Here is a 144,179-nt window from a genome sequence, read left to right as displayed (position 1 = left end):
GGTCACACGCAGGAGTGGGAGATGGCAGTGTGGCCATGTACACAGTTTGCAGGGGACATCAGTTCCAAACAACTCACTTTAAATGAGGGGAAGAGATGGAAACAGATCAGCCCTTACCCTATTTCCATTCCCCCACTTCCGCCTCCCAGTGCCCCCTGTGTAGAGTTCTCCCTGGAACTAGATGGGAGGCTCTCTGGGGCAGGTCCCTCCGGGACCGGGTTGTGCTGTGGGGCCACTCTGGGCACGCTTCGATTGCTATTCCTAATCATGAATAAGGCTACAATTCAGTCACAGAAGTCATGGCGGTGACAGATTCCATGACTTTACTGGACCTCCATGACTTCAGCTGTCAGCAGCTAAAGCCAGGCCCAGAGCCGGGGCTATTCATCCCATATAGCCCCGCGGTGGAGGCTGCAGCTGGGGCCTCTCCTACACGGCTTGTATAAGACACAGACAGGTCACAGGCTCTGTGAGTTTTTGTTTGTTGCCTGTGACCTCTCTGTGACTTTAACTAAAAATAACTGTGACAAAGTCTTAGCCTTAATCATGAACCATGCGAATGCCACTCAGTGTTCACCAGTGCACCCTACAGTGGCCCAAGGTAACACTGCAGCTAGCGCCACAGGCCTCCAAGGATCACCATGGCCCTGATCCTGCTGCAGGGATCCCCGTGGTGGGGATTCCTGTGCCTGTGGAGAGCCCCACTGACTTCCTCTTAGGAGGAGAGAGTCAGCCGTGTGCCAGGGATGCGAGTGCAGCCAGGAACAAGGGAGGGAAGATGGGAAGAGCCAGCTGATGAGGGCTGTGGAGATTGAGGGGCGGGGGGGTGAGAGAGACGATAAAGTGGCTCCTAAAACTTACCGACTGCTCCAATATCTTGTCTCTGTCTCCGTGGAGAAATCAGGGTGTTCTCTCAATAGGACACACGCTTTATGCAGGGAAACTTAGGCTTAGCTGCTAATGGACAGTTGCAGGGTGGCAGTTCCCCACAGGAAAAAAATGGGCCAAATCCACAGCTGGTGTAAATCCGTATTGTTCCACCAAAGTCAGTGGGCCAGATCCCCAGCTGATGTCTATGGGCATAGCTCCATTGGAGCCAATGGGCCAGATCCAGACAGACACCCAACTGGTGTCACTGAGTGTAGGTCTAGTTACACCAGTGGGGCTACAGCGATTTACCGTAGCTGGGGATCTGGCCTATTTTTTCTTTTTAAAATCTGCTCCGGCTGACTCCAAGAATCATACCCTGAGACTGAAAGCAAGTGCAATGCACAGGCTGGATGGGAAAACTCACTCGCCCACGTCATCCTTTTAAGAGCTCATTCCTGCATGGTCTGCGCTTCATAGGACTGGCCTTTCATTGCTGGGTTGATTTCCAGTGCAGCTGAAAGTGGGGATGTAAACTGATCTCCTGAGAATGAAGAGCTGGGCTTTCTCTACTGGAGCGTCCACGCTCTAAAAATATACTCACACTAATCTAACAGGACCCAGACACGGTGACTTGCTTTTTATAATATGCTTTTTTCTCCCTCTCCCAACCATGAAACAATGAAAAGACAGGCAAAGACACAGGTTTCCTACAAGGTTAAAAAAAATACATCCCAAAAGAAACCAAGAAGAAAAACACAAAAGAATACATTCAAAATTCTGGTGTTTTTCCCAGAAATAAAATTGCACCCACCTTTCTCCCTTTTTAGAACTTGCTTGCCAAGGAAATCCATCTAATTCTCTGCATAATCGCTCGGCTGGGGGACACTCAGACTGGAATGTCTAACTCAGCCACTCCACCACATCCGCTAATGTTTCCAAAAGCCTCCCATTACCACAGGTACTTTCTCCAGCTTCCCACTCTCAGTGCCCCATTCTTAGCTTCCTAGCATGCTCCTGGTGGTCTGAGATATGTCTAGCAATTGCCAGTATTAGTCCCCTATCCTGCAACTAACAGACCCAAGTGGAGCACCACTGAAGGCAATAGGAGAATGATCCTGTGATCAGGGTGCTGGCCTGGTAGTAAGGAGAGCTACTCTGCTACAGACTTCCTGTGTGACTTTGGGCAAGTCACTTGTTGTCTTAGTTCTCCATGTGTAAAATGGGGCTCTACTGTGCGCAGAAATACATTGAAGATTGTATTGCTCACATATTGTGGCAAAGGCGGGGTGGCCATCTACATCCCTTCAACAGAGAGCTGAGTGAAAAGCTCAGTGCACATTTTTCTAAAAATCTGAATTTCAACCAGCTCCAGTGTAAGTAATTGGAATGGCTGTCAGAGATAGGCCTTTCCTGTTGGCCATCTCACCCAACTTTCCACCAGGCCACGGTTGTTTCCATTGGCATATAGCCTAGAACTTCGGACAAATCTACCTGTGAATAAGTCACACAATGGTCCTTTCCTTAATGTCCTAAGGGAAAGGACCTTGTTTTTAAATCTCAGCCATGAGAATTAACAATGACTTCAATGGAGCTACAGCAATTTGCAGCAGCTGAGGGTCTGGCCCAACTTCTGGAACACAGCTGAGCCAAAAGTTGTTAGTGTGTGTGATCGTCCAAAGGTAAATTTCATTTGTTTCCTCAGATATGCAACATGTTTGGCTGTAGGGCCGGACGATGCCTCTGCAGAGCAGTCTGAATGATACACACCTGTATGGACGGCATGCACTTGCAGTGTGGATAGCACCCACCTATGGGTGTGTGCATACAAGCGTTTCTCAAGCATTTTGGGCTCACGACCCATTTTAAATGTTTATTGCCTGTTGCAACCCAGTAAATAGTCTGGGGGTAGAGGCCCTCAGGTGGTTTCAGTCAGATCCTGTCCCCCTCCCGGGGGAGGGGTATTGGATCCTGCCCGGCCTTCACCCCACAGTGGCGGCTCCTGCAGCTCCTGTGCTGTGGGGCTGGCTGGGCTTGGCTCTCTGCTCCAGGTGTTGCAACCTCCGGGACTGCAGATACGCTCAGGTTTGGCCCCGCCCCCCCGACTGGACCCAGTTTGTGTGAGTGGAGCTGTGACCTGGCTCATGGGGTTGCAGTGCCACTCACTCACATTTGGTCTACCCAGACTCCCGTCAGCATGACGACTGGGCCACACCTGTGTGGCGCTGGGACCGCAGAGGTTGCGGTGGCTGGAGCAGGGAGGCGAGCCCAGCCAGCCCCGTGGGACAGGAGCTGCAGGAGCTGCCACGCCACCCTTTGAAACATTCTGGCAATCCAATTTTGGGTCCTGACCCACAGGCTGAGAAACCCTGGAGACAAGGACAGTGGTTTCGCACATAAACTGGAGATTTCCGGCTTAACCCCGTGGAAAGGTGACACAATACATATGCTAAATGGATCCCAAAGGCTAACATTTTATTCTATGTCACCAGAGAACTCCACCACTAGAGCAAAGGAAAAGGGTCATAAGCATCTCCCACTGCTTTTACTTCCTGGAAGTACGCCAGCATTTGCATTTAGTGCAGTAGAAGGAAGAGGATGGAAATGTACCTCGCTCTCATTTCTGGCTTAACGAGAGCCCCACATGACTCTGTCCCACACTCTGATTGGACACTCTGTTCCTTGACTTCTAAGGGCAGTTATTTACTATTGGTGCTGAAATGAAGGTTAACCCCCCACCACCTTCAACACCCTTTCCAGAAGCAGCCACCCTCCAATTCCCCAAAGGTTCCAACCAGACCTGTCAAGTAGCAAAAGCAAGCTGTATTATGAAGTACTTAGCAATATATCTGCTTCGGCACTGGAGTCACAGTCAAGCTGTTCTTTAAAAAAAGGAAAAAACCCAAGATTGTAGCCATAACTGTAATTCACACTTAGCTCAGTCTATAAAACTTTTTTCTTCCTGGCTCTAGGCCAAAGACTTAACTTTAGAGTTCACTAAAAATTCAAATTGCTCTGGGGATTAATTCCTCCATGCCAGGGGAAGGGGGGGAATCCCTACCATTTTAGTGCAGATAATGAGATTTGTACACTAATTGGCAGTCAGGAGAGTACGCCCACCTTCGAGTGGAAACTGCAGAACATGTCCAGGAGCAAAAGTAGGTGTTAAAAAATGGAAAGAAGAGGAGATGTGAGGAATGCTTAACACTGACATACTGGCTCGTCAATAGGGTTTGTGGTCCTCTCGAAGAAGGCAGAAATAGATTTCTTCAGATCCAACAAGCTCACTGAATGAAGCTTTGCCCATTGAACCAGAAGAGCAGAACATTGATAATCCCACAATTCACTTCAATGTAATTGTCTTCACTGAAATGTAGCTGAGATGGTAATTAAAGTCCGTGATGCTGATGCTCCAGCAGTTCTTCAACCTCACTTTCAACAAGCAGGTGTGTTCATTCATCTCAAACACCCAAACAGTAGAAAAAGATCAATGGGTGATTACACCATAAAACAAGTGAAAGATAGAGACTTGCACCAGATAGGGAAGTCACAACTTTCTTTCATCTGTACTGGAGCACAAAATGAGCCAGTCAATGAAACGAATTAAGCAATTTACCTTGGATACACTGGTTCCGAGACAGTTAGACTCACACATCCCATCCTAGATGCTGCCAGCGAAGAAACGGGGGGGGGGGGGGGAATAAACCAAGATCCAAAAGGATCAACATGGACAAATCATAGGGCTCGGTGCAAGAATCAATGGGAGTTTAACCACTGACTTCAGCAGGGCCAGCATTTCGCTTGGTGAGTCTGTGGCATTAATACAAGATGCTGACAGAAGTTATCATATTCCCCTGCCATAGAATCTTCAAAGTCCAGACTGGCCCAACTGTGCTGAATGGTGGGCAGCCAGAGACAAATGTCCAAATTAGTGGGTGCCCGCGTATGAGAGGGAAAAGCTGGTTCTCAGTTCTATTTCTCAGAAAGGAGATCACCCACTCTTCTGGGCAGACCCTCCCTAGGGAGCCACCCAAGTGTCCTAGATCCAATTGAGTTTGCAGATGTGCTACCATGACATTTCAGCTGTGGAAGTCATCTCCCGCAGTCAGAGTGCAGTGCTGCAACAGCCAGCCGGGGGAGCCTGAACTCAAAGGAGGAAGGAAAGGGGAGGTGGGAAGGGAAGCCTAAGCCGACTGTGCAGGTCTACCACACACACAGCATTCAGAGCAGTGGACCGCTTGTGTCTGTTCACATGCACTGGAAGTGAAGCAGAGTTTGGCAGGATTCAAGCATCTTCCCATGGGCCATGACTGCTGTTTGCACCACAGCGCCACCTATAGTGTAGCAGCAGATGACAACGAGGGCTGCACTTCCCAGAGGGAACCGCTCTCACTTCACCTTTTAAAAGAAGCGAGCTACAGACAGGAATCAGACACGGCTGAGGCGGTGCAGCCGGCCCGCTCTGTCTCTTTTGTGTTCACCGGCACGTTACAGAGCCTGCCTTTCACCTCCTCAGACGCTAACCAGACCTGCTGTCACAGAACAGGCGGGATAAAACCGGCGCACAAGCGCTGAGCGTGCCTCAGGTGTCAGAGAGAGGTTGCAGTCTGCACGTCGACCTCATGCTTCCATGAGCAGTGCCTGCACTGAGTTACAGGTACTTACTGCCGAGGACATACGCTCCGTAAATCATCCATGATCAGCACCAGCCATAGGCACAGTGAGGGACATCCCTGGCACTTAGAGCCAGCTGAAAGCAAACGCTCTGAGGGCTTTTACTGCCGCCCTCCAGCCAAAATCACCATCTGCACCATTCCCCCGCTGGCACACCTGGAGCTAGCAAAGCAGAAGCAGGTGCTTCCTCCCCCTCAGTCAACCACCCAGCCACCTTCGTGCAAGCCGGCTAAGTCCGCTGAGCACAAGTTCTCACGGACAGTAAAGATCTGCCCGAAGACAGGTCACAAATGAAAGCGAGTCTACTGTTTCAGCCAAGCTATTTTTTCCCAAGGGTAAATGGCTTTTTAGCCAAAAAAAAGGGGGGGGAATTGTCACTTTTCATGGAACGTTTTCTGGGTTTTGGAGGGGGGAAAAAAACATTTTGGGGTTTTTTTCAGCACAAGTCAGAAAATTTGCAAAGAAAATTTTTGCCAAAATTGGGGGGAGGGAAGCCACACACACACACACACACTTCTCTCCCCCACCCTCCCCCATTCTAATTAAATTTTTTATGGGCAGACAAATTCATGTCCTGCTATGCACTGCCCATATGCATGCCACCACAGCTGTGGACCTGTAGGCATGGTACTTGCTACTGCAGAAGATTTGCTGGTGGTGCAGCTGAGTCTGAGTATGCACCGATTAGCCATCACTTCCCAAAGCTTGAGAAAGGGGGGGATACACCATACTGCACCGCAAACCCACCCTGGTACAGCTAATGGGGATGGATTGAATTATCCAGCATGAGATCCTTAAGCCTAATAATGGGGCAGCCCTATGTCACCCTTCACTCTTCTCCCTCCATATCCACTGGCATGGCTAGGAGAGAAGGAAACCCCCACAGGCCACATACCAGGAGTGGTACTTGTGTATGGCAAGAACGCCCTGAGGATGCCAATTTAGGGGCCTCATCACTGAGCATGGCCATGGATGATCTGATGAGGAGTCCACATGGGGAATCCACAATTAACAGAGCTGGGAAATGATGGGCAAATTTTTAATCCTCTTCCATGAGGATCAAGGGCAGGGCCTGACCCAGCTGGGTTCCACAAATGCTCAAGGCCTCCACACTCCAGCTGAGCCACTTGGTGCCTCCAGGTCCTGTCTTCCATTTGCGGAGACAAGGCCTTACTGGGCCATAGAGCCTAGTCCTGGTCTCTAGCCCCCTCTGCCCCTTCCAAAGGAGACCACTGGCATTTACTCATGTAAGAGCCATGAGGGGCCATTGTCGGGTGAATGGGGAGGGGTGGGACATAGTGTGTCTCCAGTTCTCAGCAGAAAATGGCCTCTGAGAGGAAACAGGGGATGGAGAAAAATCTTTCCAAGTCCCAGTCAAGAGACCTTGAGGAGCCAGGGCCCTCAGTGCTGGTGAAATAACAAAACTGGGGGACTTGCCCCGACTGCTGCGGGGGACTCTCCTGCAGGGCCAGCTGTGGTGTCACCCAACTGCCTCACACACTGATGTTTGGAGGGCTCCTTTGGTCACACAGGGTTGGGGAGCTCATCTGCGTCCCCAGGCCTTCAGCGTGTATTGCAGATGGGAACGTTGATACACCTGGACCCAGTGTCCTGAGACAGAGGGATGGGGTAGGTCACAGACTCAAGCGCAAGTTACAACAGGACCCTATACCTACTGCCCCCAACCTCCGTCTGCCAAATATGTGTGGGGCCTTCTATCTCCCCACCACATCCAGCTACCAGCATCATCTTCACCCCGCCAACACCTCATACCCAAAACACCCCGCTGTCTCCTGCCTCTTCCTTCTTCTTCTTGACTCCACAGTACCCTTGACTCCCTCCCATGGGCTCACAATGGTAGCACCAACCCCAGAATTCAATCCTATTATTATTGTTCATATTGCAATAGGGCCTAGGAGCCCTAGTCATGGACCTGGGTCCCATTGTGCCAGGCACGGTACAAACTCACAGCACAAAGAGGCGATGGAGGAGGGCATGGTCGCAGCACAGAGCAGGAGTCATTACCTCTAGAGGTGGCGTGAGGTGGGATGGGGACAGGCTGTGAAGGCAGGGATTCATAGCTTCCAAGGCCAGGCGGGACCATTTTGATCATCTCGTTTGACCTCCTGTGTAGCCCAGGCCAGAGAATATCCCTGCATGAATTCCTTTCTGAACTAAACTATGTCTTTTAGCAAAACATCCCCATCTTGATTTTCAAATTTCTATGAGCGGCTGTGTTTGCAGCAACGGCGAAGGAAGAGCCAGGGGAGGGATGCACGGAGACGGGGGATGCCTTCAAAGTGCTGGGTGGGGGAGATGCCCTTCGCAGCAGGGTTTGGAATGGACCAAGGGCGTGAGATGGGCTTGGACAAGGCAGGGAGGATAGTGCAGAGACAGGAGGCGACGAGGGCCCGGACGAGCATTCTAGCTGGGCTGATGGGCAGCAGAGGCTGAATTTAGTGACAGGATACAGGGAGAAGCAGCAAGAGTTAGACGCAGGCTGGATGCAAGGATGGAGAGAAAGCTGAGTGTCAGAGAACGCCCAGGTGTGGAGCAGAGGAGAACCCCTTCAGTGCTGTTACTATCCCAGCGCCGTGCCCCATCCTCATTCATGCAGGGAGGGGAGACTACCCCTGGGGGCCCACTACCAGCCCCACCTCCCCAGCACCGAGGGGAGAGGCTTACCTTCCCAGCTTTCCTCCACTCTTTCCCAGGCATCTGACTCTGGAACCTGCAGGCCCAGGGCCCTTGGTGGAGAATAGACATGGTCAAGCTCCCTGCTCCAGTGAGATCTTCCTACGCCCTAGCCTTGTCCACATAACAGGGCTTCCCACCCACCCTGGCCACCCTCGGGGGATGAAATCAGCCCCTGAGCTCAGGGACAGAGGGGCTATGGCCAAGGAGAGGCAGAGCGTGCAGGCCGGCGGGTGTACATGTGCGCACACGTGTCCACATACCCTACCAGGCCTGTGAGTGCACACACAGCCTCCACTATCCCTCACCCTGTTCACTTCCCCAGCCAGAAAGGGGCAGCAGGATCCTGGTAAAGGCTGCACAGGTCAGGCCATCAAGCTCTGCACTGAGGCCCTAACTCAGGGTCCTAGTTAAGATCCAAGGTCAGCCTCTCATCCGTGCCGCACAGTCCCTGGGCCATGTCCCCCAAGAGGGGCTTTGCTCGTGGCACAAAAGGATCCTTGGGGAGCATTCATTGCCCCCACCTAGATAATCCCCATCCTAGCATATGCTGAGCCCCCTCTCAGCCAGGGTAGGCTATGCTACAGACATAGGCTCCTTTTCCTCCTGGAAGAGAGACCAGGCCAGTTCCAGGTTCTGCTCCCTGTGCCCCGATCAGTCCAGTGCTCCTGGGTCGCCCTGGCAGAGCTGCCACCAGGGGCAGTCCCTCAGCTCAGACAGACGGGCCCTCGATTGGCTTTGGAGTCAATGACGTTCCTGCTCTGGTCCCCTGGGTTTTCCTTTGCTGGCCATCCCTCCCCTCCCAGGGACTGGCAGCCAGGATGGACAGGCCCTGGGCGCCGAGAGCCTGGGTGGGTGAGGGGTCCTGCAGCCCAAGACGTGCCACCATTTTGGCTGCTTGTGGATCCCTGAGAGAGGCACTAGCACACAGAGAACCGGGCGCTACAGAGCTGTTTCACACAGAGCAGAGCTCCCTGGCCCACAGGACACACCATCATCCTGGAGAGAAGCCCTCTGGAGCATTCAGCACCCGGTGTCCCCACCAGCTGCCTGTGGGAGGATAGGCCAGTCTCAGAGCTGGCACACCCTAAGGGATCAGGCCAGAGACCCTAAGCCCTGGGGAGTTAGATGAAGGGACCATTCTATGGAGACAGTCCCTGGGGGCAGGATGAACACTGACCCCCTGAACAAGGTGAGGCAAATAACATGACCCCAACCAGCTGGAGATCTGCCTTTGGCCCTTGGGCACCTGCTGCTTGGGATGGACACACGGAACCCCCAGGGTTTTTGAGCCTTTAGTGTGTGAACCCTAAAGGCTCAGAAACCAGAAAGAAAATAAGAAGGACCCAACGTATATTGTCTTTTTTTTCCCACTCTCATTATTTTTAAGACAATCTTACGATTTTTGGGGAGTGGGAGGGACCTTTATGGATGCTTGGGGTTGAAATATTGTAATAATACTAGGAGTACTTGTGGCACCTTAGAGACTAACAAATTTATTTGAGCATAAGCTTTTGTGAGCTACAGCTCACTTCATCGGATGCATTCAGTGGAAAGCTCATGCTCAAATAAATTGGTTAGTCTCTAAGGTGCCACAAGTCCTCCTTTTCTTTTTGCGAATACAGACTAACACGGCTGTTACTCTGAAACCTGTAATAAGACTGCTTTTGTCTGTTTTAACCAAAGCTCTTTGGGGCAGGGACTGTCTTTACGTTGTTATGAAGAATTCACTTACCGCTAGAGCACCTCCTTCTGGTCACGTATGGCATAGCAGCTCTCCCCACCATGCCACCCCCTGCCAACAGTTGCTTCAGCACTATGATAATCTCCCAGTCCCGCCGGGCAGGTCACAATTTAATCCACCCCTTCCGGGATCACAATCTAACTAACCTCACCAAAAGGCCTTCAGCCCCAACTCCAGGTCCAGAGGCCATCACATCTTTCTCTCAGATCTCTCCCGTGGCCCTTAGCCACTTCTCAGGGGCTTCACACCACCTTCTCAATTGGCCATAAGGGAACCCAGGCCTTCACTGTACATCAGGTTGCAGCCCAGGGACCCCATAACCAGCAGTCAAGGTCTGCTCAGTCCCACTCCTTGCTGCTGCTTCCCTAGGCTTCTTCCTACCCCACCTTCAGAGGCCTTCTCCCCCACAACCTCTCTGGCTTCACCCTCATTTCAGGGCCAGGACTCTCAGGCCCTCTCCAGGAATCCCCTAACAAAATCCCAACCTAAAAGTATAAACAAAAGCCTGATTCTGCCCTCTCCTCCTTCTCAATTAAATGTCTCTCGGGGATCCTTCTGTAGAGGCCCACTTCTTGCCCTTTGGCCAGGGCTTCCTTCCAGAGCGCACTCCATGTCACTCCTGGCCACTTGCAGTCTCTCCCACTCAGGAGAGGACCTCAGGGCTTGGTATCCTTCAGGCTTCCATCTCTCTAACCCCAGAGTGAGACTGCATTCATGCTTTCAGAGCCTGGTTTGGGTACATACCCACTCACATAGGTGTATGTACTGCTCCTAGCACGGTGGGGATCTCTTGGAGCTACTGCAATGCAATTACATCTGACTTCCCTTTAAACACTCGCCACCACCACCAAATACCACTAGGCCCAGAACTGTTTTCAAGCTTTATTTCTGAATGCAAAGGTAGGAGGATCTCCACAAATAACATTTTCTCTGCCTCTGGCCACTGAAACTGGGCAGGAAATACTTGCTGGCAGAATCTCAGACTTGCCACCTCGAGTATCTGAACTGCTCCAGTGGCTGGTGATGAGGCTCTGCCAATGACAGCTCAGGCAAAACTGTTACTAATTCAAGTAACGTCCAACTGTGAGCATTTTACGGGCAGTGCAGAGTTTAATAATCCCAGTGCTTCTGAACATGTGGAGCAAAACTCAGCCCTACCACACATTGATTCATAGGGTCATGGACATTAGAAAGGGAAACATCCTATTAAATCACCTGGCCATCCCCTGCCAATGCTGAGCTGTTCCCTACAGTCCAATCCTCAGTGCCATGTCCAGTCTAGTTCTACATGACCCATGCAAAGGGGCTTCCACCTCTTTCCCATTGATCCTCATGTGCTGATACATCAGTTGGGGGAAGTTCTGTCCCTTGTGACATGGACCTGCCCAGAATAATGATTCATTGCAAGCCAGCCAGCATTTCTGGAGGTGACCCTAGGAGAGGCTGGGTCTTTGTCTCCCTCTAGTGTCTGCTCCACCTAAGATGTGCAAGTCAGCTACTGTTTCCAGCTAAGGAACATAATCCTTTAGCTTAGGCAAGAGAGGTTTATGCTTTTAGCTTCCTAGGTCCTGGCTTCAGATGCTGCTGTTGGCTCATGCACAGCTGGTCAGACTTAGGTTGGCATCTTCAAGAGCACTCAGAGGTGACCTAACTGCTCTCATTGAAGTCAGTGGGGGCTTACCGCTGACTTAGGCCAAGGTCTCTCTCTTGTGCATTCTGAAAGGGGTATTTTCCAACAGATGCATGCACCTGAGTCCCATTAATAGGAGTTGAACACATACATTGCAGAGAGGGTGAATACAGGTGAAGGTGCAGGGGGAGAGAGAGAAACATCAGGTATATCTGAAAGATCGAGGCAACATCACATTGTTTAAAAACTTTAATGTAGCCAGAGCCTTCTATTGGTAGCAGTAGAAGGTTATCATCATCTATGTGGACCTGCCTCTAAAGGGTGATGGAGACACACACACTTTGCCAGTGGGTTTCAGCTCCCATTCTCCCGTGCTCTCTCTCAAACCCATCCATCCTTTGCTGTCTAGAAAAAAAGCTGTGTAATGCACTGGCAAGCCCCCTGTTTGTCTCCATCTCCCTCTTGTGGCAGATCAACACAGACAGTAACAGCCTTCTACTGCTGCAGTTACTTGGTGAGCTCAAGTGGTGGAGGTCTGTGCTGTGGATCTAAGATTCCAACTGGTGATGGATGTGGATGTCAACATGATTCCAGATGATAAAATTTGAAAAAATAAAAATTCTAAGTGTTTAAAAAAACTGAGGAAATCCCATCCCCAAAAGTCATGTTAGAAGAACATTATTCAGGTCAAAGTCAAGCACTCAAAAGTTAGGAAATACCAGAATTAAGGGTGCCTGGGCAATGTTAATTTGGTTCCCAGGACTCTGGCCTCACTCAGTGCACAGTACGTCCCCCTGCTCTGGGGATAAATCAGGGCTGTGCAGTGAAGGAAGCGGTTGTCTGTAGGGCCCCTGCCTCATTTGTTGCAGAAGCTGGAAAGCGTGCAGTGAATGAGGCCGGGGACTGCAGAAAGAGAGGATGGTCTCATGGTGAAGGCAGTTAAAGGATGCCCTGGAGAATTGGGTTCTATCCCTGCTTCAGCAATGGAACGCCTCTGTAATGCTCATTAATGGTGTGTGTGCACTTAAAATGCCGTAGCTGCACTGCTGTAGCGCTTCAGTGTAGACACTTTCTACGCTCTCCTGGCAGGGTAAGTAATCCACCTCTGAAGCTCTAGCTAGGTCAACAGAAGAATGCTACCCCAGGGGTTAGGTTGGTATAGCTGTCTCTCTCAAGGGTGTGGATTTCTCAGTGCAGACCAGGCCGAAGTCACTTACACCAAACTTTTCAGAGGTGTCACTAAGTGTATGTGCTTCATTTTCTGGGAACCCAGTTTGAGCCCCAAGGGGTCTGATTTGCAGAAGTGCTGGGTGCTTACAACCACAGCTAACGTCAAGGGAACTGTGATCTGAACGTATAAAGTGCTACCAAATGCCTTGGGAAATCAGGACCTGGGCTTTTCAAACTGGGCACCCAAAATTAATAGACACTTTAGGCTTTGATGTCTGTGCGGCAATTCCCCCAGCTGTAAAATGGGGACAACAATACCTCTCAGCTCACAGCAGAGCTGGGAGAGAAATGCATTCACATTTGTAAAGAAGTAAGATACTACAGTGAGAGCACTACAGAAAAGCCCAGGAGGAAATCAATAATTCTGTATTCAGTGCAGGGTTTGGATGCTGTGCCTTAAAGAAGGCCTGAGGCCACATGTTGAAAAACAAGGATAACAAATATTAAATAGCTACCCATGTGGTGAGTACTGTCCATCCTGGAGACTGAATGAGGCAGGGGTCCTATGGGAAAAATAGCGTGTGATCGTATCTTTACAGAATGTATCATAATGAACTTACACAAGGGAGGCAAATTAAGGTTGCACGGGAAAGCTTAACTCTGACATTTCCTAACCTTTGAGTACTTGACTTTGCAACCTTAAAATTCTTTAAACAGTTTTTCCCTTTTGTCAAATTTCTAGAGAGAAGACCGACTAACAGATACATATACATATACAGCACCTCCTTGGGAAGAGAACTCAAAGTTGAAGTGGTGCAGGCATTTACAACTGCATTTGTAATCATAAGAGTTGCTTTTTAAAAGATTATCTGGGCATCCAAGTTAGTGGAGAAAAACAAACATTAATCTCTCAGAATCATAGAATATCAGGGTTGGAAGGGACCTCAGGAGGTCATCTAGTCCAACCCTCTGCTCAAAGCAGGACCAATCCCCAACTAAATAAATGTGAAATAAATAAAAGTGCCTAACTACTTCATTAAGGCAGACTATGGCGGCAAAGAAGCAGGATGTATATTTATTGAATTGAGCCCTAAGAGAAAAAAAGGAGGAAAATAATGTTATGGTGATAGGCATAAAAAAAAGCCCAGGAAAATAAAAACTACAGAATCATTTGTTATCCTGTTAGGACATCATGCTTAAACATCAATGTTCTGTAGCTAAAAAAGCCCAAACCCACAATTACTTGAAGAGACAAAGTTTGGGAGTAAAGCATAAGACTTACTGGTTTTAACCCACAGGTATCCCTGTGTGTTTCACATTACACTATCCCACAACTGAGGTGGTGGTGGTGGGTTATTGGAATTATTAATAATATATCGATGTTATTAATATGGGAAATCACCAAACACCTATTTAACCATTAGTAAATCCAAAGGCCAACTGGTACTTGATGCAGTTGCTCTAAACAGGTCTAACAATCTAAAAGTAAGCAGTCACTACAGTAACAAAGTACTCCGAAGTACTCAGTATACTTACAAACCGGCCAGACCTGAGATAGCAGTCTCATTCTGGCTGGTGTGTTCCAGTATGATCAGGTGGGTCTGACAAAGAACGCTTCACATTCATAACTCCTTATACCCTTTCACAAACGAGTGCTGTCATGGCCAATTACTGACTCCAGCTAAAACCACTCTGAGACAGTTCCCCCTTATTGCCAGCCCACTTTTTCTTCCCAAGGCCTTTGCTCCCCTCCTTACTGACCAGCAGGTTTTGCACCTGGGTTCACGTAGAGATAACACTGGTATGTGGGTTGGGAATGGCCACGTTGGCCCGTTTTCGGACAGATTTCTTTTGTCTTATTTAAAACTACCTGCAGTCACCCCCTATCGGTCAGAGGCCTTCTTTTTAGAAACTTCCCCTTATTTCATTAGTTATTCTTTACACACAACATCCTCCCTACTTCATTCCTTCTGGCCTTTTAACTCATTATTTTCAAGACCTTTCCATCAAAAACCAAGTGAAATTCACTGCTTTGAAATTAAACCAGGCAAAATGTGATGGTTTGGGAGGAGTTTTGTCTTGAGATTTTCGATTAATTTAAAACCAGAAACACAGCAACATTCAAGGGTACAAATCTACCTAAGCTAAAACTGAAGCGAATACCCTCACACTCTCCTATTGCACTGCTCTGATCAGGGCCCTTTACAATGGTCAAGAAGTCTGGCTGTTGTTCTAGGCCTTTTCTCTAAGCCCACTGAAGTCAAGGGAAAGATTCCCATTGGTTTTAGTGGACTTTGCATCAAGGCCTCACTGCTTCTCACCCACCCACCTCCTCATTCACCTCAGATGATTTTTAATCCTGGCATTTGATCTTGACATGACATTTTAATTTTGTCAAACAATTGGTGCATTAGGTAGGCGAAAACTGCACCCACCAGCGCATAGAGTAACCATGGGTTTCTAAGAGGTAACTTTTGGTAGAACCATTGCCGACTGGGCTCAGTGCGGGAATTCCGGGGTGGAAGTCTCTTGCCTGACTTACACAGGTCGGACCAGATGATCGTAATGGTGCCTCCTGGCCTGAACTTCCATGGGGGAGGACATAAAACCTTTGGAATGTGCGAGCACCGCTTTGTGTCACGGCACGTGCTTGATTACTCACATATGGAGCTATGGCACATTAAAGAAATGCCTGTGTTTCGATATGAATGACATCAATGTTCAGTGACTTTGAGCTGAATATGAAAACAAACAACCTGGACAAACCTCCATTGAAGAAACATAGCCGGAAATGAGCTCAAGCCATTACTCGCATATGGGTTTGGGTTTTTGGTTTGTTTTTTTCCAAACGAGTGGTTCCTCCACACCACACTAATCCAAAGGGTTGGAAATATCCTCCAGCAGGTTAGAATCCAAGCGGCTAGTTCATCTTAAAATTGAGGGCAAGAGGCTGCCCCACTGGCCATACACTGATTCAGACCAGCTGAGGCTCTGGGTGTCCATATGAACCTATACAAAGCTTTTTGAAGGGTTGCATAAAACAATTATCTTGTGCTATCAGTTTAAAATGTGCTGCTTTTTAATTCCATTGGGTATCCCCTTGTCATTGTCATGAGCAGAGAAACAGGAGCTCCTGACTATATCTGACTCTGGACTATGATCATGCCCCTCTTTCTCCATCAATGTCCCGTACAATTTTTGCCTACTTGATCAGCCAGACCTTTATTTTGAATTGCTGTGGTTATAAGCCAAGCATAAGGGAGCTCTTTTCTTAGGCCCTGTGATCCAGGTCATAATCAATGTTCCACAGCATCTTCCAGCTCAAGCTCTTTGGTTTTCACACCTAATGGGGGTGAATCAGTTTAGATGGAAACAGGCAGAATGCCAATCCAGGCTCGTGGAGCAAAGCCGTGGAGCGTCACGTTCCAGAGTGTTCAGGTTCAAGTGGAAGTAACTGGATCCTCTCCTGGGTCTACACAAAGGGCATTCAGCGCATGGGATTTCCAGAAGGCCCTAAGTTAGTCAGCCACACGAGTCCCATTGAAAGTCAATGTTGTGCTCCCAACTCTAAGGCGCTTTTGAAAATCCCACCTAGTATCAGCACACAGGCCACATTCACCACTCAGGTAAAGAGAACAGGGGCAACCCAGGTTAGAGTTATTTAGACTTTGGTGCATGCATAGACAGAGAGAGATGAGAGAGAGCTTGTCTGCATGGCAGGGCTGTGGGACAAGTTATAGTTTGGCTCAGCTATGCTTTATGGCTGACACTGTCGTTCACTCTAAAATGAGACTATCACACATTTTTCTTCTGCTCTCCAGCTCGGTTCAGTATAGATTCCTGCATGGATGACAGAGTATTTTTCTTCAGTTAAGCGATGCCAAATCCAGAAGAGTTCCTGCCCCTGCCGTGAAACATCATAATACACAGTGATGCAAAAAGCAGCTTTACAAACAGTGATATCTCAGCCCCCATGTTTAATATCAGTGACATCCCTTTCATTGGTCAGAAGCATCATATTGCATATTCTTATGGAGTGAGAAGTGGGAAGGAAAAGAGAGAAGCCTCTTGGGGATATTTTGTCAGGGCTATAAATACAGAGCTTTCTCTTTTGCTATTTCAGTGCTTCTCATCTCAAAACCCGAAAGTCATGGATGAAAAGTTGGCATCTTTCACCAAGTTTTTTGAAACCTCAAGTAAAAGTTTTATGGGCACAAAGTTCTTATTTTATGCCAACAAGTTAGCCAACCACTGGTGAAAATGGTGAGTAGATTTTGCATTTATGCTGGTTTTTTGTGTGTGTGGGTTTTTTTCCTTGACATCATGTTAAAGCACACGTGGTGAACCAGAATGTGCCCAACATAGTGCAGGGACAAACTTTAAAAAACAATCATGCTTTTCTTTCCAAAGTGTAAAGTCAAAATTAGTACAGCTCTCATTACAAAAAAAATTAAAAATAAGGAGAGACGCAAGAAAGGCAGACTGAAGCACCCAGTTTACTAACCGAATCCACTGTGTATGGAATTTGATATACACCTCACTTATCAAGTCAACATCCTAGCGCTACGTACCACTTTTGCTTGTGGACTTTCAAAGTAATTTAGCACGGCAGACAACTGCAGTGCTGAATACCTCCAGCCTGCGTCTTATTAAAGGCTATTTTCGTACCTGTAAACTAACAGAACAATGTCCCATTTTAAAATTAATAAATATTGTTATTAACAGATTTAAACAAAGCTGGCTTTCATTCCTTTATTTAGTGGTGCATTTGGTGAAGCACTTAAGAGGGGGCCATTCCAACGCACACATATAACTGTTTTAATTGCATCCTGTGAATTTATTTTTCCAGGGAGAAATATTTCTCAGGGAAAATGTCTATAAAAGTAACTTTAGAAGCAATGTAATTTTGTGTGTGTTTCCTCTAGGAAATCTGTTTAGTTTAAGTCCCAAGTTCTAACACTCCCTTTTATGCAGCAATGTAACCTGAAGAATGCTGTTGACAGCTGTATAAAGCCCCAGTATCTCTTCTGAAATTAAATCGCTGATGGATTTGTGAGGTAGATCTTGGTGGGACCTCACTTCCTTTCTTTTGCTTGGAAAGCTCCCTCCTCTCCTCCACAACAGAAAACTTGATCCATCTTCCATTGACTCACTACACGGGGAAGCTCCAGGAGCAGATTGACCTCCACGTGTTAGAGCTTTGTCTGCTAGTTATTTTTAATTTTGTTTATTTAACCCAGGCAGCCCCCCTGGGTACTTTACACTGCTTTCCCAGCTACAATAAGTAAAACATTATGGATTTCAGAGCTAACAAAACGAGAGAGTTCCCAGGAACCGTGTTCCTCTTGGGAGAAGTTCGGTTTAGCTTAGGAGTTTAGCAACTCAAAGAGCCGGAAGTTCCAGTCTAAAGTCAGAATCCTCTCCCCGCCATCCGTCTGCTCACAGATCATTCGGATGGTGCACCAGAGCACCCATCCCCATTGACTCTACAGAGAGGCAGTATGATCCGGTCAGCACTCTAGTGAGAGTCAGGACACCTGGGTTCTATTCCAAATCTGTAAGATGGGGATAAAAATACTTCAATTGTCAGATTAGACAGACAGCTTTTTGGGGTAAGGGCGGTCTCTCACTGTGTGCATGTACAGCACCAAGCGCGATCAGGTCCTCCTGATATCACCTAGGGCCTCTAAGTGACGCTGTAATGCAAATCATAATAAGTGCTAACTATAGTGTTTTCAATCCACATTGTATCCTAGAAAGGACATCCTGGAGGAGGCAATTTGTTTCCCCCAGATTCTTGGAGGCTTTCCCCACACAGTCGGGGGAAGCTTTATCGGGCATAAAAAAGTGGTAACATGCAGTTCTTCACTATGCAAACTGTTCTGTGGTGACAAGTTATTTACAGTGTTAGCATTAGATAATGCATTGGTGTCCCCACAAATTATCCTGCATTTACTACTCCTTCCAGCGGAGTGAGTCTGTAGTCATCTTAAAATGCTGAGTGGCATTTCACGGTAAGTACTGCGGGTTGTTATGAAACACAGTTACAAAATCCTTGGAAGCTTCTGGAAGCTGATAGAGAAAAGGCCGGGGGAAACTGATCTGTGACATCCTTTGTCATACGAGGAAGCAAGGTTTTGCCATGTGGAGTGAACAGTAAGGTTAGTATTATTGGTTCTTTGTATTGAGAGGATGCAACTGAGACTGGCGCCCCATTGTGCCGGGTGCTGTAAACACACAGCAAGAACCAGTCCCTGCACTCAAGTACTTCCACTGGGAAAAGACAAGGCAAAGAGAGAGAGGACAAACAGCCCCCGGGACACACAAATTCTTGCGCTAGATGATATAGTATGTTAGTGGGAGAGGTAGGGACAGAACCCAGCTCTCATGAATCCCAGTCAAGGGCCCTATCCATTGACCCACACAGCCACTGAAATTTACTGCAATCTCAAGCCAATATTTATATTGCTTTGATCTGTAGGGCTTTGGCAGGATTTGAGGTCTGAGCAAACAATTTCGCTGAATTTCAGACTGACCTAGATGATGCTGTATATATCAACTGCCCAACTGAGCAGCCCAGCATGAAAGGTCTCCTCCACTTCTAGTGAGTCAAAGAAAGAGGGCTGTAAACTCAAAGCCACCTCATAAGACTGCATACTCCTTTATCTAACTAGCAAGCTGAGGTTATGGCCAAGACCAAAGAGTATCCATTTACCCCAGGAGCACTCCATAGCAAAAGAGGATGGAATATACCACACTGAACAAAGGGAATGGAGAACAGAAAGGCAATTGGTTCTTAAAAACTTTCCAATTGGACTTGTTAGAAGGAAAATCTGATCATGAGGCCAAGGCATGAATAAACGGGCTGGAACTCACCAGAGACTCAGAGGGGTGCGAAGTCAAGTGCTGAAATGGAAATGGAACCTTCAATTCATTCTCTTGGACCTGAACAACCAAGTTCCATCCCTCCCATAGTGCATTTCCCACTGACCTCAGAGGGATGCTGTAGGTTTATAGTTTTCTGGGAACATTTTGTAGGGCTTACAGTCACAATTGGAAACTGCAACTGATGAGTGGTTATTTGCCAAACTGGGAAAGAAGTGACACTACCTCTAAATGGGCTAAGAATGAGAGAAACATCTCTGCCCCAAAACCAGGACACAGAATCAGGCCCTGACCATTCTTGAGAAACTCCAACAGCACTTCCTGAATGACAGGGAATAAGGAGGGAGTTACTGTGGATCTCGGAGACAGGGTGAGAATGGTTCTCTACGCTCCGTGAGTATGTTGGAAAAATGACAGACTCCCTCAAGGGACCCACTTCTTTCTTACTAGTTTTAATGTAACCTGTGGTAGTTAGTAAGAGAGAAAGGTGTAAAAATAAATAAATAAAAAGACATAGAAAGATTTGCTTTCCTCCAACACTGACCAAGGAACATTATTTGAATAAGGCACATGGTATTAACCCTTGAAGTTACTCTGCCTCTTTCACGGCAGAGCTCCTTCTAGAACTTCTCCACCCCATCTAGCTACAGCTGTGTAAAAATATCTATCTGATCAGTAACATAGTACAGTAAAAAGAACACATCATATGGCCTGTTTGTTCATGATATCCAGAGCCTCTGTGTAATCCAGAGAGGTAGTGATAGACAGATGCTGATATCAAACAAGGCCTCTTACTGACTCAGAGCACGTTGTCTTAGGATGCCACTTTTGCTCTTATATGTATTTTTCACAGTTATGAACATTATTTATTATTTGATGAATTCTAACAAGGGGCTTGGAGCTGTACACTACACAGAGGTAGACAGGGTGTATACCCCAAAGAACTTATAGACAGACATGGCCTGACAAATGAGTTATGGAAGGGAATATCCAATCTCTATGCAGTGCCGATTTTTGTTGTTGTTAATTTTGCTGGTGGATTATTGTTGGTAGGCTTTGTGGAGGACTTGTGTTTTGAGGCTAGATTTGAATAGGTGTGCACAGGTACTGTATATTTGTGCATTTCCATGTCTATTATGTATACAGAAAACCCGCATCAGCTATGCTCTCTCAGAGTGAGAATTGGGATCAATTACAACTGATTGTTCTTAGATCCAGGCTTTTTTAGAATTATATGCATACCTGACTTGAGCATGTAAGTGGTTTTAGGCTAAAAGATTCTTAAGTTATTTCATACTCTCCCCTTTAGAATAGCAAGAGGCAAGTCCAGAGAACAGGGTGTTTAGCTTAGGACTCATTTTACTACCCAGGCTAAATAAATGGGCTAGTACATTTTTCTTATTTATTTATTTTCTTTAGTTTGATTTAATCCTCAATAAAAGAAGCATTTCCCAACCTCAGATGTCCTAGGATCTCTCAAGGTTACAATTCCTAATAATGAAACAACAAGACAATGGCTTATCCCACACATCATAAAACAGCCAGTTGACAAGAAAACCCTCCCACTCATTGTCTGTCTTAGACTGTAAAGCTGTTTGGAAAAGAGACTGCATCTTATGATGTGTTTGTACATTGCCTTGCACGATGCAGCCTTGACCTCAGTTGGGGCTATCAGGCACTTATAATATCAGGCAGTTATAACAGTGGCAATCTAGAAATGGATAGGCTGTAGAAGCTAGAAATTGTAGGAAACTGATAATGGAAGCAAAGGGACACAAGAAGAATTCTATGGCCAGCATAGTTAAGGACGATAAGGAGTTTTTAAAGTATATTAGGAACAAAAAGAGTTCTAACAAGGGTATTGGTCCTTTACTAGATGGAAATGGTAGAATTATCAACAACAATGTAGAAAAAGCAGATGTGTTCAATAAATATTTCTGTTCTGTAGGAGGGAAAAACCAGATGATGTAGTCATATTGCATGACAAGAGCCTTTCCATTTCGCTAGTATCTCAGGAGTATGTTAAACAGCAGATACTAAAGTTAGACATTTTTAAATCAGTGGTCTAGATAATCTACATCCAAGAGTTTTTAAGAAAGTGGCCGAGGAACTCACTGTATTTTTAATGCTGGTTTTTAATGTTGCGCCAATATTTTAAAGGGGTAAATGGATGACCAGGGTAATTATAGGTCTGTCAGTTTGACATTGATCTTTGGCAAATAATGAAGTAGCTGATATTGGACTCTATTAATAAAGAATGAAAGGAGGGTAATGTAATTAATGCTAATTAACATGGGTTTGTGGAAAACAGATCCTGTCAAACTAATTGGTATATGTTTTGATGATATTACAAGTTTGGCTGATAAAGGTACTTGGTACGGAAAGACATTTTGATTAAAAAATGGAAAGATATACAGTTAACACGGCATATATGAACCGGATTAAAAACAGGTCTCCAAATGTATTTGTAAATGGAGAATCATCATTGAAGGGTGCGTTTCTAGTGGGGTCCTGCAGAGATTGGTTCCTGGCCCTGTGCTATTTAACATTTTTATCAGTTACCTGGAAGAAAACATGAAATCACTGATAAAGTTTGCGATGACACAAACACTGGGGGAGTGGTAAATAATGAAAAGGACAGGTCAGTAATTCAGAATGATCGTGTTTGCCTGGTAAGCTCGGCTCAAGCAAACAATATGCATTTTAATACAGCTACATGTAAATGTATATATCCAAGAACAAAGAATATAGGCCATACTTATAGGATGGGAGACTCTGTCCTGGGAAGCAGTGACTCTTGAGAAAGATTTGGGGGTCATGATCAGTTGAATATGAGCTCCCTGTGTTATGCTGTAGCCAAAAGGGGTAGTGCAATCGTGGGATGCATTAACAGGGGAACCTTGAGCAGGAGAAAGAGGTTATTTTAAATCTGCATTTGGCTCTGGTGTGACCACTACTGGAATCCTGTGTCCAGTTCAGTTTATGCCTTATTGTCCCCTTCTGGCCTTGGAATCTATGACTCTATCAGTGTGTGAATTCATCAAGCATTAATCCCCAGAATTTTTACAGTTGCACACTTCTAGCCGCACACAAGTCTGCAATAGAATATTTTTGCCTTCAAAGGGCAATTGGCCCAGGTGATCCTTGCTCTCGCTTTGTACTGACTCTTCCTCTGCCTTTCTATAGCAAAGGGTCATTCTTTTGTTCTGGCTTCACATTAAGGATGTTGTTCACAGCCCACTGGAGTCATTAGAAAAAAAGCCATTGAGTGGAGCAGCCTTTGGAGAAGGCCCTAGCCGTGGGATTTGCCCCAGCCACAAACCAGTCACTGGGGTGTCGTTTTTAAAGGGCGTCTAGGTCTGTATCTGGCTCCCTGGCGACCTTTTGGAAAGCCTCCTCTCATTTTGTTTGGCTGCTTTTTGACTCTGGAACTGCCTGTGGGTTTGGTATTGGTTCAGATTCCCAGTCGATGGCATTTGCTCGAAGCACAGCTTTTTCAGCAGGGTGCAATCCAGGATTTATAACAGCTTCTCGGTAGTACCCGCTGGATTGAAGTCTGTAAAACCATTTCAGCATTAATCACTTCTTTCCACACGCTCATCACTTTGCAAGGCATTCACTTTTCAGGATAACATTTTCCATGCTTGGGCTCTGGCCTGAAGAAGGGCTTCTTTTTTTTTGTATGTGCAAGAATTTGATCAAGGTCTGTTCTACCATTTCTGAGCTTGGCAAGGGCAAGAAACTTTTCCCATTCAAAAAAATTCTCAGCACACTTTTTGTTTTTAGGAGTAGAGCTCCAGCGAGGGGAAAGGCTGGTGCTTGGAGGCTGAACCGTGGCACAAGTCAGGCTTTCATGGCGGGCCAGGACCTGTGCTTTGTGCGGAAAACCTGACGACCTCAAAAGCGCTGCTGTTGTGGCCTGCAGCCATGGGGCAGCGTGGGCATCGCTCAGATGCAAGCTCCACTCGCGCAGCACTAGCCCCAGCCCGGGGCCACCCACCCACACAATTTCAGCCCTCCTCGAGAACACCCCACTGATTGGCTGCTTCCCCAGCCAATCAGAGCTGCAGCAGCCTGCAAGCAGAGCTCTATCCCCCCATACACACAGCACACAGGACCTTGGGGAGCGGGAGGAGAGAGCCCAGCAACTTGGGGTGGGTCAACCCCACTGCCCCCTCCCCTCCTGAGCAGCGGGTGAGCCTACTCGCTGCCCCTCCTCCATGAGCAGTGGGTCAGTCTGCTCTCTGCTCCCCCTTCCCCCCTATGAGCAATGGTTAAATCTGCTCCCCTTTCTCCTCTGTGAGCCATGGGCCAGTCTGTTCCCTGCTCCCCCACCCACCATCCCCTCTCCATCCCAGGAAGGAGACTGGGGGCAGAGGGAGGTGAAGAGCCCCTGGAGCGGCCCCACCCCCAGCCTGGGAAGCTGTGAAGAGCCCCCCAGCTGCAGGAGGAGCAGAGCGGGGTTGAGGGGGGAGAGATGTGTGGGTGGGAGGCACAGAACTGACTAACTGGAATTCCAGGGGAGGCTGGAAGCTCTGCTTCATCAGGCTGCATTTCATACACATCTCCATCACGTGAACCCCGCTTGGTCCTTCCAGCGGGGCTCCTGCCTCGGGGCCCAAATCCCTCCCTACGGCTGGGGAAGCTGGCAGCACTGCGACTGTTACTCACACACTGGAGGGGAGAGCTCACATGAAACAGCAGAAGTGACCAAACACCAAAATATAATGTGGAGGGGGGAGCTCATAATTTTGTGGGCCAATCTCATGACTTTTGGGAGGTTTTAAACTCTGGGTTCTTCACTGCTCCATATGCCCCATTACTCCCCTGCACGAGTACGCAGTTGAGCTCTATGGGTCTGATCCAAAGCCCACTAAGCCAGAGAAAGTCCTTCCACTTAAATGGCCTTTGGCTCAGGCTCCAGGTGCACAGCTACTAAGCCTGGTCCAAAGCCCACTGAAGTCACTAGGAGTCTTTCCATTGACTTTGGTGTGTGTTGGGTCAGGCTCTATGAGCACAGCTGCTGGTTCAAAGGACTGACAAGGTCTGCTGGAGAAGCCAGCACAGCTTGTAAAATGTGCCAGTGAATTACCTCCAGATTTTTTCTCCCTGTTCTTTAGGGCGCCTTAAGAAATGAACTGCAAAGAAATAACACTAGGGCAACATGGAGGCTGCAAAATCAAGCGTTCCGAATGATCAGGAAATTGTCAAAGGTAAGATTGCTCTGGCAATATCGTCTCAGCTTCACTGAGCCATTTTCAGTTTTTCCCGGCGTTAATGTAAAAAGTAACACATTTTTCTCTTTGTTAGTAACCTGTCCTGGACCTTAGTACTAGTTGCATCACAGCTGCACTTAAAAGCACCAAGCAAGGACTTATTGTTACTGGATGCTGTGCAAAACACAGTGTAAGAAAAAGAGTCCCCTGCCCCAAAGAGCTAACAGTAGACAAGACAGGCAAAGGATGACCTATTGTTCCCATTTTAGAGATGGGGAAATGAGGGGCAGAGAGAGTAAGAGATCTTCCCAACATCGCGCACGAAGGCCTGGCAGACCGGAACACTGAACTCAAATCTCCTGAATTTGAGTCCTGTGCCTTAGCCACAAGACCAGCTTTCCTCTAAAAGGGCACATCTGATGTGCAGCATGGCAGAGCTAACTTTATTTGCTTCAAATGGTTGAGCTCAGAAGCTTTACAATCCATGAACAGTTACATCATATGGGTCTCAAGGCAGGGATATAGATTTTATGTTCCTTTGGACAGGGACTGTAAGCCAAATTCTGCCCTGATTTAAACCCCCTTCTACCCTTTCTAATCAACAGGGTGGCTTGAGTCAGTGCAGAATTTGGCCCTTGTACGTGTGTAAAGCACCTGGCACATTCTGAGTACTGTGCAAACTACTGGGGGAGGTTGGGGGTTCTTTGGGAGCAGGAAGAAGGACTTTGGGGCAGGGCAGGGGGTTGCACTTTATTCTGTTATGCCCAATGGAGCACTATTTGCAAATGGCTGTACTTAAGGTTACTAAACAGTTTCCATTACCACCTTTCACACACTATCATTCACACTGATCTGATACATTCCCCCTTCCAGGCTGATGCTCTCCAAGTGTGGTCTGGACTTCAAGGTGAATTTTTAGTAGAGTTTAAGTACAAATGGGTAGCAGCTAGCAGCCCTGAGAACTCAAAAGTGTTCCTTCTCATTCAAGGTAGTGCAGATACAGCATCTTCACTAGATGCTGCCTTTGGTCACCAGGTTTTTCAGGCTAATGTTCCTCCTTGATCTTTCTTTTCATGTCACTCTGCACCTGTCTCTCCACCCCCACCCCACACACATGCCCTTTCCTGGGTGGGCTGCTGGCAATTTCCCATGTGGAGGATGCCATCTCAGTCTGCAAATAGACTATTTGAGCTTTCCCCCTACCCTAGTGCATAGTTTGTGTATTGTTATCATTTCCTGGGGTTCAACACTTTGCAGAGTCTTCCAAACAGGTGTGTCTGTGAGGAGAGAGCTGAGAGCCTGAAGAGAGATGCAGGAGATGGTCAGGACAAGCCCTTTTGATACCTAGAGGCGTGGAACCTAGGTTATAAGTGTGGAGGGAGAAATATGGGGCCCTGTGACTGTGTGAAGCCATCACAAGAGCATCCTCAGATGCCAAGACGTAGCATTGCAAGGGTTCTTCTGCTATAGTGCCCCCTGGTGTCCGTCATCTGGCGCTATAAAGGTCTGCAGCTCCCATGGGCTGATTAGGGTTGCTAACTTTCTGATTGCAGAAAACCAAACATCCTTGCCCTGCCACCTGCCCTGCTTCTGCCCCGAGGCCCCACCCCGGCTCACTCCATTCCCCCTCCCTCGGTTGCTCGCTCTCCCCCATCCTTGCTCACTCGCTCATTTTCACTGGGCTGGGGCAGGGGTGCGGGAGGGGGTGAGTGCACCAGCTGGGGGTGTGGGCTCTGGGATGGGGCCAGGGATGAGAAGTTTGGTGTGTGGGAGGGGGCTCAGGGCTGAGGCAGGCAGTTGGGGTGTGGGAAGGGGTGCGGATTCTGGGAGAGAGGGTATGGGAGGAGGCTCAGGGCTTGGGCAGGGGGTTGGGTTGTGTCAGGGGGTGCGGGCTCCGGGAGGGAGTTGGGGTGTGGGAGTGGGCTTGGGGTGCAGGAGGGGGTGTGGGGTGCAGGCTCTGGGCGGGAGTTTGGGTGCAGAAGGGGGCCCAGGGCTTGGGCGGGGGGTGGGGTGGGCTCCGGGCAGAGCTTCCCTGAGGCAGCTCCCAGAAACTGAGACATGTCCTTTGGCTCTTAGGCGCAGGGGCGACCAAGGAGGCTCCGCGCGCTGCCCTTGCCCACAGGCACTGCCCCCACAGCTCCCGTTGGCCATGTTTCCCGGCCAACAGGAGCTGTGGAGCCGGCGTTCGGAGCTTCCCTGGCAGCCCCTGCGTCTAGGGGCCAAAGGGACGTGTTGCCTCTTCTGGGAGCTGTGCAGAGTCAGGGCAGGCAGGGAGCCTGCCTTAGCCCCGCTGTGCGGCCAATTGGACTTTTAATGGCCCGGTCAGCAGTGCTGACCAGAGCCGCCTGGGTCCCTTTTTGACTGGGCGTTCCGGCTGAAAACCAGACACCTGGCAACCCTAGGATCCTCAGCCAGGTCACCTTCCAGTTCAGCCCCCTTCTGGAATAACAGAAAACCCGAAGTCTAATAGCCTTTGTGGCAGTCCTTCCGACCCCATCTGGGGACTCATCAGTCTCTGCCTCTTAGCATGATGGGAATGACAAGCCTCAGGACTGGGGGAAGGGAAGGGAATCCAGGCCCACCATCTCCTCTGGGTTTCAGCCCAAGGACCTTGGGTTAGGCAGATAAGCACTGCTCCTTCCAATGCGTCACCACTTGACTGGGCTGCTCCTACCCTTCCCCAGCTTGTCTGCATCTCTTGCAGGGCCGCAGACAGGATGCCACTACTCCTGCTCTGGAGTCCTGTCTCCTCATGCAGCTTCTTCCCAGCCCGCTACTGACAAGCTTCCTTGAGGCCACTCCCAGCTTCTCTGGCAGCAACCCCTCTCTGGCTGAGCTAGGGCCTTTTATCCCAGCTGTTGCTAATTGGCCCTTCAGTTGCAGCTGGAGGGATAATTGGTCTGTCTATTACCTCTTTCCTGGCTGTCACAGCATGGGGTCTATACCCCATTGCAGGGCCTAAGACAGGGTCTGCTGAGCCTGCCAGAAGTAATTTAGACTGGGATTTTCAAAGCAGCATACAGGAGTTTGGTCGCCAAATCCCATTGAAATTCGATAGGCACCTAACTCCCTTAGGTTCTGTGAAAATCTCCGCCTTAACATATCTTCTGCCTGTCACACTGAAACCTGCAGTTATTGGACAGACGGCCTTTCAAAGATGATGGTGCATTTTAGCTGGGTGGATTAGCTCCCCCTTCCTCCACCCCTTTCCACACAAAAGCAATAGCAGGTGATGGAGACGTGACCTGAGCAGCCAGAAAACCATACCGTCTGCATAAACTGGGGCCGTACTTAAACCGCCCTCCCCCGCACCAAACTTTTCCTTGCTTGAACACAGGCCATGCTCCACCCCTGCTCTCCTTCCAATGGGGAGAAATTGCCTTTCCCATATCAGATTAAGCCCAGCAGTCAACGGAGCCAACCCAGACATCAGCAAAGCAACAGGCCGAAGGGTCGAGCCAACAGTGGAAGCTCTCTTGTACTTTTTATTGTGCTCCATCGTTGCCTGTGCGAGCTCACCTAAGCAATATACATTGGAACCAGCTGGATGCTGTAGGGTGGTCTAACACGTAGGTCGCTCTCCAAAGAAACGTATCGAGCGCCCGCAAGTCCCGTACAAATAAAGTACATGATACCCGAGAAAGTGACACTAACTTAATAACACATTTAATACACATTCCGGCACAGCTTCTGATCACTCATAACAGCAGATGTAAAATTCAGTACAATAGAACAGTATGTAGCTACAGGAGTCAACGGGGCCGCTCCCTTATACTCTGGCTCTTAAAGGCAATATCCCATTAACACAGTCTGAGTTTACAGCCCTCCATCCAAGATTAAAACATAAAAACAGCCCTTGGTTGACACTTTTGTGGAACAGCAATGGAAAGCTAAAATTCAGTAACCACCAAACCTGAACAAAAACCAGTCGTAAGGGTAACTCGGGTTCCCTGGGATACCATGTACCATGCATTCCACTGCAAAGCTCTTGTGTAACTCTGTGCATGAAAGCACCATCCTTTGCACTGATTTGCTCTCACTATGAGGAGGCATGGCATGAAGAGTTAACCTAATCAGCATACCTACAGCCTGATTCTCAGATGGCATAAATCATTGGAGATACCCTCAATTATACACATAGGGGATGTGGTCCATGGATGCCGAAGGAGTTATGTTGATTTACACCAGCTATCTGGTCCACTGTACCAGTTGGAAGACTGGCCCCTTGTTTTGTCCCACCTAGTTTCACATGGCCCAAGTGATGTGACAGCCACAACTTCCATGGAGTAACTATTCTACAACCCAGTAGTGCTGTTGATGGGAACCTTTTTCCCCCAACATTTAGCCTCAGTAATTTACCCCCTGTTCATTTCATTCCATTACTTCTTGTTACACCTCTTAGGCCCCCTTTAATAATCCCTCTCCCTCCTTACATCCCTATTCTCTTCCACACAAGATATGAAGTCCCACTGAAGACATTAGTAATGAGGTGGGCAGAGAGAGTGAAGAGCACGGTAATGAAATGTGCAGATGATCTTAAATACAGAGGTGCTGGAAAACACTAATAAGGACTGAGAAAGACTACACAGGAAACCAAAGCAAGCTACAGTTGTGGAAAGAAGGACAACACAGTGAGGTTCGGCTTGGGAAAATACAAGGGAAAAAGTCATTTATCTCATGCAGCTATTCAGGGGAAGGTGCAATTCCCCCCAAAAAACTTTGGGATTGATAGTAGACAATAAGTTAAACATGAATTTGCAATTCAGTACAGTAGCCAAAAAGGCCTGTGGGATTTGTGGTAGCCCACATGCAGCATCAAGCAATGAAATAAGGAGGCTCTAGACCATTGAAATCCACGGAGTTATGCTGATGTATAACCAGTGTGAGTGGGGAACATTAGGGATGTTCTTTGTTTCAACAATTTACTAGCAATCGAGGTTAGATATGGTGGCCAGAGCTTGCCAGGATCACTCTTCCTTCATCTTTAATTTTTTTTAAATCAGAAATCTCCCACCCGCCATTTGCTTTAATCCAATCTCTTGGTACCTCTACGGTAGCCTTCAAAGATAATTGCCAAATTGATAAATTCTTTAGCTAATTGCTTCAACACTGAAGGAAGCATATCAGCCGGACCCACTGTTTTGTACAGAGCTGGGTAGGAAACAATTTTCCGACCCCATGAACGTTTTCGAGATATCAAAACATTTTCCCATTCCAAATCAGGACAAAAAGTCAAAATCTTGAAATTTTTCACAAACTAAAAATTTGAAAAAAAAATGGATTCAGGTCAGTCAAAAGGTTTCATTTTTATAATTTTGAAACAGTTTTTCAATTTTGACCATTTTTATTATATTTTACTATAATTAGCTTACATTTTGAAATAAAAAGTTATTTCAAACCAGAAAATCAGAATTTTTCATTTAAAAAATGATTAAACATTTCAATATTCCATTCTCTAGCTGTAACAGGGCTGTCACTTCCTGAGTGGTCCCTCACGGCCAGAGTTCCCTTCGCTACAGCCTCTCTCTGTTCTCCCTCTTCAGGGCCCCTTACAGACGCCCTTTCCTAGTCCTACCACCCTCCAGCACAGTCCATCACGACAATCCAAAGGTTCATACTTACCTCTGGCTCTTCTGCCATCCACAGGGAGCTCTTCCCTTACCAAAGCCTGCCCATCACTTCTCATAGCTGTTGCTCCCGAAGTTTAGTCTTAAATAAGAACATAACGGCTATACTGTGTCAAACCAATAGTCCATCTAGCCCAGTACCCAGTCTTCCGATAGTGACCAGTGCCAGATGCTTCAGAGGGAATGAACAGAGCAGGGCAGTTTTTGAATGATTCATCCCTTTCATCCAGTCCCAGCTTCTGGCAGTCTGAGGTTTAAGGACACCCAGAGCTTGGCTTGCATCCCTGACCATCTTGGCTAACAGTCATTGATGGACCTATCCTCCATCAACTTACCTAATTCTTTTTTCAACCCTGTTACAGTTTTGGCCTTTACAGCATCCCGATCAATGAGTTCCACAGGTTGAGTGTGCGTTGTGTGAAGAAGTACTTTCTTTTGTTTTAAACCTGCTACCTATTCATTTCATTGGGTGACCCCTGGTTCTTGTGTCATGTGAAGGGGTAAACAACACTTCCTTAGTCACTTTCTCCACAGCATTCATTATTTTATAGATTTCTATCATGTCCCCCCTTAATCGTCTCTTTTCTAAGATGAACAGTCCCAGTCTTATTAATCTCTCCTCATCTGGAAGTGGTTCCATACCACTACCCATTTTTATTGACCTTCTCTCTACTTGTTCTAATGTATCCTTTTTGAGATCCAGCAACCAGAACTGCACGCAGTATTCAAGGTGTGGGCATACCATGGATTTGTATAGTGGCATTATGGTATTTTCTGTCTCAATATCTATCCCTTTCCTACCGGTGCATGGAGGTGTTCGCTTTTTTGACTGCTGCTGCACATTGAGCAGATGTTTTCAGAGAATTAGCCACACTGACTCCAAGATCTCGTTCTTGAATGTAATATCTAATTTATAACCCACCATTTTGTATGCATAGTTGGGATTATTTTTTTCCAGTGTGCCTGACTTTGCATTTATCAACATTGAATTTCATCTGCCATTTTGTCACCCAGTTTTGTGAGATTCCCTTGTAACTCTTCTCAGTCAGCTTTGGATTTTACAATATGGACTTGAGTAATTTAGTATGGTCTGCAAATTTTCCAGATTTAGGAATATGTTGAACAATACTCTTTATGATACAGATCATCAGGGGACCCTGCGATTTACTGTTTTCCATTATGAAAACTGACCTTTTATTTCTACCCTTTGCTTTCTCTTTTTTTTTTTTTTTTTTTTTTTTTTTTGCTTGCTGTCTCCTAGCCACTATGGATGTAGAAGCCCTCTACTCCAACATTCCACACAAAGATACAAGCCGTCAGGAGCAGTATCCCTGATAATGTCACAGCAAACTTGGTGGCTGAACTTTGTGACTTTGTCCTCACCCATAACTATTTCACATTTGGGGACAATGTATACCTTCAAATCAGCGGCACTGCTATGGGTACCCGCATGGCCCCACAGTATGCCAACATTTTTATGGCTGACTTAGAACAACGCTTCCTCAGCTCTCGTCCCTTAATGCCCCTACCCTACTTGGGCTACATTGATGACATCTTCATCATCTGGACCCATGGTAAAGAAGCCCCTGAGGAATTTCACCATGATTTCAACAATTTCCATCCCACCATCAACCTCAGCCTGGACAGTCCACACAAGAGATCCACTTCCTGGACACTACAGTGCTAATAAGCGATGGTCACATAAACACCACCCTATACCAGAAACCTACTGACCGCTATACTTACCTACGTGCCTCCAGCTTTCATCCAGACCACACCACACCATCCATTGTCTACAGCCAAGCTCTACGATACAACCGCACTTGCTCCAACCCCTCAGAGACAAACACTTACAAGGTCTCTATCAAGCATTCTTACAACTACAATACCCATCTGCTGAAGTGAAGAAACAGATGGACAGAGCCAGAAGAGTACCCAGAAGTTACCTACTACAGGACAGGCCCAACAAAGAAAATAACAGAACGTCACTAGCCGTCACCTTCAGCCCCCAAATAAAACCCCTCCAATGCATTATCAAGGATCTACAACCTATCCTGAAGGACGACCCATCACTCTCACAGAACTTGGGAGACAGGCAGTCCTTGCTTACAGACAGCCCCCCAACCTGAAGCAAATACTCACCAGCAACCACAAACCACACAACAGAACCACTAACCCAGGAACCTATCCTTGCAACAAAGCCTATTGCCAACTGTGCCCACATATCTATTCAGGGGACATCATCATAGGGCCTAATCACATCAGCCACACTGTCAGAGGCTAGTTCACCTGTACATCTACCAATGTGATATACGCCATCATGTGCCAGCAATGCCCCCTGCAATGTACATTGGCCAAACTGGACAGTCTCTACGTAAAACAATAAATGGACACAAATCAGACGTCACGAATTATAACATTCAAAAACCAGTTAGAGAACACTTCAATCTCTCTGGTCACTCGATTACAGACCTAAAAGTGGCAATTCTTCAACAAAAAAACTTCAGAAACAGACTCCAACGAGAGACTGCTGAGTTGGAGTTAATTTGCAAACTGGACACCATTACATTAGGCTTGAATAAAGACTGGGAGTGGATGTGTCATTACAGAAAGTATAACTATTTCCCCATGTTTATTTTCCCCCCCTACTGTTCCTCATACGTTCTTGTCAACTGCTGGTAATAGCTCACCTTACCTGATCACTCTCGTTACAGTGTGTATGGTAACACCCATTGTTTCATGTTCTCGATGTAAATAAAATCTCCCCACTGTATTTTCCACTGCATGCATCCGATGAAGTGAGCTGTTGCTCACGAAAGCTTATGCTCAAATAAATTGGTTAGTCTCTAAGGTGCCACAAGTACTCCTTTTCTTTTTGCAAATACAGACTAACACAACTGCTACTCTGAAACCTCTTTTAATCAGTTACTGATCCATGAGAGAACCTTCCCCCTTATCCCACGACTGCTAACTTTGCTTAAGAGCATTTGATGTGGGACCATGTCAAAGGGCCTCTGAAAGTCCAAGTACACAATATCTCCCTTGAACACGTGCTGGTTGACACCCTCGCAGAATTCTAATAGATTTGTGAGGTATGATTCCTCTTTACAAAAAGCAGTGTTGACTCTTCCCCAAAGTATTGTGCTCATTTATGTGTCTGATAATTCTGTTCTTTGCTATAGTTTCAACCAATTTGCTTGGAACTGAAGTTAGGCTTACTGGCCTGTACTTGCCAGGATCATCTCTGGGTTAAAAGTCAGCATTATGTTAGCTTTCCTCCAGTCATCTGGTACAGGGGCTGATTTAACAGATAGGTTACATACCATAGTTAGTAGTTCTGCAATTTCATATTTGAGTTCCTTCAGAACCTTTGGGAGAATACCAACTGGTCCTGGTGTTTTACTACTCTTTAATCTATCAGTTTGTTTCAAAATCTCTACTGATCCCGCAAACTGGGATAATTCCTTAGATAATAAATCTCAGATGTTTTTTTAACTTTTATTAGGACAAAGTTACAATAAAATATTAACATACCACTTGCACATTACTTAGTACTTATTCAGGATCAGGTTAATATTCAAAGAATCTGAAAGATTCTGGTTTGCTGGGTGGGGAGCAAGCCTCCTGAGTATGCTAAAAATCATGATCAAATTTCTAAACACCTATTCCTCTTTTTGGTGCGTCTCTTCTGTGCGCACTTGGTGTGAACGCTTTTCCATTACAAGGATGCTTCATGTTTTCCTACATCCCGGTTCTATATGATGTACAATGCAAAAAGTCTTGCTGCGAACAATAAAAAAAATCAATTTGTTGTTCTGTTTAAAATGTAGATCCTTTACTAGAGCACTGAGTAAGCAGGTCAGGGGAGCTCTATGACCTTTTGTCATATGATGAATCTCTTTAATAATTTCTTCTCCAAACCACCTAAGTCCTGGACATAAGTATCTTCCCTTTCCCTGCAACCCCGGAGCATCCTCCTAGTAGCAAAAATATGGTGTATCTTAACTGGAGTCAAATGCCATCTATATAGTAATTTATAAAAATGTTCTTATCAGCTGCACAAATTCACGATGTACGGCCCCTTTTCCATATAGCGGCCCACTTATCCAGATTAATTTCTTTGTCCAAATCCCTTTCCCATTTTATCATTTGCTTGTTTTCTTCTCAACATCCTTTTCAATCAAAATATCTTAAAAATTAAATCTTTGGTTGCAGCTTGTTCCTGGGTCAACATCTCAAACGTGACTAAAGATCTAGACAGAGCCATCCTGTATCCAGATTTCACAATAAAATATTGGCCTTGTAAATATTGAAACTATGGCATCTGTATATTATTTACTTGTCTTTTGGTATGATTCCAGATCAGGAGCCAGCTGTCCAAATTGAGTAATACTAGCTCTTACCCACAACGAGTATCACTTTGATATTTCCTAAAGATTAATTTCTGATTATTAATGAAAGTCTCTATGGGAGAGGGTCTTGGCAACAGGAATTTAAAACTTTTGTCCAAAGCTGCTAAGATGGTCTGGATGAATGAGTGATTTTTTTTATTTTTGGTGACCTACATTTCTTTTAACCCAACAATGACTCTTGGGCTCCAGTCTTGTTTGAGTTCTACCCAGTGTTTGGATAGTCTAGCGTTGACCCAACTGATCACCTTTTTTTAATAGTGATGCATAATAATAATAAGCCAAATCAGGGGAAGCTAGTCCAGTCCAATTGGTAGGCTTGAACAGAACTTTAGAACTCTGTGTTTCCATATGAATTTAAATAGCACATATGCCTTGTGTTAATGTCACGTCAGGGGTACCAACAGGAATGCACTGAAACAAAAACAACTATGGGAGGACATTCATCTTTATCTCAGCTAGCCTACTTAGCCAAGAAATATCGTAGTTGTTCCATTCCATCACTTTTATTATTTTATTCCACAGTGGAGAGTAATTTGTCTTAAAAAGACATTTTTCTCCACAATACTTATTCCTACATATTTTCCATCTCAATTCCACTCTAGGTGACTCACAGGCAGTTGAACTGGAGGTGGGCTTGGTGTCTACTTGACCAGGGATTGTAGGACCACCCCTCCAAATCGGCATAGTTAGAGGCAAACGTATGGACCAACTGTCACGCGTCTGGAGTGGTTCACGACAAATGTCCTGTCTCTTTACAGGATAACGAGGGTCCAGTTGACCCTCACCAAGCCTGCAGAGTAATTTTTAATATGTTCTGCAGGTCGATGGCACTGGATTCCATTGATGGATTTGCCCTGTCACCCTCAAGGCTGCTCTCTGGGACTGGGCCTTGCCAACTCTCTTCAGCCTTCTTTTCTTTAGGCCTTTTCAAAACTGGCTCCATGGGTGGTAATTCACATACTATGGCACAGATCTGTCAATTCAGGATGGCTTGGTTCTTTTCATCGTCTTCAATTACTTTAATTTAATCCCCCTTTATTGCAGAGAGCTAGATTAAGCCACCATCTTGTTTGCTGTTTTAGCTACGCCCCCTACAGCTCAGATTATTTGAGTTGGATGAAAAGTCTTCCTCCACCTACCTAGTTTAGAGCCATGCCAGTTTTGGAACCTAGAAAGTTGATACGCCACCTGCTTAAGCAGTCTTATCCAAATACTCTCCTCCTCACAGGTGGCCTTCGAGTGCTGTGTATCCAAATCCTTCCTCTCAAACATCCATCGGTTAGAATCCAGCCTCAAGCTTCTTGAATTCATACTGCTTACCCGCCTGATTTCCTGTCCATTTTCTGAGCTGCCAAATCTATGTTTTAAAACAAGAAAGATCACATTAAAGTGCATCTTTCCAATTCATTGCATAGAAGACCTTTCCATTTATGTCCAGGCAGGTTGAAGTCGACGATCATTCTTGCGGTCCTTCCCTGCTGCAAGGAATTTACATACTGTACTTAGTCACTCAGTGGGAAAGAAAGTTACATGTGACAGCAAACAGTAGTAGAAGGGAGCTTACTTGATTGCAATGGGGTCTAAGTCTCCTGCAAAGTAAGTACAATGGGGCACAAAAAGAAAGCAGCTGTGAGGAGCCCAGTTATGACCAGGGTCTGAAGAAAATGAACTTCTTTACACTTATCTAATTTTTTAAGTTATTTTTGTGGTATGAATTTCCTGCTATACATTATTCATGTTCTCAGCCTTCAGTAGATCCCGCAATGAAACTGGTCACTGCAGAACATTTAATTTGGAGCAGGGGGGAAGGGAAGGCAAGGGACAGACCCAACAGCATACCCCGTAGAGGAGGTAAATCTTAGTTAGGCATTCGCACATTTCTCTCTAGCTCTTCAGTTGCTCCCAGCTCTACTGCCTAGGTCAGTGATCCTTTCTGTGTCAGCCCTATCCAAGCCTCAGGTCACTTCCCTGGCACATATGGGGTGGAACCAAGACTTTGCCCCACTTCCTCCCCACCTACCCATGCAGAAGGGGCAGTAGCAGCTCTGGAAGCTATTCTCCCTCCAGGTGTGCTACTACCTACTCTGAATAGCCAATGCCGGGAGCAAGGGGGTGCCCAACACCTCCTAGTTCCCTGCACAGGAGCAGTAGACCGGCCACACTCAGGCCCTATGATAATTAGAGCTGGCTGGGGAATGATTTTTCCTTTTTTAAAGTTTTGGCCGAGATAAAAACATTGATGAAAATTGTTTATGTGAAAGAAATTGCAACTTACATTTTCAACAAAAAACCTGAATTTACTCCCCATGACAATTTCCACCATTTTCCATTAAAAAAATCTGCAGACATTTTTTGACCCTAGTTCTTGTGTTATGTGAATGGGTAAGAGGAGGTTACTTACCTGTAATTAGAGGTTCTTTGAGATGTGTGGTCCTAACTGTAGTCTACTGTGGGTTACCCATGTGCACAATGTGCCCAGAGCCAGAGAATGTCAAAGTAGCATCCATTGGACTTTAAGGTGCAGAGAATCCTCCAGCAAGTGACCTGTGCCCCATGCTACAGGGGAAGGCGAAAAACCCCCAGGGCCTCTTCCAATCTGCCCTGAAGGAAAATTCCTTCCTGACGCCAAATATGGCGATCAGCTGAACCCTGAGCATGTGGGCAAGATTCACCAGCCAGATACCCAGGAAAGAATTCTCTGTAGTAACTCAGATCCCACCCCATCTAACATCCCATCACAGTCTATTGGGACTATTTACCATGAATAGTTAAAGATCAATTAATTGCCAAAATCATGTTATCCCATCATACCATCTCCTCCACAAATTTATCGAGTTTAATCTTGAAGCCAGATAGGTCATTTGCCCCCACTACTTCCCTTAGAAGGCTATTCCAGAACTTCACTCCTCTGATGGTTAGAAATCTTCGTCTAATTTCAAGTCTAAACTTCTTGATGGCCAGTTTATATCCATTTGTTCTTGTGTCCACATCGGTACTGAGCTTAAATAATTCCTCTCCCTCTCCGGTATTTATCCCTCTGATATATTTATAGAGAGCAATCATATCTCCCCTCAACCTTGTTTTGGTTTGGCTAAACAAGCCAAGCTCCTTGAGTCTCCTTTCCTAAGACAGGTTTTCCATTCCTTGGATCATCCTAGTAGCCCTTCTCTGTACCTTATCCAGTTTGAATTCATCCTTCTTAAACATGAGAGACCAGAACTGCACACAGTATTCCAGATGAGGTCTCACCAGTGCCTTCTATAACGGTACTAACACCTCATCTCTGCTGGAAATAGCTCGTCTGATGCATCCCAAGACCGCATTAGCTTTTTTCACGGTCATATCACATTGGCGGCTCATAGTCATCCTGTGATCAACCAATAGAATCATAGAATCATAGAATATCAGGGTTGGAAGGGACCCCAGAAGGTCATCTAGTCCAACCCCCTGCTCGAAGCAGGACCAATTCCCAGTTAAATCATCCCAGCCAGGGCTTTGTCAAGCCTGACCTTAAAAACCTCTAAGGAAGGAGATTCTACCACCTCCCTAGGTAACGCATTCCAGTGTTTCACCACCCTCTTAGTGAAAAAGTTTTTCCTAATATCCAATCTAAACCTCCCCCATTGCAACTTGAGACCATTACTCCTCGTTCTGTCATCTGCTACCATTGAGAACAGTCTAGAGCCATCCTCTTTGGAACCCCCTTTCAGGTAGTTGAAAGCAGCTATCAAATCCCCCCTCATTCTTCTCTTCCGCAGAACTCCAAGGTCCTTCTCCTCCTCTGTTACTTCTAATTGATGTGTCCCCAGCTTATAACTAAAATTCTTGTTATTAATCCCTAAATGCATAACCTTACACTTCTCACTATTAAATTTCATCCTATTACTATTACTCCAGTTTACAAGGTCATCCAGATCTTCCTGTATGATATCCCGGTCTCTCTCTAAATTGGCAATACCTCCCAGCTTTGTATCATCTGCAAACTTTATTAGCACACTTCCACTTTTTGTGCCGAGGTCAGTAATAAAAAGATTAAATAAGATTGGTCCCAAAACCGATCCCTGAGGAACTCCACTGGTAACCTCCCTCCAGCCTGACAGTTCACCTTTCAGTATAACCTGCTGTAGTCTCCCTTTTAACCAATTCCTTATCCACCTTTCAATTTTCATTTTCATCCCCATCTTTTCCAATTTAACTAATAATTCCCCATGTGGCACCATATCAAACGACTTACTGAAATGTAGGTAAATTAGATCCACTGCGTTTCCTTTGTCTAAAAAATCTGTTACTTTCTCAAAGAAGGAGATCAGGTTGGTTTGGCACCTTTTGTAAAACCATGGTGTATTTTGTCCCATTTACCATTGACCTCAACGTCCTTAACTACTTTCTCCTTCAAATTTTTTTCCAAGACCTTGCATGCTACAAATGTCAAACTAACAGGCCTGTAGTTACCCGGATCACTTTTTTTTCCTTTCTTAAAAATAGGAACTATGTTAGCAATTCTCCAGTCATACGGTACAACCCCTGAGTTTACAGATTCATTAAAAATTCTTGCTAATGGGCTTGCAATTTCATGTGCCAATTCCTTTAATATTCTTGGATGAAGATTATCTGGGCCCCCCAATTTAGTCCCATTAAGCTGTTCAAGTTTCGCTTCTACCTCAGATATGGTAATATCTACCTCCATATCCTCATTCCCATTTGTCATGCTACCATTATCCCTAAGATCCTCATTAGCCTTATTAAAGACTGAGGCAAAGTATTTGTTTAGATATTGGGCCATGCCTAGATTATCCTTGACCTCCACTCCATCCTCAGTGTTTAGCGGTCCCACTTCTTCTTTCTTTGTTTTCTTCTTATTTATATGGCTATAGAACCTTTTACTATTGGTTTTAATTCCCTTTGCAAGGTCCAATTCTACTTGACTTTTAGCCTCTCTCACTTTATCCCTACATGTTCTGACCTCAATAAGGTAGCTTTCCTTGCTGATCCCTCCCATCTTCCACTCCTTGTATGCTTTCTGCTTTTTCTTAATCACCTCTCTGAGATGCTTGCTCATCCAGCTTGGTCTACAACGCCTGCTTATGTATTTTTTCCACTTTCTTGGGATGCAGGCTTCCGATAGTTTCTGCAGCTTTGACTTGAAGTAATCCCAGGCTTCCTCTGCCTTTAGATCTATAAATTCTTCAGTCCAATCCACTTCGCTAACTAATTTCATTAATTTTTTCAAGTTAGCCCTTTTGAAATCAGAAACCCTAGTCCCAGATCTATTTTTGTTTATCCTTCCGTTCAGTTTGAACTGAATTAGCTCATGATCACTTGAACCAAGATTATCCCCTACAACCATTTCTTCTGTGAGGTCCTAACTACTCACCAAAACCAAATCTAAAATGGCATCCCCTCTAGTCGGTTCAGCAACTACTTGGTGAAGGAATCCATCAGCTATTGCATCCAGGAAAATCTGAGCCCTATTATTATTACTAGCACTGGTCCTCCAGTCTATATCTGGGAAGTTAAAGTCTCCCATGATCACGCAGTTTCCATTACTATTTACTTCATTAAAAACATTAAAGGAGGGCTCTATCCATATCCAAATTAGATCCCGGCGGTCTCTAGCACACCCCAAGCACTATCCCAGGGGAGGCTCGAGTAGTTTTCTTCCCCAATGTATTTTTGCCCAGACGGACTCTGTCTTATCCATTCCGTCGCTTCTTATTTCTTTACATTCTACCTCATCCTTGATATACAATGCTACTCCACCACCTTTACCTTTATTCTGTCTTTCCTAAACAGCACATACCCTTCAATACCTGTAGTCCAGTCATGACGACTATTCCACCATGTTTCTGTTATCCCTGTAATATCTGGTTTCACTTCCTGCACCAGTAGCTCTAGTTCCTCTGTTTTGTTACCTAGGCTCCTCGCATTGGTGTACAAACATCTTAATTTTTGCTGTTTGGCCTCGCTCGCATTCTGTACCCGATTAGGCACAGTCATTCTACAGCCAGTATGACCTATTGGACTGGTATCCACACTGCCCTTCCTCCTTTATGTCCATTCTCCTACCCACGGCTGTATCCTTTCTTGCTTTGTTTTCTTCCCTCTCAATGCTAAAGTCCGGCATGGAGATTACCTGGACATCTCCCAACCATCTCCCCCAAATTCCTAGTTTAAAGCTCTCTTAATCAGTTGTGCCAGCCTCCATCCTAGAAGTCTATTTCCTTCCCTACTCAGATGAAGTCCATCCCAAGAGAACTGTCCTCTGTCCATGAATGCCTCCCAGTGGCCATACATCCCAAAGCCCTCCTTATAGCACCACTGCCTGAGCCATCTTTTGATAGTCATAATCTTGTCACACCTTTGTTGCCCTTCTCTAGGAACAGGCAGAATCCCACTGAACATCACCTGAGCCTCGATTTCCTTAAGCGTGTTCCCCAGCCTGGCATAGTGTCCCTTGATACGTTCCAGCGAGAATCTATCATAGAATCATAGAATATCAGGGTTGGAAGGGACCCCAGAAGGTCATCTAGTCCAACCCCCTGCTCAAAGCAGGACCAATTCCCAGTTAAATCATCCCAGCCAGGGCTTTGTCAAGCCTGACCTTAAAAACCTCTAAGGAATCAGTATCATTTGTTCCCACATGAAGGACAATCAGTGGATTCTTTCCCGCTCCCTTCAACCTCGGGTCCACATCCCGTATCTTAGCACCTGGAAGACAGCACACCCTTCTATTCTCTGGATCAGCTCTGGTTACAGGCCTGTCTATTCTTCTCAGTAAGGAGTCCCCAATCACATAGACCTGCCTTTTCCTGGTGACGGTGCGATTCTCCGGTCTATCCCCTGCTCCCTCTGGCTGCAAGTTCTTTCCATTCCTATTCTCCCTTGTAATCCTCTTCAACCTATCCTGTATCCAAGCAGACCTGAGAAAGTGGATGATACGCACTTATCACTGCCAAATGGACTCAAAAGGAGCTGATGGACAGGCCTGATGTCTTCAGAGGAAAGATATAGCGTACGATGAGAAGAATATCTGCAGTTTCTGGGAGAATGTGCCTTATGTCCCCAAGAAGAAAAGCGTCTCCTTTTAGCTAGATAATATCTTCTAGCAGAGTCCTTCCTGTTACTAGACATGATGTCTCATACGGCTGTGGAGCATGAACATTCTAAGGACAATGCCCACCCAAAAACCAAGCCCTGAAGCGAAGCGGACATGGATTGGGGTGCTTGATCTTGCCTTTCAACTGGGTCAGGAGGGCAGGAAATGTTGGGAGGATGATTGGCACTCGAGATGATGTGTAGGAGGCTCAGAAACCAAAACTGTCTGGGCCAGTGTGGGGTGACCAGAATAACCCATAGCCTGTCCTGCCAGATTTTGCAAAGGACTTGTGGCAGGAGCTATGCATTCCCTAGACTAATGGTCTGGCCGAGGAAGAAGTAGAGCATTGCCTTGGGGGTTGCGGCTTAGGGCTCCTCTGGAGAAGTATGTGCTGCGTTTCCTCTTTGTTTGAGAGGCGAACAGATCCCTGGTTGGGGTTCCCAATAGTGCAGAAATGTTGCACAATAATGAGTCATGGAGCTCCCACTTGTGGTCGACTCAAAAAGTCTGCTGAGGGAGTCTCCAAGCATATTTTGTTTTCCTGGAAGGTAGACTGCAGGTAGGATTATTTGATTGCTGACACACCAGTTCCACAGCCTGATGGCTTCTGCACACAAGGGGACGGATCTCACTCCTCCCTGCTTGTTGATGTAGACGACAGTCAAAACATTGTCTGACATTATGAGGACATGGTGAGCGTGGCTGAATGGAAAAAAGGACACGCATGCCTTCTGGACTACTCGCAACTCCAGGCTATTGATGACGTGCACCCTGGACTCTCAAGAGGTCTGGGTACCTTGTGCTATGTCGCTGTTCACGTGGGCTCCCCAACCGAATAGGTATGCCTCTGTACTAATGGTCCTGTCTGGAGAGGAAGGGAGAACGCAGACTCGTATGCATACCTGGCGAGGATTCATCCACCACAGCAGGGAGGACACTACCTTGGTGGGAACTGTTACCATGAAATTCATAGGATAGCGGTTTGGAGAGTGTACCAACTCTAGCCACATGTGAAGGAAACAAAGGTGGAGTCTTGTGAACAGGATGATGTAAGTGCATGACGCCATAGGACTTGAGAGACAGACATGTCTTGACTGGTACCCGGGGGTTGTCTGATGTGGATTAGGATATTGTTCATGGTCTGGAACCTGTCCTTGGGCAGGCTCAGGCTTCAGTCCCCCCTTCTGGGGTCTAGTAATTTTTGTTGTCAGAGGGAGGTCGCAGTGCAATAAAGTTTGAGAACCCCTGCCTTTGAGGAACTGGGGCCAAATGAACAGCATAATCACATTAAAAGCAAGGCCTCTGGCACATTTCATACTGCAGCCAAAAATGCGAATGCAAACCTGGGATGCATAAATGGGGGAATCTTGAGTGGGAGTAGGGAGTTCATTGTACCTCTGCATTTGGCACTGGTGTGACCGCTGCTGGGGAATACTGTGTCCAGTTCTGGTGCCCACAATTCAGGAAGGACATTGATAAATTGGAGAGGGTTAAGAGAAGAGCCCCAGGAATGATTAGAGGACTAGAAAGTATGCCTTATGGGTTAGACTCAAAGAGCTCAATCTATTTAGTTTAACAAAGACACGGTTAAGAGGTGTTTTGATTCCAGGCTGCAAGTATCTACATGGGGAACAAGTATTTAATAATGGGCTTTTCAGTCTAGCAGAGAAAGGTTTAACATGATCCAATGGCTTGAAGTTAAAGCTAGACAACTCCAGATTGCAAATGAGGAGTAAATTTTGTAACCGTGAGGGTAACTAACCCCTGGAATGATTTACCAAGGAGTGTGGTGGATTCTCCAGCACTGACCATTTTTAAAACAAGATTGGGTGTTTTTCTAAAAGCTCTGCTCTAGGAATTAGTCTGGGGAAGTTCTCTGCCCTGCATTGTACAGGAGGTCAGATGAGATGGTCACAGTGGTCCCTTGGAATCTAGCAGTTCTGCAAGGACTTGGTGCCCATTTCAGTGGCAGAGTTGTCAAACATTCTGTGGCAGCTGCTGCAGAGAGATTGTGCAGGCAGGATAGCCTTGCTGTGCTGACACATCGTCCTACTCTCCTCAATAATTGGTTACAACCTTGACTGTAATCAGGCTGGGATATGGAGTGTTCCTTTTCCTGGGTATCCATGTGCTTAACACTAATCCTTCATTGGTGTCCCTGGGTGGTATTGCAATCCCAATAAACCACAACAGAATGGGAAATAGGGCACCACCTCAGCTTGGGGCTATAGCCTTACACTGCATATATTTCCACACACATACAATGTCCTATATATTTCATATTTATTCATAAATGAGTGGATAACTGGACTATAAAAGCAAGCACCTGAGCATACAAATGATCTGCTAGAGGTGCCAACAAAAATCAAATCTTAACCCAGACCCAGCCACGCAACAACGTCAAGTCTGTAGATCATGGCCCAGCCTAAAATAATTCTAACCCTTACTGCCTTTGCTTGGCAAGTCATAATTTGGCTTGTTTGGGCTTTTTAAAGCATTTTTCTTCTGTGGTTGTCAGATTCAATTCCAGACTGGTGTTTTTTCATCACTTTAAATTAAACTATAACTTTAATTATTTTAATTACATTGCTCACTGGAGAAGGAAATCGTTTCCTAATATTTTCTGGCACAATATGGGAGACAGCATTTCTGAAATTGGCACCTGGTAGCCGCGTAGCCAACTAACTTTGATTGATGCATGTTTGGTTGTTCTCTGGCAGCCAGAGAAAATAGGGAAGAACTTCCCAATCCTGCTCCTCCTCCCTCCTTTAATTAGGTAGGAGTCTTGAAGGGCCTGATCCAAAGACCATACACATTCATAGAAAGACTCCCACTGAATTCAAGGGCTGTGGATCAGGCTTTAGGAGGGTTTGCAGAAAATGATGGAGAATTAGACCGATTACCATCAATGGAACCTAGAGGATTTAGGGGGTGATAATAGCAGTAAGGTGCCTAACACCCTTTGAAAGTCATTGGGTAAAGTGTTTAGGTGCCTAAGTGCTTTAGGAGGCAAAATACCATTTATTTTCAATTGGCTTTAGGAGTCTATAGCATTTAGGCACTTTTGAAAATTTACCTATTGGGGTGTGGGCACCTAGCTCCCACAGGCCCTTTAAAAATCACAAGCTTCATCTTTTTGACATCTTCTGTCTACAGTAGGTAAAATATTGCTCCAAAGTTCTACAATTATAGTGTGGTTTGAAATAATTTCTGGCATCCCCTGCCATTCAAAGTGCCGCATTACAAGGAGATTTGCTGCCAGGAGGTAGCCCCGAAGAAGAAGGCGACAGTCTCTAGGTCCCCAAATTGCTCCTCAAATCCAATTGAAAGCCAGAGCAGACCACGACGCACAGGCGTAACATGCTCCTCTCCGCTTAGTCCTCCTTACTCAGTAAATGTTCAGCACAAGCTGAAGTTTCCACATGGTCTTCAAATCGCCAATCCAATATCACTGACTGAAAGGCCCTGATGACAGTTACCAAGTCCAGCACCTGAAAGCAAAGGTCTCATCTGTCTATACAAAGGATACGCCATCTGCAGGGCCCCATGTATCCCATAGTTCTGCAGTAAGCGATATGCTATGGCTTGCACTGTTGTGCTCCAGAATAAAGAAGGGTAGTCCCATGGAAATAGATGCAGTGTTGATTTCCTGAGTCCGCAAACAGCCTGAGATGATGGCTCAGAGAGATGAACTCCACCATTCATCTCCAAGGCACCATCTAAAGGAACGGGTTCAGAGCAGCTCGTTTTAGCAGCAGCGCTCAACTAAAGCACTGATTCCATCATCCCTAGCTGCCTCCAAACCCTTTGTTCTACACAAATGCCAGATTAGGGCCAAATTAAAATCAGCTCTGCCCATCAGAGAGCTGCGAAGCAGGGTAGGCCAAGAATTCTGGGAGTGGGTTTTAAAGGTGGGGCCTGCCCCCAAGATCACCCAAAGCTGTGGTGTTGTCTATTTTGTTGTTTAGCAGAACAAGAAACCCATTGTCAGGTAGTCTCCTATGGATGGAAGAAAGAAGTGTGATCCTGTGGTTAAACTACAAGAGAGAGGAGCCAGCCACTGGTATTTTTCAATGGGATTTGGGCTCCTAAATTTGGGTTCTTCATCCGGCTGTTACTCCTGATTTCTTGTAGGACACTGAGCAAGTCACTTAACCTTCATGCCTCAGCTTCCTCCTCTGGCGGATGGGGAATAGTACTCAGCATACTTCACACCCCGGGCGTGGTAAGGCTGAAATGTTTGACACACAGATTGAGGTCCCCAACTGGAAGGTGCGAGCCAAGTACAAAGTATCATTGTAACAGGGGTTGGTCCACTGCCCTTCTAACAGCTGTACATTTCGGTTCTAGAAATATTCAGAACTCCTAAAGGCTGGGTTGGCAGCACACCCTCCCCAGATGCACAAGTAACAAGAATTTGATGCACTTTATGAAAAGCAAACAAACGCTTCCCAGAACCGTCGGGCTCTGTTAGTTCCAAAAGGGCCTGCCAATTCAAGGTTTTCAAACCTCAAACCACCAAGCTGGTGAATTTCCCTTGTTAAAGAACCACCCACCTGTTAAAATCCAAGCTGCTAGCTACATGGACTAAGTGTTGCGTGACATATCAAAAATACACCCCTCCATTTGCACAGGGGTGATCTTTCCCTTTCATGCATTTCGGCTTTGTTTGTTTGAAAGGCGGTGTCCAGACTATGGTTTTAAATTCATAAAACCTTGGCTCCAAACTACTATTTTGTTCCCTCCCTGGAAAGGAACCAAATGAATACTGGTGTTAGGATTTACTATGCTTGATATCTAACTCTGATCCTTTTGATTAGAAGTACATTTGATGCAATGACCAAGGAACAGAAATATTGGGAAATCACATTAGTATGGTTATGAATTTGTATTGCGGTAGTGCTCAGGCTCCCAGCCAAGGACCACGACCTCGTTGAGCTAGGTGCTGTACAAACACAGACTAGAGACTGGCTCCCTCCTGCTGCCCAGATAAGCTCACTGGAATAATCTTGGACGTTAAAAGGCTAATGTGGAAGATCAGGAGGTCTGGGGAAAACACTGGCAAGGAAAAGATCTGAACAGTAAAGCCCTCGAAGGGTGGGAGAATTCTGAGAAGCAGGCCCCTTGCTGATGCCCAAAGACTGACCCAACTTCATCAACCTACATGTTAATCAGGACACAGAATTCCAGAGCCATAAGATACCCTAGCACAAGCCCCATTATGGGGGAAGACGTCTGGTTTCTAAGACTGCTCAGATCAACAGAGTAAGTGAGGGACAGCAAGGTAATTCACACACTTTGTTCTGGACGGGTAGAACAAATGAACATGTCCACATTTCCATCTCTCTTGGTACTCATGTGGCCGCCATTACAAGAGAAGGCATGGCTATTATCCCTATTGCAGAGATGGGAAACTGAGGCACAGAGACACTAAATAAAAGACCTGCATTACAGCTGGATCTGGCCTGGGTCAGATAACTGGGGCTCAAGGTTCTAAAATTGCAGTGTGGACGTTCAGGCTAGAGCCCAGGCTCTAAGACCCCCCTCCCCCGGGGAGGTGGGTCACCAAGCCCAGATTCCAACCTGACCCCGATTATCTATGCTGCTATTTTTAGCCCTGCAGCTCGAGCCCTGTGAGCCCAAGTCAGCTGACCCAGGATGACTCGGTGGGTTTTTTATAGTAGTGCAGACAGACCTTAAGGGACTTTCCCTGAATCACCTTGGAAGTCTGTGGCAAAGCCAGGAATTGAACCTGGGACTCCCAAATTCAAGACTAATACTTAAACCACTGGACCATCCTTCCTATTTGAAGGCCCAACTGCTTTGAAATGGGCCTGTTGCCATGGGGCAGAGCAGGCGGCATGCGGCAGTGGAGGCCCTGCAGAGGCATTGTCAGGAAGTAGGATAGTTTAGGAACTGCAAAACGTTCCAACTTGGAAGTGTGTTATTCCCCTTTATGTACACGGACACCTTCTATGGACAGAACCATCACTCTGCAACACAACTGCACTGGTTTAAAGGATTGAATTTAAAAGCTGGCCTAACAAGCATATTTATTTATTTGCAATAAATATGGCTGTGAAAAATCACTTGATGCTCAGTGCCTCTGGCAGGACCTGCAAGCTCCGTGCCTATTTCAATGGAAGATGTGCATGCCATTCACCCATGCTTCCCTTGGAAAGCATTAAAGGGTTGAATTAGTGGCAGATCCTCAGTTGGTGTAAACTGGCATTGCTCCAATGGAGTGACGCTATTTACATCAGTGAAGCCAATGGAACACTGTCTGTTTACATCAGGGGAAGGTTTGGCCCTGCTTGCCTAGTGGACGTCAGATGATGCCCTAACACACCTCTGGCCAAGTCCGCCGCCTTTGCAGGTCACAGCTTGCAACACAGAGGATTCGCCCCACCATTGAAACAAAGCTCAAACTGATACTTAATGGCAGAGTTGACAACGTAGGACCAACCGCTACAAGCCCGAGGGTCCGTTCTGTCCTGCGCACTGTAGCATCGGGAATTAGACTCTACCGTGATGAAAGCCATACAAACACATATAGATTTAATCCACAGTATGGCAGCCCCAGCCTGTCATTCTGCTATTTTCAGCTTAACTAATCATAGCATCCACCACCAGACTCTTGTGGGGCTGGTACAATATTTCTGGTGAACCCTGCTAGAGGCTTCCAGCATCATAGGATAGTGCTCACACCCAGCCAACGAGAGAATGCAGGGGAAGAGGCACTGTCTATAGAAAGGGCTGGTTCCACGTACCGATTAACCACACCCCTTGAGGGTTTTCTTGTACAGGTAGCAGAGAAAGGTCAGATGCTCCATAATTAGGATATGGACCAAGATCCTCCTGTACGGAGTTAATGTTTTCATTGTCTTCCTCAGGGCTGCATGCTCAGTCTTAGAGGAGTCATCCGAATTCTGGTTTCTCTCCTGGCCCCCACCAGGCATTGCGCAATGCTGTATCAATACGCAGGGTGGAAGGGCTGAAGCTGCCTCGGCAGGCTCCATCAAAGGCTGTGTCATGTCTACTAACGTAACACCTGCCAGAGGCATTGCTAACAGGACCGGCTCTGTGCAGACCCCCGGTACTCCAGAGCCATGGATTTCACACTTGAAGGCAGAATTGGCTCTAGCACCTCAGGCTTGTTGACTGACCCAAGAGATGGTGATTCAGGCGGTGGAGACAAGGCTTGACAGCCTGAGGGCAGTGACATTCAGCCGGGCCTGAGCAGTTTTGGAAGGGAACAGGACAGCCGGGAACAACTCTCTGCCAGCAGAGCTCCACCGGGAGCCTAACTGCTCTAAAGTAGAGAATAGAGAGAGTGGGAGGCGAATGAATTGTACTGAGGTGCTCCACAGTGGTCTGAAAAGAACCTACTCGCTGACAGCAGAACGTAAACTCGCTAGGCACCTCGGCAAAGGTGGTGCAATGCCCTCAGGTAGCGCCACCGACTCTGAGCTTGGGGAGTTCTTTCCAGGCACTCTGACCCATCGGTGGGATCTGCATGTCATGACAGAACTCTTACACCCAAGACAAAAGAAATAGTAGCCTATCTTCCCTTGCATAAATATTAGCACACAGGACGATATAGGCATATGATAGTCATATGGAACCCCAGTTTTACCCTCAGTAGCATTCCTGCCTTACTGGACTTTATCCAAATGGTGAATCAGGCATTATTGCATCAACTTGTGTGTTAGCAATAATTTAAACAGAGAGCATTGGGTCATGTGTTGTAAAGAACAGGGCTTCTAATACTCTTTTTATACCTTCAGAATCGCCCCATTTCCTTTCCACTCCCACAAAAGCCCCACATCACCGCAGCCTGTTATTATGGTAATGGAGGCTTGGATAGAGGCCTAAAGGCAGGACACTTTTGTTCTATCTGGGCTAGGGAATGAGTCATTCTATTTCTATTTCCCCTGGGGCTAAGAAAGTGGCCTCTGTAGTGGTCCCAACTCCAGAAGCTTCAGTCCCAAACTCAGATGCCTGCATGGAACAACTGTCACCAGACCCATCAGCTACTTAAAATATTTATATTTTAATAAAATGTCCATATTTATCATATATAATGCTCTCAGACGTCATTATTGACTTTAGCGTTTATAGACATACCTATGCTAACTTTGATCTAACTAGCTCAGACAACAATAGCAATGAAGCAGAGGCGACAACATGGGCTAGCTGCTCCAATACATCCGCAGGGCCACACAGCCCACGCTGCTGCAGCTTCCCCGCTGCTGTTACTCGGAGTGCACAGATGAAAGGTAGCTTGGGTGTGTTTATACGTGCTGCGGTCACACCTCTGCTGCGTGGACGTTTACTGAAAAGTCCCCTCAGGGGCTCAGCGCGGAGGCAGTGTTAACACAGAAATAAGAATTTACAACACGCTTTTTCCAAACAAGTGGATTTAAAAAAACCCAGTCGCTTATATTTCCAAAAAGGTAATTCAACTACTATTTTAAATGTGAACTTCACAATCTGAACACTCCACCTCATTAAAAAAAATAGGTGATCATTTTTAATGATTTTTATATAAAAGAAAAATAATTTTATGATACAATTTGATATTCTACTTTGTACAAATTTTTGCTCACACACAGTATATTTGTTAAGTTTTTCTACACAAACAGTCTTAGTCGTATTTACAGATTTATGGAAGGCTTACATAGGACCCCGAAGATCAACAGAACTTCTGATGGTGTATCATGTTGAGAGTGTATAATTAAGACTAACTTCCCAGAGCCAATCAACACAGGTGGCTTAGTTCTAGCATAAACAAAGACTTGTACCTAATCTTTTAGCTTAACATTTTTGACCGATTACAAAGAAAGGCCTTAACTCCAATGTATCAGAGGTCTTGATAGTTTTTTCATAGAGCCTTTCCAAGGAAAGCAACATGGCATCCTACTCAAAGGGATTATTTTGCTTATTCCACAAACACATTTGAAGTGATATTTGTAATATTCCTTAAAGAACAAATATTCTGCTCAGAAAACTGAACTGTGCTAAGATGTCATCCCAAAACTCTCATTAGTGATGAACCTATCTAGAAAAAATGAGTAAAGAATCAATCATTTAAAGCCAGCAAGTGCATGCTCTCACAGTATAGACCTTGTTCTACAATTTAGACTGATCAGTTCAATTACAGCCTAGTCCAGAGCTAACAAATACTGCATTGAATCAGTTTTAAGTCCCCAATGCTTCTTTAAAATTCCTATCAACAGTGACATACCAAGGTTGAAAATGGAGATTCATCCATTCATCTCTCTCCTATAAAGGGCATCTAAAATGTCACATTTTGTAGCTTTTGAGAAACGTGTCTGAAAAGGTCAAGCCGCCACAGAGTGCATGTTTGCTAACAAACAGACCAATGTTTTCTAGTTAACACGCAATACAAAAATGGAACCGAAGAGGTACTTGTACATTATAAAACCTTGAAAGAATGGCCTACACTTTGCAGGAAGCTAGAATTCTCTGCGTTTCACATTAAGTTTAGCTCAACGTACTTGTAACAGAGGTCTGATCAGGCCTAATTTTTAAGCAGAACCCAAGCCCATGAGGATTGATTTGTTTTCCAACCTGACCCCACTCCAGCTCTTGCCCCCGCACCTGAGTAGCCACTGCCGCCTCCTGCCTCTGGGGTCGGCACGGCTCTTCCTGCTTGGGGTTAGTGCAACAGCGGCGGCATGCCCTGCTCGTGCCATCTGCTGACCCTGCTGCTGCGTGCACCTGTGGAGCAAGAGGTCCTGCCACTCCTCAGCAGGCACACTCATTCTGGACCGCATCAAGGTGGTGGCGGCCAGCAAGAGGGGGTACGTAGCCAACACTGCACCCATGAGCAGGAGTGGCGGAGAGCAGACCTGACCCTGGAACAGTCTGGTTGTTTTCCCACCCAACCCGGACCTGACATTTGTAGTTGGGTCCTGACCAGGTTGCAGGGCACTAATTTGTGCCACATTTGAAAATGCTTTTCAAATTCATCAACATGCAAGGCTGGACCCTTACACAGTACGCTGGAGAGGTCAGCAGGAAAACATGGCAGCAGTTAACTAAAATCATTGGAATTATTCATGTACAAAAACCATATATGAAACATGCATTTGGGAGGAAATTGGTACTTCAATGAAACCTTTCCAAATGAATGTATGCAATAAAAATGGAATTAACACCTGTACATATAAAATACTTTAGATCCCTTCCATGGTGATGCTTGTACTAAATTTTATAGGCCCCCTAATAAAATTCCTTGAGAGCTATGGAAATATGACATCACCCTTGTGACGATATAATGAGCCATATTATAAACAACGTGGTTTTTTTTCAGGACTTGTAAATCATGGAAGGTATTGCAGACCATTCTGATCTGTAGGGATTTCAGAACTTTCTGCAAAAAAGGTACTTAATACCATTTTTCATGACATCAGGGTAGCCCACTATTGCCCAAAAGTAACCAAAATGGGTACTCAGTAGGAAAAAAGGGGCAAGTTTGAATAGCAGATAGTTATAAAAAGGGGTCAGGGAGGGCAAGTGGGTTATAAATAGCATATAACTGTATCATAGCAGCCTATGTCTAAAGACACTTAAAAGAGATACTTTAAAAGCTCTAGAAGATATCTGAATTCATGTAATTTGACGTGGATAATACCAACCTCACAAGTAAATTGAATGTAACGTGTATAAACTAACATGAAATATTATAGGTCATTGTTCTTAGGCGCTTTATTTGTACACAGTTTCTCTTCATTCTTTTCCCTTTTCTGTCTTTATTTGGTAAGAATAGAAGTTCATCCTTCTTTTCACCTTCTTGTAGATAAGTTAATGTTAAGAACCATCTTCTGGATTTTTTCTTCCTTCTTTAAAATATTAGCCTTTACAGCACAAATCTTGTCTTGCTGGTCTTTAATCAACTGTTCCAACTCAGCCAGCTCTGCTTTTAAGGGCTCCACAGCGCTGTCTGTGATGCTGAAAGAGACAAGACGCACACTACATTTTAGGGGATTACTACATCTTTTTGCATCATTTATGCCTCTGAGACAGTACATGAAATACTTGGAATTTGCAAAGAATTGTTAAATCAAACCCACCCTACCTGAAACAGACAGAATTAGTGAGACAGCTGAAGGGGAAATGAACACAGACAGAGAAGTAGATTGTCCAAGAGCTACCCTGATGTTTTACCACACAATTCATGGGCTAATGGTGGTTTCACAGCTAAAACTGCTCTCCTGCTAAACTTTGTTTACTTTATGGTTCTTTCATCCTCCCAGCCCACCCTACCCTGTTTGTCTATTTCATCACCTCTTGCATCCTGTCTGACATGTAGACAGAGAACTCTCTGGGGTTGGGATTGTGGTGCCTAGCGCAAGGGGGCTCCTATCCTCGGCTGGGGTTCCTAGGCACTACCACAATACAAATAATGCATAATGATCACCCCCCACACAACAAACTTCTCAGAGGGAGAAGCCGGCTTGCACAGACAAGGAGGTGGGGAGGTTGAAGCTATGCCAGAGGCTAAGACACAGTTCAGTGACAGGAAAGGAAAGTTCTCCTGGCAAGGACTGAGAGTCTTTCCACTGGCAGCTAACCTTGGAAAGGAAAGAATTCAGGCAGTTGGGGACCACATGGCCTCTTTGTAACCTCAGCCCTGAACGTTCAGTGCTACAAGGGGTCACTTGCACAGCTCCAGACCCATTTCCGAGAAGGCTCCTGAAGTTCAGTGGCACCAGATCACACATACCATAAATAGGAATATGCTGCCATGAAGCTCAAAGAATTGTAAACTATTAGTTGCAAACCCAGGCAGCGATTGCACATTGCAAAGGGACTTCTCTATTAATAAACTAACTCATGAGTAAGGGTGGGTTTTGTTTGTTTATATGAATTGAGATGTTTTATTTTAAAACAAATATGCACCCTTCCTAAATGCTTGACTTAAGGTCCTACAGTTAGGGCAGTGCTGGACTGAAGTGCCCTGTAGCAGTTCAGAATTACACACGCGCTCCCTAGAGTCATCATTTAGAAGTCCATATTTCATAACCTTTTAATTCTCCTTCCCTTCCACAAATCACAAAAAATTATCAATGAAAACTGAACTTGGATTTCCCCAGTGGGACCCATTAATTATCTTCCACAGAAGTAAAGAAAACAACACTGTGCATCCAAGTTATACTACATATGGGAAACATTGTCTTCTTCATGTCGGATACGGAGTAATTTTTTCCTGAAAGATGTGAACTGCCATAAAGTTGATGATGATCTTATTAGGATTTCACAATGAATCTGGCAAAGAATGTATTGTTGCAGAGTTTTCGATTTTTTATTTCTTCTTTATGTGAAAACTGAATGGCTATTACAAGGAGATGTTAGTCTCTCCATTGTTAAAGTAGAAGCCAGCAGGGTGGATTGATTTAAACATAAGCAATTTAAGTCACAAATTTTAATTATGATTTAAATCAGCAAGCAGAAAACTTTGATTAAAATCTTCAGTTTTAATTGTGTTTTGCATTTGTGCTTTTTATTTATTTTCCTAAAGAAAAAAGCATTCTCATTAGCTGATAACCATTAAAACATGATGATTTACAACTAAATATAACCTATACACTAAATTCGGTGCTTCTTTTTGTTAACCAGGAATCCTCCAGTATATGCATACTATATTATATTTAAGCAATTTTTCAGCTTAATTTACATTTATTCAAATTCCTAATTTCTACATTTTTATTACGCTAGGAAATGGGTAATGATGCATTTCTTATTTACTAGAAGAGTAATGTTTTACTTGTGATTTCTGTCAAGCTGTATTAGGATGGAAATTCAAATTCAATTTAAAATGCATAAAAACAGCATTATATATATGAATAAAGCTATTTTAAATGTGCTGAATACATAAGAAAAAAGTTTATCAAAAAGTTTATCACATCATGTTTTGTATTTAAAACCAATGGGTTTTAAACAAAGAAAGTATTATCTGTAGTTAGCGAAGTGAACTGATTGTTTCTAGTCACCATATGAACCAGTCATTGAATGGAGCTAGCTGAATAAAGGGAAATTAAGAAAATTTTCTCCCTTCACCTGCAGAAGAGGCTACCACTGTCAAAAGCTGGTTTAGCATTTATACATACTCTGGTTCCAGATGCTTAGCCAGTAACTCAAATCACTAAAACCGGTGGAACTTTCTTTAAAACATGCACTATTTAGTATTTTTTTAAAATTTAATTTAAATGATTTTAATAGATGACAATAAAGTTTAGGCCTTAACATAGGTAGACATTTTCTAATTTAATTTTGAACAGGTTTATGTTTTAAGTAGGGCTGTCAAGCAATTTAAAAAATCACGCGATTAAGCGTGCTGTTAAATAATAGAATACCATTTATTTAAATATTTTTGGATGTTTTCTACATTTTCAAATATATTGATTTCAATTACAACACAGAATACAAAGAGTACAGTGCTCACTTTATATTTATTTTTGATTATAAATATTTGCACTGTAAAAAACAAAATAAATAGTATATTTCAATTCACCTAATATAAGTACTGCAGTGCAATCTCTATCATGAAAGTTGAACTTACAAACAGGGCTTTGGAGCGGAGCCTGGAGCTGGACCATGGAGCAGCTCCGGAGCAGCGGAGCTGCAGGTTTTTGCCTGGAGCTGGAGAGGAGCCGGAGCACAGCTCCAAAGCCCCGCTTACAAATGTAGAATTATGTACAAAAAAAACCTGCATTCAAAAATAAAACAATGTAAAACTTTAGAGCCTACAAGTCCACTTGATCCTACTTCAGCCAATCGCTCAGGCAAATAAGTTTGGTTACATTTGCAGCAGATAATGCTGTCCACTTCTTGTTTACAACATCACCTGAAAGTGAGAACAGGCGTTCGCATGGCACTGTTGTAACCAGCGTCGCAAGATATTTATGTGCCTGATGCACTAAAGATTCATATGTCCCTTCATCCTTCAACCACCATTCCAGAGGACATGTGTCCATGCTGATGACGGGTTCTGCTCGATAACAATCCAAAGCAGTGTGGACTGACCCATGTTCATTTTCATCATCTGAGTCAGATGCCACCAGCAGAAGGTTGATTTTCTTTTTTGGTTGTTCGGGTTCTGTAGTTTCCACATCGAAATGTTGCTCTTTTAAGACATCTGAAAGCAAGCTCCACACCTCATCCCTCTCCGATTTTGGAAGGCACTTCAGATTCTTAAACCTTGGGTCAAGTGCCATATCTATTTTTAGAAAGCTCACATTGGTGCCTTCTTTGCGTTTTGTCAAATCTGTAGCGACAGTGTTCGTAAATCCGGTGGGTCATCATCCGAGGTTGCTATAACATATATGGCAGAATGCAGGTAAAACAGAGCAAGAGGCATAAAACTCTCCCCTAAGGAGTTCAGTCACAAATTTAATTAACTCACTAGTTTTTTAACAATCATCGTCAGCATGGAAGCATGTCCTCTGGAATGGTGATTGAAGCATGAAGGGGCACATGAATATCTGGCACGTAAATACCTTGCAATGCCGGCTACAAAAGTGCAATGTAAATGTTTGTTCTCACTTTCAGGTGACATTGTAAATAAGAAGCAGGCAGCAGTTATCGTCCATAAATGTAAACAAACTTGTTTCTCCTAGCGACTGGCTGAACAAGAAGTAGGACTGAGTGGACTTGTAGGCTCTAAAGTTCTACATTGTTTTGTTTTTGAGCGCAGTTACGTTTAAAAAAATCTACATTTGTAAGTTACATTTTCACAATAGAGATTGCACTACAGTACTTGTACGAAGTGAATTGAATAATACTATTTATTTTATCATTTTTACAGTGCAAATATTTGTAATAAAAACTAATATAAAATGAGTATGTACACTTTGTATTCTGTGTTGTAACAGAAATCATTATATTTGAAAATGTAGAAAAAATCCAAAAATATTTAATAAATTTCAATTGGTAATCTATTAACAGTGTGATTAATCGCGATTAAATTTTTTTAATCGCAGTTAATTTTTTTGAGTTAATCGCGTGCGTTAACTGTGATTAATAGACAGCCCTAGTTTTAACAATATAAACCTGTATTTAATTTAAATTTAAAATTTACTTTTGTTAAAATCATTGATTTTTATTGATCCTGAAAACAAGCTTTTCATCATAAAGCCCAGTTTGGACACAAATCCACTGAAACAAAATCAATCCACCCAAAATGTAAAAGGCATAATCTTGTCCAGAGTATAATTTGTCTGGAAAGTTAAGAGGCATACAAGAGACCAGCGAGGCATATACAGCGTACAGCCATCCTTTGAGAGCACAGTGAAGGCAGATGAGAGGCACGGCATGAGCAATATTCTTCCACTAGCTAAGCACAGACTTGGGGAGTCCTGAGCCCCGAGTTCCAGTGCTAGCTCTGTCTAACAGTGTCTGTAAACTGGAGAGAGTCACTTAACCTCTGGGCCTCAGTTTCTCGATCCATAAAATATAGTTAATACCATTTCCCTACTCTTTACGGGAGTCTTGTGTGATGTTGAAAAGTGTGCTGAGATTCTTGGATAGTAGGTGCTATGTAAATGCAAGATACTAACATCATTATACTTCACATACAAACCAAAGCCCTAACTTATTCCCATCTCAACCATTAAACACCTATGCCAGACGTTAGAAATGTATAGTTTTAACCCTCTACTACATAGTGTGATGGGGCTTCTTGCACTCCAGAACATCCTAAAAATCAAGCCTTTCACTTAGGCTACATATATAGTGTCATGTAGCCTAACATGCATGTCCTGAAGGCAGCAGCTGTAGATAAAACAGTGCAAGCACAAGGGTTTAAAATGTCCCCAGCTATCCAGGTTTATGGCGATACCAGGAAGATACATATCTGTTACTTGACTTAAACCATATCAAGGACAAGCAGCAATGGGCTTCATCTGCGGCAAGGGAGATTTAGATTAGATATTCGAGAAAAACTTTCTATCTAAAAGGGGAGTTAAGCTCTGGAATAGGCTTCCAAAGGAGGTGGAATCCCCATCACTGGAGATTTTTAAGAACAGGTTGGACAAACACCTGTCAGGGATGGTCTAGGTTTACTTGGTCCTGATCAGTGCACTACCTGACCTCCAGAGGTCCCTTCTAGCCCCACATTTCTATTATTTTAACACAGGAATACACTTCATAGTGACTCACTGAAGGCAGACCATTTCAGCTTCCTTAATCCTGCATTTTCATAATTTGCTTTAGCTAATTGTAAGCATAACTTTACTCTCCTGCTTTTCCAACATTTTTTTTTAAACTACACTGTTAAGGTTGTTTTTTCTATTCAATTATTCTGATGTATTTAAAAGTTTCACTCCATTTAAACCTTTTCCCCCCACTGTAAGTATTTATTAAGTGCAAAAGAAAATCCAGTTTTAATGTAGCGTAGAGGTTTCAAGCTCAAGCAGACGAGTGAGGATTAGTGTGTTATGGTTTTATACTTGAAACTGCTCTGCAGACTTAACTATTGTGGACACTACTACGAAGTACTCATTAAAATAACTGCTTTATAGACTTCTTAACCCAAAATAACATCTAATTTGCACCACATAACATTTGTTTGCATTAAATGGATATTCATGTAGGCTCTTGGAAAGGGTTTGGAAAATGGTCAGTATTTCAGAGGTACCACTATCTGCCATGTAACTCATTTAACATCATTTATTCACATAACAGAAGAGCTGAAAAGACTTTAAAATCTGGGTTAAATCAGAACCTTGATAGAATACGTGAAACTTTTACTATTTTTTTTTTAAACAAAAGGTAATTAAAATTGTAGAGACAGCCATTTGTAATTCAGCCTGTCCCAGGTGGCAAACCAGCCTTGCCCTGAGGACACTCTTCTTTAGGTCTTCTTACCTCTGCTCCTTCTGGAGAGCCTCTGCATGCTGTTTGTTCTCATGCTGCCACATTTGCAGTTCGTTCTTCATGGAGTCCATATCCTCCTGAATGTAGTCCATGATTTTCCCAAGAGGAAGTGCACTCCGACACAGCGTCTGAATAGATCCACGAAACTTCTCTATTTCTTTTGATACTAGGTCCTTCTCCTTTCTCCTCGCTGCTTCTGACAAAAGCGGCTTCTCCTAATTTAATTGATTAAAAAAAAACAGGAAAAAACATGAAGTCAAGAAAGGCCCTGAACATTTTTAAGAAGTGAACTAAAGAATTTTAAAAACAAGAAGTTGTGCATTGTAAAGGGGATGTTTGCGATCGACTGCAATGAAGCTATAAAGCCAAAGCAGTATTCTAGAAGAGGTCAGCAGTATCACCGCTTCATTGAAAAGTGCTGGTCACAGAACCACGTAGTAACAGTAGTAGCCACATTAAAACAGAATGATTTCCAGATCATTCAAGAAAAACGGGCAAGTTAAATTACAAGTGCAAATTCACTTTTGGCAATGCATAGCTTACGTGACATCACACAAAGATGAAAATCAAAGGAAAAAGGGAGGCCTCGTTTAATCTGAATCTTCAATCTATCTGTAAAGAGGCAACATCGCTACTGCCCAAACTGAGCTACTGAAGACACCATCTCCCCAGGATTCTCACTCCTGGCAGAGCTCCCCTAATTCATAAAGATTTGTTTTGTAACCCTTGAGGGCAATGGTAACAGGGCGAGTACAAACCAGGCACACCACTGCAGAGTGTAATTGTTGCCCAAACATTTCAATCGGTTCCTTCAACTGCATGGGTGGCCATTTGCCCAGAAAGAAAAGCCCATTCAAAAAGATCAGTGGAAAATCAAAAGTATTCGAAAGAAAAATCTATAAAAAGGCTAGTGTCAAATTCTGACAGGAGGTGAGTGAGATTCCTACAAGATGGTATCTTCAGAATCCATGTGGCTAGTCTTCTCTTTAGCTAGGACCCTCTCACCACCAGCTTCTCATGGGTAGGGTGTTAGTGTAAGTGGCATTCTTGGGAAGGATATACTTGACTGCTTAAGACAAAGAAGCTGTGTGAGAAGTCTGCCACATCTCCTTAACCAGTGGGTCCAAAATAGGTGCTCGGCCATGGCATCCTTTACTGGACAAGAGTTGCTGGCTCAGGAACCTATCAACTGTATCCTTGTAGGTTCCTGGTCCAGCTTCAACACAAAATCAGCTGACTTGGACAGGTTCTGTAAGAACTGAGGAAAGGTAGGCTCCCCTCCATGGAATCACTAAATGACTGTTCTGGTGGAAACGTATGTTGCATCAGAAGAATTCTTCAGCTCATCCTGGTCCAACTAACAGCCCTCCTCCACCTCCACATCTTGCCAACTTCTCTGAGGAAGCTCATAGTAGGAAGGTGATATGGAAGGGGGGGGGGGGGGTTCAGCTGTTGTGACCTGCACTGGATGTGCAATGTGTGTCTTTCTTCCACAGGACAGAAGTGACTTTGTCTGTACAAAGTGCAAGCTGGTCTCCATATTGGAAGAGAAGATTGAAGGTCTGGAGCAACAGATAACGACCCTGCGTTGCATACGAGAACCTGAGGATTTTCTGGACAAAAGTCAGGATATGCTTCTACGGGCACAAAGCTCTAAAGATTTAGAGCAGGTTGCACAGCGGAGCCAAGAGGCCAGTGAAGAAGCTTGGCAACATGTGACCTCCAGAAGAAGAAGGGGGACTGTCCGGGTTCCAGCAATGCAGACACAGGTAACTAACCGCTTTCATGTTCTCTCCACAGGTACCATTGCGGAGAGTGGACCAGATGATACGTCTGGGGGGAGAAAGCAGAAGGAGACTCCGCTGGTTGGAAGGCATGAGATGTGATGTCCTGAGGTTGGGGGTTCCACGACCACCACTCCCAAGAGAAGGAGGCGGGTGGTGGTGGTCGGGGACTCTCTCCTCCGGGGGACTGAGTCATCTATCTGCTGCCCTGACCGGGAACACCGAGAAGTCTGCTGCTTGCCAGGGGCTAAGATTCGCGATGTGACGGAGAGACTGCAGAGACTCATCAAACCCTCAGATCGCTACCCCTTCCTGCTTCTCCACGTGGGCACCAATGATACTGCCAAGAATGACCTTGAGCGGATCACTGCGGACTACGTGGCTCTGGGAAGAAGGATAAAGGAGTTTGAGGTGCAAGTGGTGTTCTCGTCCATCCTTCCCGTGGAAGGAAAAGGCCTGGGTAGGGACCGTCGAGTCGTGGAAGTCAATGAATGGCTACGCAGGTGGTGTCGGAGAGAAGGCTTTGGATTCTTTGACCATGGGATGGTGTTCCATGAAGGAGGAGTGCTGGGCAGAGACGGGCTCCACCTTACGAAGAGAGGGAAGAGCATCTTTGCGAGCAGGCTGGCTAACCTAGGGAGGAGGGCTTTAAACTAGGTTCACCGGGGGAAGGAGACCAAAGCCCTGAGGTAAGTGGGAAAGCGGGATACCGGGAGGAAGCACAGGCAGGAATGTCTCTGAGGGGAGGGTTCCTGCCTCATACTGAGAATGAGGGGCGATCAGCAGGTTATCTCAAGTGCTTATATACAAATGCACAAAGCCTTGGAAACAAGCAGGGAGAACTGGAGGTCCTGGTGATGTCAAGGAATTATGATGTGATTGGAATAACAGAGACTTGGTGGGATAACTCACGTGACTGGAGTACTATAAACTGTTCAGGAAGGACAGGCAGGGCAGAAAAGGTGGGGGAGTAGCACTGTATGTAAGGGAGCAGTATGAATGCTCAGAGCTCTGGTACGAAACTGCAGAAAAACCTGAGTGTCTCTGGATTAAGTTTAGAAGTGTGAGCAACAAGAGTGATGTAGTGGTGGGAGTCTGCTATAGACCACCGGACCAGGGGGATGAGGTGGATGAGGCTTTCTTCTGGCAACTCGCAGAAGCTACTAGATCGCACGCCCTGGTTCTCATGGGTGACTTTAATTTTCCTGATATCTTCTGGGAGAGCAATACAGCGGTGCATAGACAATCCAGGAAGTTTTTGGTAAGCGTAGGGGACAATTTCCTGGTGCAAGTGCTAGAGGAGCCAACTAGGGGGGGAGCTTTTCTTGACCTGCTGCTCACAAACCAGGAAGAATTAGTGGGGGAAGCAAAAGTGGATGGGAATCTGGGGGGCAGTGACCATGAGTTGGTTGAGTTCAGGATCCTGACGCAGGGAAGAAAGGTAAGCAGCAGGATACGGACCCTGGACTTCAGGAAAGCAGACTTCGACTCCCTCAGGGAACGGATGGGTAGGATCCCCTGGGGGACTAACATGAAGGGGAAAGGAGTCCAGGAGAACTGGCTGTATTTCAAGGAATCCCTGTTGAGGTTACAGGGACAAACCATCCCGATGAGTCGAAAGAATAGTAAATATGGCAGGCGACCAGCTTGGCTTAACGGTGAAATCCTAGCGGATCTTAAACATAAAAAAGAAGCTTACAAGAAGTGGAAGGTTGGACATATGACCAGGGATGAGTATAAAAATATTGCTCGGGCATGTAGGAATGAAATCAGGAGGGCCAAATCGCACCTGGAGCTGCAGCTAGCAAGAGATGTCAAGAGTAACAAGAAGGGTTTCTTCAGGTATGTTGGCAACAAGAAGAAAGCCAAGGAAAGTGTGGGCCCCTTACTGAATGAGGGAGGCAACCTAGTGACAGAGGATGTGGAAAAAGCTAATGCACTCAATGCTTTTTTTGCCTCTGTCTTCACGAACAAGGTCAGCTCCCAGACTGCTGCGCTGGGCATCACAGCATGGGGAGTAGATGGCCAGCCCTCAGTGGAGAAAGAGGTGGTTAGGGACTATTTAGAAAAGCTGGACGTGCACAAGTCCATGGGGCCGGACGAGCTGCATCCGAGAGTGCTGAAGGAATTGGTGGCTGTGATTGCAGAGCCATCGGCCATTATCTTTGAAAACTCGTGGCGAACGGGGGAAGTCCCAGATGACTGGAAAAAGGCTAATGTAGTGCCAATCTTTAAAAAAGGAAAGAAGGAGGATCCTGGGAACTACAGGCCAGTCAGCCTCACCTCAGTCCCCGGAAAAATCATGGAGCAGGTCCTCAAAGAATCAATCCTGAAGCACTTACATGAGAGGAAAGTGATCAGGAACAGTCAGCATGGATTCACCAAGGGTAGGTCATGCCTGACTAATCTAATCGCCTTCTATGATGAGATTACTGGTTCTGTGGATGAAGGGAAAGCAGTGGATGTATTGTTTCTTGACTTTAGCAAAGCTTTTGACACGGTCTCCCACAGTATTCTTGTCAGCAAGTTAAAGAAGTATGGGCTGGATGAACGCACTATAAGGTGGGTAGAAAGTTGGCTAGATTGTCGGGCTCAACTGGTAGTGATCAATGGCTCCATGTCTAGTTGGCAGCCGGTGTCAAGTGGAGTGCCCCAGGGGTCGGTCCTGGGGCCGGTTTTGTTCAATATCTTCATAAATGATGTGGAGGATGGTGTGGATTGCACTCTCAGCAAATTTGCGGATGATACTAAACTAGGAGGAGTGGTAGATACGCTGGAGGGCAGGGATAGTATACAGAGGGACCTAGACAAATTGGAGGATTGGGCCAAAAGAAATCTGATGAGGTTCAATAAGGATAAGTGCAGGGTCCTGCACTTAGGACGGAAGAACCCAATGCACAGCTACAGACTAGGGACCGAATGGCTAGGCAGCAGTTCTGCGGAAAAGGACCTAGGGGTGACAGTGGACGAGAAGCTGGATATGAGTCAGCAGTGTGCCCTTGTTGCCAAGAAGGCCAATGGCATTTTGGGATGTATAAGTAGGGGCATAGCGAGCAGATCGAGGGACGTGATCGTTCCCCTCTATTCGACATTGGTGAGGCCTCATCTGGAGTACTGTGTCCAGTTTTGGGCCCCACACTACAAGAAGGATGTGGATAAATTGGAGAGAGTCCAGCGAAGGGCAACAAAAATGATTAGGGGTCTGGAACACATGACTTATGAGGCGAGGCTGAGGGAACTGGGATTGTTTACTCTGCAGAAGAGAAGAATGAGGGGGGATTTGATAGCTACTTTCAACTACCTGAGAGGTGGTTCCAGACAGGATGGTTCTAGACTATTCTCAGTGGTAGAAGAGGACAGGACAAGGAGTAATGGTCTCAAGTTGCAGTGGGGGAGGTTTAGGTTGGATATTAGGAAAAACTTTTTCACCAAGAGGGTGGTGAAACACTGGAATGTGTTACCTAGGGAGGTGGTAGAATCTCCTTCCTTGGAAGTTTTTAAGGTCAGGCTTGACAAAGCCCTGGCTGGGATGATTTAATTGGGGATTGGTCCTGCTTTGAGCAGGGGGTTGGACTAGATGATCTCCTGAGGTCCCTTCCAACCCTGATATTCTATGAATCTATGATTGCTCACTCTGTCCTCATTACAGCAGCTGCAATTATACATTATGCTATACCTTACTCCTTCAAAGTGGAGGCTGCCCTCCTGAAAAGGATAATTCCAAATCATTGCAGTGTGTGTTATGATAAACATCCTGCTCAAGACGGACACAGGACTTGAACAACTAATAGGCTGTAGTAAGTCTGAGGTGCAGAACATGAGAGGAAATTAGAACAGCACCTGCTTGTAATATTGTCTTTCTGCCACTAGTTGTAGCTCATCTTATTATAATCAAATTTTTAACTCTTAAAAATACTGATAGTTGCCAGCCAAAAAAATTGGAGAAAAGACACTTTCCAAAGCATTATGAAAAACTATCAAAGAAGTGAACTATAAAACCATAGCAGGAGAAGGCTGAACATGTACTGTATGAAAGCATTTTACTATTCTAAAGAGGTTTACAAGAGGGGGTACAGTGCTCCAGGAAGATCTCTAGAACATGAGATCTGATCATTAACTGTGTTGGTGGGAAGCATGACCGCTGAGTATCATGTCTACTGAACACCATAATGAGTCAATGTGGCTCAGCTAGACTGGCACTGGTAAGTCAGTGTGCCCAGTGTGTCACTAACACAACATGCTGATTTTCGGATAAGATTTTCACAGGCACAGATGGCAGTTTAGGTGTCCAAATAAAGACTGACTTTTGATAGAGCTGGGCAACTCACTGCCATTTGTGTCTTTAAAATTTTCCCTCTTGGTGATCCAAGTACAGTAACTGGGGAAGACAAGATTTTAAAAAAAATTAAAAGGACAGTGGGTGGGATTTTCAAAGCATCCCAAGGGAGTAAGGCACTCAGATGTGACTTTCAATGGAAGTTGGTTGCCTAACTCCCTTAGGCATCTTGGAAACTCCGAGCCCACAGCATTTAACTTGGAGTGACAGACTAGTATTTGCCAAAACGACTAAATCACAATGGCCAATCTGACCTTCGCTGACACATCATTAACATTCTGTAACAAACCTATTCCAGTGAGCTTTCCTTCAAATGCACCATTTGCTGCAACAGAAATTTCCATCTCCACCTCACCCCCAAAGTCCCTCCTTTCTGGATTCATTTTTCTTTCTATTAAAAAAAAGCCAGCAGCCAGAGAGTTTGGTTTCCAAAACTGAGTTTTCCTTTAGTGCAAGTTTGTACATGTTGAAGTTGATGTAAATTCCTTTCAGCTATTTAATGGATGCAGGAAAACTAGAAAGGTCTTTATTTAACATCCTAGCCCCAGGATTGATCGGTTACTAAAAGCAGTTCCTACAGGCTATATAAATCCAGAGGTGGCAGCCAGGGTGTGCCTCACTGGGCCACAATCTACTATACTGTCCCCTATTGCCCCCCTACCTGATTGGACTTTCTTACTACACAAGCTGTGGATTGTTTGCTCAGCTGCATCTACAGGCAGCAGGGACGTCTGCCAACCACATTTCAACAGCCTTTGGCTTACTGATGAACTCAGATATATATTTTAGAAAAATACTTCTAAGATTTTAAGGCAGATTTACTTACTTCTGATGCTTGTATTTTACCACACACACTGTGTATGAAAACTATGGGACTTCAGAGTTTTCAGGGACTTTAGAACTTCAGATTTGTTTAATTAGGAATCAGGTGAGGCAATGAACACTGGTGAACTCTGTGACCTTGGCTTCGAAAGTCAGTTCTTGAGTGTTGTGGGCTTATGGTTTGACGGTTAAAAGAAATACTCAATTTAATTCTTCTGTTACTTGCCCATTACTCCTTTCTTCAAAGCAGGTGTTTCATTATACTGCACCACTGTATCGATTATAGAGGACATTATTCAGGTATTTTGCTCTCATTTGTAATACAAACTTCAAAGCATGTCTTTCTTGACCAGTTTTGTCCTTTGTGATCAGGTAAGCATTGACACTCCCAAAATACCAAAGCTTCTTAGAGGGAGTGTTCCACGAGAGCTGTGATGCTTCACCTCCTTGGCAATCTCTTGGGGAGATAACCAAATTAATGCTGATTATGTCAGTAATAATTCCCATTTGTTCTGCAATCCATACCACTCTCCATACATTTATCACAACACACCATCTCTCTCCTGAGATCCATAAAACTTCCCCCTGGATCTCAAGACACCCTTCGACCTGGAGGGCCACAACCTTTTTCACGTTGCCATCCACCACACCATATCCACTGGAGGTATCATGGCAAACTTCATGGACACACACACAGATTTTTCTATTAAATTTTTTCATTCTACTTTGGGTCTTGTACTGAACCTATCACCACAGTATCTCAGCACCTTATGCTCGCCCACATTTTATTTTTTAATTCCTTCACAGCGGAGGGCATAATCTCACCCAAAGTAACACCCCAATTGACCAAGGCATCAAAACTGGTATTTCAAGGTTGAGGGCTAAGATGCTGAGGATTCAGCAGCTGATGGTTTATGCCTTCGAATCCTAGGCCTCTTTCGCTGTGGCTCATAGTAACGCTGTGGTACTGGGGTGGTCAGGATCCGTGGGATGGCTAAGAACTGAATTTTCTTTTCTGTCCCGGTGTGTAGATCCCTAGCAAGCGCAGTGTGGCTTTGGAGTCCTTTAGAGTATGGACTGATGCATCACTTTTGTATGCCCTCAAAAAGGAGGTCCCTCAACCGCTGTCTGTACCTCCTTTAGCAGCCCTGAGAAATATAACCATGAGGTCCGTCGCATCACCACTGCCATCGATACCAAGCGCGCTGCTGTACCCGCGGCATCTAGCATGGTCTGAAGTGCCATTCTCACTACTAACTGACCCTCGTGTAGGATTGCTCGAAACAGTTCTCATTGTGCTTCCGGTAAGTGGGAAATAAAGGCATAACGTTTAGCATAGTTCATGTGGTCATACTTCACCATTAAGGCTTGGTAGTTGGCAATCCTGAATTGCAAGGTTGCTGAGGAGTATGCCTTCCTACCAAATAAATCAAGTTTATTCCAGTCTCTCTCATAATGGATTTAGTATGATATTGTCAGCCCCGGGAATCCACAGCATCCACAACTATAGAAGTAGGTGAAGGAAGACAGACAGACAGGGATTCTGCATCCTTGGAGGGCACAGAGTACTTTTTAATCGGCCCTTTTACACGTTGGTGTGCTAGAGGCTGGCGTCTGCCAAATGATCTTAGCAGGATCTAGAAGCATCTCATTGACTGGGAGGACGATTCTTGAGGAGGAGGAGATGTGCAGTATACAAATCTAGTAACTTGTGCTGAGTATCTTTCACCTCTTCGGGGGGAATTTGTAGTGTCTGCCATGCTTTTTGTGAGACCCTGAAGCAGTTTAAAATCATTCGCCATGGATGGTGATAGGGGCATCACTGCCTTGTCTGTGGAGGTGGAGGAGGAGATATTCCTGTGTGGTGTAACCTTCTCTTCTAGGCTGGCCTCTTGCTCTTCAAAAGTTTCCTCTTGCTGTTCTGGGGCTCTGGATACAGAGGCTGAAGGAGACCATCTTATGGATTGTCGGTAAGAGATGCTAGATGCCGGAGAAGTATGATGTCTGTAGGCTGCTCACAGGTCCCAGTACAGCCACTGGGGCTGGGGAAAGGACACGAGTGGTGGTACCCACGAGTGGCCATACCAAGAAGGTTGAGGCTCAGACCGAGAATGTAACTGGGAGGGTCCTGGTTGATGTAGAGATGGGCCATGGTGTCAGGGTAGTAGCGAGAAGATATCATCCTGGTCACTGAGTCCTCACTGGATAGCAGTGGAGCCGATAAGGAGACTGGAGGCAAACGCCCCGGTACCAGTGGTGATTCTGGGGATCGAGATGTAGAGCGGGAACTCTGGAATCTCAGCCATCATGAGGTCTCTAGAAAAACTAAACGACTGCAGTACCACTGTGATCAGCGCATTCAGGGCTTGTTGGTGCCCAGTCGCTGGTACAGAGGAAATTGGAAGAGATCTTGTGAGAAATGATCGGTTTGACAAGGGTTGTTTGGAAGTAGTTGGTACCGTAGGTTTCCGCGTTGGTACCGCCTTCACAGAGACGGTACGGTCTTTGCTCTTGCCTTTAGCAGGCAGTGCTGCTGCTTCAGAGCCTGTACCCTTCAAGTCCTTCGGCTTATAGGTGGTGTCTGCACCGGAGGACCCATGTGTCCTACTGGTACCGTGTTTTGGGGCTGTCGGTGCCTAAGTGACCCATTGTGCTGGGGATCTCCTCTAGCCAGTCAGGAGCTCAGTCAAAGGGCTTGCAGCCCTCTTTTTGGAGAGAGCGAGAAGAGCCTGATGATTTCCTGCTCAGCTCTCCCTCCTTAGAAGTTGAAGGCTCTGGGGACTATCTTTGCCGTGGAGGGGATTTGGGACTGGGGTCAGATGACTGTTTCAGAGCACCTTCCATCAGGACTAGTTTCTACTTTAACTCCTGGTTCTTTGCGGATCTAGCATTCAATTGTTGGCACAAGGTACACTTCTGCGGAATAGGAGTCTCTCCGAGGCACAGGACGCAGCAAGAGTGTCTGTCCGTAAGCAGTACTGCATTCCTGCAGGAGAGGCACCGTTTAAAACTGGGGGATCCAGGTATGCTCCTTACTGTGGTGATCCGCAGACAGTGGGGGGGGGGAAACAAGGGGAGGGGGAACAGGGAGAAGGATTTTTTTTTTTAAACATGGGGAAAAAAACTAAAGAAAACTCTATAAAGCTAAGAAAAAACAAATGGAAACTCTAGCAGGAGCTAAGAAAGTGAACTCAAACTCTGAGGTAAAGAGAAAAGCAGACTGCTATTCGCTCTGTCTCAGGCCAGGGGCAGCAGAGAAAGAACTGAGGGTGGGTCACCCATGCAGGGCTAGTTAGCTTCAAAGAAGAGCACAAGGGAGGGAGACTGCATGTGCAAGCCAAATGGACACTGCTATCTAAAATCTCTGATCAGAGGTGCAGGGATGCAGACAAATGTATAGTAGAGCTACTATTTCTACAGGGTAGAAAAGTAAAACTTTGCAACAATGCCCAGTGAGAAAGGCAGTTAATAAAAATGAAGAGTTCCTGATCTCACGGCTACGTTTATGGGTTAAAATTTGCTTGGATCATTTCTCTTTAAATCCCTAAGAATTGTGGCAGATGGTGCATTACAACAAGCAATGTGGGTGGTAAAATCCTACATGTCACCTTTGCTCATTTTGCACAAATATATAACAGGATATATTCCATTTTAAGAAAAATGCCAGAATCATTTAAGTTGGCCATATACTTCAAACAACCCACTCTCAATAAAATCCAAGAATCAATAAACTGTCCCCATATAAAAGGACTATTTCACTCTATAGGCCCAGTATGCCTCCTTTTCTTCATGTTTTTTTAGGACACCAAGATAAATGTTTATTTTGGATGCCTGGGGAAAAGGTCTACCTTTCCCCTTACCTTGTTCAGAACAGACTGCAATGTGGAACGGCACGCAGGGATTTGCCAAATTAAAAAGTAGGAACATTCTCTTTTTGTAATCAATGAGGGAAAATCTACCATTGATGCAGGGGGTGCGGGTGGGAGAGGGGAGGGATGGGAACCCAAAATAAACCACCAACCCACAGGATTTACTTTCATTTCATTCTGCCTTTCTTAAGCGACTAACACAAGGTTATGGTGTGCATAGCTCTGCAGATGGTTTATCACAGAACACCCAGTTCTAATGTTCAATTTTTTCGGTAAATTTGAAGTGCCTGACATCCTAAAAAAGTTAGGAAAGAGGTGATGTAATTATTCACCATTTGGAAAGGGTATTTCTAGAGTCAATATTTTAATGAATTATTTGATAATAGTTTTTTATTTTATGTTTATTACCATGTACAGTGCTTGTTATTTGAAAATGAATGGAAGTGAAATATGGATTAAATTACAAAACATGCACACTATAAATGGTTAACAGTTTCTACATCCCCTTTTACCGAAGTAGTACATCCTGCTATCAAAGTAGAACAAAACAGTCACACTTTTATTGAGCTACACCGTTTCCCCCTTTTTTCTATAGCACAGGAAAGGGCAGAACACTCATTTTGGACAAGTTTTTTTTTTTTTTTTAATCCATTTGACTCCAAAACCACAGTTTGGATTTTTTATTATGCAAAATATTGTGTGATCATAAATAGCATCGTCTATTTAAAATGCAGAAACCATCTACTAGGGATCCCCAAGAGAAACCTTTTCACAGTAACCATTGGAAAAGAGTAAAACAAATAATTTCTCAATTAACAGGATGCTTTTTCTGCTTACACCAGGTATGAAGTTCAAAGTAGGAGGCCAAGAAACAAGGACACAATGTTCTTTGCCCTGCAAATTCTGAAAGTGAGTGAGTGTTCCCAGCTTCTGAACTGGAACCCACAAAGAAAAAAAAAAAAATCAGATTTCAAAAAGAGCAGGGATATTATTTTTTATTTAGAACACACAATTTAAAGTTCATATTTATACGGAGGAACAGAAATGCTGAAACAAACACAGGAAGAGCCACCTAGCCCAGCTCAGCTTCTGGCGGTCATCTTACTCAACATCAATGAACGTTCTGGAGAAGCATCAAAACTAAATACATAGCAAGGGTTTGTTTAAGCAAAGTCCTAGGAGGTTTTGAAACCCGAACACATCCAAAACCAAATCTAATGATTAATTTTTATACATACAGGAAGTTAAGTGGAAAATATTAACTCAGCACTGATTTATAGAGGGCAGTAGTTCTATACAGACATTGGTTCTTTCTGAATGACATCTTTAAGATCCAGCAGTTGCTTTCTGTCCATTCTGCTAAAGCTCTTGTTTACGTCCTCATCTTTAACCTTGCCTACTACAATCTCTCCTTTCTTTGCCTTCGCAGATGCTTCGTCCCGCCGCCTCTGCATTTATATCCATTCAAAATGATACCAAAAAAAAAAAAAAATCATCTTCCTGCCTTGTCATTTAGTGCGTGACCCCACTCTTGCATCCCTTCACTGGCAATTTCCATGCCTCACCCATCTCAACAAACACAAATAACTTGTCTTCATATTTAAGGCCCTTCATGGCTTAGCTCTCCCTCATCTCTCAGACTATTAAGCTGTTGAATCCCCATCTCTCTGTCAATGGTACCAGCCTTCATCAGCCATTAGTCTAAGGATATGTCTACGTTGCAATGTAAGCCCAGGGTCAACCATGAGTTAGCAGACCGGGATTGTTAACCTAGGGTTTGAGAGTCTACACTCATTTGTAACCCCAGATTAGGAATTGTTGAGCCCAGGATCCCAACCTAGGGCTCCAGTGTCTACACTACATTATGTAGGGCCAAGTCCAACAACCCGTATGCCAGAATTACTAGCACCCTCCCACATGTGGGTGCTTTAGCTCTTTGTTGGTGTACAGTGTAGGAAATCTTGACTGTCCACTAAACTTGACTCTCCAGTGAGCAAAGAAAGTCAGCCTGTGGGATACTTTTGGTGGACTCCCAGAGCCCAAGTCTGGTGGGGCTGCGTCAACACTGCAAAGCAATAGGGCTTGAACCCTGTGTTCCAGCTTGATTCAGGCTTGGATCCTGCACCCCCACGGGGTCCTGGGACTGAGCCACGAGAAAGTGCAATTTGTGTGCAGATGGAAGGGGGTAGACTTGAGCCTGAGTTCAAATCCTGGGCTTACAGTTCAGTGTAGACATACCCTAATTTTTCCTTTAGACAACTTCATGCTTTGTTTCAGGTCATGTATGGGAAGGGCTCCTCACATAACTCCACAAAGACACATTGCTGTCCTCTTTCAAATTCCTCCTTGAAACTTGCTTCTGCCATGACACCTACAAAACACTTAATTAGGCAGCGGATGTGTTGTGACCCCTGGTAATTACAATAAGCATAACTGTCTCACTGTGACTTTGTGCATACATTCTGCCCCCCCGCCAGTCTCTTTGCTGTATCCACCTGTTGTCTCATCTTACATTTACATTGTAAGCTCTTCAGTGCAGGGATCATCTCTTTTTTTGGGTGCGTGGTGTACACATACAGTGTCTTGCACAACAGGCCCCGATTTCTAATTGGGGACTCCAGGCACTACAGGAACTCAAATTATAAATATTCACAAAATCCTGTTCATTACATGCAACCATCTTTTGGTGACCTCAGGGTATTCCTGAGAGCTGTAGTCACAGTGATCTGAGCCTGGGACTAGGATAAAAGACAAGATGGATCTGAGCATTCCATTAGCCTGTGCTAATTTTCCCTCAGTGATGTTAAATGAAAGGTTCATCAGCCATATCCAGGCTCTACTGCAGGAGCCCTGAAATAGTATGGTGGTTTACTTGCAGAAACATATTCATTATGCTAGTATCAAAAGTTTCTCACTGTATTTTACTGCAGCTTTAAATAATCACTACATCACGACAAAGCACTGATAATGCAACTGGCCTTCGGTATGCCCCTAGGGTAGCTGCATTCTCATAGTTAAATCCCACTGGAAGCATTTCCTTGTGACACAAACTAGTAGGATACAGAGAAGCTTGGGCTCCCAAAGAACAGACTGCGTCACAACACGATCTGAGGATAGTTTAAATAAACACAGCTAATTTAACTGTCATAAATTACTACTACTGAGGTAACATCTTTTATTGAACCAACTTCTGCTGGTGAGAAAGAAACTTCTGAGCTACACAGACTGCTTCTTCAGCCATAAAAAATATTACCTCACCTTGTGTCTCTAATATGCTGGGACTGACAAGACTACACCACTGCATACATAAATGACTAATAGCATTTATGGGGGATCCATCATATCATATGGCTGATAGACTAGTGCAGAGCCTATGCTGTTCTGAGGAACTTTACCAAAAATAATATCAACAATCAGCATGATTGGTTTGGTCTTAAAGTGATAAGATTTTTTGTTTTTAAACCATTTGTAATAAAAGGAAACTTTATCCAGGTTATGGAACTATTTACTAAATTTGTTTCAAGCAAAAACCTTGCAGAATTGCTTCTTTTTAAGTGAACTTTTTTGGTAGTACAAAGATGGGAGTTTTTAGTAAGTGATCCCACGTAGCAAAAACTCTATTTCATAACCTGTCTACTTTTGCCATGCATCAAATAAATGAAGTGGAATACAAAACATAACATCTGTTTCTTTCTCCGACTGTTTAATATAGGGGTCAGGTTCTAACCAAATATATTTAGGAAGTCTTTTCAGGAATTTGTTAGGCTGAATGCAGCTAATCAAGACAGCAAAAACCTTGTGTATTTCCAAGGTGACCTCTTTGTTTGACCTGAAAAATTTGTATATTATTTTAAGTACTTTCACTACATAGCTTTTGCATTTGTAGATTTAACCTTCTTTTTCTAACATCAGTGTTTCAAGAAAGCATAGGTACGTTTGTGAGGGTGGGCATGGAAAGTATTTCAGATGAAGCTATGAATAAATAAATGCTACATTGCAATCAGCAGTTAAAAGTTACGGTGTGTAATATCCTCTAGTCAAAACATAACACTGCTGAATTCTAAGCATTAATTTACCATCTTTACCCACTTTATAGATTGGATTTTTAAAATCAAACAGTATCTAATAATAAATTAATGCACATAAACAGTACTCAGAATACAGACAGACAATTTTTCTGATCTTTGCTAAGTAACAGCTTTAGGCTTTAAAGTCTAAAGAATTGAAGATGGAAAAAAGAAACATTCTTCTGCCAGCAGGATTAGTTTAGCGACATCAGGGAAGATACGTACTCTTACTTTTAGGGGAAAAAACCCCACCTTCATACTGTCAACTGCAACTAAGATTTTGCAGTCACCAAGTTAACGAGGCAGTTCAGCTACAGCTTGAGAGAGATGAGACCTCCTCCATTAGCTCCAATGCTACCACAGTGTGTCAGATACTCAGCTGTATCACCTTCAACATATGGACTTTGCAATTCCCCTGACAGTGCCTGAGTGAAGATATTTTTAATACTATTTCTTTTTGCACCACACATTCAGTTTCTTAATTCCTCAAATTGAGGCAAATGCTTTCCTGAAATCCAATACCCTCTCAATTATCACGGCTACCAAGCTCCTTTAATTTCCCCCTCAAACAGTTCTTCTCTATTGTTGGAAAAATAACAGCTTCTCTCTGGATCATAAAGATGTCTCTGATGTAATCTGAAAAGCAGTAGCGATAAAGACCCAGTACAATAGCAGGCAGCTACTTAGAGGTCATATGATACAAAGATATACAGTGTGACTAAATGATCACAGAGGAGGGATACAACTGCCATGTGCGTTTGAAAAATGTGAATGGCCAGAAGGGAGCAGATTTGTTCGCTATGGTTTAAGGAGATTTAATTAGGAGAAATGGAATGAAATTATTCAAAAGGAGATTTGGGCTGATTACCAAAAAAAAGTCTCCTGACAGTGAAATCTATTAAGTGTTGTACAGCTTCTCACAGGAAATGGATGAAGTCCCACTGCTTACCTTGACGGGACAAAATACTCTACAGAACAATCCCGCCCTGGCAGAGGAATGAACTAAATGACCTGATAATTTCCCCCAAATCTAGTTTATCAGATTTGATGACTGAACAGCACCATCTAGTTACAGATCTAGGAATGGTAACGTGCACAGAAGAAAATCCAATACAAGTTCAGTGTACGCTGCTGGTAACTAATTATGCAGTACTGCAGAGCAGAATGTCTACAACTCACTCATCCCCTCCATTCTCTAAGCATTTGTATACAGACAGAGCTCATTCCTGCCAATGGATATTAAATCAACAGCCTTATTAGTTCAAGATGACCTGTATACTTTGTATATAGGAACTTTCACTAAAATTTGTTGTAAACAATAGACTTTGCTGTAAGAACCAGAGGGGGCTAGTATTTCTGTACATTTAAAGAAAAGGAGTACTTGTGGCACCTTAGAGACTAACCAATTTATCTGAGCATAAGCTTTCATGAGCTACAGCTCACTTCATCGGATGCATACTGTGGAAAATATAGAAGATGTTTTAATACACACAAACCATGAAAAAATGGGTGTTTATCACTACAAAGGGTTTTCTCTCTCCCCACCCCACTCTCCTGCTGGTAATAGCTTATCTAAAATGATCACTCTCCTTACAATGTGTATGATAATCAAGGTGGGCCATTTCCAGCACAAGTCCAGGTTTTCTCCCCCCGCCCAAACACACTCTCCTGTTGGTAATAGCTTTAGATAAGCTATTACCAGCAGGAGAGTGGGGTGGGGAGACAGAAAACCCTTTGCAGTGATAAACACCCATTTTTTCATGGTTTGTGTGCATAAAAACATCTTCTGTATTTTCCACAGTATGCATCCAATGAAGTGAGCTGTAGCTCACGAAAGCTTATGCTCAAATAAATTGGTTAGTCTCTAAGGTGCCACAAGTACTCCTTTTCTTTTTGCGAATACAGACTAACACGGCTGTTACTCTGAAATCTGTACATTTAGTATTGGGCTAGATCGGGGTAGTCAATTATTTTTTGTCAAGGTCCAAATTTCTCAGTCAAGGTGTAGTCAAGGTCCAGACTCTAGAGAAACATTTTTCACACCGCAAGTGCCCCTATTGAACAAACTCATGCAAGCTGTGCATTAGTAATATACCCCATTGCTAATATTTGTAATGCATTACATGAAAAATAAAATCAAACCGCTGTATAAATTAAGCATAGTGGTCAAGCCTCTGTTCTGATGCTGTGCAAAATAAAACAGTAAGTATTAGTCCACTCTTCCTGAAATGAATAGTTTTTGGTATCAACTTTACTTTTTTTTTGGTGCCACGTGTAAACACAAAGCCATTAAACGTCGAAAGCACCGGAGGCATGACTACCGCTTTCAACAGTGTAAATGCGCCTATGAGCATGAAATCATTTTTTAAAAAGGAACACACAGCTTTTTATTGGAGGAAATGATGATAGCTCAAATTAAGCAAATAAAGAGTTAAGGCGGACCAGTCAATCATTAATTCACAATACAATGTATTGGAGATTGCACTGTGAGAAAATAAGAGGGTAAAAATAATTTTAAAAACAACAATAATGATCATCAGTAAATAAAAAGATTTTGCAGTCTGTTCAAACACGTCTTTTGGTCCAGATTTGGTCTGCGGTCTGCCTTTTGACTATTCCAGTCTAGATAATACTTAGTCCTGCCTTGAGTGCAGGGGACTGGACTAGAAGACCTCTTGAGGTTCCTTCCAGTCCTATACTTCTATGGTCTATGATTTGTAATGCAATGTATTTTAAAGTAGAATAAAGAGGAGTTTGACGCAGCAAAGTCTTCTGATAATGGGTTGCCATTTGGAAAAATCTAATGGGTTTTCTTGTTTGAGGAGGTATTCATTGTATTGTTTGACCTCACTTTTCCTCTGCCGCATTGTGAGACTCTCCCCCGGCCAAGGAAGGCTGGCTGGACACAGCCTCCCGCATCACTCAGAAAGATGCTCCTTCCCTCTGAGGAACTGCACTTCTCCTTGACAGTCCCAACATGGGGAGGAAGGAAAGTAAATCCTGATTCCTCTGCCCTAGATCCATAAAGGGATTTAGGTGCCTAAATTGCTTGCCTCTCCCCATTCATTGTATAGGGAGAACATGGCCTAATTAAGGCTTTGTGGATTTCAGTGATTTTTAGGCGCCTACAAGTTAGGCATTGCAACCCCTATGTCTATTTGTGGATCCAGGCCTTTCTGACAACATAATCTACTGCCTCCAGACAGCAAGGCAAACTGTGTTTATTTTTTAAGACTAGATATACCAATCTCAGGTCTTAACTATGGACAAACTGAAGATTACACTTCGAAGGGTTCAGGTTAACACTACCACTTTTGGCACAGAAACTGGAGGCCACTATTGAGCCATAATAACTCTTCATAAGGTAAGTTCTTCAGGTGTGTCTGTTTTTCAGTCATCTAGAGATATTTATACTCTCTAATGAATTCTGTTCCCGATCCACCAAGATGCCAGCAGCCAGCCTTGTTGCATCAAATTAAAAAAAAGAGTTATGTGACTAGAATGGGACTATAGTATTCAAAAGCTTCCCAAGATACTTGTCCACAACAGTGAATCAACCACAAAGTCATCAGACAACCTTCATGACTCAAGGTATCTTTGGGACTAATATTAAAACTATAGCCATACAGTCTGCCACTAAGTGTGAAATTATTAACTCTGATATGACAAAAGAAACCCAATGGCCAAGGTCCTCAAAACTGACTAGTGATTTTGGATGCCCAACCTGAGACACCTTAATAGGGGCAAGATTTTCAGAAGATGGGTGCTCAGCAACTTTTTTCAAGTTGGGCACCCAATATTTGAGGCACATAAAATCCCAGGTCACTACTGAAGTTCTTGCCCAATGAAAACAGTTATGAATAAAGATTAAGGATAAACTGAAGTAAAAATAGGTTTGTGGACTTTCCAGGTGAGATTTGATGATAACTGGGAGTTACAAGTGCCTTCTTGTAAGCACATGAAAGTCTACCTGTCTAGGTTCTTATATTGGCACTCGCCAACATATATTTTAGTGACCCCCAAGGTCTTTCTCCAGCTCATCAAGTTGGCCCAGTAATTTACTAGCCTTCTCAATGGCTGGTTGATCAGGAAAATCAATCAAAAGTTATTGTGCACTCTAATAGGCATTTGCAACAAGATCTTGACAAGGCACAAAGAGTAAAGGATTTTCAGTATAAAGACTAAAGACACATACTACATTAATTACACTTCAGTACTGACTGGAATCAAGATAGCTTTGGAGACATGAAGCAGTATCAGAGAACCAACATCTGATTATACTTTATAAGGTTAATAGTATCCTAAGGTCCTATTTTGGTTAGCAGCCCATGAAAACTGTTGTTGGACAACAGGATGCTGCTCTACTAATGCCCAAAGGACAACTAAGACTGGAATCAAAACATTACAGCTATTCAAACACACAAATCATGTCTCATATAGTTCCCAACTGAAGCAGTATTACAACTACAGCAGCTTGAAATTAATAAAACTCATTGGCTTCTGTTGCTGCAAAGATGCTTTCTTGATAAAGTCAAGCGACTTCAATTATAGAGCTCTGACCAGAATACGAGTGTTCAGTGACATTTGATAAGTAGCAAAATGAGAGATGTCACTATCTTCTCAGACTCACTTATTTTCCTCATTCTCTGTCCTGTCTTTTTTTCATTTTCCAGCTAACGAAAATAAAGGACATGAAAAAGGAGTACGGTACCAAATACAAAAACAAAATGAAAAAAGGGAGAAAGGCAGAGACTGATATGGAAAACTTGACATAATTTGAGAAGCACAAAGATAAATTTAAGAAATCAAGGATAATAACTAGATAAGTAAGGAAAATAAAACTGGGAAGAAAAAAACAATGCACGGACGAAAGAGAGGTCACTGCTGAAACATTTATGAATGACAAGTCTTTGGAGCCCATTATCAAATTACCTTCTCTGTAGACTTTGACTGTTGCGATGTCTCATAATCTCTCTTTGTTTCCAAGATTCTTTTTACAAGACCACCTGTTGAAGATCAATGTTTCTCTTAGTGCTGGTTACTGACACTAAAACACTGTTGTAAATAATCTGAAAACTAATCTAAAACCTGATCACTTAATTCTGTTAAATGAAAACTGATTTTAGAGACCAGCTGTAACTGTATTCTAGTAAATTAGTCTATCTATCCCATCTCCATATGATGTCAAGATGGTGTAGTGGCAAGTACATTACACAGCACAGCCAGAAAGGAGATGGGGAGAGGAAAGAAATCAAGTCAGGTCACAGAATCATAATAGAGGCATACTAGGCTTCGTTCATCTTCCTGAGGCACATACCAAGGTCTGTCTTTTGCTCCTCTCGGTTGAACTGCCAAAGAGGCAGCATCTAAACTGGTGGTCAAAGCAAGGATAAAGGCTTTACGGGAGCCACATCCAAATCTGCTTGGCTGGAGGGTAATGGATAGGAGAAGGATAAATGGGAACAGCCCAAAGGACAACATCCCCAAACAACTATTTTTGTCAATCAGACTACCTCATGTTATAACAGTATATTTACAAGACTACTATTCTAGCCTTTGAACTGCTGACTTAAAGGCAACCTGAACCACCCAAAGTAGGTTAAAGTAAACCTTTCTTTTGCAAAAATATCAAAGAGTAAATGTGGTTTTAATTTTTATTTAAATACATTTGAAAAAATTAACACAAAATTATGTGAAAGTATAGTTCACTAAAGGTATAGAGCCACACTCTTGACTTATATGTTATCATAACAATCTCTTACATTTATACAGCATTTTTCATTCAGAAAAATTAGCCAAATGCTGTACAGACTACATACAGAGATCATCTAATCTCTATGCCCTTCCTTTACAAAGTGCAAAATTTACATGTGGACATTTAGGAAAAACACCTCTCTCAAATAAACCAGGTCCAATACAATTACAATGGATTCTAGGTTTTGAGAAACTAAATAAATGAGATTTGGGATAAAGAATAAGCCTAATGATGTTTAGAACCAAGTTGCTTGTGTAGATTTATTTGTACACTTTTTCAAAGTTTACTCTAAATCAGTCAATCATACAGAGGTACACACACTGCTGGATAAAGTAACATGCCACAAGAACATTTAAATTATTTCGAGACAAAGCATGTCTCCTGAACTCAGCCTAAAGAGACAACCATCTGAATTGGATACTTGATTACATTTCAGAGATACCAAGTCTACTATTCACACTGACAGAGTTACAGATTACACTGCCATGGTGCACTGCCCAACAGGCTTTTCATAGCTATGAAGATCAGAATTTGCAGGATTCTATTTTTTCTGCAACTTTTAATGTCGTCATTAGTACCTAAAGCAACACAAGGTATTACCTGCATTTCCTATGCAGTCTTAGGTGTGTATTGTAGAAGAGGAAACAGCACTCAGGTATTGTTAGGTAAGAGACATTTAATTTATTCTGTTTTAAAATATAGTTATAATACATCTAGAGATGTAGTCTGTTAAGGCTCAGCAATCAAACTGTTGAAAGGTTTTTGTTTTTTTTCCTTCAAAGCATTTTATTTTATTTTAGCACAACAATGCTAAATATTGGAGGTACAGGTTTTCTATACATTCATTCAGGTACAGTGTCCTTCAGAAATTCTCATTTAAATGACACTATGTAGCGATAACTCAACTTTCCTGTTAACTGAAGTGGTCACACAGACCATGCTGGGCTATTGAGTATGAAGTCTGAAACTAACTCCCTGCAGATTTCTGGGCTAGCCCAGAATCAGTTTCCAAATGATTTTTCTCATCTTTTTTCATACTTTAACATAACATTCTTATGGCTGTGAGAAACAACAATACTACTTGATACCTAGATAGTATTTTATGTTTTCAAAGCGCTATGCAAACATGAGCTAGTCTTCACAACACCTTAGCCCTGATTCAGCTAAGCACTTAAGCATGTGAAATCAATGAGACTGAAGCATCTGCATAAATTTAAGTATGGATAACATTTTCAAAAGCATTTAAGTGACTTAGAAGCTTAAGTACCAGCAGGAGTCAGGCCTGGTCTACAGCAGAAAATTAGGTTGGTATAATTACGTCACTCAGGGGTGTGAAAAATCCACACCCCCGAGCGCTTTAGTTAAGCCGACCTAAGGGCATATCTACACTACAAGCTATTTTAGGTTGTCTTATAGCTACTGTAGCAGTTACTGCGATGGTTCAAGTCCACACTTCCCTCCTTCTGTTGGTGGTGTGCCTCCTCACCAGGAACACTTCCAGAGACTTAAGGGGGGGCTGAGAGCTCAGAATCTCAGCTCTACATAGCTCCCTGCTGGGAGCCTGTCTGCTCTCCCCACACCCCCTCCGGGTTCTTGGCTCCCTGCTCCCCACTTGGAGCTCCACACCTAGAACCTGGGTGGCTGCCAGGTTCCCAGTGGGGAGCCAAGAGCCCAGTGTGGAGGGGGTGGTGAGCTGGGAGCCTCGGTGTTGCGGGGCTCCCAACAGAGAGCCAGAGCAGCAGCTGAACTGGAGGACAGGAGCCTGGGGGGCAGCCAGGCTCTAGTTGGAGCCCCCGACCCACCCCTGGGTGATCGCTCAAGCTGCGAGCAGCTTTCTTGTCAGTTTCACGGCTCCAGCATGGAGCCAATGTAAGTAACTCACAGTGTTCACATAGAAGCTGCATCATCCTAACTGCATCGACATAAGCCCTACGCCTCTTGTGGAGGTGGAGTTATTATGTAGGTGTAGTAGGGCACTTACATCAGCGGGAACAAGGCTGTAGTGTCTACACTGACATAAACAGGTCAACATAAGCTGCTTTACATTGACCTGTTGCAGGGGGTTGGACTAGATGACCTTCTGGGGTCCCTTCCAACCCTGATATTCTATGATATTCTATGACCTAACTCTGTAGTGTAGACCAGGCCTAAGTCCCCGTGTAGACATTGGTAGGTCAACCTAGCTACTGCGTCTCACGGAGGTGGATTACCTCTGCCGTGCAGTTCCTCCTGTCAGAGTAAGTAGTCTCTACACTGAAGAATTACAGCAGTGCAGCTATGCTGCTGTAGTGTTTTACGTATGAACAAGCCCTTAGGCACTTAAGCATGTGAGGTAAAATTTTCAAAAGCTTAAGCGCTTTGCTGAACTGGAGCTCTTGTAAACTAGACAATCCTCAATCCAATCCCAAGGTCTCTCTATATAGAGATATTTGTACTGGGGCAGCTACACTGATGCAAAACTCCCGTGTAGATACACTGTCTCGGTATAAAATGGGAATTGACCCCTTGGCGGCTTACCACAATCACAAAACCACAGTCCCTGATAGGCAGAGACAGAGAGAAGTTAAGTGACTCCCTCAAGGCCACAAAATGGGTCAGTGGTAGAGCTCAGATTAGAACTCATATCTACATGATTGTTTTTCAGGAGACACTTCTCAGAAGTTAAGTTTCTATTCAGCGTTATTATAATTTAAAACAGGGGTAGGCAACCTATGGCACACATTCCAAAGGCGGCACGCGACCTGATTTTCAGTGGCACTCACACTGCCCAGGTCCTGGCCAATGGTCCCGGAGGCTCCGCTGCCGGCCTGGGGTACCATCTGCCGGCCCTCTGCCATCCCGGGTTCTGTCTGCCGGCCCTGCTCAGCCCGCTGCTGGCCCCGGGTCAGGGCCACTGGTCCCGGGGGCTCTGCTGCTGGCCTGGGGTTCCGTCCACCAGCCCTCTCAGCCCGCTGCCAGGCCCAGTTTCCAGTCACTGGTCCAGGGGGCTCCGCTGCCGGACTGGGGTTCCAGCCACCATCCCTGCTCAGCCCGCTGCCAGCCCCGGGTCCCAGCCACTGTCCCGGGGGGCTCTGCTCCTGGCATCGGCCCGGGGGGCTCTGCAGCCGCCCCACGCTGTGCCCCTCTGGCCCCAGCCTGGGGCAGTGAGGGGTGAAGACAGGGCCAAGAGGGGGAGCAGCTCAGCATGGATTCTTATTACTGGCACGCAAAACCTTAAATTAGAGTGAATAAATGAAGACTCGGCACACCACTTCTGAAAGGTTGCCGACCCCTGATTTAAAAGGACAACAAGTTTAGTTCCTGATAATATGTGCTACTTATTATATAAGTGTGACCTGACAGTTCCGACCACACTCAAAAGAAAGTCTACATGGGCTGTGTAATAATACCAAACTTAGCTCCTTCTTGGGCTTTGCTTTACTGGTAACTTAGTCACCACCACAAAACAAAACTAATTAAGCCTAGGTGCCTGGTGGATTGATTTAAATCACCAATTTTAAATCGGAAACCATGATTTAAATCTTCGATTTTAATACGGTTTTGCATTTGTACTTTTTAGTTATCTTCCTAAAGAGAAAGGTTGATTCTCATTGGTTGGTAACCATTAAAACATGTTGATTTGCAACTAAATATAGCCATTATCCTAACTTTGGTGCTTATTTTGCTAACCAGGAGAATATACTATATTATACAGATTTATTTAAGCAATTATATAGTTTAACTTATATGTATTTAGATTCTTAAGTTTTATATTTTATTAAGTTAGAAAATGGTGAATGTGAATGATGCGTTTCTTATTTGCTAGATGATTTTTTTTTTTACTTACAATGTGATTACAATGATTACTTATAAAGAATACAATGTGTGTCTATCTCTATTTGGATGGAAATAGAAATTCAATTAAAAATGTACAAAAATCGCATTTTATTTACTAAATAACACTACTTTAAATGTGCTGATATGTAAGAAAAAATGTCTATCAAAAACGTTTTGCATTTAAAACTAATTTAATAAACAAAGGGAAGTATTATCCATAATTAATGAAGAGAACTAATTGTTTCTGGTCACCATGTCCTTCAAGATTTTAGAACTAGTAGATCTTATCCTCTAATCCGTAGTTTTTATTCATAGATTAGGGAAGGAAAATAAACTTCCCTGCTTTTTCAACTCATAACCAGTTTCTCAACGATGAATGAACTAGTCATTGAATTGAACCAGCTGAATAAACTGAAATGAAGAAAATATTCTTTCTGCACCTGAAGCTATTGCTGTAAAAAGCTGGTTGAGCACGTCAACAAACTTTGGTTCACGGTGCTTAGTCAGTGACTTCTGCCAGTTCAGTGGTTGATCTTCTTTAAAACTTCGCAGCAAACATATACTGATACCACAGTTTAGTTTCACTTTGATATGATAATATGCTGGTTCTCTGTGGACTTTACCAGCGATACCTACCATAATAAGTTAGCAGAATTTACTCAGCAGGGTTCTAAACTCTTGTTAACAGGATGCATTAACAAATCTGTATCCCTACCTGGATTGTAGATCCTGCTACCCTGTTACAATAAGAACAGATTGCTTTTGCTAAATAGCTTGTTTCTATATTTTTCTTTTTTAAAGTTATTGCATAAATTAGAAGTACATACCCTCAAGATGCAAGATAAAAACATGATTAAGAAAGGTTATTCCCATTATCTATTTAAGATTCTTTTACATCCTGTGCAGAGTATGAACCACAGATGAACGGAGAAGAGCCAGAGAAACTTACCATGCTTCTCATCACCATCCAGCTCCACTATTGGCTCCTACATAAGAAAAAGAAAAAGCTTTTAGTTATTAGGAAGCTTACACTGCTGTGATCTAAAGCATGCACGCATCTCAGATAAGAAACTGCTCAAATAAAAAAAAAATTGGACAGCATTAAGGGAACTCTGAACACACATTTGAACAAAAAGGCTGGGTTTTGTTATATTAACAGACCGTTTCCATTTCTGGCATTTCAGGTAGCTGTGGTGCTGCCTCCACCACAAACTGATCATCGTCATCGTCAGAATTCTGTTTGTCTATGATCACATTTGAGACGGCTTTACCGCTGCCATTCCTGAAAGACAGACCATGGAAATTTAAACCATACAGAAATTTTGACCAAAAGTTGTCCATACCTGAAGAGAGCACACACCTCTCTCTCTAATACAAGTATCAGGGGGTAGCTGTGTTAGTCTGTGTCAAGGTTCCTCCCCCACTCTGAACTCTAGGGTACAGATGTGGGGACCTGCATGAAAAACCCCCTAAGCTTATCTTTACCAGCTTAGGTCAAAACTTCCCCAAGGTACAAAATATTCCACCCTTTTGTCCTTGGATTGGCCGCTACCACCACCAAACAAATACTGGTTACTGGGGAAGAGCTGTTTGGACACGTCTTTCCCCCCAAAATACTTCCCAAAAACCTTGCACCCTACTTCCTGGACAAGGTTTGGTAAAAAGCCTCACCAATTTGCCTAGGTGACTACAGACCCAGACCCTTGGATCTTAAGAACAATGAACAATCCTCCCAACACTTGCACCCTCCCTTTCCTGGGAAATGTTGGATAAAAAGCCTCACCAATTTGCATAGGTGACCACAGACCCAAACCCCTGGATCTGAGAACAATGAAAAAGCATTCAGTTTTCTTACAAGAAGACTTTTAATAAAAATAGAATTAGAAATAAGAAATCCCCCCTGTAAAATCAGGATGGTAAATACCTTACAGGGTAATTAGATTCAAAACATAGAGAACCCCTCTAGGCAAAAACCTTAAGTTACAAAAAAGATACACAGACAGAAATAGTTATTCTATTCAGCACAATTCTTTTCTCAGCCATTTAAAGAAATCATAATCTAACACATACCTAGCTAGATTACTTACTAAAAGTTCTAAGGCTTCATTCCTGGTCTATCCCCGGCAAAGACAAAATGTAGACAGACACACAAACCCTTTGTTTCTCTCCCTCCTACCAGCTTTTGAAAGTATCTTGTCTCCTCATTGGTCATTTTGGTCAGGTGCCAGCGAGGTTACCTTTAGCTTCTTAACCCTTTACAGGTGAGAGGAGATTTCCTCTGGCCAGGAGGGATTTTAAAGGGGTTTACCCTTCCCTTTCTATTTATGACAGTCTGTATCCACAAAAACAACAAGGAGTCCGGTGGCGCCTTAAAGACTAACAGATTTATTTGGGCATAAGCTTTCATGGGTAAAAAACCTTCTTCAGATGCATGGAGTGAAAATTACAGATGCAGGCATTATATACTGACACACGAAGAGAAGGGTTACCTCACAAGTAGAGGACCAGAACTAAAATTCATTTGCAAATTTATCATCATTAATTTGGGCTTGAATAGGGACTGGGAGTGGCTGGCTCATTACAAAAGCAGCTTTGCCCGTCCTGGAATTGACACGTCCTCATCAATTATTGGGAGTGGACTACATCCACCCTGATCGAATTGGCCCTGTCAACACTGGTTCTCCACTTGTGAGGTAACTCCCTTCTCTTCATGTGTCAGTATATAATGCCTGCATCTGTAATTTGCACTCCATGCATCTGAAGAAGTGGGTTTTTTACCCACAAAAGCTTATGCCCAAATAAATATGTTGGTCTTTAAGATGCCACCGGACTCCTTGTTCTCTCTAATACAGTAGAACCTCTGAAATGTTTGTGACTCTGAACAAAACGTTAGGGTTGTTCTTTCAAAAGTTTACAACTGAGCATTGACTTAATAGTTTTGAAACTTTGCTATGCAGAAGAAAAAACACTGATTTTAACCACCTTAATTTAAATGAAGCAAGCACAGAAACAGTTTCCTTGGCTAGTCAATTTTTTTTTTAAACTTTCCCTTTATTTTTTTAGTAGTTTATGTTTAGCACAGTACTGTACTGTATTTGCTCTTTTTTTTGTCTCTGCTGCTGCCTGATTACATACTTCTGGTTCCAGATGAGGTGTGTGGTTGACTGGTCTGTTCGTAACTCTGGTGTTTGTAATTCTGAGGTTCCACTGTATAGGAGAATCACTTCCTAATCTAAATTTATGCCATTTTCCAATTGTAGCCCAACTTTACTTTGCAGTCTATAAGTATCTCCACAGGGAACAAATATTTAATATCAGGCTTTTCAATCTAGCAGAGAAAGATCCAATAGCTGGAAGCTGAAGCTAGATAAATATAGACTGGCAGTATTAAGGTGAAAATTCTTAATGGTGAGAGTAATTAATCACTGGAACAACTGACCAAGAGTTGTGGTGAATTCTCCATCGCTAACAATTTTTAAATCAGGACTGGACGTTTTTCTAAAAGATATGTTCTAAGACTGGTTTGGGAAGTTCTATGGCCTGTTTTATACAGTGTTGTAGTAGCCACGTTGGTCCCAGGATATCAGAGAGACAAGGTGGGTGAAGTAGTATCTTTTATTGAACCAGCGTCTCTTGGTGAGAGAGACGAGCTTTCCAATTTACAGAGAGCTCTTCCTCAGGTTTGGGAAACTTACTCAGAGCCTTGGAATACATGAATCTATGAAGACAAAAGTACTGGCCAGGCATTCAGGTTCTTCTTCGAGTTGTTAAAGACATTCCTTTCAGGTGTATGCATGCACAGCTCACAGAAGTTAGAGAATTTTGCCTCGCAGTCACTGCAGGGGCAGCACTTATGCCGTTTCTGTCACTGCCCCTCCCATGACTATGTAAGGGCAGTGACACCCCCCTTAGTTCCTTCCTACCGCCAGCAGCTAGCACTTAGTGTGACCTTACCTCACACTTGCCTTCACTGTCTTCTGTGATCTTTTTTGCATATATAGTAAAACCTGCCTTAGCAACCACCTCTGAAGAGAGACCACCGAATGTTTTTCCCCCTATAATTTAACTGTGAAGAAAACGTGAAGAGCGATAACCTGGCATCTGCAACCAGCGACCACATTTTCTTACTCCTATCTATAAAAACAAACCTGTAGAAGAAACCAATCTTCCTTACCTCCAGCAGCTGCCGCTCTCCAGTGTGCAAACCTCTGAAGAGAGGCCACCTCTTACAAGCGACCACTTTTCCGAACTCCCATGAGTGGTCACTCTTGGCAGGTTTTACTGTAGTTAGCAGTAGTATCTTTTAGTTTGTAGTAGGTAGGTAGGTAGTTTTTCCTGGTGGGATGCTCTCCCAGAGTTTAAACATTGTCCTTTTGTAACACCAACACTTTTGTGCCTCAGAGAAGGGCACATGAAGGAAAGGTGCTTCACCTGTAACTCCTTTAAGAAGAACTCAGGTGGCTAGAGACTTCAGATTAAAGCAGCAACTTCTTGAGCAGGCCATGAGACTTGCCTCAGTAACAGGAACAATCCAGGAGTGTCCGGCTCCTAAAAAAAGGACCTGACTTCTTGACTGAGCTCAGATTCCTTGCCCAGAAAGAAAAGGGAATGCTCTCCTTCAGCAGGTCCCCCAAGAAAAAGAACCCAGAAAATGGACCGGGGGAATTCCAGAGTATAAAGGAGATTCATCTTCTCTGTGTAGGGAAAGTACCAACTAGCACCATGAGACTGCGGGTATGTGGGATAGAGCTCGGCTGTCAACCCTCTCAACAGTTCCATTGCAGGACCAGGGGTACTCCATACTGTGAACTCTGGTACTGCCTTGGGGACATCTGAGGAATCCAGTACTAAGGAGCATTGTCTGTTTCCACACCAACTGCATACCAGACAGCAGATTTGCTGTACCTGCCTGTCCTAACTTGCTGCTTATTCAGGAACAATTGACTGCAGCAGTGTTATCTGTGGTGTCCTCAGTTCCACCTGGACCGGGGCAGACTTATAGTTATTTACAGCAATGTCCTCCACCCTGCGGTCCAGGGGTGCAGCTGTCTTCCTCATTGGCGCCGAGGGTGTCGTTAATGGGGACAGAATCTTTGGTGCAGACACTGATTACAATGTAGTCTGCATCTGGCAGGCCTGAGACCAGCTTCAATGGCTGCTCCAGGGCCAAATATGAGTGTGAGGCTGGTACCAGCGGTCAAGAAGCTGTTGACTGTTCCTCCTGCACCAATGACATCATCAGGTTGGAACATAGATGATGCAGGGCATTTGGTGGCCCCATCAGGAGCAGCTCCCCTGCCACCATCAGATTACCTGGAAGGGTCCTCAAAGTGGAATTTGGAGGCATCTCCCTCTGCTTCCTCCTATCGCTTTCAATCTTGAAGGTCATCGAGACAATGGGAATCATGGTCAGTTCTGGGATTGGTACCATTACCACCACAGAGACAAGTGCTCCTGCTCATTTGGCTGTAATCTCAGTTTTCCATTGTCCCATACAAGGAACGTCAGTATTCTCAAACCCCATGATAGTGAGTTTTTTTTTTTTTTAAGGGTATTGTTCTCCTTCTTCTACCAGTGAAGGAAATGGTGCAATTGTGGGACCTTAATAGGGAGCTGGCGGTGCTAAAGCGCCTGCAGCTCGAGCAGATAGCAACATGTTTATTGGCTCTCTTCTCGCAAGATGAGTGAGCAAGATACAAGCCTTAGTGGCAGATCCTTGTACACTCAATTCTTCAAGAACAAAGTGGCTTTAAGACCACATCTAAAATTTTTGTCCGAAGTGGTATCTCCATTTCACTTTACTCAGGTTATTTACTTACCTATATTTTTTTTCCAAACCACATTCAAGCGCAGATGAGCAACATCTATATCCCTTAAATGTCAGGAGGTGTTTAGCATTCTATTTAGAAAGGACTAAGCAGTTTTATACATCATCTCGACTATTCGTACCCTATGTGAGCAGATGAAAAAACAACTGGTCTCCACTCAGACCATTTCCAAGGGGATAACTGCTTGTATTACCTAAACTCATGATGTTGCTCAGATGACATCCCCTCAGTCATTATGGGCTCATTCAATGAGAAATCAAGTGACATCAATTGGATTCCTTAGCAATATCTCAATACTGGATATCTTCAGGCCAGTGACATGGTCTTCTGTACATACTTTTGCTAATCATCATGCTATCACTACGGCATCGAGATCGGATGAAAACTTTGGAAAGACAGTTCTGCAGTCACTGTTTAGATAGACTCTGATCCACACCTCCTGCTCAAACTGCTTGAGAGTCACCTGAATGGAATACATGTCTGCAACCACTTGAAGAAAAGATGGTTACTTACCGGTATCGTAACTGTTGTTCTTCGAGATGTGAGTGCAGACATATATTCCACAGTCCACCATCTGATCCCTCAGCACTAGAGTCTCCAACCTGGGGTTTCAGTGCAAGAAAGGGAAGGGAGGTCGGGGCGGCACTGCCATATAGCCATGGGAGGGACTATGAAGGAAAAGGCACGAGTGCCACTTCTACAGGTAGTGCTAGGCGCACACAGACCTGAGTGGAATACATGTCTGCACTCACATCTCAAAGAACAGTTATGATACAGGTAAGTAACTGTCTTATTTGGCCACAGAAATAATTTTTTTTTCTTTTAACTACCAACTTGCTTTTCTGGATTAGAAGAAGTTAGCAGTTATCAGATGCTTATCATTTTGGTAATTAGAACTAGTTTCAAAACACACGTTCAGCATTCTGGGGCCATGGTCTATTCACTGCATTTTTGACAGGTCTTTTCTAGGCCTATTTTAGATTAGCATTATCAGATTTATTGTTCCAGAGTTTGCAACAGCCGACCATTTTATCTGCTTTTCAAAGCTTTTGACACCACAGATCAGTTTCACTTTGTTCTGACAACATACTGGTTCTGCAGAAACAGTAAGACCAGCATACGAAATCCTTAAATTTTCTAAGCTGAGGCCATGTGCAGCATGTATATTTTAGTATCATTGTTATGGGTGAGTGTCACATGGCACACTACAGAATGATGCGTTGGGATAACTAGGAATGTTTATTCTGCATCACGCACCCACATATAGCCCTTCCCTTACCTCTCTGGAAGTAAAACCTCTGTACTTTCTTGTCGTTTTATCCGGGGGGGAGCTGGCCTGGCACTATTGGGACGTGGTGGTCTTCTACAATAAACAAAAGATTTTTCCATTTATAGCTACAAAACGTACCAATACATGTCCATGGAATTTACTAGTTTATAGTAGGGCTGTCGATTAATCACAGTTCACTCACATGATTAACGCAAAAAAACGTAATCGTGATTAAAAAAATTAATCATGATTAATCACAGTTTCAATCGCACTGTTAAACAATAGAATACCAATTGAAATGTATTAAATATTTTGGATGTTTTTCTACATTTTCATATATATTGTATTGTGTTGTAATTGAAATCGAAGCGTATATTATTTTTCATTGCAAATATTTGCATTTTAAAAATAATAAAAAAAGAAACAGTATTTTTTCAGTTCACCTCATACAAGTACTGTAATGCAATCTTTGTCATGAAAGTACAACTTACAAATGTAGATTTTTTTTTTGTTACATAACTGCACTCAAAAACAAAACAATGTAAAACTTCAGAGTCTGCAAGTCCACTCAGTCCTACTTCTTCTTCAGCCAATAGCTAAGACAAACAAGTTTGTTTACATTTACAGGAGATAATGCTGCATTCTTCTTATTTACAATGTCACCAAAATGTGAAAACAGGCATTTGCATGGCACTTTTGTAGCTGACATTGCAAGGGATTTACATGCCAGATATACTAAACATTTATATGCCCCTTCATGCTTCGGCCACAATTCCAGAAGACATGTTTCCATGCTGATGACGCTCGTTAAAAAAAATGTGTGAATTAAATTTGTGACTGAACTCCCTGGGAGAGAATTGTATGCCTCCTGCTCTGTTTTATCGGCATTCTGCCATATATTTCATGTTACAGCAGTCTCGGCTGATGACCCACCATGTTATTTGTTTTAAGAACACTTTCACTGCAGATTTGACAAAACACAAAGAAGGTACCAATGTGAGATTTCTAAAGATAGCTACAGCACTCGACCCAAGGTTTAAGAATCTGAAGTGCCTTTCAAAATCTGAGAGGGACGAGGTGTGGAACATGCTTTGAGAAGTCTTAAAAGAGCAAAACTCCGATGCAGAAACTACAGAACCTGAACTACCAAAAAAGAAAATCAACCTTCTGCTGGTGGCATCTGACTCACATGATGAAAATGAACATGCATTGGTCTGCACTGCTTTGGATTGTTATTGAGCAGAACCCGTCATCAGCATGGACACAATGGTGGTTGAAGTATGAAGTGACATATGAATCTTTAGCACATCTAGCAGGTAAATATCTTGAGACACCAGCTACAACATGCCATGAGAATGTCTGTTCTCACTTTCAGGTTACACTGTAAACAATAAGCGGGCAGCATTATCTCCTGCAAATGTAACCAGACTTGTTTGTCTGAGCAACTGGCTGAACAAGAATTAGGACTGAGTGGATGTGCAGGCTGTAAAATTTTACATTGTTTTGTTTTTGAATCCAGGTTTTTTTGTACATAATTCTACATTTTAAGTTCAACTTTCATGATAAAGAGATTGCACTATAGTACTTGTATTAGGTGAACTGTAAAATACTATTTCTTTTGTTTTTTTACAGTGCAAATACTTGTAATCAAAAATAAATATAAACTGAGCACTGTACAATTTGTATTCTGTGTTGTAATTGAAATCAATATATTTGAAAATGTAGAAAACATCAAAAATATTTAAATAAATGCTATTATTGTTTTAACAGTGTGATTAACTGCAATTAGTTTTTTTAATCGCTTCACAGCGATTAAAGGAAAACACAAACTGAACTTTACAAACATTAAGGGTTGTGCCTATAAAACAACTCATCTCCCAATATCACAACAGTAGTAAGTACTGTGATCATACTATGAAGCAACGTAGAGAATGCATTCCATAAATCAATACACAGTGATCCTTTGCACAGTAACCTTTTGCATCTCAAGGAATCTAAATCTTTTGCACCAGCTGAACATCTTGCGCACCCTGTTAATAAGATAGCTATGATCTGCTGCACTATGTTTAGCTTAAACAACAAGGAGTCCGGTGGCACCTTAAAGACTAAGATTTATTTGGGCATATGTTTAGCTTGACTTTGAACTGCAGCAGCTGCATCAAATTCAGCATTAACAATAGAAATCTTAATGTAAAAGAGAAAGTTTGGTTTTGGCTCCAACTATAAGAAAAAAGTTACTAACTTATTTCACAATTGTTTTTCTTCAAGATGTGTTCCGCATGTCCATTCCATTCTTGGTGTGTGTGTGCCCTAAGCGCAGCTGTCAGAAATCTTCCCCTCAGTGGTACATCAGGACAGCTCCAGGGCCCTCTGCTGCTGCGTGCCACTGCATGTAGGTATAAAGGGCAGACCTGCCCTGATCCTTCTCAGTTCCTTCTTGCCAGAAAAATTCCGATGGAGAGGAGTAGAAGGATGGGTCATGGAATGGACATATGCAACACATCTTGAAGAACAACAGTTATGGAACAGGTAAGTAACCGTTTTTCCTTCTTCCAGTGACTGCACAAGTGCATTCCAGTTTTGGTGGCATCAGAGCCTATCTGAACAACAACTGAAGGACAAGCTTCGTCTCTTGATTGCTGAGTGATGGCATAATGGGAAATACACATGTGCAACGAAGACCAAGATGCTGCCTACAAATGTCTAGGAGAGCCAGGAAAGTAGCAGAAGCCTCTTGCAATCTTGTCAAATTGCTGCCGCTCTGCTTGGGGAATAACATTAGCCAAACTGTAGCACAAGAGAATATGCAAGGCTATCCAAGACGTTATTCTCTAATAAGAAACTGGGAGCCCCTTCATTCTCTCTGAGATCACCACAAAGAGCTGGGAATACAGACAGACCTGTTTGGAACTGTCAAGGGAGAATGCTAATGCTCTTCATCTTTATTCAGGTGTGGTCTCGGGGAAAAAGATGAAGGTAGGTAAATCGCTTGGTTGATACGGAAGCTAGATAATGCGGTTGAGACAAACTTTGGATGAAAATGAAGGTACATTTTGTCTTTAAAGAAAACAGTATAAGGAGGGCCAGACAGGCAGGGCCTGCAGCTCACCTAACCGCCTACCTAGCAGAAGTCATGGCCACCAAAAAATGTTACCTTCATTGAAATATGCAGTAAAGAGCAGGTAGCTAAAGGCTCAAAAGGACAATTTCAAGTTTAGATCCCATTAGGGAACAGGACCTTGTTCCTGAGGATACATCTTTCCAAGTCTTTCAAACATCTTCTTGACATTCTATTAGAAAAGACAGAGCAGTTATCCACCTGAGGGTGGAAGGCCAAGATAGTCCCATCAAGGTCTACTTAGCAACTAACAAAACAAACCTTGCTGTTTCAGAGACTGGTTTGGCATCCTTGATTCCACCACCAAAATGGTTGCTTAGCAACTCCAGGATGCTTAGATGGACCAGGAAATTCTGAAGCAGCAGCAAGAGCCAGTTTGCGTCTATAACTCCTATTCATTTTCCTCTATATAGCCTGACAAGGTGCAGAAGTGGGGTAGCTGTGGGACAGCTGAGGACAAAAGTGCTTCCTAGACTTCAGTCATCTTAGAGTCCTTTAAGCAGTGAAGTTTATCATCAGTCTGAGATGAAAAGAGGGATGACCTTCAAATAGCAGGTCCTACAGAGTCTGCTGAACCTTCTGGGGCAACTCCAAAGACTGTAGACATGAGCACCTGCGTATGGTGATGGCAGAGGCAATGGTCCTAGCAGCTGAATCAGCCATGTCCAAACCAGCCTGAAGTGATGTTCTTGACATTCACTTCCCTTCATCTATCAGTGAAAGAAACTCCTTCTTAGAATCCTCAGCCAACTTGTTTCAGGATCCCAACAAGGGAAGTCAGGGCCTAGGGTCAGAGGAGGGGCAAACCTGAGGCTAGGAGTAGCAGAGGAGTTTGGAGTCAGGGCCAGGCCAGGGTTGATAACAAGGGTCAGAGTCTGAATCAGGAGGCAAAGTCCATATCAAGCCAAGGTTAAGCGAGAAATTCAAGACCAAGGAGCAGGAATGGTCATGGCAGCTTCAGAAGATCCACGCTGTTGCCTGGACACTTCCTGGAACTCCCCTGGGATTTATATCAGGCAGGGAGCCAATCGGGAGATATGGGGCTGCCATCTGTAAAACCTTCGAGGCGGAACTTCCCATGGTCTGTGTCCACGGTGGGTCACGGGAAGCAGAGTGCAAGCTGATTGCAGCTGCCGCTGGGTGCTAGCCTGGAGATGTCAGCTGCCTGGTAGCTCTACAGGCCAAGGTTCTAGATCCATGAGGCCTTACAACTTGTCCTTAAATTTTAGAATGGTGTCCCAGATATTAGAAAAAAGAAAAGGAGTACTTGTGGCACCTTAGAGACTAACCAATTTATTTGAGCATAAGCTTTCGTGAGCTACAGCTCACTTCATCGGATGCATCCGATGAAGTGAGCTGTAGCTCACGAAAGCTTATGCTCATATAAATTGGTTAAGTCTCTAAGGTGCCACAAGTACTCCTTTTCTTTTTGCGAATACAGACTAACACAGCTGTTACTCTGAAACCAGATATTAGTGTCATATCGCCCTAGTAAAGCCTCCTGGTTAGTGAGTCTAAGCTGTAACCCTGCCATAGAATAATTTCTTCTACCGAACAACTCAAGCTTTTTAGCACCCCTTGATTTAAGGGTAGATGTCAGTTGCCCTGGAGCTCCCTCTCATCATCAGCTGAGACTAGTGACCCCAGAGGGGGATGGGAATAAAAGTGCTCAAAACCTCGGAGGGTTCATAATATTTATGCTCCACTCATTTAGATGTGGGAAGGAGTGAGGAGGAAGTTTGCCAGAGACAGACTTGATAGGTTCTAACATTTCCTCATTGAATTGGCAGTGCCACCGAGATGGAGCGGCAGAGGCCAGAATATCAATGAGACAGGGAGAAGATTCCCTGACCTCCTCTACTTGAATGTCCAAGGCCACCCTTTTTAAGAGCTGCTGGTGGACCCTCTAGTCATCAGAAGGGGGCAAAGGCAACCCTAAGGAAACTGCCTCACCTGGTGAGGAGAAAGATGAACCCAGCACAAGCTGGGGCTGTGTGTCCCTGTTCATTGTCCTGCCAAACGTTCATGAACACCTTCTTCCTGCTCTGTATTGGACCCAATAATGGGCTTGACGAGCTGACTCATATTGTTTAGCTGAGGAAACTGAACTTTGGGAGGGTGATCTGGAAACAGGGGGAGCCCCCATGGGTTCCAGAAGGGCAACTGAAAGGGCACTGGACCCCAAAGTCTTGCAGGTCACATGTCCATGTCAGCACCACTCACAGGGTCTAGCAAGTGTACCCTGGGTGGTAAGGTTTAGGAGGGGGGAACAGCAAGACACACACTGCAGCTGGGAAACATGGAGCAAAGGTCCGAGTCAGCAGAAGAGTCACCTTCTCCTGACGAAGGAGGGGCGAATCCAATCACTGCCAGGGACTGGTGCCAAGAGTCCAGGGAAGAGTGAAGGATAAGAGCTCCAAGACTTCACTTCAGTACCGGGCAAATTGGTTGAAACCATCATAAAGAACAAAATTGTCAGACACATAGATGAACATAATTTGTAGGGAAATAGTTAACATGGCTTTTGTAAAGAGAAATCATCCCTCACCAATCTACCAGAATTCTTTGAGGGGGTCAACAAGCATGCGGACAAAGGAGATCCAGTGGATATAGTGTATTTAGATTTTCGGAAAGCCTTTAACAAGGTCCCTCACCAAAGGCTCTTAAGCAAAATAAGCAGTCATGGGATAAGAGGGAAGGTTCTCTCATGAATTGGTAACTGGTTAAGAGATAGGAAACAAAGGGTAGGAATAAATGGTCAGTTTTCAGAATGGAGAGAGGCAAATAGTGGTGTCCCCCAGGGATCTGTACTGGGCTCAGTCCTATTTAACATATTCATAAATGATCTGGAAAAAGGGGCAAACAGTGAGGTGGCAAAATTTGCAGATGATACAAAACTACTCAAGATAGTTAAGTCCCAGGCAGACTGTGAAGAGCAACAAAAGGATCTCACAAAAGTGGGTGACTGAGCGACAAAATGGCAGATGAAATTTAATGTTGATAAATGCAAAGTAATGCACACTGGAAAACATAATCCTAACTATACATATACAACGATGGGGTCTAAATTAGCTGTTACCACTCAAGAAAGAGATCTTTGAGTCATTGTGGATAGTTCTCTGAAATCATCCACTCAATGTGCAGCGGCAGTCAAAAAAAGCGAACAGAACATTGGGAATCATCAAGAATGCATCCGATGAAGTGAGCCGTAGCTCACGAAAGCTTATGCTCAAATAAATTTGTTAGTCTCTAAGGTGCCACAAGTACTCCTTTTCTTTTTATCAAGAAAGGGATAGATAAGAAGACAGAAAATATCATATTGCCTCTATATAAATCCATGGTATGCCCACACCTTGAATACAGCGTGCAGATGTGGTCACCACATCTCAAAAAAAGATATTGGAATTGGAAAAGGTTCAGAAAAGAGCAACAAAAATGATTAGGGGTATAGAATGGCTTCTGTATGAGGAGAGATTAATAAAACTGGGACTTTTCAGCTTGGAAAAGAGGCGACTAAGGGGGGATATGATAGAGGTCTATAAAATCATAAGTGGTATAGAGAAAGTAAATAAGGAAGTGTTATTTACTCCTTCTCATAACTCAAGAACTAGGGGTCACCAAATGAAATTAATAAGCAGCAAGTTTAAAACAAACACAAGAAAGTATTTTTTCATGCAATGCACTGTCAAACCTCTGGAATTCCTTGCCAGAGGGTGTTGTGAAGGCCAATACTATAACGGGGTTCAAAAGGGAGCTAGATAGGTCCACCAATGTCTATTAGTCAGGATGGGCAGGAATGGTATCCCTAGCCTCTGTTTGCCAGAAGCTGGGATTGGGTGACAGGACAAGGATCACTTGATGATAACCCGTCTCTTCATTCCCTTTGGAGCACCTGCCATTGGCCGCTGTCAGAGGACAGGATACTGGGCTTGATGGACCTTTGGTCTGACCTAGTATGGCCGTTCTTATGTTCTAAGACACAGGAGATTTCCCAGCACTGAGGAGCTGGCACCAAGTGGTCAATCGATACCATATAAGCGATCTGCACCGCTGGGAAAGCAGCCCTGATAAGCTCAGCAAGTCCATTGCAGCTTAAAACATCTCTGGAGTAGATGTACTGGGATAATCTTTGACTGATGTGCAAGAGGCATAGACAGTGTTGGAACTGATGAAGATGCTTCTTCAGGCCCCAGACTCGACAGTCCCTGCCCCAGCACCAGAGTCAACGGTGCTGATATAGCTGATGATGAGTGGAGGAGTGCTTCAGTTTTGATTGCACTCTACTCTACACTGTCCCCTTTCTTGGCTGACTTAGCGACTGGGGATCTGCATCTCCCAGCAGCGTCCTTGGAAGCCTTCTGCTTCTTCCTGGGCACAGGCAAGGGAGAGCAGTGCCAGGACTCAGTCAGTATCGGAGCCTCACTTCTTCAGATGCTGAAATGCTCAGTACCATCTCCAATCGAGACGGCTCTGAAGGTAGTCTCAGAACAGTCTCTATCAAAAGAAACTTCAGTCTGGTCTCTAGATCTTTCTTGGTTCTAGACTTGAAGTCCTTGCAAATCTGGTACCAATCCTTATATGAAACTCACTCAAGCAGTTCAAACAACTAAAGTGAGGGTCACCAACAGGCAAAGGCTTCAGTCATGCCAGGCAAGGCTTGAAGCCCAGTGACTGAAGCATTCCTCAGTACTTATAACAGATCCCCAACCTTGGGGAACTGAGAAAGAACTAACAGACGCTAAACTAACTCAACAAACACCAACTATCCCTAATAACTGTACAAACATGTAACTATATACAAGAAAAAACATGCTGAGAGCACTTGCTAACGCAAGACCAACAGATTCAAACCATCATCATGCGAAGTAAGAAGAAACTGAGGTGAGAGAGGTTTCAAGGGCAGTTTGGCCCTATCTGCATGCAGTGGTATGCGGTAGCAGAGGGCACTCAAGCTGCCCCAACGGGTACCACTGAGGAAAAAATTTCCGACAACTATGCCTAGAGGGTGCACCCACCAAGAGCGGAACACACATGTGCAATCACTCAAAGAACCACCTTCGCTGTCTTGCCTGGACATATAGAGGAAATGTAAATTTGGATTTGAAAAGACTGAAAAAAAAATAAGGCAATTGAAAAGGAGAGTTCTGCACCTCAGTAGTATCGAACTTGGGAAATGCATTAATGTAATGTACATCTCATTATTTCATTCTCAATCTGTGCACTGTAACTGAAAATAGTACCATTTACATCAAAGCATGCTATAAACTAAAACAGTAACATGAATTCAACAAAAATTACAAACTGGAAATAACTGTTCATTAAGACAATGAAGTCAACCATATCTAGGAGTACTGGGTTGAATCATCTGATACATCTTCTTAATGCAGACTATCATTAGCAGCAATTTCTTGCCAGAAGTGTCCTTATCTGCTCTCAAGTCAATTGCCTTCTTCAGACCTGTTACAGTTAGGTTAGAAAGGAACAGAGAGATAGGAACAGACCTTTGGGTGACGTGAGGTGGAAGATCATTAGATACTTCGCCATTCTCGGACACCATTGGCTTCTCAGAGGCACGGTTTCCAGCTTCTCCTTCTATTAAAAGGAAACACCATCACAGCTTAGTCATAATTACAAGTTTGAAATGTAAATCTAAGATTTTGTACTGCATTATTTTACATTTTATCAAAGCTCATCAGTGTGCCAGTTAACTAAATCCACTACAAAAGAAACACTGAGTTTATTTTTTAAAATTTATTTGTAACCAAAACCTTTTAAGCCTGAAATATTTAAAACTATTTGAATATTGAACTTACAGTTCAAATGGATATTGAGAAATAATACTATACTCCAGTATGGTTCGAGTCTGGGGCATGAAGAAGCATCTTCATCAGTTCCAACACTGTCTATACTCTAACTCTTCACATTCGTTCACAGTACTATGACCTTTTCCATTTGGAAAAAGATGGCTACTTACCTGTAGCATAATTGTTGTTCTTTGAGATGTGGGTGCAGACATGTATTCCACTCAGGTGTGCGCACGCCCAGACACCAAAGCCGAAGAACTTTGCCTAGTAATACATGCAAGGGCGGAGCTAGTGCCCTTTCCCTCGTAGGCTCTACCATGGCTATATAAGGGCAGCACCACCCCAACCCTCCCTCTGTTCCTTTCACCAAAACTGAGGCTGGAAACTCTGATGCAGAGGGGATGAAAAGAAGGAAAGGTTACTCACCCTGTAACTGTAATTCTTCAAGTTGTGTCCCCCAATGGGGTGCTCCACTTCAGGTGCAGATGCACCTCTGAGCAGAGATTTTCATTAGCAGTCTGTTGGGCTATTGTGGAAGCATTCGTGATTAATGTTCTGGTTGGTGGAAGAAAGGCAAAAGGGACCCCTTTGAAACACACTGCTGTGCTCTATCCATGATTATAGTGAGTCCAGTAGCTCTGGGGACACTCAGATAAGGGTGTCCAATAACTAGCAACTTGGGTGACGGGCCAACCTCAGACACAACTGATGAGGGCAAAGAGCCTCTCCTGCTGTGCCTTGGAAATACATGAGGCCATATGGCCCAGTAATCTCAGGCATACACAGACCATGGTTGAAGGATGCAATTGGAGAGCCAGACAAAGGTGCCAAATTGTCTGGAATTGTTCTTACCAGAGAAAGACCCTCGACTTTGTAAAGTCTAATAGGGCCCCAATTAATTCAATTTTTTGAGTTGGGATTAGAGTTTATTTTCCTTTGTTCAGGATCAGACCCAGCTAACCGAAAAGGTCCAAGTGAACTGGACATGAATGAGGACCTGCTTCTTGGATGTGCCTTTCACCAGCCAATTGTCCAAGTACAGAGAGACATGAACCCCTCTCCTTCTGAGAAAGGCTGCCGCCACCATCACGGTCACCCAATCTGGTAAAGACCCACAGGACTGAAGATAGACCAAAGGGGAGAACTGTGTACCGGTAGTGTTGGCCAGCAACAAGAAATCTCAGAATCTTTGTGTGGCCTGGGAAGATTCCTCATTTGAAAATAAGCATATTGGAGAAAGACATCAGCAAACCAGACATTATGATTCAGTGCAGAAAGAACAGTAGTCAGGGTAATCACAGAGATCAAGGATAGGTCTCTCTCCTTCCTTGGACTTGGGGATTAGGAAGTACTGGGAGTAGAATCCTTTTCCATGAACATAAGGAGGAAGCTCCTCTATGACCCCCATAGCACAACAGGGTTTGCACCTGCTGAGTAAACAATGATAGGAGAGAGACTGGATATGAACTGAATAGCGTAATCCGATCACATAGTGCTAAGGACCTACCTGTCTATAATTATAGCTTCCCAAGTACTACAGAAGCGGGACAACCTGTCCTGAAACAGAAAGGACAGGAAAGTGATGTTCCAAGCTGGAGTCCTGCTCTTGAGACTCAAGTCAAATAGGCTGTCAAGTCCACGAGACAAGAAGATGGGCCGTTTGGCTAGAATTAGACCCAGAAAGTCTTCTCTGCAATTTGTGCCCCTTTCTGGAGAAATCCTGCTACCTCATAGAGTAGAGGACTGATGGAAATATCGCTGAGGGGGATATTGCTGCTGTTGTCGATGGCTACCAAAGCCATGTCTCCTTGGGGCCTGCACATAAATCCTCAAGGAGCACGGGGGGTTTGGAGGTCTTTAAAGGAATGCAATGTCTCGTCATTTCTCTCAGTAATGATGAGGTGACCAAAAACAGCAAGTCCTCTATGCTCTGCTAGATTTCACAAGCTATGACAGGGTTTTGCAACCATATAAGATCCTTCTCATTGTAAAGACTGAAGCCATTAGCCTGGATGAAGCATCCACTATATATCCAGAGCTGACTGTAATGATGTCTTGGTCACTAAACGGCCTTCTGCAACAAAAGCCTTGAACTCCTCCCTGAAGGATTCTGGTAACTTATCCACAAATTTGGACATGGGGTCCCAGTTCACAAAGTCATTTTTATACAATAGCACATGCTGGTTGGCAATACACATCTGCATGGGGGACCTGATGAAGAGAGATCCCTCTTCCTTCTGACGAGGAAACTGCGCTCAGCTGAGAAGACCCAGCCTGTACTAGTTCAGGCCCCTCAGTACCTCTGACGGGCCTGATGCTCCAGAGTGGTCCCCAGTGCAGAGGCAGAGCTCAGGGCCTGCTTGAGAAGATGCTGCTTTAATCTTAAGTCTCAAGCCACCTGTGTCCTCTTTTTTAAAAAGCTTACAGATGGAGCACCTCTCTCTAATATGCCCTTCCCCCAGACATCATAAACGTCAAGTGTGGGGGACGTTATTGGGGATAGCTACCCTACACAAAGGACAAACTTTAAACCCTGGTGAGGGCATTCCACCAGGAGAAACTACCTAATTAATTACTACTACCACTACGAACTATTATGACTAACAGGTACTACTAACCAACTATAACTATATTCCAAAGAAACAGAAAAAACTGTGAAGGTAAGTGCGGGGTTTAAAAAAAAAATCTCACCGAAGACTCACTGCCTACAGCAAGAGTCCGAGAAGGAACTGAGGCGGGTGAGGGCAGTGCTGCCCTTCTATAGCCATGGGAGGGGCTATGAGGGAAAAGGGTGCAAGCTCTGTCCCTACAGGTACTGCTAGGCAAAATTCTCCAGCTTTGTTGTGCTGGGCATGCTCACACAGTTGCAACCACATGAAGAACAAGGATTTCACTCTCTCCTCCAGTTCTTCGAAAGTAACATAGCAACTTTTTCCTCTTAACTTCATATTTGTTCATTATACAAGGTACATATGAGAGAGGACATGAAGTTCATAAAAAGGATCATGTTCCATACATTAGGACATTTAAAATCTATTGCAATTACAAGCTTCTATTTCATTCCATTAAATATTTACATTTGCTGTTTCCCCTCTAACAGTGTTCATAGAATCCTAGAATATCAGGGTTGGAAGGGACCTCAGGAGGTCGCTTAGTCCAACCCCCTGCTCAAAGCAGGACCAATCCCCAACTAAATCATCCCAGCCAGGGCTTTGTCAAGCCTGACCTTAAAAACCTCTAAGGAAGAAGATTCCACCACCTCCCTAGGTAACGCATTCCAGTGTTTCACCACCCTCCTAGTGAAAAAGTTTTTCCTAATATCCAACCTAAACCTCCCCCACTGCACCTTGAGACCATTACTCCTTGTTCTGTCCTCTGCTACCACTGAGAACAGTCTAGAGCCATCCTCTTTGGAACCCCCTTTCAGGTAGTTGAAAGCAGCTATCCCCCCTCATTCTTCTCTTCCGCAGACTAAACAATCCCAGTTCCCTCAGCCTCTCCTCATAAGTCATGTGTTCCAGTCCCCTAATCATTTTTGTTGCCCTCCACTGGATGCTTTCCAATTTTTCCACATCCTTCTTGTAGTGTGGGGCCCAAAACTGGACACAGTACTCCAGATGAGACCTCACCAATGTCAAATAGAGAGGAACGATCACGTCCCTTGATTTGCTGGCAATGCCCCTACTTATACATCTCAAAATGCTGTTAGCATTTCCAATTAGTTAGTGTTTCCAATTCTTGTTTAGTTATAGTTACATGATTATGATCTCAGTACAGTTGATGTCATGTATTATAAAGATTACTCTAATAAAATACAACTAATCCCCCACCCCGACCCTTGAATGGAATACAAAACTAGTCTGGTCAAAGGGAATCTCAACATTTCCTCATGCTAAACCTATGAAGATTGTCTTCTGAATCTGTCTTTTTCACGCTGAGTTTAAATAAACATAAGAATGGCCCTACTGGGTCAGACCAAAGGTCCATCTAGACCAGTATCCTGTCTTCCGACAGTGACCAATGCCAGGTCCCGCAGAGGGAATGAGCAGAACAGGTAATCATCAAGTGATCCACTCCCAGCTACTGTCAAACAGAGGCTAGGGACTCCATCCCTGCCCATCCTGGCTAATAGCCATTGATGGACCTTTCCTCCTTGAATTTATCTAGTTCTTTTTCTGTTCTCTCTGACAAATAACTGTGCAGGTTAGCAGGATATAAACAGTTCCTCAGGCTTTGCAACAGTATTTCTGTGGATACTTTTTATAAGTAAACATAAAAATGAGAAAAAACAATATTAGAGGCAGAAAGCATTCGATACCCTTACAAACAATCTTAAAATTTGTATAAACAGATATTTAATGACTTTTCCTATTTAGTATTGATTTGTTCAGATAGTGCTCTAAGAGAAGACTAACCCTCTATAAGAAGTTTGTCTTCTGCCCCCATAAACTTTAGTTCTGATACCTCCAAAGAATGGCTCCATCCCAGTAAATCAGGCTCTGAGTCATCAAGGTACTTATGCATATGCCTAACTTTGAGCATGTGTGCCACCATTGCACTTAATGGGGCTACTCACATGTTTAAGTACTTTGCTGACTGGGATATCATTTGTTCAGTTTTCTTAACTTTTTTATTTTTACCCTGAGCCCTGAACAATTCATTTATTACCAGTAAGACATCCCCTTTCTTTTTTAATTGACAAATAAGATAGTAAGGATTTTTTAAAGTTAATTTTAACTTAATGCAGCACCCAGGCATTTTGAATACGTAGTCTACTGATTTACTTCGTTAGAGTAAAAGAATAGGCATGAACACATTTAATGTACAAAAATGCTACTTTAACATTAAAGTTGATAGTACAAACTAATGAATAAGGAAATTGGGAGTTAACAAGCCATATCACCCTTAAGCAAGAGAGGACAAATAGTTCAGTGACTTAATATCTAGGCTAAGAACCAGGTTTTCTGATTCTCATTGCTGACTCTGACGGGCTTTGTGTGGCCCTCGCAAATCATGTAAGCCTTCCTGTTTCTCAGTTTCCTCATATATAAAATAGGCATAATATTTCTCTATGCCACACGAATGAAGAATACCACAGATTGCTTATAAAAGTAGGAAGTAATTTCTTAGTAAAGCACATTACAGTATGCATTAAGATCCACTGACTGAGAGACTGCACATATGCACAATACTAAGTTACATAGAGACTACAGTGATGGAGCTTTAGAGAAGATTTAGGCAGCCTTAACTCAGAGTGCTTTGTTATGATTAGTGTGAAGGTCAGGCCTTTTTCTTTTTAATGACAGGTTTCAGAGTAGCAGCCGTGTTAGTCTGTATTCGCAAAAAGAAAAGGACTACGTGTGGTACCTTAGAGACTAACCAATTTATTTGAGTATAAGCTTTCGTGAGCTACAGCTCACTTCATCGGATGCATTCAGTAGAAAATACAGTGGGGAGATTTATATACATAGAGAACAAGAAACAATGGGTTACCATACACACTATAACAAGAGAGTGATAACTTAAAGTGAGCTATTACCAGCAGGAGACCGGGGGGGGGGGGGGGGGGGGACCTTTTGTAGTGATAATCAAGGTGGGCCATTTCCAGCAGTTGACAAGAACGTGTGAGGAACAGTGGGGGGTGGAGGGGGGGAATAAACATGGGGAAATAGTTTTACTTTGCGTAATGACCCATCCACTCCCAGTCTCTATTCAAGCCTAAGTTAATTGTATCCAGTTTGCAAATTAATTCCAATTCAGCAGTCTCTCGTTGGAGTCTGTTTCTGAAGTCTTTTTGTTGAAGAATTGCAACTTTTAGGTCTGTAATCGAGTGACCGAAGAGACTGAAGTGTTCTCTGACTGGTTTTTGAATGTTCTAATTCTTGACATCTGATTTGTGTCCATTTATTCTTTTACGTAGAGACTGTCCAGTTTGACCAATGTACATAGCAGAGGGGCATTGCTGGCACATATCACACTGGTAGATGTGCAGGTGAACGAGCCTCTGATAGTGTGGCTGATGTGATTAGGCCCTATGATGTCCCCTGAATAGATATTTGAACACAGTTGGCAACGGGCTTTGTTGCAAGGATAGGTTCCTGGGTTAGTGGTTCTGTTGTGTGGTGTGTGTGGTTGCTGGTGAGTATTTGCTTCAGGTTGGGGGGCTGTCTGTAAGCAAGGACTGGCCTGTCTCCCAAGTTCTGTGAGAGTGATGGGTCGTCCTTCAGGATAGGTTGTAGATCCTTGATGATGCGTTGGAGAGGTTTTAGTTGGGGGCTGAAGGTGATGGCAAGTGGTGTTCTGTTATTTTCTTTGTTGGGCCTGTCCTGTAGGAGGTGACTTCTGGGTACTCTTCTGGCTCTGTCCATCTGTTTCTTCACTTCAGCAGGTGGGTATTGTAGTTGTAAGAGTGCTTGGTAGAGATCTTGTAGGTATTTCTCTGTCTGAGGGGTTGGAGCAAATGTGGTTGTATCGTAGAGCTTGGCTGTAGACAATGGATGGTGTGGTGTGGTCTGGATGAAAGCTGGAGGCATGTAGGTAAGTATAGCGGTCAGTAGGTTTCTGGTATAGGGTGGTGTTTATGTGACCATCACTTATTAGCACCATAGTGTCCAGGAAGTGGATCTCTTGCGTGGACTAGTCCAGGCTGAGGTTGATGGTGGGATGGAAACTGTTGAAATCATGGTGGAATTCCTCAAGGGCTTCTTTTCCATGGGTCCAGATGATGAAGATGTCATCAGTGTAGCGCAAGTAGAGTAGGGGCATTAGGGGACGAGAACTGAGGAAGCGTTGTTCTGAGTCAGCCATAAAAATGTTGGCATACTGTGGGGCCATGCGGGTACCCATAGCAGTGCCGCTGATTTGAAGGTATACATTGTCCCCAAATGTGAAAGAGTTATGGGTGAGGACAAAGTCACAAAGTTCAGCCACCAGGTTTGCCATGACATTAATTGGAGATACTGTTCCTGACGGCATGTAGTCTATCTTTGTGTGGAATGTTGGTGTAGAGGGCTTCTACATCCATAGTGGCCAGGATGGTGTTTTCAGGAAGATCACCGATGGATTGTAGTTTCCTCAGGAAGTCAGTGGTGTCTCGAAGATAGCTGGGAGTGCTGGTAGCGTAGGGCCTGAGGAGGGAGTCTACAAAGCCAGACAATCCTACTGTCAGGGTGCCAATGTGCCACAAGTACTGCTTTTCTTTTTAATGTGTTCTATTTGGTTTATTAATGGCACAGTTTTACTATTCACACTGTAAAGCCATCACTTGGCATCATGATTTTCTTCTAACTTTGGGGGGAAGTGTGTGCGTGGTTTTTCCTGGCCTCCATGCACACCCAACTCCCATTAAAAGGTTCCCTGCAAGACTTTAAAATTAAGCGAGGAGTGCAGGCTGCTAACTGAATTCAGCCTTTAAAACGAAAATCAGCTGTACTCAAGTTAGCAACAGAGGGAAACCAGATATCTCAAAATGCATCCCTCTTTGATATAACAGCTACCAATAAACTCTGCTGGAGTACAGAGTTGGCCTAAAAGTAGCCAGGAAAATGGCATGGCTATTATATAGAGCAGTTACAGAGTCTTTAAAATATTATTTAACCTGGAGATGAAAACCATACTACGTATAAAACTTCACTTTAGTGAACTCTTCTGGGCTCCTAAGTGCAACAGGGGGAAATGGTAGCTGCAACATCACAGCATAACAGACTGTGGAACATCACAGCAAAATACCAATGACTTTAAAGAGTTGGTATATTTCATTTTTCTAAAAGGCAGTTACTAGCAGAATTATCCATCCCATGCTATTTGGGAAGTAAATTTTGCAGATCAGCTTTAACATAAATTGAAGCCGTAAACACATAAATGGGGGGGGGGGGGCCACGGGGGGAAAGGAGAGAGACCAATGTCTTTCTAAACTTGTACTTACATTAGGAAAGTGGAAGATGGAAATGCCACTGAAGTAGATGGTGAAATAACTACCTACAGTATTTGCAAGGCAAGTTCCATGCAGTGTCTGCTTATTCTCAAAATATATAAAGCAGTTGTAATTTAAAAAAATAAACATACAGAAACACCACTTAGCCCTAAATACAGACCAACTCCTAGAGTAACTTTTTATTATTTTTGACTTAGAACTACTTGAATAAAAAATTAAAAAGCGTGAAAACAGAGATCATTTATATTTCATTTTTGTTTATAAATTAAACGTTCTTTAATATATACTGCTGTAAGTATAAAAATACACTATTAAAACTATAAAAATTATTTAATACTACAATGACGAATTTAATTTTAACTGTGGATAGGTATTTTGTGAGTGCTATTTATATTTCAATGTAATCTTTACTATACCTGCATCACTGGCAGATTCTCCTGAAAAAAAAAACAAACAAAAAAAAACACATTTATCAATCTTCAGATAAGAGATTCTATATCTTGCTAGAGAAAATAATGATCAAGTCAGACTTCTAGCACTAAAACAGAACTACAGAAAACTACAACCCACAAAGGGACTGAATCATTACCACAGAGAGCAAATAATTTAGTGGAGTACTCCAGCTATAGAATCACAGTCTGTTCTATGATGCTGTAGTTATTATGCAGAACACAGATTAGTGTCTTAATCATGGGCTGAAACAATTTTAATGAAAGACAAGAAACTCCTGAAGTTTTCACCTGACCAGACCATAGGGAGCTGCCTCACTTCGACATAAATGTAGCATAATCCACAATTACGCTAACAAATGAAAGGTGTAAAGAAAAACTTAGAGATGAGAATATTTAGAAGCAGTCATCACAAGCACCCTATAAACCCTTTAAAGCACTACGTATATTATAAGGAAAGCTATGTTCAATTCTTATAAACTGTTGCTGCAAATGTGAATGCCTGCAAAGACACTGGTATGGAAATCTGAAGGGGGCCCAATGCAGTGAGACAGACATCTGCCTTGAATTCCACTGTGATTATCTGGGTGCAATAGATTAATGATCTCTGAATGATAACTCCTAAAGAATTCCTAAAGTAAACTGAAAAGGTATTGAATATCCCATGTGACCATACATCTAAGCCAACCTATCGCCAATTAGCAAAATTTAAGAAACTAACCATTGCCAGCAAAGGGATCATTTAACCTAAACTCCCTTTAGAACAATAGAAATTTCTCTCAATAGAGCTCAAGTAAGATTTCCTATTAGATATTGGCTAAGTAGGCAATCCTAGTGGAGAACTTCCTATGATTGAGTAGGACTTCTTAAACAGCCGCAGAGCGCTGCTCCTCCTCTTCATTCAGCCATGTAGCAACACGACTAAGGTGCAGGGAGCTGATCACATGATGGATCCCATAGTCCTGAGCAAGCAGACTGGGAAAGAGAGGAATTGATATGGGAATTGATATCAACTGGCAGAGCAAGGAGGTATGAGAATCAGCACTGTCTCAGCCATGCTGGAGCAATGAGTATGAGCTTGGCCTGATCCACCTCGAGTTTGAGGATGACCTGTTGGATGACCAGAATGGCGGGGGGGGGGAGGGGGGGGGGAGCATAAATAGCCAACTGCCAGCTGCAGTGGAAGGCATCAGAGAGGGAACGCAGACTGAGGCCACCCTGGGAGCAGAATAGGCGACACTTTCTGTTTCCCCTCATTGCAAACAGGTCGATCACAGGGGTGCCACATGTTGCGAAGATGATCTGGAGAACACTCTCCTCCAGGGACCACTCATGGCTCAGGGGAAAAACTCTACTGAGATGGTCCTCAAGACGATTTTTCACCCCCGACAACTGGACTGCTGCTCTAGTGATGTCTTCCCTTGATGCAAAACTGCCACAGATTGATCACCTCCAGATAGAGTAAACTGGAATGCTCCCCCATTGCTTATTCACACAGTACATCGTGGTGGTATGGTCTGAGTATGTGAACCACTGAATGTCTGATGTTCTGCAAGGCACAACTTGCTTTGTGGTAAGCCCGAAGTTCCAGCACATTGATATGGATGAAGGCTTCCTATTCTGACCGCAGGCCCTACACCCTCAATGAGTCCTGATGCACACCCCAACCCAGAAGGGACGTGTCAGTAACCACTGACTTGGTCAGAGGGCCGAGCAAGGGGGACCCCAGCACAGATTGTGCGGGAACTCCCACCAGTGAAGGGAATCTAGGACTGGCGGCGGGAGGTGAACCATCCAGAGGATGCAAGACAGGGCAGTAAACTCTCCTGAGCCATATCTGAAAGGGGCAGAAGGTGCAACCTGGCGAACTGGGCCACCTGTGTGCAGGCAGACATGTGGCGCAACAAGCTCAGGCACACACAAACTGTTGTGGATGGCTGGGATTGCAGACTGAGGCAGATGCTGAATTGCCTGGAAGAGGTCGGTCGGCAGGAATGCTCTCAACCTCGTGGAGTCTAACATGGTCATAATAAACTCGACTTTTTGAGCAGAAGCCAAGATTGACTCTGCGGTGTTTAAAATGAGTCCCAGATGGTCAAGCAAATGCAACATGATATTGACGTGGGTGAGATCATCATCTCTGGAGCCACCCTTCAACCACCAGTTGTTGAGATACAAGAACATGTGGATTCCCTTCCTCCTGATATATTCCATGACTACCACCAGACATTTGGTGAAGACTTAGGGGGGCAAAAGAGAGGCTGAACAGGAGAACCGTATATTGAAAGTAGCATTTTCCTACTAAGAAACACAGAAACTTCCTGTGGCTCAACAGAATGCCCACATGGAAGTACCCATTCTGAAAGTCCAGACCAACAAACTAGTCGTTCTGAGACTAGCGCAGGGAGGACAGCCGACAGAGTGACCATGTGGAGTCTCATGTACTTGATGAATTTGTTGAGGCCATGAAGGTCAAGACTAGGTTTTATCCCACCCATGGACTCCTCTCTCTTGCGGGGTCTATCCCTCTCTTTCTAAGCCAGTCCCATTGTTTCGGGGGAAAGGCTGCGCAAATCATAGAATCATAGAATATCAGGGTTGGAAGGGACCTCAGGAGGTCATCTAGTCCAACCCCCGGCTCAAAGCAGGACCAATCCCCAACTAAATCATCCCAGCCAGGCCTTTGTCAAGCCTGACCTTAAAACCCTCAAAGGAAGGAGATTCCACCACCACCTCCCTAGGTAACGCATTCCAGTGCTTCAACACCCTCCTAGTGAAAAAGTTTTTCCTAATATCCAACCTAAACCTCCCCCACTGCAACTTAAGACCATTACTCCTTGTCCTGTCATCTTCTACCACTGAGAATAGTCTAGAACCATCCTCTTTGGAACCACCTCTCAGGTAGTTGAAAGCAGCTATCAAATCCCTCCTCATTCTTCTCTTCTGTAGACTAAATCCCAGTTCCCTCAGCCTCTCCTCATAAGTCATGTGTTCCAGACCCTTAATCATTTTTGTTGCCCTTCGCTGGACTCTCTCCAGTTTTTCCACATCCTTCTTGTAGTGTGGGGGCCAAAACTGGACACAGTACTCCAGATGAGGCCTCACCAATGTCGAACAGAGGGGAACGATCACGTCCCTCGATCTGCTCGCTATGCCCCTACTTATACATCCCAAAATGCCATTGGCCTTCTTGGCAACAAGGGCACACTGTTGACTCATATCCAGCTTCTCGTCCACTGTCACCCCTAGGTCCTTTTCCGCAGAACTGCTGCCTAACCATTCGGTCCCTAGTCTGTAGCGGTGCATTGGATTCTTCCGTCCTAAGTGCAGGACCCTGCACTTATCCTTATTGAACCTCATCAGATTTCTTTTGGCCCAATCCTCCAATTTGTCTAGGTCCCTCTGTATCCTATCCCTACCTGCCACTTTATCTACCACTCCTCCCAGTTTAGTATCATCTGCAAATTTGCTGAGAGTGCAATCCACACCATCCTCCACATCATTTATGAAGATATTGAACAAAACCGGCCCCAGGACCGACCCTTGGGGCACTCCACTTGATACCGGCTGCCATCTAGACATGGAGCCATTGATCACTACCCGTTGAGCCCGACAATCTAGCCAACTTTCTATCCACCTTATAGTGCATTCATCCAGCCCATACTTCCTTAACTTGCTGACAAGAATACTGTGGGAGACCGTGTCAAAAGCTTTGCTAAAGTCAAGAAACAATACATCCACTGCTTTCCCTTCATCCACAGAACCAGTAATCTCATCATAGAAGGCGATTAGATTAGTCAGGCATGACCTTCCCTTGGTGAATCCATGCTGACTGTTCCTGATCACTTTCCTCTCGTGTAAGTGCTTCAGGATTGATTCCTTGAGGACCTGCTCCATGATTTTTCCGGGGACTGAGGTGAGGCTGACTGGCCTGTAGTTCCCAGGATCCTCCTCCTTCCCTTTTTTAAAGATGGGCACTACATTAGCCTTTTTCCAGTCGTCCGGGACCTCCCCCGATCACCATGAGTTTTCAAAGATAATGGCCAATGGCTCTGTAATCACAGCCGCCAACTCCTTTAGCACTCTCGGATGCAACACATCCAGCCCCATGGACTTGTGCACGTACAGCTTTTCTAAATAGTCCCGAACCACTTCTTTCTCCACAGAGGGCTGGCCACCTACTCCCCAAGCTGTGTTGCCCAGCGCAGCAATCTGGGAGCTGACCTTGTTCGTGAAGACAGAGGCAAAAAAAGCATTGAGTACATTCACTTTTTCCACATCCTCTGTCACTAGGTTGCCTCCCTCATTCAGTAAGGGGCCCACACTTTCCTTGGCTTTCTTCTTGTTGCCAACATACCTGAAGAAACCCTTCTTGTTACTCTTAACATCTCTTGCTAGCTGCAGCTCCAGGTGTGATTTGGCCCTCCTGATTTCATTCCTACATGCCTGAGCAGCATTTTTATATTCTTCCCTGGTCATTTGTCCAATCTTCTGTTAGGATATAGATATTCAGGCCTGTCTGCAAAAGCCTGTACTTTAAGAATTTAGGGGTATTCTTATCACTTGGCTAGTTCTAGAGGTATAAAAGAAAGAATCAAAATCACTGTCTGCTGGTGTAAGGGCCCTCTCTTACTGTGACTGTTTGAGGCCCTGTTCTTAGGCTAAGGCCTTTGGCTAAGCAGCAGAGGCAGCCATAAGCCAGGAAGCGAACAGTCACATCCTCACATTCCAAACTAGTCACATTGAAAGAAGGTGCTATTGGGCTGTTAGGAATACAATCCTGTCCTGATAATTCCTATCACCTCCAGAGAAAGGGAAGTGCCTAGAAAACGTAAAAGGAAACTTAGTTTGATAGCATCCTGTCTGGCAAGAACTCACTTATCAATAGCTGGGATGTGAAATCCTCACTTCTGTATTGTTTTGTCATTAGAGTTCCAACTTTGCTATTGTTTGTCTGTATAATCTCTGTCTGGTTCTGTGATTGTTTCTGTCTGCTGTATAATTAATTTTGCTGGGTGTAATCTAATTAAGGTGGTGGGATATAATTGGTTAGCTAATCATGTTACAATATGTTAGGATTGGTTAGTTAAATTTCAGTACAATGATTGGTTAAGGTATAGCTAAGAATATTACTATATAAATTAGGGGCAAACAGGAAGTAAGTTGGGATTCGAAAATAAGGAAAAAGGAACTTGTATTTAAGCTTGCTGGAAGTTCACCCCAATAAACATCGAATTGTTTGCACCTTCGGACTTCGGGTATTGTTGCTCTCTGTTCGTGCGAGAAGGACCAGGGAAGTGGGAGAGTGAAGGAATAAGCTCTCTAACATCTTCCACTTCTTGTAAGCTTCTTTTTTGTGTTTAAGATCAGCAAGGATTTCACTGTTAAGCCAAGCTGGTCGTCTGCCATATTTACTATTCTTTCGACACATCGGGATGGTTTGTCCCTGTAACCTCAATAGGGATTCTTTGAAATACAGCCAGTTCTCCTGGACTCCTTTCCCCCTCATGTTATTCCCCCGGGGATCCTACCCATCAGTTCCCTGAGGGAGTCGAAGTCTGCTTTCCTGAAGTCCAGGGTCCGTATTCTGCTGCTTACCTTTCTTCCCTGTCTCAGGATCCTGAACTTGACCAACTCATGGTCACTGCCTCCCAGATTCCCATCCACTTTTGTTTCCCCCTACTAATTCTTCCCAGTTTGTGAGCAGCAGGTCAAGAAAAGCTCCCCCCCTTGTTGGCTCCTCCAGCACTTGCACCAGGAAATTGTCCCCTACATTTTCCAAAAACTTCCTGGATTGTCTGTGCACTGCTGTAGTGCTCTCCCAGCAGATATCAGGATGATTATAGTCGCCCATGAGAACCAGGACGTGCGATCTACTAGCTTCTGCGAGTTGCCGGAAGAAAGCCTCATCCACCTGGTCCGGTGGTCTGTAGCAGACTCCCACCACTACATCACTCTTGTTGCTCACACTTCTAAACTTAATCCAGAGACACTCAGGTTTTTCTGCAGTTTCATACCGGAGCTCTGAGCATTCATACTGCTCCCTTACATACAGTGCTACTCCCCCACCTTTTCTGCCCTGCCTGTCCTTCCTGAACAGTTTATAACCATCCATGACAGTACTCCAGTCATGTGAGTTATCCCACCAAGTCTCTGTTATTCCAATCACGTCATAATTCCTTGACATCACCAGGACCTCCAGTTCTCCCTGCTTGTTTCCAAGGCTTTGTGCATTTGTATATAAGCACTTGAGATAACCTGCTGATCGCCCCTCATTCTCAGTATGAGGCAGGAGCCCTCCCCTCAGAGACGTTCCTGCCTGTGTTTCCTCCCGGTATCCCGCTTTCCCACTTACCTCAGGGCTTTGGTCTCCTTCCCCCGGTGAACCTAGTTTAAAGCCCTCCTCACTAGGTTAGCCAGCCTGCTCGCAAAGATGCTCTTCCCTCTCTTCGTAAGGTGGAGCCCGTCTCTGCCCAGCACTCCTCTTTCATGGAACACCATCCCATGGTCAAAGAATCCAAAGCCTTCTCTCCGACACCACCTGCGTAGCCATTCGTTGACTTCCACGATTCGACGGTCCCTACCCCGGCCTTTTCCTTCCACGGGGAGGATGGACGAGAATACCACTTGAGCCTCAAACTCCTTTATCCTTCTTCCCAGAGCCACGTAGTCCGCAGTGATCCGCTCAAGGTCATTCTTGGCAGTATCATTGGTGCCCACGTGGAGAAGCAGGAAGGGGTAGCGATCCGAGGGTTTGATGAGTCTCGGCAGTCTCTCCGTCACATCGCGAATCTTAGCCCCTGGCAAGCAGCGGACTTCTCTGTTTTCCCGGTCAGGGCGGCAGATAGATGACTCAGTCCCCCGGAGGAGAGAGTCCCCGACCACCACCACCCGCCTCCTTCTCTTGGGAATGGAATGCTGCGGGCAATATTGCTACTGCTGCACCACCCCTTAGGGCATCTTTGTGCCAACGGCATGAACACTCCCAAGGACCACAAAGTAGCCCTGGAATCCTTGAAGAAGTGCAAAGTGTCATCCGACCTCTCTGAAAACAAGACTCAGCTGTCAAAGGGCTAGTCCTTTATGGCTTGCTGGACATCTAGAGCGATCTCAGAGTTTTGCAGCCAAGAAGCCCTCCTCATGGTTACTGCTAAGGCTATGGCCCTGACCCCAGTAACTGCAACATCAATGGCGGATTTCAGAGATGTTGTGGCAACTAAACAGTCCTCTGAAACAAATGCCCAGAACTCCTCACATGAGGCCTCGGGCACCTGCTCCTCGAATTTAGCCATGGCTGATCAATTAAGGAAATCATACATGGCCAGTAAAGCTTGTTGACATCTCTAGGGACGATGAGGTATGGTTTCCCCCTGAATATCTACAGGCTTTTAGCCTGCATTCTTGATTTGTTTCTAAATTTTAATTTGGTTACAGCATCTACTTACCCTTTCAATTAGGTATTCTTATATTGTAATCCTCAGGAACTGAGTTTTTAAAATAGTGAAATAAGGATGAGGAGATGGAATTTGATCTAAAATCTTGTACAGGATTAGCAGGCTGCGACAGTCTGTAGATATGCAGGGGGAAACCCATCGACTTGAACAAATGGAGACATCCTGCAATCACTCAATTCTGGGATGGGAACAGTCATCAAGACGGGGTGCAGCTGGCCTGTCTCTCCTCGGACGTAAGGGAGCATGCTGATTGCTTCTTTTGACAGTTCTGCCTGCACTGGAGTGCAAGTGCAACAACAATGTAGTCTGTTACCACACTTCCCTCTCCCATTCAGCATTGTTTGTATCCCCCCCACAGCACACCAGCAACAAAGTTCAGTTTGTGGGGAGAAAAACAATAGTTGCTTGGTCACCATAGGAAGGACACATAGAATAAAAATAGACCAGAAAATAAAGCTTTAGGATGTCTAACTAGGGTCTCAAATCTATTATCGCATTATTCATGAATACAACTAGAGAATAGATGTGGAGTGGCTCATCTCTACTACTCATTAGAGTACCACCACCTATCTTCAAGTTTTGACTTGAAAGGCATTCTGCTTCAGTAGGGAGTAAAGACCTTACTAGGAAAGGTATGATTTCTGAACTATGAAGTTCACGAATAGTTACAGGGTGAGATTAAATTATAGGGGAGCATCTGAATTAGGCAGAAAAGAACACAACTTAACTTCTCAGATGTACTTAAGAGCATGGACCCAAATAAGGAATTCTGAGGAGTGAACAAGGTTTTACTCTTCTTACCTTGGTGTTTTATTGCAGGTCTGGGTTCAGCTTTTGCATGCAATATGCTAGTTGCTTTTTCATCTGAAACACTATCTGCAGGACTATTCGTTTCCACTATTCCTAGCATAAAAGAATTTACAAGAGGAAGAAATTAGTGATATAATAAAGGTTTAGAATAAAGTGCTGTGCTAAATGTTTAATCCACTTAACTACCTGTTTAAAGATTACTCTGGTTTAATGAATTATCTTGAGTGCAAATAAGGAAAGTTACAAATTTACAATGGCTTTTCACATAATTAGTGAAGTACAAAAAAAAAAAAAAAAAAAAAATCACCACAGCAAGTTTTTCATCCCAAGAAGCAAAAGACTGAACTATAAGTTACAAACACAAGAAAGTTTATTCTATTCAGGAGCAGTTTACAAATATATAGTATCATTTACTAGCAGGGTAAGTCGTTAAATGAAACTGTATTTACCTAGTAAAACCTAAGCAGTTACTGAAGTATGCTTTCTGGATTATATGGCAAATAACTGACTGATTCAGTTCCAATAACTTTCCATTACATGGTATTCAGTAATAAAATTGTGAAGTGTTATCAAGTAACTACTTCCAAAATATGCAATATGTGCACCATACAATTTGAAATTAATCACATAACAAAATGCCTAAATCCATGGTTATTTTCCAACTTTTTAATGCTACGTAGAAGTACAGTTATTTTGGTACAGTCCATGCTAAAATGATGGAAGAGATTTCATATGCCCACTACCTTAAACTACTTTCCCAGGTGTATGTATAATGAAAGGACACTTAACAAATGCAAGGTAATTCATATCAGAAAGAATAATATGAACTACTCATGCACATTGCTGGGTGCTATATTAACTGCAACCGCTCTGAAAAACGAGGTAGGGCGTCACTGTGGCCAGCTCAATGAAACCTCTGCGCACTGAGCATCCATGGTCAAAAAAGCCACCCAACTGTTAGGACATATAAAAAACAGGACAGAAAATAATACTAGAAGTATTATAATACCATTATATAAATCAATGGCTTGCCTTCGCTGGAATAATGTGTTCAGTTGTCACCCTTGCCCCAAAAACTACAGCAGAAGTAGAATGGGTCCAGAGATAGGCGATGAAAAAGATTAAAAACATGGAAAGACTAGTGTAAGGACAGATTGAAAAGACTAGGACTGTTTAGAAGAGAAACAAGAGGGGACACGATAGAGGTACACAATGTAATGAATAGTAGAGAGAAGGTAAATCAAGTGCTCTTATTTAGCTTTGCTCATCAGAAAAGAAGACAAGGACATTCACAGAAAAGGAAAGGCAACGAATTTAAAACTGTTACAAATTTGGACCACCACACACAATCAATCTATATAACTCTGACATAAGCTATCCATGAGGCCAAGAGCTTAGTAGGAATCAAAAAAGGAATAGACCCTTGTATGGATGGTGAAAACATCCAGGTACATTAGAAAAGAATATTTACATGCACAAGGGATATGAACCCTCATACATCAGAGTGTAAGCCAACCACTAATGGTTTTAGGAATAAATATATCTCGTTGACAGGTTAGTTCATAATTGTCCACTAGAGGATTCCTTTGAAGCATCTGCTAGTAACAACTGTCAGAAACAGAATACTGGACTATATGGACCACTGAGCTAATCTGGTATAGTAATTCCTATATTACATCAACTAGCTAGAAGGGTAGGCAAGGAAGACACTGCTATTGCAGGAGTGTTTAATAAAACGTTATTAAACCCTATTCAGCTATGACATACCAAGCACTGTTTTCTCTTACCTGGCTCTTGCATTGCAGTGACTGACTCAGCTTTCTCTTTTAATATACTAGCTGCTTTCTCAACCAAGACACTAGTGGCAGTTTTACTAGCTTCCTTTCTTCCTGACATAAAATAGTTTACAATGAGGTATGTACTATACACATCAGGGACATAATCCCAAACATTTCAAAATCAGTTGCTGCATTATGTAATGTGTTCACAAGCTACCCAGCGTGCATCTCGGTTGTCAAGAGCATCCTACCATATGTTTATTCTTCAGATTTACAAACCACAAAGGTGGAGTGCTTTTGCTGCCTTCTGGGTAGGCAAGATGACACTCTTGACGATCATGCAGATACGGCTGTGGATCCACTGACATTTCACAAATGTTTTTAATGTAAAATTCACAAGCTTTCCTCCTCTCCCAATATAAAGGATACATTTTTATATTACTTTATAAACATTTTACTTTTGACATGGATACACAGGCAAAGAGGCTTTAAATCTTGTAAGTGATCTACTCCTAACACTTGCACAAAAATTAGTATTTTCTTTACATAAGGACGAAATGCTTTAGTGAAACAATGTTATGAAACAAAAATATTCATTCTTTTAAAAGGAAGGCTGTTCACATGCTCTGTTAAAGACAATTATAGACCAAAAATCACAACTGATTTAATGGAAGGAGTTATTTAAACATCACTGACAACTGCAACATATAATTTATGGATTAACTTAATATTTGCATTGCTATACAATTAGTTTTACTACAAGACATGCTACAACAGTGAAAATAGCTCATCACCAACTTGAACGACAGTAGATTTAACGTTTAACTACACAGGATCATTAAAAAAATTTAAAATGGCAATATTGAAAAATTATTCTTAATAATAAGGATGGGCAAAATATGGCATCATCGGCTATAATTAGTGAGTATTCATTAAGCTGGAAAGGTTCCTGTAGTTTCCATTTCAGTTTTATTAACACAACTGCATTTGCAGGTCTATTTGTAGTGCAAGCATCTTTTCTTCCTGGCATTATTTCTTTTAGATTTAACATTAAAAAACATTCAAAGCTCTGAGCCGCCTGACAAACTTCCAACAGCCACAAAATAATTTGCAACAGGCATTAACACAGGAAATAATGGGTCTAAGGCACATTGGCACTTTTGGAAATCCTACCAGGTGCCTAAGTACTATTCAATATTGTACCCATGATCTGATGTAACATGTTAGCTTTTCACCTGACACACCTCGGAACCAAACTAGCTTGGGATCAGTTTCTGAACATAGGGGATTTGAGTCCTGTACACAGACAAAGTGGTTTGAATGGTACACCATGATTAGCAATCTGCACAAAAGCTGGAATAGCAGGAATGTTCCAAGCCAAGACTAAGGGATGTGGGGAACTAAACATCTCACTTGCCTAAACTGTGAGTCTTTCTCAGCAGTATTTCTTACCTTTTTAAAAACCAGGTAGAGGAAGAAAGTGAAAATTCACCTTTTAAAAATCAATGCAAGTGTCTAAATTAATGTAAAAATCAGAATGATTGCTGCTGCAACCAATGTGAATAGTGTTAAATCTTTAAGGTGTTCAAAAATGAGAAAAGTATGATCCATATTAAACAGTTAAAATGAATGAAGTAAGGGGGGGGGGGGGGGGAGCATAGAATATGGAAACGCCAACTAAAGTACCAAAACATGAGACAAGGTTAATGGACAGGTTTGCTTCTTACCTAGCTGTTTCACTATAGTGTCCTTCCTGGCTTTCATATATGAAGGGCTAAGCTTTTTTTCAGTTGACACACTAGCTGCACTGTTTTTAGATTCCTTTCTTCCTGACATGAAAGTTATGAGATAAGCATTTAGGATATTTTAAAAGAAATGTTATAGACTCAATTGGTGTACAAATACCATATCTAATGCACTTACTAACTACAGGTGGTGACCTAATCAGCTGGAATGAAGAACCTTAAAAGATAAACAAGATAGGTTACACTTTTGCAAAGTACAGGACAGCTGTTCCTAGGCATAGCTAGAATTAACTAAAGACTAAAATCTTCACTTAAACACGGTCTAAGTAGATAGAGAGAAATTCTTAGAAGGAGAATGTGGCAACAGAGGTGAAGAGTTGGTATCAGGCTCAAGTCTGCTATGGTCTGTAGGAATTCAAACAGATCCCCATACAATAACTTAAATTGCCTATTCATATGAATAGATTGGTGGTCTCAGTCCACTTCCTAATGGGCAAGTGTGGCCATCACAGAACCATTGCCACAACCGATAACTTGGACAGTCTTAGGGACAGAGGCCAAGGACTGAAACTTGGAGACAACTACATCTTTACTTACTGATCTTTTCACATACAGTCGTGGTATGCTGCCAGGGTGGCAAGTGAAAGGCTTACGTTGCTGCTTGCCCCATCTGTATCTGTCCTACAGATGCCTTCAGTTTGCATGCTGTCAAAGTAGGCACTTTTCACATGTACTCTTTTTTTCTTGTTAACGAGTTAAGTATGAACCCAAATCATAGCAAAAGTTTGATTACACTAAAGCAGGAAACCCAGGAGAGTCTCTTGGAAGATTTTCTTCTTGATTTATCCATGGGGCTTTTTTGGTTTTTGGAGATGGCACAGAAGTAATTTTCTAATATTGATAGGAACCTAGTTTTCTTTTTTCCATATGATTCACCTTGGTATACACAGTTAATTTTCACTCACTATGGTACTACATTTCACTTAAAAATCATGTTTGAAATGAGAGAAAGGTGGAATATCAAATGTCTCAATAAGCATACAGTTGTTTGCTACAGCTTCCTTTCCTTCACAGCACTGTGACTTTCCATGTAACACCCAGAAGATGACAATGTGAACACAACCATTCAAGCATGTATGCTAAGAATCTGATGGTGTACTAATACTCTTTCCTAATGCTGGTGCCCGCTTCTGCAGTAAGGGAAGTGCCTTAAACAATGTGATTTATTTACAAAGTAAGAGTATTTCTTAGGTTTTTCTAAGATCACAGCATTAAACTGATCATTGAATACTGTGGTTTCAGAGCACAAAAGTTCTGACAGAGAAGACATTTGACATCCATGACAACAGCCACTTTGGGTACAAGAACCGGCAAAAATGAGAAAAGGAACAGAAACGAGAAACACATGACTTCCTAAACTTCGGTTTAAACTGGTTTAGTATAGATCAAGCATCTGTGACACAGAGATCTAGCTTCTTCCTGCATATGCCACAACAGCACGGCCTATCCACGCTAGCAATGTGAAAATTCTTTGATTCAGATTAGATGTGTTTCTGAATACTGGCCATCTGCTAGTATTTGTATTTAATCAAATGACAAAATAATACACAAATGTCAAAAATATGATGGTAACCATTGAATTCCACTAAAACTGGGAAACTCCAGACTGCACCTTGCTTCTGAGCATAATGCATGCAGAGATATTAAAACCAAGGAAAGCCCAAGGTGCAGTCAATGGTGCAACAGCATCCTCCATAATCCTGCCACAATTCCAAACCACATCCCATTGCTGCTACACTCCCCTCACTCCTTCCCATCTTCTCAGGGAAATGGACAGCTACCAGGCACAGAAATGCCTCAGACTGACCTGCTTGTTCCTTTCTGATTGTTTCCAGAGAGTAAATAAGCGACTAGCTCCTCCTAATCAGAGGTTCACAGAAGTGGTATCCCACAACGTTCAGTACCATCCCACTTTTTATTCCTCAACTTCTAGGTGAAACCATTGTGGGAAAAAATAGGGGCTACAAAGTCAGCAGCGTACTGACAACACCTAGCGCCCTATCCTTCTCCAACACCCTAGACAAGCCCCAAGGCAGGATGAAAAAAGATAGCTGAAACTCAATCTGGACAAGCCTGATCTTATGCAGAGAGTTTGAGGAAAGCACTTAGAGAACCTATCAAAAAGTATCTGTTCCAATAATTGGGGGCATCTTCCCTAATCGACATGGTCTGCAGTCTAGCGATCCTACTTGACTCCTCAATATTGCTAGACTTGCAGACTACATTGATCCCCATCCTGTCAGATATGGGTTGTGTTACAGTTACCAATGCTTCTGCACCTCTCAGGACTGAAATTGTAAGCAAACGCTATCCCAAAAATCCTATCTAGTCCAGAATTCATCCAACCATCTTCTGAATCTGGTGAACTCATAAAAGCATATCAAACCTGTCTTCTACTTTCTGGGCTGTCTATCAAATTACTGCAAGGTGAAATTAAGTTATTGGTTACTATGGATTATGCTCAATTCATTCTACGAACCACCTTGTCATTGCCAAAAAAGCACCTAACCGATTTTCATGCACAAATCTGGAACTCCATGTTCTGGAAGCAAAGACTTGTAGGTATTGGAGAAAGAACATTCTTAACTGCAGGCCCACACTTCTGGAATTTGCTCTCTCCCAAAATAAATGCAAATATGACCCTGGCTGCTCTCAGAAAGAGTTTTAAGATACACTTCTATGCCTAGGTCTTACCAACTGATAAAATTATGAAATGCTGGGTTCCTAGTCAAGTGATCAGTTTAAAAGCTGCAGGGCAGCATCGTGTTTTGTCTCATTATTGAGATCTTTGCAAAGGCACCCAGATACCAAGGTGAAGGGCATCCTATAATAAGTATTTCAAGTTTAAGTCTTTCCAAATCTTTTGCCCTCAAGGATTTCATATTGAAAGGGAAATTCTAGATACTTAGCTATACATACAAGCTGTCCATTTTTCAGTAATGCCATAGCATGTGCACACCCCCACACATACACTTATACAGAGTTTTAAAGGAAATATTTGTTTAGTCCTGATAGCTTATGGAGCATCAAGAAGCATCCTTTGTGACAGAAAAAAATAAAAAGTTTCCAGACTTTCTAGAGATCATAGGTCATGATCTAATAAACCGTACCAAATTTTCAACATCAGGCCCTAAGTTTGTGCCTTAAATTTTGCATGCACAGCTTTTCTGGGGGGTTTGTTTTGGGTTTTTTTGGTTGTCGTCATTTTTGTTTTGCATGCTAAATTGGGTAGATATATCTACTCACTCAATCTATGCAAAAAATTGCCATTTGGATTTATAAATACATGTTTTGTGCATAAAATAGTAAACAAAGATACTTTATACATTTATGATATTCCTATTTATCTCTCAAGCATATTTAATAGACAAAGAAAAATGCTTTACAGTTACCTTCCGCTCCAGGTTTGACTCGTTGCCTGGGTCCCTTTGTCGAAGACTGCCTTGGTATTCTTGCAGGACTTTCACTCTTAAAAACAAAAAAACAAAACCAAAAAAAAAGCCCCACATTAATGTAAGTTAGATTTCATTCATATAGACAGATCCACATACATATATTAATAAAATAAGGGCTAGCAAGCAGGAAACTTTCGTAGATTAATGCAATTTCTTACCTTTTTTGTTTTAAAGCAAATGACGTTTTTAGCCTTCAGAGTTTCAAGAGAGAACCTCACAAATGTGAGCTAAGCATACCCAAATGCAGAAATGTCTCCCCAGTCTGCAGAAAGACTGTTCCAGTGTCACTGCTGGTCTTGGAGTGATAGGGGCACTGATTGTCACCGCTGTTAAGGCAACCTGGGGGAAGTGAGCCACTGTAGGAGTGGGTGCCCTAGGGGTCTGCCACTCCCACTGCTGCAGCAGATACACTAGATGGGGCTCAACTGCCCCAAAGAAGGTCTCTGTACATGGGGTATAAGGTAGTTTCCTTCTACTCTAGCAGAAGATTCAGGCAGGGGAGGGGAGATCATACCATACAAAAACTTCACTCCAAAGCCAAATGTGGGGTAGAGTGGAAAAAGACAGGTCTTCAGACAAGTACTATTTTGTCATATCCCCCTGCTCAAAAAAAGGTGTCTTTGAATTTGCTGAGAAGACTTCTGCTCACTTGCAGGTTGAATGATGAACCCAATGATGGAGATTAGCTCATCATTTAACCATTGCTCCCTTGTTCTTATAGCATGGCACAGAGAGAACAGAACACCCAGTAGCTTTCACTAAACCATTCATTATTAATGTCATCCACCATACCTCTAATCAGTTTCACTGCCCTTTTACAGAACTTTCCTATTTTGTCTACATCATTTTTAAGATGTAGTGACCAAAATTGAACAGTATGAGGTGAGAGCATACTAGTTATTTATAGAAAGCAGTTTTATTTTTCCCATATTCCAAGGGTTCTCAAACTGGGGGTCGGGATCCCTCAGTGGGTCATGAGGTTATTACATGGGGGGTCGCGAGCTGTCAGCCTCCACCCCAAACACTGCTTTGCCTCCAGCATTTATAATGGTGTTAAATATATTAAAAAGTGTTTTTTAATTTATTGGGGGGAGGGGGGGGAGTTGCACTCAGAGGCTTGCTATGTGAAAGGGGTCACCAGTACAAAAGTTTGAGAACCACTGCTATATTCACTATCCCTTTATATATCTCAGCATCTTGGTCCAAATCCTGAAATATGTTTAGCACCTCTCAGGATTTCCCCCTCATCTGACACTTGAATGCTTCTATGAATTAACAACCCATGTGTTTTACATCCAAGAATAACTGCCAACCCTACTGATAATGCATATTCTCATAATATGAATCAGACTCATATCTTGATCATTTCTATATGGTTATTAAAAAAATTCTTCAATACACCCTCAAATCTGAACATTGCTCTAAGCTAAACAGCACACAATAATATTTCTTACATCTGTGATAACTTAAATACATGACTGTAGAACCCCTACCCATGCGTTAAGGAAAACACTTACCATAAAAGACATATATGAAGTAAAATGAAATTTAGGAGAAAGAAAGGAAAAGTATGCTTACAAACTACTGTATATTCCTATTCACAACGTTAGAATCAATTTCTAAGAAAGCACGGAGACAGTGCACCCCTTTGATAATAATTTGAGACACTATCAATATTAAGAAGGCGAAGATTACATGCTAGAGGAGGGTTTGTAAATTTGCATTTAGAGGGTATATTTTCCCCATTATGTGCTAGTAATGTTCATGAGCACAATGGGAGTTAAGAATGCAGACAGTAGAGAGAACTTACTGATTTTGTCCTAACACAGAAGTGAAAAATAATTATTTTTAAATGGTGGTTGCAATTATGTGATTGTTTCACCTTTTTCCAGGAGCCATTAGTCACTACAGGCATCCTATGGACAAGCAAGCAATCTACGGGCAAGTCAGATTTAACAACTAGTTTGAGCCACTCAAAAATAGTAAGGCACATACCTCTGCCTTCAGAATTTCAGAGGGCTTGAAATAAAACAAGAACATACAGATATTACAGTCAGAAAAGTCACTATACAAAATGAACAACAGGTGATATTGAATAAAGCAACTGGTTTTGATAAACATTTATTCAATTATATTTTTGCAATTATTTTACCCATAGCAAGATAGGAAATGTTTTGGTTTCACTCTCGGAAGTATTGAGTTTTACTGCAAAATAAAACTACTACAAACACAAGTGAAGGTAATAATGAAGAGGTTTATTTTAATTACTACCATCTTTTTACATCCATAACATTATGCAAGAGGCAAAATAAAACCTAGCATTCCAGCAAAATCTGGGTTGAGAGCCTTTGGGGCACATCTGGTCTGGTCAAGCATTCTTCTGACTTTTGGTGATGCAATTATTAGCACAAGTGGGGAAGAAGTTGAGAATAGGTGGAGAGGCTTCTAACAGAGCTGGTTTAGTGATTTATTTGCGTCTGGTAGGGACTGAAAGCATGGTTTTACATTTTTGTACAACACATGCACCATGGCAACAGATGCAAAATAATAGCTAATTTTTATCTTTGTGGTAAAGGCCACATGTTTACAATCTGACTTTTTCCAAAGGGAGATTAAAAAAAAAAAAAAGGTATGTTAATTCTGTTCTCTTACAAATTCAGAGGCTCTGAGACCTTAAAGAGCAGTCAATAATGGAGTCATTACAACCGTTTTTACTTTATAGTCAATTTGAAACTAGTCTGGAAAAATTAATTTAAGACTTAGTCCGAGTAGTAAGTACAAATACTTGCAAATTTTGTGAGGTCTTACTTGTATTTGTTTGGGAAGGTTAAAAAAGTCTGTGCTACATCTAAATCTAGTACTCAGGCCTTCCGTATCAGCAGTTACACCCCTTTGATAGCTGTATTTATGTGGTAAGAGGCACAAAAGTAATGCTGATCGTTGGAAATCTAGCAGATCAAGAGGAGAATATGCTCCGGAGAGATTGCCACTTTTGCTTTTAAATCCCTCTTCTGATCCACATGGGCAATGCTGTTCAACCACTACATTAACGAGACACTTAATGCAGAGACATTATGAAAATCCTTTGTCAATGTCCACAGCCCTTCTGCTGAGCTCCACTGCCCTCACAAGTCACCATGACATACAAAAGACTCATGCCAAAAGTAATGGCATGGCAGAGGTTAGAACACTGCTGGACACAAAATGTGTTCACGATCCAATCATTGGCTCAGTGATTTTATACTCCTAGGTGGTCTGAAGGCTAAGTAGTTAACTGGGAACTCAAGGACAAAAGTAACATACTGAGAATATACCTTTATAACCTGGGAGGAAGAGCAGTTAGTGTTTGCACCCTAGTATTCAGGGTCTCATGGGGATATAAATTGGAGCAATGTCTACTTACTGGACTTCTCATATTTCTCACTGGCCATTGTATCTCCCACTCAACAGAAAAGGTATACAACTCATACATGTACTGTAAGGTATTAGCAGTTTGTTATACCCTTCTCCCTCTATCAATCATCAAGTCCAACAGACTGGGCACTACATTAAAAAAAACAACCCTTCAGCATTCCTATTCTCGGGCGTAATTCTAATTCACCCATTACCCCAGAATCTTCCAAAGGGTACCGCTACCCTAATTAGAACAACATTCCTATGCTTGTTTTTTAAATATAGACCCAGGCTTTGCTCATGTCTGCATATCAATATAAAGCATTTAGCACATTCTCTGAATGAATGTACCGCTGCGTTACGTGAACAGTAAACACTTGAAATTCAGCTCATTTCCAATGCACTGAGAGCTACTATCCCCCTTGGAGAGTTCCCTGAATCTCTCTCCAACCTTTTATATTCCCATTATTTGCTTCTAAAACAGTTGTCATTATTCTGAATCAAAGTTTTGTTTAACAGCCACCATTTACTGACCATTTGAGATGCATAACAGCAACAGACAAAGATCGATATTTGTCAAGGTCCTTACAACTTGTGTGATTTTGATGGTATGACTTACTACCTGAGGTCTGTAGTCTGTAAAGAGATGTCCCACCAACTTTGGCTAATGCTAGCTAACCCTTGCAGCCACAAAGGAATGTCCTAGGACAGAGAATTTTGGCTGGTAAATTGTATATTTTAACGTACGACTTCCATTATATGAATGGAGCATGAATAAGTGACACCATCAAAAGACAGTCATTTGGAACTTTAATATTTATGGAAAACTCCCAAACAAAGCTCTGTGGAACTACTGCCTTTGTCTCTCTCAGAGCAGCTATGCTTTCTTTGATTCAGTAAAACTGTTTTAATATGTATTCCAGTAGAAATTCATCTCCAAGTAGAAATTCTCCTCTGAAAGAACATCATTAGATGTGACTTAAAGGATGATCCAAATGATCAGTTCCAGAGCAACATAGCTTGTGTAGCAATAAACAACAGACGCTATAGATGTGGCCAAAAATGAGAGGATATTTGAAAATGCTACTGCCAAAAGTTTCAACAGTCATCTGTAAAACAGGACAGACCTTTTCAATGTGTTTTGCCTTACTGTTAACTGACATACCTATCCATCTTCTGTAGCCACTTTCCCCATAAACAGCACCATATGCTTCAGAAGGTCTGCCTAAGGCCTGAGTCCCCCGCTTTTGTCACAAGTCTCCAAGTTGTCGTTATGATCTAAAAAGTCAGTCATGCTATGGAAATGCCCACTTGAGAACAAAACTACTCACTTAATCTGGACCAAAAACATACAAAACACAATTTTACTTTCTTTGATCACAAGCAAGGTGATAAGCAATAACCAGCAGGCATGCATCTTCCAACAGACACTGAAGATTGCCTGCCAGATATTATCCAAATGCTTCCTGTTTGTTTCTGCTCATACTATATTTATTTTCATTTCAGAAAATGTATTATGGATTCCAGGACATCACCACTTGCTGGCGACAGAACAGATTTTCACTAATAAAGAATACGCAAGAATTTGAAGGAATTTGCCCAGTACTCAGACTTCTGGGGATAAATAGCAAGAGGAATATTAAAATTCTGAAAAGAGAGAAGCACACACAAAATCTAGTGTAGAACTCTAATCTCAAACAAGCATGGTTAACAAATTGAGGCCTAAGTGACAGCTTTACTATACATTAAATGTGTTAAGATAGACTTCTAAAATGAACAAAGCTTTCTTAAATGTAGTATTCAAACCATTCAGTTTGAAACACTGCAGGCATCAGAACGGAGAGCAGGGAGCCTGTCTCTCCTGCACTTTCAATATCCCCTCTGCTGCTGCCCAGTCAGAAAGGAACAGGAAGGTGTCTGACTTGAATGCAAAGGGGACAGGAGCCAGACCACATAAAGGGAAAGGAGCAGATTGGTACAAGAAGCCTGGTAAAACTCGGACTAACGGTGGGAGGGGAGAGAGATAATGACTGGGAGCCAGGAGTGGAAACAGATCTGGAGCGTGGGGAGAGAAAACGGGGATTGGCTAGGCAAAGAGATTGGGACGATGAGCCAGGGGTGTGGTGGCGTAGGCTGGGGCGCAGCGCAGTGTCGGAATAGATTAATAGATATTAAGGTCAGAAGGGACCATTATGATCATCTAGTCTGACCTCCTGCACGACGCAGGGCACAGAATCTAACCCACCCACTCCTGCGAAAACCTCTCACCTATGTCTGAGCTATTGAGGTTCTCAAATTGTGGTTTAAAGACTTCAAGGAGCAGAGAATCCTCCAGCAAGTGACCCGTGCCCCATGCTACAGAGGAAGGCGAAAAACCTCCCCGGCCTCTTCCAATCTGCCCTGGAGGAAAATTCAATCTGCCCTGGAGGACTGTTGTTGTTATAAAAACAGTCACTAACGTCATACACATTGTGAGTCACTGATGTATGATCATTCAGGATGAAACTGTCCATAGAAAGAGTTATAGAGATATCATGCAGTGACCACAACCAGACAGTCTCTTCATGGACAGTTAAACTTCTCTGCAGTTCCTTTGTAGGCCCTAGCCTGCCTTAGCTGGGTAGCACCGCCGATGGGACTTTTAACGACCCGGTCGGCGCTGCTGACCAGAGCAAGGTGACCCAGTACCGGGTGGCGACCCATGGTTTGAAAAACACTGCCTTAATATACCTGCTTTAGCATCCTGCAACTTTATATTAACCTAAACCAAATTTTTTTAAAAAAATCACAGCAATCCTCAGACGACAGACTCCCATAGGTGCTGGCACTAGGGCCCCCTGGCTTAAAGTGGTTTCCATTATATACAGAGTTTACACTTTTGTTCAATGGCTCTCAGCCCCCACACTATGAAAATTGTTCCAGTTCCACTGCAGACGCCCAGAGCTCAATATGAGTCAATATATTCTAAAATGTGACACTTTAAATAGCCAGCTTGATAGAGCTTTTGTATCGCTTTGCAATACTTACCTCTTTATCTGGCTCAGTCTTGGTGTCTTTAGAAGATCTCTCTGTTTTCTTAGTTAAAGTATCCGCAGCTCCTGTGGACTGGAGAGAGACAGCTGCTATATATACACAACCACTGAGATACTTAATATAAACGAATGACCTACATTAAGCCACCTAAAGGAAAAAACTTGATGATAAAATCAATGTACAGTAATGCTGAGTGTAATAATGAGGCAAGTTTCCTCTTATCTGTCTTCTTTTAACGGATATCCCCAAGCAATTACTGGTGTAAGGGTCACCCTTAGGACAAAGGGAGTTCTCTGATAGAGGTTTTGGTGTAGTGCAGTGCCTGTATAAAAACCCAGATGGCACCACACCCCCAAGTATGCATCCACTGATAAACAAATAAAACTTTTAAAATGTCACCTTTTCTGAGCAATCCCAGAGGGAAAAGAATCCTCCAGATTGGGAGGACATGTACCTGTAAATTATCTTCTCACACAAAAATTAACCTGTCCCCACACTCCAGATGTCCCCTAATCTGGAGTCACTATTGGCAAATGGAAAGCAGCAGAAGAGAAACAGAAGCTAGGAAAGATTTAGAGAAAGTTAGCAGGAATCATAGAATATCAGGGTTGGAAGGGACCTCAGGAGGTCATCTAGTCCAACCCCCTGCTCAAAGCAGGACCAATCCCCAATCCAATCATCCCAGCCAGGGCTTTGTCAAGCCTGACCTTAAAAACTTCTAAGGAAGAAGATTCCACCACCTCCCTAGGTAACGCATTCCAGTGTTTCACCACCCTCCTAGTGAAAAAGTTTTTCCTAATATCCAACCTAAACCTCCCCCACTGCAACTTGAGACCATTACTCCTTGTCCTGTCCTCTTCTACCACTGAGAATAGTCTAGAACCATCCTCTTTGGAACCACCTCTCAGGTAGTTGAAAGCAGCTATCAAATCCCCCCTCATTCTTCTCTTCTGAAGACTAAAGAATCCCAGTTCCCTCAGCCTCTCCTCATAAGTCATGTGTTCCAGACCCCTAATCATTTTTGTTGCCCTTCACTGGACTCTCTCCAATTTATCCACATCCTTCTTGTAGTGTGGGGCCCAAAACTGGACACAGTACTCCAGATGAGGCCTCACCAATGTCGAATAGAGGGAAACGATCACGTCCCTCGATCTGCTCGCTATGCCCCTACTTATACATCCCAAAATGCCATTGGCCTTCTTGGCAACAAGGGCACACTGCTGACTCATACCCAGCTTCTCGTCCACTGTAACGCCTAAGTCCTTTTCCCTTTTCTGTAACGCCTAGGTCCTTTTCAATTGGTAATCTATTGTTTAACAGTGCGATTAATCGCAATTTTTTTGAGTTAATCATGTGAGTTAACTGTGATTAATAGACAGCCATAGTTTTAAGAATATAAACCTGTATTTAATTTAAATTTAATTTTTTTTTTTTTAAATCATTGATTTTTATTGATCCTGAAAACAAGCTTTTCATCATAATGCCCAGTTTGGACTGAGTAGACTTGTAGGCTCTGAAGTTTTACATTGTTTTGTTTACAAGTGCAGTTATGTAACAAAAATTTCTACATTTGTAAGTTGCACTTTCATGACAAAGACTGCACACCACATTACTTGTATGAGGTGAACTGAAAAATACTATTTCTTATTTATAATTTTTACAGTGCAAATATTTAGAATCAAAAATAATATACACTGATTTCAATTACAACACAGAATACAATATATATGAAAATACATCCAAACATAGAAAAACATCCAAAATATTTAATAAATTTCAATTGGTATTCTATTGTTTAACAGTGTGATTAAAACTGCGATTAATTGCAATTAATTTTTTTAATCACTATTAATTTGAGTTAAATCGCGTGAGTTAGCTGCGATTAATCGACAGCCCTACTTTTAATCGTTCTTGTGGCCCTTCTCTGAACCTTCTTACATTTATCAACACCCTTCTTGAACTGTGGACATCAGAACTGGACACAGTATTCCAGTAGCAGCTGCACCACTGCCAATATAGCAGTAAAATAACCTTTCTACCCCTAATCGAGATTCCTCTGTTTATGCATCCAAGGATTGCACTAGCTCTTTGTCCACAGCATCAGACTGGAAGCTCATCATCAACCACCATCCCAAAATCTTTTTCAGAGTCACTGCTTCCCAGAATAGAGTCCCTCATCTTGTTAGCATGGCCTGCATTCTTTGTTCCTAGATGTATACATTCACATTTAGCCATATTAAAATGCCATACTGTTTGTTTGCACCCAGATTTCCAAGTGATCCAGATCAATCTGTATCAGTGACCTGTCCTCACGATTATTTACCACTCCTCAATTTTTGTGTCATCTGCAAACTTTATCAATGATGATTTAATACAGATATAAAATATCATAGCGCTGAGAACCAATTCCCCTGGGACACCATTAAAAACGCATATATTGGATGATGATTCCCCATTTTGAGACCTATCAGTCAGCTTTTAAGCAATTTAATGTGTACCATATTGACTTCATGTCGTTCTAGTTTCTAAATCAAAATGTCATGCGTTACAAGTCAGATGACTTACAGAAGTCTGTTACATCAACACTATTACTTTTCATCAACCAAACTTGTAATCTGATCAAAAAGATCAGGTTAGCTTGACAGGATCTGTTTTCCATAAACCCATGTTGATTGGAATCTAGTAATGGATCGATACTATTGTTAGGATTCTTTTTGTTCCTAATATACTTAAAAAAAAACTCCTTATTGTCCTTAACTCTCCTGACCATAGATTTCTCCTTGTATCCCGTGGCACCCCATATAAATTTTCCACAATTCCTGTATTTATATTCACTGGTATATAGGCAATTAAATAATTTATTTTTTTCATGTCCTTTGGTTCCTTACATCCTGATGGACATAATATCCCCGCAGGAGGGAAATGGCTTGATGCTGGTGGACTTCCTTTCAGCCCTCCCAGCAAGAACAAAGCTGGAACCAAGCGAACAAGTCTGAAGACAGCCAGTCACAAGACAGGCAGGCCAAAGAGGCCAAACTTCTACACTAACTGCCCTACTGCCATTCAGAAAAGCAATGCCAATTTGATTATCAGGAAGTACAATACAGAACCTAATGGCTCAAATTAAGGTATCACGGAGGGAGGTGGGATTTCCACAAAGGCCTGATGTTAACAAGGCTTTCTAGCACCTAGTAGTATTCAGTTGATTTTACCACTAGGTGATTTAAGTGCTAACAGGCCCATATGTCAGTGCTTCTCAAACAAGGGGTCTCTACCCATAAGTGGGTCATGGGAAGGTTGTAGATGGGTCACAGGGCCCTAGGCAAATGTACACTTCTCCCCCCTCCAAGCACTGCAACCTGACACGTGGTGTAACCATTGGATGATGGAGCCAGCCCCATGAGATAGGAGCCACCTCTGCAGGCTGAGTGCAGGGTAGGCTCATTATCTATCCCCCACCTCCTCCAGGGCATCCCTCCATACCTGGCCGGGATCAGGGTTGCAGTGCTGGGATGGGAGGTGCATATATGTAATGGTGGGTGGCAAAAGACAAAATTCAGCTGATGGGTCACATCAGTAAAAAGTTTGAGCATTACTGCTATGTCTTATTCCTCCTGGAGAAACTTAAAAACTTCAGAGGGAACATTTCCAATAATGGCACTCAAAGAGGGTGTTGGTATGTAATTGGAGATTTAAAATTATTACACCATTACTCCACTCTTCATAAATTTTGTTTTTTCACAGAAGACATCAGGATATCTACCACTAGCAATTACATGGACTGATTTATTGGTGAGAAGAGTTCCTCAGTTCAAGAGAGTCAGGCCTGTAAAGACAGTCACCTGCATAGAAGCAACCTGGAGTACATTCTTGTCCCTGATACAGTAGTAGGAGCTGAAAGATTTCTTGACTGAAGACTAGAAGTAGACAATCCAGAATGGGCAATAGCTTCCCAGAGAAAAATTATGTTATAAATCAGAGGCAGCAGCTATTGGTTTGTGTTTTGCGGTTTAATAATGAGAGCCCTTCCCCCTCAGCAATCATTTTACATAAAAGGGAAAGTAGTCCTCTCCTTCTGCATATCTGAACTGTTGCAGGACTGTTTCTTTACTGAGACTCTGCTGCTACTGTCTACAAGGACTCCACTATACCACAAGAATATTTTCAACAGCTGTCATTTGTAGGGAGGATGCTGGTTATATGGTCACTTCCAGGACTCAGATGCCCAAGATCCTCTTAGCTAGAGCACACAATGCTTCAAATGAGATGCAAGGGGTTCCACTACCTTCAAGGTTTTGATATGCTCCAAGATTCTCTTTGCTGGATGCCATTTACAAAAGCTGTGAAAAGGCTAGTACATAGGACACAGCATCAACAAACAGGATCATGGAGCACACTACAGCCCCTGGAGCTGCCTCTGCAAAGCAGTATTCAGCTGAAGGTATAGAGTGTATATGTGTTCATACAATCGCAGTCCATGTTAAGTGCTACAAAAAAAGAAGGGAAAGGGATTTTGATGGTAGGAAAGAGTCTCCATTACTTTTAATGAAGCAAGTAGGTTTTTGCTTAGTGAAAACAAAGGCACTTAAGAATCATTAAATTAACCACAGACAACCAAAAATGCCAGATGAAGATATGTGCAAACATGATATAAAGACACACACTCAACATTAATACCACAGGGCTCAGCGCACATGTTAGTAAGGGACCTTTTTTTCCAAAAAGTGTTTGTTTTACCTTTTTTTCTGCTTTAACCGTTCCTTGTTCTTTCGAGCGTTCCCCGACTTTGCCTCGATCCCTTCGTCTGTCTCTCTCTCTGTCTTTTCCCCTATCTCTGTCTTTCTCACGGTCTTTGTCCCTGCCCTTCTCTTTGTCCCTTTCTTTCAATTTTTCCTTTTCTTTTCCTCCTTCATTTTTTCTTTCCTTCTCCCGTCCTTTATCACGTTCCAGATCTTTTTCTCGTTCCAGATCTCCTGTGTCTTTTTCTCTGCTTTTTTCTGTTTCTCTTCCTCGTTTGGATGTTCTGTTCTTGCTTTTCTCTCTTTCATGTTTTTCACCTTCTCTAAAATTGCCCCCTTCAAGGTCTTTGTGCCTGTCCTCATTATCTTTATGCTTGTCTCTTTCCTTTTCTCTTTGCTTCTTCTCTTCTTCTTTCAACTCTTCTCTAGGTTTTCTGTCTCGGCTTGTACTTCTATCTTTTATTTCATTGTCTCCTCTGCCCTAAAAATAGAGTAGATGGTAATATTAAACTACAGCACAAGCCAGTTCCATTACACAGTATCTTTCACCCCAAAATATTTCTAGTTGTAGCCCATTTCCCCCCAGAAATGCAGCAAAGCCCACCTCTTTATCCTTATGGCTTTTTTGTTCTTCTGCCCTGGATTCTCTGTTTTCTTTATCTTGAGATTTAGAAGTAGATGGAGGCTTTCCTTTGATATCCACTTTCTCCCCAGCAAGCACCCTCTTCACAGCATCATCACTGGACAACTGCAGAGAAGATTAAATCCAATGAAAATTAGCTTGTGTTACTTTATTAAATGCAATCTGCATTTCTAATTCTGTAGTTCCCAGGATGATTTTTATGAAATAAGGTATATTTTATGCTACTCCTCTCATTCAAAGACAATTCACCGATTTAAGTCAACTGCTTTCTTGTGCCTCTTTTTTAATTTGACTCTATCCACCAAAGCTATCCATATATGTTGTGATTTTTTTCTATTACTATTACATGTTTCCAATGCTAATGATTCTCAGTACTTCGTCTTTTACCTTTTCTCTGTAATAGTAACATGGATTATTTTGAAAGTATCTACCATATTACGACTGCTACACTAAATATTCCAAACCCTACAATGCCGCATTTAGATATACTCTGATGTGGCTCCATTTTAACCAACAAACTGTTTCATTTTAAAGATGCATTTTTTACAAAATGCTAGGAACCCGATGCTGAGGAGCACTTCCAACAGAATTTAGCGACCATGTTAAAAGAAGCCCTCAAGTGTCCAGTTCAATTTGATCCAGCTTTGAAAAACTACTAAGCAAATAATTTTTACCAGTCCAATTGGGTGGCAGCTAAAGTCAGGTCTCAGTTTCTGCACAACAGTGACCATGAATTCTATTATACCAAGACCTGAGTATATATATACTGAGGTTACCATACCCTTAGGAATTTTTCTACTCAACCTTGCTCTTCCTGAAAGAGAACTGGATAGTTAAAATCACTGGAACTGATTTTGCCCCTCATGATAACTCAGTAGAGAGAAGTCAGGCACCTGAGCTATTCTGATTCTCTGTTGGTATACAATTGGAGAAGGATGACTTTTTGTGGGTTTTCACATTCAGTCACTAGCATCTGAACATCATTAGTGACATTTGCCTCATTTACAGAAACAGTAAAGAGCATCAGATTGGCATGAAAAGTCTTAATTTAAACAGTCCTGAGACCAGAGGATCCTTTGCACACAACAGACCAAGTCTGATATTTTCACAATCATAAAAATAAATAGGATAATTATCTCAACCCCATACCCAGTCAACTGAGACTACTTTCAGGATACTGGATCTTGTCAAAAATTCCCAAGGAAATTCGGGGTCAAGAACATTATCTAAGCAATCCAAAGCCTGTTTCCTAGATTCTCCCTCCCTAATTTCAAACAAGAAAGAATCTAACACAATTGATTTACTGAAAAGCTATGGGAACGGCTCGCATGCAATATGAACTTCAAAAACTACTGGATTACCAAAAAATCAATTTGAATGATCCTCATGTACAATCCTTAAACACTACAGTATTTTATAATAATGTCCTTAAAAACTTCACTATCATTACCCCAAGTGTTTTGGACCATTAATATAGTATTTTCTTTTATGAAAGGGAAGGACTCTGCAGGAGACTAGAGCCTGTCCATCTGTTCTTGTTCAGATCAATGATCAGACTGAGGCTATAATCAAGGAGGGCATCAGTGGATAAAGAGCTCGAGAAGATTAGTCTTATTTGAAAAGCTCCACAGTGACTATAAGCAAAAAACAGGAATACAACAAGCTATATTAAAGGCAACAGCTGTTTTAAAACCCATGAGTTTCCAAGGGTACTAAGACAAGAGATCTAATGTCTCCATTGCTGCTTTTTTGTACACTCGGAGGAAAGAGTAGCTTCTCTATAGTAAGCACCTCCATCTGTGATTTTAAAAGGTTGAAAGATTTTGAAAAGTAAGTGCCTAAAGATATGCTCATCAACTCATTTAGGAATATTCAAGTGCACTGAAAATCTGGAAATTCCTACTGAGACAATGCTTGTGGATTCTGTTGTAATTAAACCGAAGAGTATTCCATGTTCACCTAATATGGTGATGATACAGCCAAAGTTCATGGGCCAGATCCTCAATTTATGTAAAAAGCTCCACTGATTTCCATGGAGTTACACTGCTTTTACATCAGTTATGGATCAGGCCATCTGTACTTTTAGTTATGTTATGCTGCAGTTAACACAACAATACAATTCATATATTGAGTAAATACAAATAGTGGATGAGTTTCCATATAGTTTGTCATATCCATGAATCAGTTTAAACTAAATGGAAGGATGAAACAACTGGGGTCCTTGATTTCAAAAGGGCAAATTTAAAAAAAAAAAAATTAAGGGACTTAGTTACAGAAGAGGACTACACTGACTAACCCAAGGATCTGAATATAGAAGAGGCTTGGAATCACTTTAACTCAAAGTTGCAGGAACTATCTGGAGCCCACCTCCAGAGCAAAGGGAGAGGGGGAGGGGGGGAATCATAGGAAGGGTTGCAGACCGAACTGGATGGAAAAACACCTCAAACCGGTTATTAAGAGAAAGCAGATAGCCTGCCTATGCGGAATAGAAGGGATGAATCCACAAGGAAAGATACCTCTTGGAAGTCAGAAAGCGTAGGGAAAAAGTAAGAATTGCCAGAAGCCAAGCAGAGTTGGAACTTGCAAGGGAAATTAAAATCAATAGTAAAAGGTTCTTTAGCTATGTAAAGAAAAAGAAAACAAGGAAAGAAGAAGTGTGACTGCTTAACACTGAGGATGGGGTGGAGATTACAGCCATTCTAGGAATGGCCTAACACATAAATGAATATGTTGCCTCAGTTTTTGATAAGACCAATGAGGAGCTTGGGGATAGTGGCAGGATCAGTAACGGAAATGAAGATGTGCAAGTAGAAATCACAATATCAGAGATAGAAGTTAAATTCAAACACTTTAACGGGACCAAATCCAGGGGGCCTGGATAATCTCCACCCAAGATTTTTAAAGGAACTGGCACATGAAATTGCAAGCCCAATAGCAAGGATTTTTAATGAATCCGTGAACTCGGGGGTCGTACGCTATGACTGAAGAATTGCTCAAATAGTACCGATATTTAAGAAAGGAGAAAAGGCAATCCAGGAAACTACAAACTATTTGTTTGACCTCAATTGTAGGCAAGATCTTAGAACAAATTTTGAAAGAGAAAGCAGTTAAGGGCATACAGGTAAGTGGTAATTGGGATAAAATACAACATGGTTTTACAAAGGGTTGAACATGCCAGACCAATCTGATCTCTTTCTTTGGGAAGGTAACTGACTCTCTAGACAAAGGAAATGCAGTAGATCTAATCTACTTGAATTTCAGTAAGGTATTGATACAGTTCCACTTGAGAAATTAGTTAAATTAGAGAAGATGGGGATTAATACAGGAATCAAACTGGTTAATAGGAGACCATAACCCGTCATCCTGAAAGATGAACTATCAGACTGGAGGGAAGTTACTAGTAAAGTTCCTCAGGGATCAGCCTTGGGACCAATCTTATTTAACATGTTTATTAATGACCTTGGCACAACAAGTAGGAGTGTGCTAATAAAATTTGCAGATGACACAAAGTTGGGAGGTATTGCCAATAAAAAGGAGGACTGGAATATCAGACAAGAAGATCTGGAGGACCTTGAAAACTGGAGTAATAGAAATGGGATGAAATTTAATCGTGCAAAGTGAAAGGTCATGCACTTAGGGACTAATAACCAGAATTTTTGCTATAAGCTGGGGATTTATCAGTTGGAAGCAACAGAAGAGGAGAAAGACGGAGGTATATTAGTCAATCACAGGATAACTATGAGCCGCCAATATGATGCAGCTGTGAAAAAGGCTAATGCAATCCTAGGATGCACTTGGCGGGGTATTTCCAGTAGAGATAGAGAAGTGTCACTGGCATTACACAAGGCATTGGTGAGACCTCTTTTGGAATACAGTGTGCAATTCTGGTCTCCCATGTTTAAGAATGATGAATTCAAACTGGACCAGGTGCAGAGAAGGGCTACTAGGATGATCCGAGGAATGGAAAACCTACCTTATGAGAGGAGACTTAAGGACCTTGAACTGGTTTACCCTAACCAAATGAAGGCTGAGGGGAGATATGATTGCTCTCTATAAATACATCAGAGAGTTAAGTCCCAGGGAGGGAGAGGAGTTATTTAAGTTAAGGGACAATGTTGAGATAAGAACAAATGGATATAAACTGGCCACCAACAAGTTTAGGCTTGAAATTATACGAAGATTTCTAGTCATCACAGGAGTGAAGTTTTGGAACAGTGTTCCAAGGGAAATGGTGGAGGGCAAAAAAACAATTTGTTTCAAGACCGAGCTTGGTAAGTTTATGGAGGAGATGGTATGATGAGATTGCCTACAACGGCATCTGGCCCGTCCACGACTGCTATTAGCATTTATATCCTACAGCCATAGATGGAACACTAGATAGGAAGGGCTCTGAGTTACTACAGATAATTCTTTCCAGGAGTCTGGTTGGTGGGTCTCGCCAACATGCTCAGTGTCACTAACTGATCGCCATATTTGGGGTTGGAAATGAATTTTTTCCCAGGGCTGATTGGCAGAGACCCGGGTTTTTTTTGGCCTTCCTCTGCAGCATAGGTCACTGGCTGGTTTGAACTGGTGGATTCTCTGTATTTTTAAGTCTTTAAACCATGATTTGAGGATGTTAGTAACTCAGCCAGAAGTTAAGTGTCTTTTACAGAAGTGGGTAGGTGAGGTTCCATGGCCTGTGCTGTGCAGGAGGTCAGACTAAATCAGGGTGGCCAAACTTACTGAACTTCCAACCCACATACGACAATCTTCAGAAGTTCGAGAGCTGGGGAGTGCCTGCTGGGGCTCAGGGCTTCAGCCCCATGGGATGCACCTGCTGGGGCTTCAGCCCTGCAAGGAAGGGGGTCTCAGGGCTTCAGCCCTGCAGGAGGCACCTGCCCAAGCTCAGGGGTTCAGCCCTGCAGAGAGAGGGGTCTTGGAGGTTCAGCCCCGTGGAAGGTGCTTGTCCCACTCCTGCTGAAGCCCCGAGCCATGGCATGTGTACCCCATGGGGCTGAAGCCCTGGCAGGCGCTTCCCGCGGGGCTGAAGCCCTGAGACCAACCCACTGGGCAGAAGCCAGAGGCAATGTGGGAGGGAGACACATGGGGTCACATCCTCCCCCCACAATTTTTGCCAGGGGTTGCTGGCCCCGCTCGGTCACATGGTGCCGCCGGGCCCCCTCCCTACACGGTAGCTGCTGGAGCCAGCAAGCTGGGAGCTGCGCTTTGGGTAGAGGCAGCAGTCAGCAGCTGAGAGCTGCAGGGAGAGCCACTCCAAGGAGCGGAAGAGAGAGGGTGTGCCTGGGGGGTATGACTCAAGCTGTTGTGGGGGGGGAAACCTTTACAATGTGTGCCCCCTCTCTCAGCAGGCACCAGTCGTCTCTGGCAGAAGTCCTAGCTCCACCACAGGGCAGAAGCCCTGAGCTCCCCCCCTCACAGTCTGGTAGATGAAGAATGGAGGGTTGTGGATGGCTCCAGGAGCCTCACTTTAACTGTAAAAGAGCCACATGTGGCTCACGAGTCACCATGATGGTCTCTTCTGGTCTTGAAGTCTATGAATCACATATTGGTTATGTTTAACAAGAGACACCCACAGGACTGAAAAGGTTGGGAACCATTCATGTGAACCACTGACAGTATGATCGTACCTTATTGAGACAGCATTTTCCAATTGCTTGGAGAAACTCATTGGTTCTTTCAGGTTCATGTCCAGCTACAATACGTGCTGGCTTCACTGACAATGGCTCCCCTGTTACCATTATGACAACATCAATAGCCTTCTGGAGGAAGCTGATTTTGGCATCTTTATCCTGGGAAAAAAATTAATGTTATACTTTATTAAAAGTCTATTTAACCTCTGATTTGTAGCATATTTACAGAAACTTTCCTATATGAAATTATCCATTATTATTACAAATCATTTTCATTTTAGAAATAAGCATTTTGATAATGGATAGTTATTGTAATCCAAAATTAAAATATGAAGTTCCAATTTTTTTTAAATTACAATCACTTTTTATGAGAGAGACAAGGTGGGTGAAGTAATAAATTCAACTTCCAACTTCACTTGGTGGAAGGGAGAAGCTTTTGAGCTTCACAGAGTTCTTCCTCAGGTCTGGAGAAGATAAACAGAGTGTCACAGCTAACAAAGTGGAGCAGATTGTTAAGCATAAAAGGTTCACACATATTGTAGGAGATTGCTTAAAATGAAGAGGGCAGTTTAACCGGGACACTCTAGTTACCTTCTCCTGACCTGAGGAAGTTCAAAAGCTTGTGCCTTCCACCAACAGAAGTTGGTTCAATAGACGATACTACCGCACCCATTTTGTCTCTCTTATCCTGAGACCAACAGCTACAGCAACACTGCAAATCATTGTTCATCTCATGTACATTATAAGATGTGCAGACATTGAGTTCTATTTTCTTGAGCTACATATTAAACAGATTAATTTTTTAAAAATGTATAGATAAGTATCTTTCCAACAATTTTGTTTTGTATCTGTATAGTGCCTGGCACAGTGGAGTTCTGATCAGTGACTGGGCACTACCTATGCACTACCACAATGCAAACATCACCACAACACTTTAAAAAAGGCAGCATTTGAGACTAATCCTTGACAATATTAGCTTTAGAAGAGTGTAGGTTTGTCATAGTAAATAGAATTCAGTGATACATGAATAAGTGACAGTACCTAATGGCAAGTTATAAAGAATTCCAACATGAAATAAGGAAATTTCATACCCACCTTAACATTATCAGATTTCATCTCAAAATCTGTGTAAAGCCCATTCATAAAACCAGTCACTCTGATTACCTTCAAAGCAAAGGAAACGCAGTCAATTACTAAAAAATACTGGAAAGCTTCTGAAAAAAACTTTTATGAGCTTCCTTTAGAGAGGAATCATTTAGAGAGATGCTATTTCATGCTGAATTATTTTGGGGGCAGTTTTAAAGATCTTCTCTATTGCAGTGATCACTTATGTAATGTGTTTCAATAAGCCATTCAAAATCTTGTCAATTATTACATCTCTGCAGTATGGAAGATTTGTGCACCCACTCTTTTTTTTAATAGGAAATTAAGGTTCATGGACCCACAAGGCTCTATGCTTTAACTACAATCTTGATTTATTCTGTTTCTGTTACTGCCTAACTTGTTGGTGGTTGATTTCTTTGTGGACATGCACAGACTATGAGTTCAGAGAATTTCAAATTTTCTAGTGAGTAATCCATTTTTCTTTCAAGAAAGGTAAAAAAGCATAAACTCTGTGAACATCTTTCAGTATAGGAGTGCTTACCTCCTTTTATTAAATCTGTCAGAAGAGAATATAGTAGACGTTCATTAGTAGCAACATATCTGTGCCTTTTGCTACGTTGCTCCAGTGGGAGTTGTGGATGCTCAGAAGGGCAGCCTGGGGGCGCTGTGGAGGCACAGGGGCGGGGGGGGGGGGGGAGCACACGGCCCAGGACCCCAGCTTGTGCTGGGGGTAGGAGGTTGGTGGGGCTGGCAGGCTCCCTACCCAGCTCCTCGCAGCTCCCCAGAAGTGGTGACATGTCCCTCCCTCAGCTCCTAGCTCCGCATGCTGCCCATGCCCCAAGTGCTGGCTCCATAGCTCCCATGGGCTAGGAAATGTGGGCAACTGGAGCTGCTGGGGCAGTGCCTGTGGGCAGAGGCAGCGTGCGGAGCTAGGAGCTGAGGGAGGAACATGTCTCTGCTTCTGGGAAGTCTCCCAAGGTAAGCGCCACCCAGAGCCCTCACACCCTCCCCAACCCCTCGCACCCAAACTTCTGCTGCTGCTGCTGCTGGGGAGGGAGGGGGCCTGACACTGCCCCAGCAGCAGCCGGTGTGGCTGGCTCAGGGGCTGCCCAAGCCCCTCAGGCAGCCCCCAGGCCAGCCGCACCGGCTGCTGCAGAAGCCACAGAATCCGTGACTTCCATGACAAACTCGCAGCCTTACTCACAAGCAGCGGTTGCTCTTACAAGGTTTGCTGCAAACAAGCATCTCCTGTAGTATTAAAGGCCAACTGGAATGCTAAAGACCAAAACTACTTTAGACTTTCGCACTATCTTTCATCTGCAGCTGTTAATAAGTTTGATGAAGATGGGCAAAAACTCTTGCCTCCACACATTAGAAAAGGGAGACAAAAGCATGGCACTGCAGGGACGGAGGGGGTTTCTCCTTGCTGTAACAAATCCCTCCCCAGGGCAGCAGGTAGACAGCGACAATGCTGGGTCCACAGGAGGGGTTAGGACGCCCTAACTAGGTTGCCCAGGTGTGAAATGGGTCACGGCCCTGAGCCCTGCCGCTAGGTTGCCCTAAGGTTTAGGTGTCAAGCCCAGGCCCGGGGGACTGGCCCATGGCCACTCTGCAGGCCAGCGGAAGTATGGGAACTAAAGCCAGGCCCCCTGCACGGCGCAGCCCCTGACCTAGCCCCTCCGTTGCAGGGCTCTCCCCAGGCCGACGCTGCCCCCAGGGGCTGGGCTCCAGCCACACGCCCCCTTCCTTGGCCTCAGCAGCCTGGAGCCAGACTCTCGAGGCAGCAGCTTGGAGAACCGTGCCGGGGAGGGGGCAGCGCCGGCCCCCGGCCCGCCGGGGCTCCCGCGGCGCTGCGCAGGGGCTGAGGCGGCGGGTGGGGGAGACGGGGTGGGGGGCAGCGCGCACTCGGAGGGGGGGCTCCCTCGGGCGCTGCCCCCAGCCAGGCCCATGGGGGTCTCCGCCCCGCGGCGCCTAGCAACCGGGTGACGCGGAGCCCGGGGCCGCCCCGCCTCACCTCGCCGATCACGTCGTGCAGGTAGCGGAAGGGGGGCTTGCTGAGCAGCCGGTCGGTGAGGGGCGGTTTGCGGATCACCCGCCCCAGCAACTCCTGCGTGCGCCGCACCACGGCCCCGTTCATGGCGGCCCCTCAGCACCGGCCGGGCCGGCTAGGGCTCCGACCCCTCCCGGCATGCACCGCGCCGCCCTCGAGTGCGCAGGCGCAGCGGCCGAGACCGCTGTTACTACCCACATCGCGGCCCTAGCAACAGGCCGGAACAGCCCTACTGGCCCCCGCCCCCAGCGGCTCCCCCCGCTCTTGGAGCAGCCCCGCCCCTCCGTGCCGGGGCCGGGACAGGGCCCGATCCGACCACCAGTGGAGTCAACGGGGGGCAGGGCGCACCACCGGGGCGACAGGGGCAGGGGGCACCACCGGGACCATAGGGGCAGGGGGGCACCACCGGGACCATAGGGGCAGGGGGGCACCACCGGAACCATAAGGGCAGGGGGCACCACCGGGACCATAGGGGCAGGGGGGCACCGATAAGGGAACGGGGCAGGGGGCAACA

General features: G+C 43.6%; 1 protein-coding gene across 6 annotated transcripts; it reads right to left on the bottom strand.

Annotated features, from left to right (window-relative positions):
* Positions 1-50,644: 50,644 nt before the first annotated feature.
* Positions 50,645-143,790, bottom strand: TRAF3IP1 (TRAF3 interacting protein 1). Of its 6 annotated transcripts, XM_074968245.1 has the most exons (17): positions 143,630-143,789; positions 141,607-141,675; positions 140,509-140,670; positions 134,840-134,983; positions 134,234-134,716; positions 129,491-129,568; positions 125,066-125,089; positions 123,008-123,083; positions 116,024-116,125; positions 107,736-107,756; positions 99,084-99,174; positions 90,474-90,557; positions 84,528-84,648; positions 84,316-84,352; positions 78,728-78,801; positions 58,909-59,132; positions 50,646-52,992 (listed from the first exon to the last, which is right to left on the bottom strand). In XM_074968245.1, exons 1-17 carry the CDS (start codon positions 143,750-143,752, stop codon positions 52,827-52,829), a joined length of 2,079 nt encoding a protein of 692 aa, XP_074824346.1. In that variant the 5' UTR covers positions 143,753-143,789; the 3' UTR covers positions 50,646-52,826. The 6 variants fall into 6 exon arrangements, with proteins under 6 accessions (XP_074824348.1, XP_074824352.1, XP_074824346.1 ...); XM_074968247.1 differs by lacking the exon at positions 107,736-107,756 and having other exon boundaries at positions 50,645-52,992; positions 143,630-143,790; XM_074968249.1 differs by lacking the exon at positions 90,474-90,557 and having other exon boundaries at positions 52,281-52,992.
* Positions 143,791-144,179: the final 389 nt, after the last annotated feature.

The sequence above is a fragment of the Natator depressus genome, chromosome 11 (assembly GCF_965152275.1).
Source record: "Natator depressus isolate rNatDep1 chromosome 11, rNatDep2.hap1, whole genome shotgun sequence".
In the NCBI taxonomy this organism is placed as follows: Eukaryota; Metazoa; Chordata; order Testudines; family Cheloniidae; genus Natator; species Natator depressus.
The sequence above is the reverse complement of the archived record's forward strand: the minus strand, read 5'-3'. Positions and strand labels throughout refer to the sequence as shown.

Bases quoted from the DNA above. Each gene is read 5' to 3' on its own strand.
- TRAF3IP1 (XM_074968245.1), bottom strand. From the start codon at position 143,752: ATGAACGGGGCCGTGGTGCGGCGCACGCAGGAGTTGCTGGGGCGGGTG. The intron at 140,671-141,606 runs GTGGGTATGAAA...TTTTTTTCCCAG, and splicing joins TGAAATCTGATAATGTTAAG to GATAAAGATGCCAAAATCAG. The intron at 116,126-123,007 runs GTAACTGTAAAG...CTTTTATGCTAG, and splicing joins AGTCAAACCTGGAGCGGAAG to GAATAGTGGAAACGAATAGT.